Source organism: Lygodium microphyllum, chromosome 14 (genome assembly GCF_053477565.2).
Source record: "Lygodium microphyllum isolate KBCC chromosome 14, Lygodium_microphyllum_v1.1.10, whole genome shotgun sequence".
Lineage (NCBI taxonomy): Eukaryota > Viridiplantae > Streptophyta > Polypodiopsida > Schizaeales > Lygodiaceae > Lygodium > Lygodium microphyllum.
Genome location: NC_141148.1, coordinates 37,270,440 through 37,414,618, shown reverse-complemented (window position 1 = coordinate 37,414,618; position 144,179 = coordinate 37,270,440). Strand labels below are relative to the sequence as shown.

Genomic DNA, 144,179 nt, shown 5'->3' with positions numbered 1-144,179 from the left:
GAAAACAAAATACAACGGTTAGAAATACGATTGTCAGTACAAGGGATATTGCAAAAAAAAAAGCAAGTAGAACAAAAGAAAAACTTACAAAGTCCTCCAAATATGTCTTGTGGCCGCCACTCCCAAGATGATGGACCACTCCTACCTTCAGTTGTGCCCTCACAGCCTCCGCTGCTATCTCTAATGTCCTGGAGAATTTGTAGCCTCCTGTCTGAGTCAGTGCTAGTCATCCGCGTCTAGCCACTCGGGCTTTGAGGCCTCACTCTTAAGTGCCTTGCGTGCGTCCGATCGTCAGTGTGACATGTACGCATGTATGCACTCCATCATCCAGTCTATGGAAAACCTATCTGCTGCAGCAGGTACCGAAAACTCCTCATGCAACGATGCTACTATGTAGTCCTTGCTCCCCTCCGATATGTTCTTCCAATGATCCAAGACGTTATGCCAAAAAACTTGTTGGCACAACTCTCTCATACGAGCCATCACCCTCCTCCCCTCATCATTCATGATGATGGTTCCTATCCTATCATCTACAAGGTATCCATACCCCTCTGGGGTATGCCTAAGATGTGTCCTCTCCCACCTGCGACCACACTCTTGGGCATATCCAGGAGACCCCTATACATCTGGTGTAGCTATGGGGGTAGTATCTCTTGGAGTAGCACCCATAGGGGTACCACCTGCGGATGGCTGAGCAAAAGCTAGAGTGACTGGAGTAGACGTGCCCACAGGTGTGACAAATCCCATAGGTGACGCAACTCCAACAAAACGACGAGACGGAGACACTGCATCGGTACCTCCACAATAACCACCTGAACCACGCTCTCTTGAACCGCCATGAGAGCAAGAAGTAGCACCTGTATCCTGAGCCGACCGCGGGCTCACTATATCCATGTCTCCACAGCATCCCCCAGAATCACTCCCTCAGTCTGGCCCAAGTTTGGAGCGTCGACCTCATCTACTGGAAACTGAAGCATTAGAGGGCATCAAAGTAGATCTAACAGAACGGCTTGATGGTGTCCGAGAGACAACTCTTGGTCCGCCATATCTCTGAATTGAGCCATCTGATCTGGAGATATAAGCATGAAGATCTCTTGTAGCTCCTCGTCGCTCATCCCTCGACTTATCGTGCTTATCTAAATATCCACAAAGGTCACCTATACAGACAAAAATTGATGTTAGCATAATCAATATAACTCATACAAAGCATGATAAAATAAATCGTTAAAAAATGATCTTACTTAAAATGCATATCTTATGTACTCTTATAAGCGATTCGTCAACAAATTGAGTAGGTGGATGCTCAAAGTATGAAGTACCGTATGGTCCCATGTCAATCTCCTGACACAACTGCGCATACATTGGAAGGTCGATAGACATGTCACCACAAAAGGATGAGTCCACCTCATTCTCATTGTTACCCGATTCTGGCTCCTCTACATGCTCCAAGCTTTTGGTGGCCTCCACCCCTTGCAATATCGACCCCTCTATTTGCATATTGTCCTCATCTACACTCGGAACATCACTTTGATAATATACTCTCACACTTCAGGGAGCTGAAGGTATAACATACCACCATCGAGGTTGTCGAGGGTTTGGATAGAAAATTACCTATTCAAATCATGTACAATAGAGATTTAACTTTTGTGACATATACCATGTCGTAATAAAATTTAAAAAAAAGAGTTCATGCCCGTGTTCACAATGGGCCGGTAACACAAACGTGTTGCGCAAATCCATCCATCTTTTTTCGAAATCTATTTCGAGAAATCCAGTTGGACCTCGTCGAATTGTTGCTCCAGCTCCTTTAAGTACCACTTTAAACCATTGCACATCGAATAAGATCATGGAAAAGCTACAGTAATCCACTATGATAATACTTAGCAAGTTTCCAAAATACTCCATCTCATTTATAACTGTGTTTGGATCCGTTGCTTGTCGTCGACTGTCTTGCTCGAACTTTGCCATGATATCGCAATCTGTTGTGGAGCGCATTTTGTCGATACGCTCCATGCGAAAATGCCATCCGCACAACCACACCACACTATATATTTTGTATTGTATATTGAAACACTCAATTAGTTGTCGCATATAAAATATAGATACGACAAACCCTAAGCACGTCATCACCTTTGGACTACATCCCCTTGAGAATTTCCACTTCTCAGTTGAGACCTTCATTCCTTTGCGAGACGCTGCGGTCAAAGCTCCATGCAACTATCTCATTGACATAAATCACGGCATCTCCTCCATGCCCTCGGGATATCAAATAGGTCGATGGCACGTACTACGTCGAAATTCAGATCGCATTTCTTCCTGATCTTTCCTAGCTTGCTCGTACCTAGCGAGCCACGTCTCCATGGAGACATAGTGTAACATACAAAAGTGATTCACTTTCTCCCTCATTGCAACATCCATTCTTTTTTCTACCCCATTTTCAACTACCACATCTATGGTCAGTCTATCATCGTTCTTCAGTGACCATAGTATACTGTTGTCTAAATCCATTGTTAATAGCCATTGTGAAATATGCACTAATGCCTCAAACACCAACCAATCTTCAGCCATGCTACCTTTTGGCCAAGATCGTTTTTGCATAAAGCCTTTCAGGGTTTTCATGAAGCGCTCCAAGAACAACATCCATCGCGTATGGACAGGTCCAGCAATCTCCACTTCATCTACAAGATGGACAAGGTGGATTTGTATCGTGAGCATGCTAATAGGCAGGCATTTCTCAAAGAGACCGACCGTCTCCATTGCTCCCCGCCTTGCGAATTCAATAGAGGACGTCTTAATCTCCTTTTGTGAGATCCATTGCACTAAAGTTGACAACCTATAAATCGCCTTGCATATTTTTGGAGTAAGGCATCATGTGATCGCGATTGGTAGTACAAACTACCACAAACGAGGAAGCATTATGAACAACAACTACACTCCAAATAGCAAAATAAGTAGGCCACTTACAAACCATTCGTAGTACAAACCTAACACATCTTATGCCAATCATGGGATTTTAGCCCAGATAATTAGTCGTCTTTAGAAAACGCGGACTTGAGAGAATGCATCATACCCATCAGAGTGTGGATAGACTTGACTATTTGCTTCACGATGCCTTTTTCTTTAGTGGACAAAACCCCAGGAGCACGAGGTAGCTTTAAGAGACCATCAGTACTCGACTACGGCCAAGGACTGTGGTCAAAGTGCCTCCATCTTTCCTACCTCCTTCAAATCCATTCGTGCCCCTACAGTGTCTCTCTTTCCTGTGATGTGGTCCCATAGTAAGCTGCCCACGTTTTTGAAAATATGCATGGGATCCAACAAGTGGTTGATCTGTAAGTGGGTCCAATATGGCAACTCGTAGAAAACTGAGAACCGTCACATTCCGTTTGGATGTGACTCCGTGTGGACCATTTTCAGCTCGTACCAGCTTTGGGCATTCATACGTGCTGGAGGTCGTCCAAGAAAACCTTCCGTGAGTTTATGACCCTCTGGCAAGAAAGCGGCGTGCCCTTGATATACCATCTTCTTCATGGTTCGTGACATTCCGGAGTCTAACTGTGGCCCACACAATGGACATACATGATAATCTAAGGTAGCTAGACCTATCCCAATACCTCTATCCAGTGAATACAAGCTTGAATGAGCTATGATAGATATTGCCAACGAGAATGGAAGCCTACTTACTTGAGCACTCTCCGAATCCCGGAAAGTCATGCATGGTCCACATGAGAATGACTTGAATATTGGCGGACCGTTGACCATCGCGCTTGCTCATATCTTCCACGGTGACCCCCTCCACCCACAAAATCTTAAGTTCATCGACTAATGGATGAAGATACACGTCCATATTTTTGACTTTGTAGTAGCTAGGAACGAGCAAGCTAAGGATGAGATATCCTTTCTTCGTAGAAAGCCATGGTGGGATATTGTAGTTGACAAGGACTATAGGCCACACACTGTAAGAAGTTGAGCGCAGACCGAATGGATTCACGCCATCCATAGCAAGACCGATGAGCCGAATATTCCTTAGCTGTCGGGCAAAGCCTGTAAAGTAGAGTCAATGTGGCTCCATGCACGTGAATTGGATGATATTCGTTGAACTACATCTGTGGATCTATTCTGTGTATGCCATGTTGTCAAGCTTGCCATGCTGGATGTAGAAACATGTGGTTTATGCGTGGGATAAGCGAAAAGTGTCTAAGAAATTTTTGAGGGATGGCTTGCCCTTACAAGTCTTGTCGATACTTGTGAGCACCACACTTTGGACATGTCTCCATAGTCTTGTATTCTCCTTGAAACAGTATGCAATCGTTGATACATGCATGGATGTTGTTGTAGTCCATGTCAAGCTTTCGTAAAACATGTCACGCATCATCACGAGACTCAGGCATGGTATTTGCAAGTGATAATATATGATACTTCAGTAACCTTTAAAAAAATTATAAAATGCCTTGAAAAAGCACAAATGTTTTTTATGATAGTGCCGAAAAGAAATCAACGAAGTGTATGTACAAGGTACTTGAACAACTCGGTCACACTCGCATCGCTCCACCCATATTTTACTTGCACACTTAGGAGTGCAAATAGTGTCTTCAGGCGAGATACTCGACACCCATCATATAATAGTATGGATGCTTCCTCTCTAAGCGGATCATGTGTCTCGACATCCATGGGCATCAATGCATCAATCATTGCCTCCATCTCAAGCTCCAAGATTGTAGGAAAGTCTGGAAGTCTGCATGTCTCCTCTAGTATTGATGGTATAGATTGGGTAGTACCTTCCAAGTGGTGGATTGGCTTAGGTACTCTATCATCACATGCCCATGAACTCTTCTAACTGGCCACAAAAGGTGCACTCCTCCTTGGGACAAGACGTCACCTCCCTAGATAGAAAATTTGCCAGCCACACCCAATGTTTTTGTATATGATATTCAATTAGTTTGTGAATACAATGCATGATTGATATACACTTTTCTTACTGTTTGCTCAAAATCTGAGATCGTCTGATCAATGATCTCTGATTGAAACTCGTCGAAGCATCGTACATGTTCTATAAATAATCGACGTTTTTGTCTAATTGCCAGCTTACATTGAGAGCAAGGACATGGGACACTCTGATTAAGATACACCTCGTGATCTTGAACATCACGACCTTCATCGTTTTCCATTTGTCTACGTTACGACAAACAATTTGTTTTTGTTATCATTTTTTTTTCTTTCTTAAATTGTTTGAGAAGAAATTTCTTCTCTTGTAACTCAACAAAATTAACGCATGTAAAGTCTCCACCCACCCACAAATTAACGTATGTCGGAGTGTTTCCCGTCTCATTGTATTGCACCGGACCTCATCGGACCTTGCCACCACCACCATCACCACCATCACCACCACCACCACCACCACAAACAAGAAAAGAAGTTAAAGAACAAGATCTTACCCTCTCTTTGCTTTTTATCCATTCATTTTCTTCTCTCCCTCCATCTCTCTCTCTTTCTCTTTTTTCAATTATGTTGTATGTTTATTCCCTTTCTCTCGTTCCTTCTTTCTTTTTCTATTCCTCTCCCTCTCTCATTTCCTTTAACAAAACATCACTACTACTACTACCACTACCACTACCACTACCACTACCACTACCACTACCACTACCACTACTACTACTACAATAAATAAGAAAATAAGAAAAAACAACAACAACAACAACAACTACTACTACTACTACTACTACTACTACTACTACTACTACTACTACTACTACTACTACTACTACTACTACTACTACTACTACTACTACTACTACTACTACTACTACTACTACTACTACTACTACTACTACTACTACTACTACTACTACTACTACTACTACTACTACTACTACTACTACTACTACTACTACTACTACTACTACTACTACTACTACTACTACTACTACTACTACTACTACTACTACTACTACTACTACTACTACTACTACTACTACTACTACAACAATAAATAAGAAAATAAGAAAAAACAACAACAAATACTACTACTACTATAACAACAACAACAACAACAACAACAACAAACAAAAAAAGAGAGAAAAAAAACCACTGCTACTACTACAACAACAACAACAACAACAACAACAACAACAACACCTACTACTACTCCTACTACTACTACTACCACCACCACCACCACCACCACCACCACCTTCAAATCCATTCGTGCCCCTACAGTGTCTCTCTTTCCTGTGATGTGGTCCCATAGTAAGCTGCCCACGTTTTTGAAAATATGCATGGGATCCAACAAGTGGTTGATCTGTAAGTGGGTCCAATATGGCAACTCGTAGAAAACTGAGAACCGTCACATTCCGTTTGGATGTGACTCCGTGTGGACCATTTTCAGCTCGTACCAGCTTTGGGCATTCATACGTGCTGGAGGTCGTCCAAGAAAACCTTCCGTGAGTTTATGACCCTCTGGCAAGAAAGCGGCGTGCCCTTGATATACCATCTTCTTCATGGTTCGTGACATTCCGGAGTCTAACTGTGGCCCACACAATGGACATACATGATAATCTAAGGTAGCTAGACCTATCCCAATACCTCTATCCAGTGAATACAAGCTTGAATGAGCTATGATAGATATTGCCAACGAGAATGGAAGCCTACTTACCTGAGCACTCTCCGAATCTTGGAAAGTCATGCATGGTCCACATGAGAATGACTTGAATATTGGCGGACCGTCGACCATCGCGCTTGCTCATATCTTCCACGGTGACCCCCTCCACCCACAAAATCTTAAGTTCATCGACTAATGGATGAAGATACACGTCCATATTTTTGACTTTGTAGTAGCTAGGAACGAGCAAGCTAAGGATGAGATATCCTTTCTTCGTAGAAAGCCATGGTGGGATATTGTAGTTGACAAGGGCTATAGGCCACACACTGTAAGAAGTTGAGCACAGACCGAATGGATTCACGCCATCCATAGCAAGACCGATGAGCCGAATATTCCTTAGCTGTCAGGCAAAGCCTGTAAAGTAGAGTCAATGTGGCTCCATGCACGTGAATTGGATGATATTCGTTGAACTACATCTGTGGATCTATTCTGTGTATGCCATGTTGTCAAGCTTGCCATGCTGGATGTAGAAACATGTGGTTTATGCGTGGGATAAGCGAAAAGTGTCTAAGAAATTTTTGAGGGATGGCTTGCCCTTACAAGTCTTGTCGATACTTGTGAGCACCACACTTTGGACATGTCTCCATAGTCTTGTATTCTCCTTGAAACAGTATGCAATCGTTGATACATGCATGGATGTTGTTGTAGTCCATGTCAAGCTTTCGTAAAACATGTCACGCATCATCACGAGACTCAGGCATGGTATTTGCAAGTGATAATATATGATACTTCAGTAACCTTTAAAAAAATTATAAAATGCCTTGAAAAAGCACAAATGTTTTTTATGATAGTGCCGAAAAGAAATCAACGAAGCGTATGTACAAGGTACTTGAACAACTCGGTCACACTCGCATCGCTCCACCCATATTTTACTTGCACACTTAGGAGTGCAAATAGTGTCTTCAGGCGAGATACTCGACACCCATCATATAATAGTATGGATGCTTCCTCTCTAAGCGGATCATGTGTCTCGACATCCATGGGCATCAATGCATCAATCATTGCCTCCATCTCAAGCTCCAAGATTGTAGGAAAGTCTGGAAGTCTGCATGTCTCCTCTAGTATTGATGGTATAGATTGGGTAGTACCTTCCAAGTGGTGGATTGGCTTAGGTACTCTATCATCACATGCCCATGAACTCTTCTAACTGGCCACAAAAGGTGCACTCCTCCTTGGGACAAGACGTCACCTCCCTAGATAGAAAATTTGCCAGCCACACCCAATGTTTTTGTATATGATATTCAATTAGTTTGTGAATACAATGCATGATTGATATACACTTTTCTTACCGTTTGCTCAAAATCTGAGATCGTCTGATCAATGATCTCTGATTGAAACTCGTCGAAGCATCGTACATGTTCTATAAATAATCGACGTTTTTGTCTAATTGCCAGCTTACATTGAGAGCAAGGACATGGGACACTCTGATTAAGATACACCTCGCGATCTTGAACATCACGACCTTCATCGTTTTCCATTTGTCTACGTTACGACAAACAATTTGTTTTTGTTATCATTTTTTTTTTCTTTCTTAAATTGTTTGAGAAGAAATTTCTTCTCTTGTAACTCAACAAAATTAACGCATGTAAAGTCTCCACCCACCCACAAATTAACGTATGTCGGAGTGTTTCCCGTCTCATGGTATTGCACCGGACCTCATCGGACCTTGCCACCACCACCATCACCACCATCACCACCACCACAAACAAGAAAAGAAGTTAAAGAACAAGATCTTACCCTCTCTTTGCTTTTTATCCATTCATTTTCTTCTCTCCCTCCATCTCTCTCTCTTTCTCTTTTTTCAATTATGTTGTATGTTTATTCCCTCTCTCTCGTTCCTTCTTTCTTTTTCTATTCCTCTCCCTCTCTCATTTCCTTTAACAAAACATCACTACTACTACTACTACTGCTACTGCTACTGCTACTGCTACTGCTACTGCTACTGCTACTGCTACTGCTACTGCTACTGCTACTGCTACTGCTACTGCTACTGCTACTGCTACTGCTACTGCTACTGCTACTGCTACTGCTACTGCTACTGCTACTGCTACTGCTACTGCTACTGCTACTGCTACTGCTACTGCTACTGCTACTGCTACTGCTACTGCTACTGCTACTGCTACTGCTACTGCTACTGCTACTGCTACTGCTACTACTACTACTACTACTACTACTACTATAAATAAGAAAATAAGAAAAAACAACAACAAATACTACTACTACTATAACAACAACAACAACAACAACAACAACAAACAAAAAAAGAGAGAAAAAAAACCACTACTACTACTACAACAACAACAACAACAACAACAACAACAACAACAACAACAACAACACCTACTACTACTACTACTACTACTACTACTACTACTACTACCACCACCACCACCACCACCACCACCACCACCACCACCACCACCACCACCACCACCACCACCACCACCACCACCACCATAAATAAGAAAAGAAGAAATTAAACAATGACTACAACAACAACAACAAACAAGAAAATAAGAAATTAAACAACAACAAATACCACTATCACTACCACTACTACTACCACTACTACCACCACCACCACAACCACCACCACCACCACCACCACTTCTACTACTACTATGACTACCACAACAACAAACAAGAAAAAAAGGAAAGAAGAAATAAAATAAGAACAACAACTACTGCTACTACCATTACTATCACTACTACCACTACTACTACAAAAAATAAGAAAAGAATAAATTAAAGAACTACTATTGCTACCACTACTACTACTACAAACAAGAAAATAAAAAAGGACTCTACTACTACAAATAAGAAAAGAAGAAATTAAAGAACATGACCTTACCCTCTCTTTGTTTTTTATTCATTCATTCTCCTCTCTCTTTCCCTCCCTCTCTCTTTCTCTCTTTCTCTATTATATTTAATGTTTTTTCCTCTCTCTCTCATTCCTTCTTTCTTTTTCTCTCTTCCTCTCCTTCTCTCATTTCCTCTCTTTCTCTCTCAATACACATGATTTTTAATAAAAATAAGCAAAAGAAAAGGAGAAAAAACAAAAACAAAGTAAGAGGGAACAATGCACTCAATGCAAAGTCCCGAGGATGGATTCTGCGGCTCCTCTTCACCTCCGTACACTTCCTCCTCTTCTTCACAAACGGCGGTGGCAGCGGCGGTGAGAAGCTCTCATTCTCCCTCTTTCTCTCTTTCTCTCCCTCTCCCTCTCAAATGAAGATGCAGTTTGCTCTCCCTTTCACTCCCTCTTTTGTTCGTTCGTGCAAAATAACGCGCTCCAGTTTCAGTCCGCTTTTTTTCACCTAAGTACCATTGCTATTTGCATCGCATTTGCTATGCCAATAGCAACACCGCTAATTTACGTCAAAAATGGCCGTCGTTATACTCCTATATCCTTGTAGTGTGCACGTCTCCATTAAAAAAAGTTCTTTTCATATCCATTTTATAAAGGTTCAAGTCTAATTGCACAACCAAGGCCAAAATCAAGTGTAAGGTGGTCATCTTGACTACAAGAGAAAAGACTTCATCAAAGTCAACACCATGCTCCTACTTAAAACCCTTAGCAACCAGTCTTACCTTATATCTTGGCTTGGGGGATCCAAGTGTACTCTTCAACTTGTACATCCATTTGTATGGCAATGCATGTTTCCCATTGAGCAAAGGAACCAAATCATGTGTATGATTTTTCTACAATGAATCAAACTTGAAATGCATGGCCCTCTTCCAAGAATCACTATCATCTATGTACATGGCCTCCTCATAAGTAAGGTACTCACAAATTTTTTTCACCATAACATGGTCCTCCATGGAGGGCATCAACTGATCAGACAGAAGCCACTGGAGCATCACCAATGAAAGAAACCCTCCCATGAACAGAAACAACCACAAAATGAGGAACAAAACACACAAAATCTATGTGTTTGACTTTGCCATTAATCTCAAAACAAGAAAGAATCACAAATCTCACACTTAACAATGGAGAAAATCATCATCTTCATCTTCATCCTCCATAACTTTAGTTGTACAAGAGAAAAGGGAAAGGGAAAAGAGAAAGAGAGGAGAATTTTTGTACAGAGGAGAGACGAGAGAAATTTTGGCACCATACAAAAGGAGGATGTGTGAGTCTTGGAAGAAAGGAGAGAAAGAGACACATAATTAGCCATGCACTCCACCCTACCTTTTTCCCAAAAGACACACAACCCTTCATATTTTTTATTATTTCTTTAATTTTTTTATACATTTGTATTCATAAGGCTTTAGCTTCTCATTTCAATTCTTTCTAACCTTTTTACAAATACATGCATGTATACTTTTGTGTATACCATTTTTTAATGATGGATGTGGATGTGGCCTCCCCATGTAAGGTGTATTTTAGTGCTTTTGCAACAAAATGAATATTATTTCCTTTACAAAAGATGAAATTATGATACATTGACATTTTTATGCACTATTTTTGTGCTTGTTTAGGTGCCATCAACTAGTAGGCTATCTAGCTAGTTGCATAGTAATAGGAGACTCCTCCCTTGAAAGATCACCCTACGTATCTCAACTACTTGCTTATACTACATATGCATGGACAAACTTCTTAGCAACCCATTTGCAGATCCCATAGACAATAGCCCATCTCACTTGCATCCCGATTACCAAGAAAGATGAATTACACTAACTTAGGATCTAGCTTATTAGGTTTGTCCTTGGGTACATGCAAATAGTCTCACGACTAAAAAATCTCAGATATACATATGAGGGAGGTTTTCTAGACCATACCTCCTCTCTGTAACCTATCAAACAATAGTAGTGCATGGAAATTTGTTTATCGAATGTATGGCAATAGTAAGTATCTCAACCCAAAAATGATGCTGTAAGCCTTCTTGACTACTCTTTCCTGAATGATCATGTTCAAGCATGCTTCAATACCATTTTGGGGTGGGGTCTACACGATGGTCAACTAACACTTATTAATATCCCTCTAATCACAAAATTGCTCAAATACTTTAGAGATGTACTTGCCCCCATTGTTAGACCTTAGGCATTTCAACCTATACCTAGATTGATTCTCAACCAAAGAAAGCCAATTCTGAAAGGTAGATAAGACATCCAATTTTTACTTCATAGGATATGCCTAGACCTTATAGGAGTAATTATAAATGAACATAACAAAGTACTTTATGCCACCCAATGACTGACAAGGCATGGGACCACATACATCAAAATGCACAAGATCTAGAGACTCACCCATGTGTGTAGTAATGCTAGACTTCTTATGCAAACTACATGCCTACCTGCCATAATTTCAATGGCCATATGAATCAAAACATTTGTAATCAAGAGGTGGAAGATACTACAAATGCATTTTCATTCCCTTTAAGGACATGTACCCACCAAGGTGATGATTCCATAAAGATACATGTGGTATATTAGCCCACCACAGCCAAAACATGGGGAAGGAATCCAAATAGAAATAAAGGATAGAGACTGTGAGGCATGACACCTTAAGAAAAACCACGATTTCCACATATAATCTTCCATACAGAATCACTAAAAGATACATAATAGTTTGCATCATCCAATTGTCCAACATATAAAAGGATTTTGGTCAAAGCTAGTAGACATGACATACATTATGCAAATAAAAGAGCTACTAGAAGAAATCTGCAGTCATATATTCCCAATGCTAACAATGTTCAAGGCCAAGTTATTTTCTAGTCTCATAGAACTTGTCATACAACGATAGAACTAAAATCAATCCCTATGCAAGATAACATGAAAATAAGCCCTTGAATCAAGCACTCAACACTGAGAATAGGTAGACAAAGCATCAATCAACTGAGAAGCATCAAGAGAGGAAGTTGCCAAGATGTACTCATCATTGGACTCACGCTACACTACATTTATCTATTTAATATTTACACTAAACTTACTAGGGATAATGCTAAAATCATCAAACTTTTCTTGAACTTTGCTCTTACCTTTCTCTTTGTGCTTATCATCATACATCTTATAACAATACAACCAAACATAATCTTACTTCCCACAATAATGACATGTTAGAGAGGACTTACAACCACAAGACTTAGTGTGTGATTGTCCACAAGACCGAGATCTCTATGAGTCTCTACCATAGCAGTCATGACCACTCTTACCATCATGTTTTCCCCTAATAGTCAATGCATGAGAAGTAAGGGCACAATCCACATTCTTTCTCTTTATCTCCTCTGTGAGTAAAGCACCCTTAATATCCTAGAGTGTTAAGCCATCCTTATGCATATTAGCACACATAACTTTACGAAAAGTGTCCTATGACTTGAGAAGTGTCCCAAACAAGAACAAGGTAGGTTATCCTTGAACTCAAAGCCCTATGAAGTCAACTAGTTGAAAATCGAATGAAATTTAATTCAAATGCATGGACACACTTGTCACTTCCTTCATGTAAAGATTCATAAGTTGTTTCAACCAACACATCTATAATGTGGGATTTTTGCTTCTCATGAATATTGTATATTTTTTTATAACTACTAAGAATTATCCTTAGGTGCAACAATAATGAAATAAACATGCTTAGACAATGACAGTTTAAGGGTGGATTTGCATAGCTCAGCCAACTCACCCCAATCATCTTGATCCATCTCTTCAAACTTTGCACTCTTGGTTTTCAACGATCTAACCCGCTTCTTTTGTACCAATATCTGTCATATCTACATTTTTCAATAGTTAAATTTTGTGCAATCAGGCTTTCAATATTGAAAATAATACTATAATTTAAGGAACTAGTCATAATGGCAATATACTAATGTAGAATCCAAGAGAATGGGCTTATGTGAATGATTATGAATCAGTCCCAAAACTCATCCAAAAACAAGGGCAAAATAAGAGGGAATACCAAAGTATAAAGCTATCCACCAACTGTAAGCAATAGACTATCAAAGTAAAATATTTGCTCTCCAAGACAATGCTGAAAAATATAATTATAGCACTGCTATAATAAATGCAACAAAATGACCAAGACCACTATGGGTAAATAATCAGAAACTACCAAGCTCCCACAACCAGGAATATCCAGGTAACAACTGGGATATGTAAAAGCAACTAGTAGTGAATAAGCATACAATTGGTACTAAAGTCTATCATAAACTCAAGGGAGTCAATAATAACCAATACATCCCATAGACATAGACATCATATATGTAAGAGATCTCAAGATCAAGTGTAGAGATCCATTAAATACACAACTAATTGAGCAAAGAGTAATGAAGCTCAAGATATAACCAAGAAGTATGTATACATCACTGAATCCTACTAAGGATAGAGGTAAGTACTAGTGTCAAAAGGATGTAAATCAAATTGGTCCATTAGCAAGTGTAATTGCACCCAAGAATATCCAAGAGAGCATGTATATAAGGCAAGAGTCTCATTGTCTCAGAAAACCAAACTTAATTGCATAGAATATCCAAAGCTCTAATGTAATGTATCCAAGTAAATGAAAATATCTGAAAATCACATCCATTGAAGCATATTTGGAGTGTAAAAGAGTAATACAAGTCTCAATACATCAAGTACATAACATCTGGATGCCCATAGATATCAACTGATACATCCGGAAGCATAAAACCAAAATATGTCCCTTCAATCATAAAACGTCAAACTGAAGCAACTAAAGCATATAGCCAAAGATCCAAGACATCAAGTGTAGCTCAAAACCTCATGCAAACCATGTCATAATCATATTCAAGTCCAAGCATCAATGCTAAGTATCAATTCATTCAAGTGGCATATTGATAGAGCATGTAGACTTCAAATGCATAAAGCTTACTATTAATAGCATGTTGTCCAAACTATTATTACAATAATGAACATCTAAAAAAATGAGTTATTCAAGCTCTAAACAATCCAAATAGCATCACAAAGCATAATCATAACATTCGGTACCAAAATAACACCACCAAGTCATTAAACATGCATAATGGAGTTCAATGTTTGCTATCCACGGGGTATATAGTAGGTTGGTACCAAAAAATGAAGTAATCGCCAACCAAGAACACTTCTAATTATTCTTGGGAGTAAGCCACACAATGTCTAGATGATTGCCAAGGTTGTTGCATGCCATGAGCTCCATGGAGTAGGCTAGAGAAACACTGCAACATAGCTAGTGCAATTCATGCTACCTAGTACTACCCAATGTTGGTACTAAGGCTGAGCTCAAGGATAACTTTGCAATGATTGGTGGGACTTGGGAAAGCTAATTGAAAAGCAAGAGCAAGTGAAAGCAAGCCCAGAGATGATAGAACTCAATGCATACCTTGAAGGGCCATGGTTGCCATAAAACTTGAGCTCTAGGTATTTGAATCTAGGCCGAAGTGAATGATGAAGAAGTTCCTTGAATGGTAGGCTCTAATACCAATTGAAGGGTGAAGCTTGAGTGGAAGCACAAGCAAGCAAAAGCAAGAGAGACGTGAGCTATGGTGAATAGAGCAAGAGAGTAAGAGAGAGACACACAAGATTTGGGAACTCCAACTGTCATAATGTGTGACCTGCCTTCACTCATTCAAGAGTCATTGAAAGAATAAAGAATAAACTGACAGTCATGGGGGTACTTGCCACATATATTATGTAAGTGTGCAGTTATGGTGTGTGTAGTAAATACAAGGAAGCATAGGCACAAGTGCCTTCACCCTCAACATGGAGGCTAGGGGGTTCTTGGGCTCTCATGAGAAAATCGGAATGATAAACTCTAGAAGCAGTGGCTCAACTATTAAATACAACCAATGGAACTCCTTGTATCATGCAGCTAAAGATCACATAAGCTCGGAATAGAAAAGCTAAAGTTTGGGAAACACGAGACAATGTGTTTTTTAATTGTAACAAATTTGAATGGAAAGAGGGAGATCTCAAAGGCTTCAAATACCAATTAAACATTTTCAAAAAGACAATGATAGAAGCCTGGGGTAATCAACAACAATTTACTCACTATATGGTAAGAAGCTTGCATTCTTATATATTGTTATGGTCTAACTTAAATAATATTTCTAACTAGCTTTTTTGTTTGTTAATTGTGCAGGATATTGTATACAAACATGCCCCATATTTCATCAAGCAATATAAAAGTCTATATATTTGATCAACTCAAGGCATGGAGAAGTCACATTATCAAGCAAGAACAACATACTTTTAACACACAAGACATGGAGGTGAAAGAGTCAAAGGTAAATAGCTTGTTGGAGGCCTTTCAATTGTTCTATAGACAAATTTTGTTGAGAGTCAAGCTCATCTACCATTGTACTAATCCCAACATGACAGTTGTAGACCTTAGCTATATTAGTAGCCATGTGTGTGTCATTAAGAATTTGGGTGGATTAGACTTAACCATAGTTAGTAGTGAACTATGGTTTTAGACAGTTGTGTGTTACAAAGACTAAAGAATAATGAAACAAGATGAGAGCACACGTCTCTGGGACTACTCCATCCCTTCATCTACACTTTCATCTACTCTCTGGGACTACTCCCTTCATCTACACTTTCTCTCTTGCATTTGATCATGGCATCAAAGCAAGCTTTAGTCTAATGAAACTAGAAAGGCAAGAGGCATGTGTGTGTGGCTTTTCTAATCAGCCATTGGAGATCCATTGAAGGAAGACAAGGAGCATTATTGAGTGCTAGATACTAAAGCATGTGATCAGCAACAACCACATGGAGCTCTGCAATCATTGTGTCCTTGCAAGCCTCAATGTGGCTGCAATGTACTCAGCCTCAATAATAGAGACAAGGCCATGCATTCCTATACCCTAGACTCAAATGAAGAAGTAGCAAGTATGTAATCATCTAAACTATACTCTAATCTCACTCCAATGCATTTATCTCCTCAATCTTAATAGTGAAATTAAGAACAATGTGATTATCATGCACTTTCCCTTTACCTTTTCCATAGTACATATCATTATGCATTTTATGGCATTGTAGCCTTATGTGAACCTACTGCCCGCAATAATGACAACAAGTAAGAGATAGCTTAGCACCATGGGATTTGGTATATGCTTGCCCATGAGACTTAGACTTGCCCCTATTAGGCTGTGAATCTCTACCTTGGCAATCATTATTCCCTTTACTATCATGTTTGCCTCTAATTGTAAGTGCATGAGAAGTAGGGGGTGCATCAATGTTCTTCCTCTTCACTTCTTTTGTAAGCAAGGCTCTCTCTACATCAAAGCATTTAAAGTCATATTTAGGGGGATTGGCACTCATATTAATACAAAAGGTATCTCAAAATGCAAGTCATGTGACAAGCAAGAATAAAGACTTAATATTATCCTTATACTTAATGCCCTACAAGGTAAGTTGGCTAAAAAAGAGAGTGCAACTCATTCATATGAGTGACCATAGGAGTGCCCTCCTTCATACAAAGTTCCACAAGCTTCTTTAGCCAATACAAAGTCAATAAAGCAAAACTTTGCTTGTTATAAAGATCACATATCTTTTTCCATAAATCATAAACACCACCTTTAGTCACAATGACATTGAAGTAAACATGCTTTGATAAAGATAAGATAATGTTGGACATGCACAACTCATCAAGCTCATCCCAATCCTCTCTATGCCAATCTTTTGGCTTTATTCCCTTGGTTTTCAATGGTGTAATTTACTTTTTTGCACCAATACCTGCCAAGTCTGGGTCTTTCAATATTAGAAGTTATTTCCATATCCAATTCTTCTATGTTAAAGATAGAACCATCATTAGAAACATTTGAAACACCTACCATGTATGCCAAACAAAGAGAGTATGGGCTACTATAACAACAATAAATCAGTCCAAAAACTGAGCCAAAAAGTATACAATAGGAGAAATAATGATTCAATACACTACTATCCACAAGCAAGAAGCACTAGAGTGCATATTACAAGTGTCTGCTCTCAAAGAAATTACTCAAACTGAATTTCAGCATCAAACTGAATTTCAGCATGGCTATCTATAAAACTACAATAAATGAGTGTATAAATGGAGGAAAAAGATTAAAATACAAAGTTCTCACTACCAGGGAGATCCAAGTAGCAATTGGGATATAGAATACAATTAGTAGTGTAAGAAAAAGGTATAAATGACCAAGGTACCAAATGTTATTAGAGACCAAAGATGTCAAGTATGTAGATGCAATCTCAAGCAAAAGAATAGCATGTATGTAAGCCAACTTGGCATAAGAGATATCCAAAAGCAACAAAGATCCACCAATCTACAACTAACTCACCACATATGAATAGTGAAGCTCAAATAGATAACCAAGAATGCATCCAAAGTTCACAAACCCATCTCACAAGACAAAGTACCATGTGTAAACCAAAACTAAATCATCCCGAAATCATCAATGTCTAGAAGGATAGTGTATATCAAAACCAATGGAGCATATATACATAGGTAAGTGACCCCCATTGTCTCAAATAAACCAAGCTCTACAATGAGAAATATCAAAGTGCTCCCATGGAAGAAATTTTGAAATGTCGAAGAGCAAAGAAAAGCTCAACACATGTGTGTCATAACATCTAGGTGTCCAAGAGCAAAGAAAAACTCAATACATGTGTCTCATAACAACCAAGGGTCCAAAAACAAAAATCAATACACCTAGGAGCATATATCTACAATACATCTTCAAGTCTATAAATGGGAGACCACTAAAGCAAATAGCCACTACAAGTATGCATCCAATGGAGCTCAAATCCAAAGCTTAGAGCTCAACATAAATATATTCCGACATAATAATCAATGCCAAGCATCAAGACATCCATGTAGCATCCCCAAAGCACATGTAAACATTCAATATATAAGCCTTCAACTTGTAAGCTTGCTATCCAAACTTCATTACAGTAATAAACTATTGAGTGGCTAATAAAATTGAGCTCAACTAAGTCCAAAAAACATCTTCAATTATACATACATTATCCCATCATCAATACATGAGTATACAAGCATCAACGGACTACAAACAATGAAGAATGTGGCATCTTGAAGTGTATGACAATAGGTCTATCCGCTATGGTAGCAAAGAAATGACCTCAACTACTTAAAACAAGGCTCAAATGAAATCCTTCAATACCAAAGAGGATGGAAAATAATGGCCAATGATCCCAGAGCTCAAGCAAGGGGACTAGAAGAGGTGACTCCATTACTCTTTGTCTTTGCTACCTCCAAGACTCAGATAGGAGAATATGGTCTTCTACTATGCTTTTTTACTACAATCCATAGTTAGAAGCATTGGCATTCTAGCAATGATATATAGTAGAAGAGATTATTGAAATAGATGATTGATATTTTTGTATTTAGCATAATAAGCATCACAAATACATGTGCAAACAACAAGTATCGAACCTCAATATTTTTGCCAAAAAATCCAACTATATAAGCAATCTTTAGATGTGTAGCTACCATAGTGTACATCAAGCTCTACCAATAAAAAATGAATAAGGCATCTTGGCCATTTTAGCCTTTTGCTTATCTCATTTGGGCCATCCTCTTGGCTAAAACTCAAATACGAAGGTTATAAAACACTGATATCCTAGCATGGTAGATAGGATTGCTAGCCAACATAACACTGCTGAGATTATCACAATGTTGGTTATAGCAGTGGACTAACTGTATTTGGTATTGCTACTTGCATACAATACAAACATTGATACCTGTATGGACATAGTTTGTTGCTAGATTGTTTTGCCACTACCATAGAATGTTTTGAATTGATTTGAGCTTGGTTTATGCTTAGTTGATTGTGTTTTTTCATTGTTGGAATATAGTTTACAACAAGCACGTTGTCAGGAAAATTATCCTGAATTATAGGAAATTGTCATGAATAGCAGAAAACTGGTCCTAAACTGTAGGAAAAGGAGTCAGATACTTACAAGTTGTATACATCACTGAATACCTAAGCTAAAACTATGGAAATTCTCAAAGCACTGACAATATCACTCAAATTGTGGGAGAAAAACTAAACAACAAAAATTTTGCTTTATGGAAGTTCCATATAAAGAATTTATTGGTTGGTAGAGATTATTGGGACTTATGTACAGGTGATGAGGCTAAACCTGAAATACATGAAAGGAATCCGACAAATGATTAGAAAAGGGCTCATAAGCTATGGACTAAGAGAGCATGCAAGGTGTTACATTGGTTTTCCTTATATATATCAGATGCTATGGTTATACAGATTACTGGATGCAGTTATCCAAAGGATGCATAGGAGATACTCATGAACAATTATGGAAATGTAACACATGCAAAAAAGATTCTGTTAAAGCAATAGTTCAATAACATGTCTAGGAATGGCAGAAGCATTCAGGCCTACACTACAGAGATCAAGAACATAGCGGATCAGCTTGCCATAATTGGATCTTCAGTGTCTAAGGATGATATGATTGCAGTGACATTGAATGGACTTGGCAAAGAGTATAAAGCATTTAATACGTCTATTTCTGTGAGAGATGAATCCCGTGATTGGGATGAGCTGATTGCTTTACTGCTGCATGAGGAAGTTAAGCTTGGGATGAATACAGGTTCTAGTACATCTCAAAGTAGAGACACTGTTCTTTACTCTAGCCAACGTGGTAGAGGCAGCAGAGGCTGTGGCTCTTTTCGAGGTCGAGGAGACCCTCGAAACACTTATGGATAGCATCAGGAGAATGCCTGGCATGGCATAAATACACGGCCAACGTGGATCTGGCGACTTTAGAGGCAGGGGGAGATCACCCCATAGTAGAGGTGGTGGATCTGGTTCACGGTAGTCAAATGATCAGTCAAACAGAGATAAGGGCTGTCATTACTGTGGCAGATATGGATACATTGCAAAGGATTGTTACAAGAAGCAGGGAGATATAAAGGCAAAGGGCAAACAACATGGGCACTATGCATATTCTAGCGGTACTCATGATGAGCAGGTTGACATATTGTTTGCCATGCAGCATGTGTCTAAGAATGCATCTAGGCAGAATAGAGATGAGAGATGGTACATTGATTTAGGGACTTCAATTCATATGACACCCCATGCAGAATGGTTTGATGAGATGGTTGCAAGTTCACATGGTTATGTGTATACTAGGGATGACACCCAACATGACCTTCAGCACACAGAAATTGTACTGTTGATGCTTGATGGCAAGAAAAAGAGACTGCATGATGTACTACATGTACCTATAATAACCAAGAATCTTTTGTCAGTTGGACAAATGGCAGAACAAAATTTGCAAGTGAGATTTAATAAAGATGGATGCTTTGTTGAAGAATATGGTAATGGCTACAAATTGATTGCTAGAAACCGAAGAGATGGCCGAATGTTTACTCTTGATGCGTCAATTCCAGAATTGAAAACAGTCATGTTTGCACATAATGATGGTGCTATACGGGATGTTGAGATATGGCATAAGCGGATTGGCCATGTGAATGTACAAAAGCTAAAATCTATGCAGTAGAAGGAGATTGTGCTTGGACTGCCTAAGTTCAAGTATCATGACTTTGGACATGTATATGATACATATCAGTTTGGAAAGCAAGCACGGTTTCCATTTATGAGTGATGTACGGAATAGCTCACGACCCTTACAGTTGGTACATTCAAATGTATGGGGTCCGTCTCATAATGCTTCGTTTAGTGGTGCTCGTTACTATATATCATTCATTGATGATTTCAACAGGTACACTTGGCTTTACATACTGAAACATAAGGATAATGTGTTTGATGCATTCAAGGACTTTAAGAAGCATGTTGAAAATGAGTTGAGCTGCTGTGAAATTCCATGTCTTAGATCAGATGGAGGTGGAGAATATGTCTCTAATTACTTTGATAGGTACCTTACTAAACATGGGATCAAAAGACAGTTAACTTGCAGCTATACACTGCAGCAAAATGGTGTAGTAGAAAGGAAAAATAGGGTACTGATGGAATCGGCAAGAGCTATGCTGAATGAGAAGATTTTGTCAAATGGTTATTGGACTAAATGGTTATTGGACTAAAGCAGTGATTCATGATGTAACTCCTACATTAGGGATTCATGATGTAACTCCATATGAGAGGTTGTATGGTCATAAACCTGACATTTCACACTTGAAGTTATTTGGCAGCATTGCATATGTGCATGTTCTTGATGAAAAAAGAAAGAAATTGGATCCTAAAGCTGTCAAGAGTGTGTTCCTTGGTTATGCACAAGATCGGAAATCTTACAAGTGTTATGTACCGTCTACACATGAGACATTGATTAGCAGAGATGTTTTTTATGAGCTGGCATCGTGGTATGGTAATCCTGTTGCAATGGCTACTGATGGATCAACCAGCACTAGTAATGCTGAAAATACACCTACAATGAGTACATCTATGAGTGGTCCTACAGGTGATGGGTCACCTACAGTAAGTCCTTGGTCAAGACGCTTACGGAGTCGTACTTCTACGTCCATTGGCACGGATATGTCAGTAAAGGGGAGATTGGATAAGGAAAAAAAAAAGATGCTTGAGGATGTGACAGGTCCACTTACAACAGGTTATGAGTCATCTAACAGCGACAGTTTGGATAGTGAGTTGGTCATTCCGTCTATTATGACACCTGGAGCAAGGCAAAGTCGTTGTGTACTGCCTCATGAGAGGCAAGCTCAGAGTGAGCCACAGTTATGGGGATATGAGAGAGTCAGAAAACCAATTGACAGGTTTAGATACACTGGTTATTCATCTCGCCATTATGCATATATGGCTAGTGTGACAAGTTGCAAAGAACCTACAAAGTTTGATGATGCAGTTATAGATTATAACTGGTGTGCTGCCATTTATGAGGAGTATGCAGCCCTGGCTCAAAATGAGACATGGAAATTGGTTGAGTTGCCTAAAGGCAAAGTCCCCATTAGCTGCAAATGGGTGTACAAGCTTAAGTGCAAGTCAGATGGTTCGTTAGAACGCTGTAAGGCCAGGCTGGTTGCAAAAGGGTATGCAAAGCAATATGACCTTGACTATGAGGAGACTTTTAGTCCGGTGGCTAAAATGACAATAGGCAGAACTGTCATTGCTTTGGCAGCATGCAAATGCTGGAAATTATGACAAATAGCGTCAAGAATGCTTTCTTAAACAATGATTTCGTTGAGGAAGTATATATAGAGCAACCTGAAGGCTATGTTCACGCGAACTTTCCTACACATAAATGTAAGCTGAAAAAGGCTTTATATGGGCTGAAACAAGCACCTAGAGCATGGAATGCTCCGATCATCAGTTATTTACAGCAACATGGATTTCGATTGGGTGATACAGATCACGGTCTGTTCACGAAGAAGACAGACCATGGATATGTGTTTCTAGTGGTTTATGTAGATGATCTCATCATCATTGGAGATGATGAAGAGGGCATTGCTAAAATTAAATCATGTTTACAAGCTGAATTCAGAGTCAAAGAACTTGGTGAACTAAAGTATTTTCTTGGGATTGAGATAGTCTCTACACCTCAAGGTATATGGCTGCTACAAAAGCAGTATGCTCATGATATGTTACAGAAGTATGGTATGGCTTAATGCAAGCCTATGGAGACACCTCTTGATTAGAATGTCAAGATACAGATTGATATTGGGAATAACATAGAGAATGTGACCATGTATCGACATATGGTGGGCAGCTTGATATACTTGACTATTACCCGTCATGACTTATGTTATGCAGTAGGATTGATTAGTCAGTTCATGCAGAAGCCTCGCAAACCACATTTTAGATGCAGTCAAGAGGATCATGAGATATATAAAGGGTACTCCAAGTTATGGGTTGTTTTATACATATGGAAAATCCATTGACTTGACACGGTTTACTGATGCTGATTGGGCTAGTTGTGCTTATAACAGGAGGTCAACTAGTGGTTAGGCATTTGGATTAGCCAGTAGTATGATCAGTTGGTAGAGTAAGAAACAACCTACGGTTGCATTGTCTAGTACAGAAGCTAAGTACAGAGGAGCTACCTTAGCGGCTTGTGAAGCAATTTGGTTGATGAAACTGCTGAAAGACTTGGAAATACAGCTGGAAAGCAAAGTGAGATTACATTGTGATAATCTCAATAGTGTTATGTTGGCTAGCAATCCTGTCTACCATGCTAGGTCCAAAAATATTGAGATTACATTGTGATAATCTCATCAGAGAAATGATTCTTATAGGGCAGATTGACTTGATTCATGTGAAGACTGAAGACCATGTAGCATATATATTTACCAAGTCTCTTGGTAAAGAAAAGTTTATATATTTCAAACAACTACTTGGAGTTTATTAGATGGTTTGAGCTTGAGGGAGAGTGTTAGAATATCAAGCTCTTGTTACTCTTCAATCAATCTATCTTTATGTGTGACCGACATTAGCTGGATACAGCTGTACACATGTGTGACATTTAATAAGTCGGTGTAATCAATGACTTAACCACAGTTAGCCTTGGTTAGTCATACCTATGTGTGTAAGTCTCTTTCAGTTTGTATAATGGAAGAAGAACAACAATGAGCTAAGGCTCATCTTCTGCTCCACTCTATCTCTCTCCCTCTCTTCCAACAACATAATGTTCTAATGCTAGTAAGAGAGGGAAAGGATCAAATATGTGCAGCTATCATAATGAAGTATGTGAAACTCAAGTGAATGATGAGAAAAAGATGATACACTACTCAAGGTCAAAGCTTGCATGTGCTATTAGATGTAACCACAATGACAATACAAAGAGAGACAAGGGAGTTAGAAGTTGATGATTGAGTGAACCTCAATTAACTGACATGTGAGGCCTATAAATAGACAATGACAAACTTGGACAAAGCTCCTAAATTTCCCTTGCTAACTTAGCATGGCTCACAAACAACCAAGAGATGGCCATGACTACCAACAAACCTCTTTGGCTTTAAGAAGTGCACCGCACTTGGCATCCATCCTCACTAATGCATTGCCTTGTAAAATAGTAGCATTTTCAGTAGCCCCAACTTGCAAATTCCGACATGTATCTCCTCACCCTTCTCAATTGCTCCCTACGTTGCTACAAGCTTTCAAAATCAAAGGTGATTGCCCAAGGGAAAGACCCTTCCTACATACTCTCAAAGCATTTCAAAGCTTTATTATCATGTCTATGCTCAACATACCTAGCAATTAAGTCATTCAAAAATACAAAGTCTTATGTTTCCTCAAACATTTATTGTGCTTTTCTATGTGCACAATACTTGTATAAATGTTCGCCAATGCATTTTCCTAAAATAATATTATGCTAGCATGTAGACCTTGGCATGTATCTCTAGGCCTTGCTCAATTGCTCCTCCTATATTGCCACAAGCTTTCAAAGTGTCTAAGTGAAGATGACTATACGCAATGCCTTATTTTGTGTGCATCATGAGCATTCCAAAGCTTCATCTTGCATCTATGCTAAACACCCCCAATAATTAGGGCATTCAAGATACTGTGTTCGATGGTAGAAGCTCATCTAACACTTCTTATGCTTTTGTGAGCACACTAGACTTAGCATGCATGGTCACCAATGCCATGCCTAGGTACAATACCATGATTTTCCATTAGCCCAGCTTGTGGACCTCAACAATTCACTTACTCTAGGCTACTTCAAGCTCTCAAAATGCAAGTGAAGGTGACAACATTTTCAAAAGAGGCCCTCATCTCCCACAATTCTAGACTAATTTAAAGCTTCATCATTTTGTTAATGCTGGGCATATCCAACAATTACAGCAGTCCACCAAGCTAAAGCTTGTTGAGCAATGCTTGCACTTTTTGCAAGTGCACCACACTTAGCCTACATGCTCACTAATGCAAAGCCCAACAATGATTTCTATTAGAGCCCCAGCTTGTAAACCTTGGGATGTATCCTTCACTCTTCTAGATGGCACCTAGGCTGTTGCAAACTTTCAAAATGCAAACAAGGTGAATGCATTTGGAGAGAGGCTCTCGTCTCCCATGCACCCAAAGCGTTTTTGGACTTTATCACCATGTTCATGCTCAGCACATCCAGTGGTTAATGCAGTTCAAGAGACTATTCCTAAGCTCGTTGGACACTTCTTGTGACTTTGCAAGTGCAATACACTTATCAAAGTCTATGATTTTCCATTATTCCAAGCCTGCAAACCTCAGCAGGTGTATGTTCACGCTTCTTGGTTGCTTTTATGCTGCCACAAGCTGTGAAAATGCAACTGCATGTGGAGAAGCCCTCCTCATGCATGTGTCTAAAGCATTCCAAAGCTTCATCACCGTATCCATGCTCAGCATATCCATCAATCCAAACATTCAACGAGACTACATTTCGTACTGGGACAAAGATTATCTGCCAATGACAGTACACTTAGTCTGGAGATCAACAAGGATAAGAATCAGCCCCCCACACACACACAGGGTGGGGTACGTCATGAGAGAACCACTCCCAACACTAGCAAAGATGCAAGAAAAAAAATTCATCCACAAGCAATTTTATCAGTTCACCTTCAAGCATAATGATACAAATAAAAGTAAAGACAACATTGATACACTCCTTTGTCATTAATAATTAAGACCACAATGGTAATTACCAAGGTATGAGTGTTAGTTGACATACTCTGTTAAAATTTAAGAAGTTGCATGTAAATAAGAATGGGTAGCCAATGAAGGATAGCAAGCCTTCCACAAAATAATGGTTGGGGTAAGAGTCCAAACTTGTCAAACAAAGCAGTTTCACAGAAACAGGGTTTGATAATGAGCTGAAAGATCTCCAATAGGAGATGTGGGTGTATTTTCTTCAGGATGGAGGTGAAGTAGATATGGTGTAAGCTCAGCTAAATGAGGCCATCCTTTTGGATGAGGTCACTCATTCCATCCTCTTGCTAAACAAGGCCATCCTTGTGGATAAGCTCATTCATTCCATTCTCTTGCTGCCAATCTCCACTAAATAAACTGTTCACTTAAGAGCTACGTCTTATCTTGTGGATAAGCTCATTCATTCCATCCTCTTGCTGCCAATCTCCACTAAATAAACTGTTCTCCTAAGAGATATGCCTATCTTCTGTCAGAAAGAAGTCTATCACTCTCCAAAGAAACTGACTCAGTATGTAAGAGCACATTTCCAGACCCTACGAATCATTTTCTTCCATTATAATTTACTATCATTGGGGGAAATGTTTATTCCAGTAGGTTGAAACCATTGGGAGAGATGTTTATAATTTACAATCATTGGGGGAGATGTTCATTCCAGTAGGTTGAAACCATTGTTGTATCCGAAATCTATCCTCATTCAATGTTCAACGGGGTTTGGTTATCTTTGACAGTGACCCGTCCTTAAGATGCTGATCAGTGTCCACCTTGAAAGAGGTTGCCCGTATATTTCTTGCACACATTTTCTTGAAAGAAATCTGCACTTCATTACTCTACAAGCTACTTCCTCCGATTGTTCTTAATGTTGAGGAGTTCAACCTTGACAGAAAACCCAAACAAGTAGCATATCGTAATGTTCAAGATTACTAATCCTAGAGCTAGTTTATGAACATTTCAAGCATGCCTTTCCAAAATGGAAAAAAAGCAACTCTGATGCATTGGCTATGTTTTTGGTTGGAGAAGGGAAAATATCTCTGCAAACAAATACCTCTTTTAATTTCAGAAACATGAAAAAAAAAGTCTGGTTAATAGAAGATTTTGAGTATAGATAGAAAAGCAAATAGGAAATTTTCAACTCAGCTTCACAATGTGTAGAATACATGATTAGGGAGCAAAAGATTGCACACTCAGTACCACCAATGGAAAACCCAAAGAGCATGCCAGATTGTTCCCCCAGCAGAAAAAAGCCTTAGGGCAATCTTTTTATGTTTGCTCCCAAAAGGCGCAGTTTCTCATCAAGTCTATGATAGCCTCTATCGATATGGTTTGCTCCCTCAATATGGGAGACGCCCTCTGCAGCCAAGCCTGCCAGGACCAGAGCGGCCCCAGCTCTGAGATCAAAGGCTTTCACATTAGAACCCACAAGGAAACTGCAAAATTTTGATGTTACAGGGATTAGTATATCAAGTTCCTTTCAATATAAAAAAAGGGCACAGGAAGGTCCTTCCAACAGGACAAAGACTCAAAATTAAGTCCTACTGGAAACAAGAACTCTTTCTGTTTTGGGTGCTGCAGAGATCACCTAATACCTTCCCACATTCCTCCCAGATATAACAGCTTCATCTCTGTAGACAATTATTTTGGCTCCAAGCTTTTGCAACTCTGACACTTCTCAACAAAAACAGAAGGAATCAAGTTTTGTACACCTGAAGGAAACATGTAATGCATGTTGTAAGTTGTCTTTTACCATGGCCCATACGCCTTTCAAACACAGTCTCCTTTACAATACTCTCTCCATGACAGGTGGTCAAGAGTGACATTAGTTGAGGTTGTAGATCAGTTGGAAAGCCAGGATATGGTGCAGTTGTGACATCTAAACCTGTTAGATGAGAAGAAGGGCTGATCTGCAAAGAGAACAGAAAAATTAACCCAATGAGGGACAGATATGACCACAAAATAAACTAAACAGGAAGGCTTACCAACAAGGTGCCATTGTGTTGCTCAAAGATTTCACAACCAATGCTCCTCAGATTGTCTAAAACTGAGGCCAAGTGACATGGAACAACAGGAGACAAAGATATAGTAGACCGTGTGATTGCAGCTGCAATCAAGAAAGTACCCGCCTCCACTCGGTCAGGGATTATAGCAAAATCTGTACCATGCAAGACCTTCACACCTTTGATGATGAGCTCATTGGTGCCAGCACCCTGAATCTTTGCACCACATGAAACAAGAAACCTGGCAAGATCGACAACCTCTGGTTCCTACAGAAGAAACAATAACACCAAATCAGCAGGCACACTGCAAGGTACAGCTTATGTAAAATTTTGATCTCATATTGCAGCCAACTCAAAGTAAAAACAAACCGAGCATCAAGGTTTCTTCCTAGTACAGAGCATGTAAAAGGACTGATTGCTAAGGTGAGTGGCTACATTTGGCATCTTTAAATAAAGCAGGCCCTACATAGAGTGCACTACAAGTGATTGTGTAATATGCATACCTTTCTACTTGCCAAGAAAAATATACGAAGTTGATAACTATGAGGAGGTGTTTGATCACCTCAACATCAGATCAAGGCAGATAAACACACACAAAATACAAGCTACCCCAATCCATTTGAGCCTTGATTCCAACAGCCCAGGACAAAGCTGTGGCTTTTTAATACACTAGTCACCCCAGCCCTGATGTACATAGTGTTCATAGTTTGTCTACTACAAACATCTAAAATTCTTTCAAGTTCATTTGGAAAGGATTGCTTATCAAAGCGCTCCACTATCTTATCCATTGAGACAAGATTATCAGTTTCACCCGACTTTTTCATTAGCTCGCTTACACGAAAAACTGGATGTACCTTAGTTGGGGCAAGAAGTTGGAGCTTGCAAGCCATTTCACCTATCTTCTTAAGTATTGTAAATTGACCACAATACCTAGTAGATAGCTTTGAACATGTCCTATTTTCATAGTTACAAATTGCTAAAGCACCCTAAGCTATACTTGCTCTCCTTCCTCACCATGTCCTGTCAGATAAAACACAGATATGTTTTTTGCTTGTAGCAAACTTGATAGAATAGATCAACATCTTTTGGAGCCTGCAAAAAAATGAAACACTACAAGTCCTGCTGGGTCAGAATTGGTTTTCGTTCTGTATTATGCCTTCCTAATGCTACTTTATATGCAAGTTTTACCATTTCATTCATATCTTCCAAGAAATATTTCGCTGCCTGAACCTTCTCCTTTTCCAACCCCACTACCTGATGAGCTCTAGGATGAAACCCACACGTCAACATTAAGGGACTATATCCAGATTCCAGCTGAAGAGTCGTTGGCACAAATTCTTCCAATTAGTTTACCTTACTTACATATGCACAATGCATTCATTCTAGGATTTGGTTAACCCCTTCAGTTTGCGGATGATCCTTCACACTCGTGCTAAGTTTAGTGTCCAACCTCCTAAACAATATACAACGAGTACAGATTCTCTATGAACAATCTAGTCAGTTCTAGAGTTTTAACATCAGATGTTTAGAGCTCATGACTGCGAGCATGGGTGCATACCTTTGATTACCAGCTCCTGCAAAATATCGAGCTGTCCTCATCTGCTGAAAGGCATATGAAAAAACGTGAACCCTAGTCATTTTGTTCAGACTATCCACAATTACCCACACATAGTTGTGCCCCTCTGTGTCCTAGGTAATCCAACAATACAATCCATAGGCATAGTCTCCCGTTTAACTAAATAGAATTTCTAAAGGGTGGAGAAGACCTCCAAACTCTAAATTATAAGACTACAAATCTTGTTAACTCCGCACTGTTCCACAATAGGACTACCATTGAACTCATAAGTATCAAGCATGGAAGTTCTTGACCTTTCAGGACATATTCTACCTTTGTAGAGTAAGTAGCCATCATCTATGAAAAATTCCTCAACTTAAATCCCTCTTGAACATCCTTGATGTTCCTTCCAAAGTGAAAGCCCTTTCATTTCGATCCCCTATTTAAATGGTTTCCCATACTTTGGGCCATGCAAGATCAACCTGACATTTACCTCTTGATGGACTACAGCAAATTAGAAGTGAATTGAGTAAAACTCATGTCCATTTCTACTGAGGAAATCTACAACAATGTTTTATTTCTCTTTTCTATACCTTAATTCATAGTCAAACTCTTAAGGAGTTTGGCTCATCTTGCCTTATGGCCTTTTAGACCAGTTTGATTGGAGCCACTTGATGCTTTCCTAATTTTAAAAAATCATTACTTTGCCACCACACAAAAGTGCCACCACTTTTCCAAAACATGTACTATTGTATACACTTCCTCTCATAAACAAAATAATTATCCTGTGCACAGTCAAATCTTTTGCACTCAAATGCTATTAATCAACTTGTAATGTAACCACACCCATTGCAAAATCACTTGCATCAATTTCAACCATACAAGGCTTGCTGGGATCCGCTATATTTAGAAGGGTTTGTTGGGATCCACTATATTTGGAAACAAAGTTGTAGTAATAGCTACCTTAAGCTTTTGAAAGCTTCTTTTTGGTCTATTTCCCATTTAAAGTCTTTCCCTTTCCCTTTCAGTTTATCGGTCATGGGAATAGCTACCTTCGCACAATCTCGAACAAATCTATGATAAGTTCTTGGAGGTGGCCGCTCCATAATGGCCCCAACTTTTGCTGCATCCATCCTGATTCCCTCTTCCGAGATAATAATCCCTAAATACTTCACCTCTTATGTAATGCGCTTGGTCACCATACCAAGCAACACATGGAACAAGCAAAGGCAGATGACATGATAGGACAGCTGTACACAAGATGAAGGCGATGACATATCATAGAGTGCAAGATCATGGGCGGTAGGATTGTGTCTTGTTAATTATAGGCAGCAAGTCAACACTATATTGTGCTTGGCTGGCAATGACGTTTCCTGAGCAGGACATTAAAAATAGTTTTGCTAATATGGCACACTTTATTAAGCTGGTGCTCTAGTCTTGTTGGCAAAAAGGAAGGATGGAAGCTCCCACCTACATGTGGATTAAAGGGCACTTAGTGAGCTCACCATTAAAAAAAAGTTTCCCTTGCCACAAATAGATGAGTTATCAAATCAACTAGGAGGCTTAAGTGATTTTCAAGAAGAGGAGCTAGTCTCGATGGTCCAAAGCACCATGCACATCACAAGGAGACAATTTCTCACGGCGCCAAAGCACAGATCCATGCTTTTGCATCATTCCCTTGAAGTAAAGGACAAGCCAAGCAAAAGAAAGGGAAGAAGTCCAAGAAATCAAAGCCGTCTTCCAACTCTAATACAAATACACACGAAAAGGTACAAAGCATATCCTTAGTGTCCATACTGAGGAAAGACCTCACACCCCAAGGAGAAGTGTCAAAAGAAATACCCTCACCTTCATCGAAGCCTCCCTCTACCTCTAATTCTACACCCACTATTACTATCAAGTCAGTGTTCCTTCACATCCATCAAATGGAGGACCCTTCCTTGGCTCCCTACTCTTCTAAGAGGCATTTGCTCGTCAATAGTGGTACATCAAGTCATATGACTCCCCGAGAAAATTAGCTCCAAGATTTCCATACTCATGAGGGTACAATGACTATAGATGACTTTGGATCGTTGCCCATTTGTGGTGTTGCCACTGCCTTTCTTACTTGATTGTCCATCTTCGAGTTTCATCTTGAAAGTCCTACACGTTCTTGAAAACCAATTGATAAATCTATTCTATATGGCAATAAAGATAAACTTACAGCACATGCACTATTCTCTTGCATAGTAGACAACACTAGATTGGCCCTCAAGGTGAGTGTTCCTTACGGTACTTCTTCAATATTGAAGATGAGCCTTTACATAAACCACTTGTGACTCGCCCAACTGATCAACACAATTGTCACATACCAGCACGCTTTTTGCTAATGATTCCTTGTGTGCTTGGCTCTTCAATGGACCAAATTTGCTCCAATTTCTATGTCCTTAGTTAATATCACCAACTCAATGAGCTTTGAATCTATCTCAATTACACACACAATCCAATGTGTCTTCAAGTATACAAATGTGCAATCACTCCAATGTTGACCACCATGACATTGAGCACTGCATCCATGGTCTCTCACTACTGCCACAATGCAATCATGAATCTCAATCCCAAACCAATCTGATTCGTCGAATGAGACCTCAGCCCTGATTGTCCAATAATCTTAAAGCTTTGCTCTAACCAATGCACATTCAATTCACTATCAAATTGAAGTAACTCAGGCCTATAAGCCCTAGTCTCTAGCATACATTTACCCTGAGATTAGATGCTGAATTTAATGCTTTCACTAGCTGGAAAGTCAGGCCTACATGTCTAAATACATTTTCTATGATATCTGCCCCGAATCTTCAATGATTTGGTGACAAAAAAACAAGGGGGAAATTGGGGGTTTTGGTTGGAATGTCTGCAGCAAGCAATTCCACACCCAAAATGACCAATTTTTGCAAACCCCAGCCACTAATCTTGTAAACAACAAACCCTAATTCTGATCTGCTGTAAAACACATCTTACACAACCTGAGAGAGAGAAAGGAGAAGAAAGAGATTCATTCACGACTGTCCAGCACACACTATTCAATTTTTGCAAAACCTAGCCACTAATCTTGTAAATAGCAAATCCTAATTTTGATCTGTTGTAAAACACAGGTTACATAGCCTAAGAGACAGAAAGGAGAAGAAAGAGATTCATTCCCAACTTTCCAGCACCTAAAGATGGTGGCAAGAGGGGGATATAAGGAATAGGGTGCAATGTGAAACTTTCCTTAAATTAAAAGTTTGCACCTTGGAATTGAGTTACATTCAATATTTTGCCCAGTGAATTAAGTTATGATGAAAGTTTGCACCTTGAAATTGAGTTAAATTGAAAGTTTCGCGCAATGCGAGCAACTCACTCAGGGCACTTAAGTTATTAAGTAGGCCCTGAGCTAAAGTTTTGTCTAGTGAGCAACTCACTTATGATTATCGATTAAGTCACTAATTAGCCCTTAATCAAAAGCATGATCTAATTAAGGAGCAATTGGTTATTCACTTGAAAACTTAATCTTGGCTATTTGGGGTTTTAATTCTCTCTGAAATTTTCTAGCAATCCAAGTTTGGAGAGCAACCAAGCACACTACCGTTATTGCATGTATTGTCAATGTACAATGTTCATACATGCTTCCAAGTAACCAAGCGCACTATTGTTACTCCATGTCCTCCCAACTTTACCTTTAACCTTGTAATCTTTATCATTTTCCTTATGCATCAAATTTTTATAAACTGGTGGTTACGAAGGCACAGAAGATACCACTCCTACCTTTGCATCTGCCACACCCATGCTTGGGTTATTAGGACCAGCTCCTAACATCTGCATTCCATACTACCCTAGAAGGTCTCCCACCTGTCCATACAAGCCTAGTTGCAACACTAGCTGCATGCCAATATCACATTCTTGATTATACACCACCAAACCATATAATTGCTACAAACCAAGCTATAAACCAACAACATAAGTTCCTTGCATACTAGGATTATCTAATGCATTGCCATCCATGGCCTGGAACCATGAACCACCTCAGAAATGACCTGGATGTGTAGATGGTGGCTATTTAGTTGGATGCCCAAATTCCAAAGTCTTATCTTGATTTCCATACTTCATTGAATTTGTTTTTGACAGGGGCACAACAGCCCCTCGCATTCATGAACTTCACCGGCCTCTCGTTGCAAGAGGAACACATTCGAAATAATATGGCTTTGAGACCAAGTGATATAGCTATGCTTTCTAGGTATAAAGGCAAAGGCATAGGCAAGCAACAAGGGAAAATCAACCCAAGACTTATGTGGGACAGCCATCTACCAAGGCTGCTCAATACACAAAGAATGGAAAGGAGAAAAGTAAATGCCACTACCACAAGAAGCCCGGCCACTACATAGGTGAATGTAGAAAGAGGTTAGCAAAGGAGAAAAAGGTCTTAGGCTTGGCTGCCCAAGAAACATCGGCCACTCGGTCTTTGAATGGTGATGCTTTAGCCAACTTGGTTGAGAAGAATTATGCATTTCCCACTTGCAATTATGATACTTCTATGGCTGATTTAGCATTTAATGCTGCTAAAACACAACATACATGGTATTTTGACAATGGGGCATCCCGTCACATCACTTCTCGAAAGTTTTTGTTCACATCTATGCAGTCAGCCCCTGCGAGGAAAAGAGTGCCTTGTGCAAAAAGCTCTAGTTATGATGTTTGTGGTGTTAATACATGAAGTGATAAGTACGCAATGGAGATAAGATATTTAGTAATGACAACAGCATAGAAAGAGAGAAAGAGTGAGCAATAATAGAGAGTAGAGAGAGTGTGAGATGCACGATATGTGGGTACAATGAGTTGTACATCTTTTAGGTTTTTTTAGATAGATATATGTAAAGTATAAGTACTAAGGGTGTGTTCACACCTGAGCATGTACAAAAGGCATGGTGGCCCTTTATCCCCAACAAGCTCTCACCTAAAGGCAATGTGCCTTAAGGTTGAAGAAAAGAAGCAACTAAGTCTAAGTATATACAAAGTTGAAATACATATACTATCCAAATCCCATCATCTATCAGCAGTGAGCAAACTGCTCTGCTGGAAGACCCTTTGTGAGAAGATCTGCAAGATTATCATTTGTATGTACCTCGACAAGCTCAATGCTTTTGTTGTCAAGTACATCCCTATAAAGCGATATTTCACCTATATGTGCTTTGTCTTTGTATGAAAGACCGGGTTTTGTGCTAGCATGATAACACTCTAACTATCACAATGGAGAACAAGGGTCTCGGTAGTGCCAAGCTCTTCCACCAAACGTGAAAGCCATAAAGCCTCTTTGCATTCCTCAGTGGCAACCACATACTCTACCTTTGTAGTAGATAGTACAACACACTTCTATAGCTTGGAGATCCAGGAAACCGCTCCCCCTGTGAAGGTGAATACATACCCTGAAGTAGACTTCCTGCAGTCAGCATGACCAACATAGTCTGCATTCATAAAGCCAACAATAGATGCCTTCTGCTTAACCACTTTCACCGCAAATGCTATGTCAGGACGTGTAGCAACCACAGCATACATCAAGCTACCCACAATTGAAGCATACGGAATTTTCTCCATTTCACTCTTTTCGTCATCAAATGTAGGGTTGTCCTTTGCACTGAGTTTCACATACGGAGGCAATGGTACATCAATTGCTTTCCCCCTCTCCATATTGAAATGCTGCAAAATCTTGGATATATATGCATGCTATGACAGATAAAGAAGACCTTTCGATCTGTCCCTAAGTATACACATGCCAAGAATGTGATTTACCCCTATCTGGCTATTTGTATTCCGGGTCGACCTACGGATGCAATGATCAATGTTTGTTGGTTGTTCAGCTTGCAAATCGGCATTAACAGCTTGATGTTCAAATGGTTCAGCATGCTATCCTACCTGTTCCAGCTGTTCTAATGGCACATTTTCTTACTAAAACTATGGTATATCGTGGGCAACTTCTTGTTAATCGATTTCAACATCATTCCCTGCATTTATAGGTCATTTACAACAAGTATTTGCTGCTATACAATGGGCACTCTTTGTTATCCTATACGTATCTTTTCTCGGAACACAACCCTTCTAACTTCCTCGGTCTTTTCAAGCTGTTTAAGCATGCGATCTTCCCGGAAGATAACATCACTGCTATGTACAATTTTTCTTTTCTCAAGATCCCATAATTTATACCCCATTTCACCCTCGCCACCATATCCTAGGAAAATGCATTTACAGAACTTTGGCCCCAACTTTGCTACATTATTCTTTGCGTATGTATACAAATGCCTTGCAGCCAAACACACTCAAGTGTGCATACGAAGGTGGCTTGCTTGACCACACTTCCTAAGGGACAACGATCTATTCAGTGACCAATCTATCAAGTATACAGTTGTCATAACCACCTCAGCCCAAAATCCATGAGGTAATGCAACATGAGACAACATGGCACGGACCTTCTCCTAAATAGTCCTATTCATACGCTCTGCAACATCATTTTGGGGTGGATTATAAGGGGCAATGAGCTTCCTCTTTATCCCTTTGCTATCACAAAAGGCCGAAAAGGCTTTAGACACATATTCCCCACCATTGTCAGAGCGAAGACACTTTATTTCTTGCTGGTCATATTTTTAGCAAGTGCCAAGAATTTTTTAAACTTAAGCAATGCCTTGTCTTGACAACAAATTGGATAAACCCACACTTTGCATGTGGCATCATCAATAAAAGTGATAAAATATTTCTTTCTCCTTATAATGAAAGAGACTTTTTATGTGATGTTCGAGTATGCTTACCAAATATGCAATGATCACAATGATTAAAATCAGCATATATCAAACGTAGCAAATAACCCAAAGGAAAAAGTGCTTTCATTCCAGTTTGACCCATGTGGCCCAACCAGCTATGCCACAAAGACATACTTGGCTGCTCGATTATAGCGACAATGTGATCACGCACACTAGATACATGTAATGGATACAGAGTGTTACTCTTAGAGCCTTTAGCAGCAATCCTAGATCCCTTACATATTTTCCATTTGCTATCCCCAAAAGTGGTGTGATAGCCTTCATCATCTAGTTGTCCTATGTTTATCAAGCTTTTCTTGAGCTAGGATATATGCCTCACATTATGCAATGTGAACATTGAACCATGCTGAAATGCCAACTGCACACTGCCAATCCCCACAATGTCGCATGCATAGTTGCCCCCCAAGTGGACAACACCATGTCTACCACCACTATAGTCAAAAAATCGCTCAGGTGTGGTGTTATATAAAATAAAGCACCTAAATCAAGAATCCAAGTGTACATGTCATCATCAAAATTTGAAATCAATGACTTGCGCTAAAAGAAGAAGCAAAGAGTACATCATTGTCACTATCGCCCTCGTGACTGACTACATTGACTTGCTCTATCTTCACGCTGCTCTTCTTTGCAAGTTGGCTATCCTTTTTCTCATCTTTGCTATCATCAGTGCTTTTGCCCTTGCCCTTCTCTTTCTTCCACTTAAAGCAATCCCACTTGAAATGCCCTTTCTTGCCACAATGATGGCACTCTACATTTTCCCCCCCAAGCCTTGCTACGTGCTTTGTTTCCAAAATTACCCTTTTGCTGGAATTTGCCTCTAGTATATAGTACATTGGAAGACTTGTTTGCTGAATTATTTTTCCTATTTAGTTCTTCCATTAGTAAAGAGTTCACCACATCTGAATATAACATCATGGCATTGGAGTTACTCATCGTTGTCCTAAACGTGTCCCAACTTTCACGTAAAGTGCACAGCAGAAAGGTTGCTTTGAACTCCTCATCAATGCAGAATTCCAAAGCAATCAGCAGGCTGAAAATAGAGTTAAACTCATTTAAATGTAGAGACACGGTTGTGCTTTCCTTCATACGAAGGTCCATTAATTTTTTCAACTAATAAACCTTGCTTGCTGCACTTTTCTGAGCATATAACTCTTCAAGTCTTTGCCACATATCATAAGCAAATTTCAATTTCTCTATGTTCAAGAGCAAAGTATTTGACACTGAAAGCTCAATGGTAGAGCGTGCAAGCTCATCTAACTCATTCCACTCATCTTGATCCATGGTTGCTGATTTTATTCCTTTTGTCTTTATGAGCTTCACCTTTTTCTTCTTCACCAAGACATAATAGCATTGCTTCGACCATATAGCAAAGTTATGTGCACCCTCAAGCTTCTTAATGTGCAAAAGATTATTTCTATCACTGCTGCCAGCCATGATTCACAACTCAAAAGTGACTCAAAAGTCAACAAATGTAAGCCCAACCGTCACACTATTGACCAAGGTACAAAACAAGTACCAATCAGCAATGAAAAAACCAAGTAATTGCAGAAATTTCAGATCTGCAAATCAACTTTCAGAGTCACAAAATGTGTGCTACAGCGCACCACAAATAGTTGCAGTTGTGTCACAGGCTAATACATCAATTGCATGAGAAAACCCCCAATTTTAGCTGCAATTTCTGTTCCAAATCCACCCACGGTCAGAAATTTGACTCACATGGTCAAAAGCCCCAAATTTTCTCTACTCCAACTGCTCAAATTGCATCAAACGTAACTCCCACATACATTCCACAATCCAATTTTGCCAAAATTTCAGAAATTTTGCAAAATCCCCAAATTTTTCGGAGGTCCAATGTGCTCAATTTGCATAGAAATTACACTGCAAGTACATACCAAGTCAAAATTTGACACAAATTTTGCAAAAGCCTTGAATTGTGCAAGGTCTAATGTGTCAAAATTTTAGGAAATTGTACCTGTCCCATTGCAATTTCCACATATACATGAAAAGCCCCAATTTCTGAGACCCAAATGTGTGCAAATTCCACAATTTTACTCACTCAAGTAAAATCTTTGAACATACGCTGAAATCCCCAATTTCCAAAAGTAAATGCATGTCCAATCTCTCAAATTTGTCAAACTTTGGTTATAGTAGGCACACGAAAAGCCGCATAATTTTAACCAAGGATAAACCTTTTGAAAAAAAACATGATTTCTTCATTAAAAAAAGGCATGGACTGGAGATGTTGCGCGAAACCTATGCCTAGGATCTGCCGCCAAAGTATCGATTGACTGCCGTTGTAACCTATGCTAGCTGAGACTGACTAGAAAGACTGTCACCAGTCTGCCAAACAGATCCTCGTGACCTGTGACTTGCGCCTGCACCCTACGAGGCCTATAGCTTGCACCCTGAAACCTGTGTGACCTGCAAGCTATCCCTGGTGTCCTACTCCTGATCAGAACTGAAGGCAACAGCTTGAATGGGCTCCAAGAAAGTGGGCTTGTGATGACCATCGCTTTGATACCAGTTTGAAGTGATGGGTGTGCAGTGGATCTGCAATGTTCAGCAATGGCAATGGTGAAGAAAGAGAGAGAAAGAGTGAGCAGCAATAGAGAGTAGAGAGAGTGTGAGATGCATGATGTGTGGGTACAATGAGTTGTACATCTTTTAGGTTTTTTTAGATAAATGTATGTAAAGTACAAGCGCTAAGGGTATCTTCACACCCAAGCAAGTACAAAAGGCACAGTGGCCCTTTATTCCCAACAGTACAATTGTGCTCACTGTTGTAGATGGATCAAATTTTCAGCTCATGAACATATTATTTGTGCCTAGAATTACTAAAAATCTTCTTACAATTTCAACTTTTAATAAGCAAGGCTTTCAAGTCATCTTTGAAGATGACAAATGTATTGTCAAAGATAGAGAGCTTGATTACGTTCTTTGTTTGTCAAGTAATTTGTACAAAGGTCTCTTCTTATTGGATACTTATGAGAGCAAATCTCGTCATGCTCTAACAATCAATACACTTACTCCCACTATGCAAAAGTCGGAGCTTTGGCATGCTCCATTTGGTCATACGAGCTTTGGTAGTCTAATGACACTTCAATGTCGTCAGATGGTGGATGCTTTGCCTCCCATTGATACTCTATCACCCATGCATGTGAGGGGTATATGCTTGGGAAAATATATCACTTTGGTTTTTGTTGGGTGTAAAGTCCCTTAATCTGCATGTGTATATAAACTTATGAGTGTGAACACACCCTTATTTGTACCTTTACATATAAATACATGTAAAGTCCCTTCAGGTGTAAAGTTTCTTAATCTCCGTGTGTATATAAACTTACGGGTGTGAACACACCCTTATTTGTACCCTAACATATAAATACATTTTATTCTTTGTGTACTCACACAAAAACTCGTAGACTCATCTTGAGATTCTCTCTCTCACTCTCAACACTGCTCCTGCTCCATTTCTATCTCGCACTTCATTGCTACGGAAAGAGTGTGCATGTTTCCCAAGGATAGTGCGAGTCACTTTTGGGTATGCGAAGGAGAGTCAAGCACCTCACCTTTTCAACTAGTCAAGTGTGAGTAAGCATTTGACTTGACTAGGCGTCAATGTCTTCAACAAGCGACAGCCCATTGACAATTGTCGTGACCAGAGGAAAACCAAGCACAACAAGCCAACAATAGCATGACTCAAGAGGTAGGTCGGCAGGCAACAATGCAGGTCACACATGGCGCAACAGGTCAAGTGACTCAACAGGCAAGTCAACAAGTGACGGCACAAATTCGACGTGTCGCGCCATGCCCAATATGTCACACCTGACCTGTTGCGCCATGTCCAATTTGTGCCGTCACTTGCCGACTTGCCTATTGAGTCACCTGGCATGTCGCGCCATGTGTGACCTGCATTGTCGGCATGGTGCGACACGTCCAATTTGTGCCGTCACTTGCCGACTTGCCTGTTGAGTCACCTGACCTGTCGCGCCATGTGTGACCTGCATTGTCGCCTGCCGACCTACCTCTTGAGTCATGCTGTTACTGGCTTGTCGTGCTTGGTTTTCCTCTAGACACAACAGTTGCCGATGGGCTGTCGCTTGCTGAAGACATTGACGCATGGTTAAGTCAAATGCTTGCTCACACTTGACTAGTTGAAAAGATGAGGTGCCTGACTCCTCCTTCGCATACCCAGAACTGACTCGCACTATCCTTGGGAAACATCTTAGTGATCACTTGCAGAACTGGGATTGTTGCAAATGTATTTTTGGTAATATTGCTGAAATGGAGTCACGTTGCAGTACTGTACACATGGATTGTATGCTGAAATTTCAGTTATATTGTTGAAAGTCATTCCTTCTACTGCTATACATGAACTTGGATAAAATCTTGCTCTTATCTCCTAAAAATTTGGGCTGAAATTAGAGGAATATGTTAAGAAACCCTTCACCCACAGTTTGCGTTTCTACGTTTTACGTTTAGGGTTTGCAGCCCCAAAAAGGGGCGCCACCCTAGACTGACTGTGCCTATTTATAGCCACTCTCTCGCTCATTCTTTACGGCTGATTCATTCAATCCGTCACCTCTTCTCTCCAACCTCTCCACTGCCCTCACACCCCTTCAGGAGGACATTGCGGTTCGTGGTCCGTGGCTGTCTTCATCATCTTCCTTGTGCTACAGACCCTTGTTCTCTTGTATCACATTCACTCCATGATTCAAATCTTCATCATTCCATTCATTAGAGTTTCTTCTCTCTTCTCTTCTCTTCTCCATGTTTGTCGATTTCACTCCGTGTTCCTCCCTGCAAACCCTACTGTCTTGATGGTATGTCATCTTTTGACATGGTATCAGAGCTAGGTCTGCTCAAACAGTAGCAAAGATCATTCACTCCAATGACAGCAAAGACCGATACCGAGTTCAGCATCCACTTTTCTTCTTCTTCCGCTGCATCAAAATCTCGTTTTTGCAGGTTTCAAGTGTTTTCAGCTTGCCGCCCACACCCCTTTCGCAGAGGACATCACAGTTTCAGATATCCCTTGTTGTCATCTACAATCTGGCACCTGTTTCCAGCCTTCCATCCACAATTCGCAACTGTTTACAGTAGAGCGACTATTGTTGATCGCCCTCCATTCAGAAAATAATCTCGTTTTTGCAGATTTCAAGTATTTCAGCTTGCTGCCCACACCCCGAACGCGGAGAACATTGCGATCCAAGCTGGCCATTGCTATCTATAACAGTCTGGCACCTGTTTCCAGCCTACCATGCACTGTTTGGAGCTGATTTCAGCATACTCACTGCTGCTGCTGGTTTTTTCTGCGTTTTTAGTTTTTCTCTCTCCTGCAGCCTGCGTTTTTAGTCTTTCTCTCTCCTCACCTGCGTTTTTCTACTGGTTGCAACCTCTTACTGCTAGTAGCATCCTCCTCCCACTGGCAACTCACTTCCAGCCCTTCCACTACCTTGCTAGCCCTTGAGGCGGACATTGCAGTTCATGGTTCATTTCTTCAGCAAGGCACAATGGTACCATAGTTTCTCGAAACGCCATTTCAAAGCTGCCGAAACGCACTGGCCGTTTCGCATTGCTACCGCCCGTTTCGGTACTGGTTATCCAGCAAGCCGAATCACGATTTGAGTTCGATTCCAAGCTTCCCGACTCGCGACTCGCATAGCACACTAAAGCTCTCGCCTACTCCTCGGATCTCACGATTTGAGTCTGGTTCTAGGCTTCCCGACTCCCGACTCACGTGGCACACTCGAGCTCTCGCCGCCTCCTCGAACCTCCAGCTCTTGCCTCCTTCCGAGTCTCCTCCTCCTCCTCCTCCTCCTCCTCCTCCTCTTTCCATAATCCATTACCTAAAAATTAATCATCATATCATGGCGTTGGACCCATATTGGAGGCACAGCACTCCAATCAAGGGATACAAGGGCTCCGACGGATCAAAGAAGTGGGGGTGCAACTATTGTGGATTGAAGAAATCGGAGAGTGTAACGCATGTGAAAGACCACTTGGCATGCGTTCCCAACAAAGACATCGGGCCTTACGCAAATGTTCCGGTAGAAGTAACAATAAGTCTCCATCTTTGGCGCCGAAAGCGTATGGGTATTGAGCTAGAAGAGGATGAATCCTCTCATCCAACACCACATCAGGCTAATGAAGCACAAGTGGGGCAAAGAGAGGCTAGTGGGCCTAGTGGCACTAGCTAAATTGGAGGTGCCAGTGTCCTATCAAAAAAAAGTGCATCCATATCCGTATCGAATCCATGTGCAAAAAGGACCCCGTTGCCATCTTCTAGTGGTGGTGGGCAAAAGGACTCCTTGCATGGTGCAAGTGTCTATGCACGACTTCAGAGGTAGGCAATTGTGGAGGCAACTAGGAAACTCACACGCTTATTTATTCGGTGTGCTATCCCTTTCAATGTGGCTACTACACGTCAATGGAAGAAGATAATCAGGGCAGTAAGCTGCATAGGGTGTGAGTGGAAAGACTCATCCGCAAATGCATTATGCACATGGGAGCTTCGAAAGGAGAAAACATCCATAGAGGCTCAATTGGAGCCCTTGAAGGAGACACGGGTGAAATATGGATGCACAATATTATGTGATGGATGGTCAAATATGCACCGAAGGAATGTTTACAATGTTTTGGTACCTTCCTGTAAAGGCACCATATTCATTAAGGCCATCAATGCCTCTACCTCAAGTCTTACCGTCACAGGAGCTTTCATTTGGGAGCACATGGGACAAGTCATCATGGACGTAGGAGTCCAAAATATGGTGCAGGTGGTGATAGATAATGGAAGCAATTGTGTATCTATGGGATGTATGCTTGAGAAGGAGTTTCCTAGCATAGTATGGACTCCATGTGCATCCCATTGCCTCGACTTGCTTATTGAAGATATTGGGCAAATATCTTGGGTGGATGACATTTTCAAGACGGCAACAAGTATCGTAAGATTTGTGAAGAAGAGGCCATCCGTCATAAGTATGTTTCGAGCCAATAGCACACTTGAGCTATTGAAGCCCTCCACCACTAGATTTGCTTATATATTTATTGTATTGGAGAGGTTCCCGTTCAAATTTAATTCGGACCATTGTATGCTAGAAATGGCTCACATGGAGTGAGAGAGTTTCCAAAGGCTCTTGCTTTTAGGCGCAATATTTTAAATGAGAGTTGGTGGGTTGAGACAGAGGCATTGATCAAAAGTCTCACTCCTATTTGCATTGTATTGCGCATCACTAATATTGCCCACTTAAATGTTGACATAGCAACAAAGAAACGCGTTTCTTTGCTTTCAAAACTTATGAAACGTTTCGGAAAGTACGAAACGTTTCTTTGCATAAAAAACATAGGGAGGGGGACCCCGAAAAAAAAGCGTGAGTTAGTCTGTAAAAAAACAAAGATTAGTGTGACTCTATGGTCGATGGAAAAAAAAAAGCAAAAAAAATCAAAAGAAACGTACCTTTCATCACTCATGACTTCTCGCGTGCACAACCTGTCATGACTTACGCCTCCCGTCTCACTCGTAAGTCCTCATTCTGCCCCGCCAACCGTTAACAGTCCCATGCCACCTTCTCCGTCTATCCGCTTATGTGCCTGTTCTCCCCATCGGCTGTCCACTCCTACCCCACTGACCATCAACAATCCCAACTCCCACGCTAGCTACTCTACCTATTCGCTTCTGCGCCTACCCGCTTCTACCTTGTCAATAGCCCTACACAAAAGACAGAATTGCAGGGGATCAAATGAGATCAACCCAACTTCTTCAAGGTGGAAATTCATTTAGAAAATTTGGTGCATCCTACACATGAGGATGAGGTGTGAGTCTTACTTGCAGCAGAGAGAGCACAACTTTGGTATCAAACAAGATCTAGGGCTAGGGGTGTTGATGCATCAATTCCAGTAGAAGATTCCAGTAGGATGATAGCAGTTAGTGCTCGAGCTAGTGTCATAAATGACACAGAGGATGATTGGAGAGTGAGTGAGGAGGATGAGCATGGGGATGATGATGGTGATGATGGTGGCAATGGTGATGATGATGAGTCTGAGCAGTGACTCATGAGTTAACTCATGAGGATTCATGATTTTGGATTAGACTCTACAACCTTACCTTTTTGGGATTTTCACTTAGCCAGTGTAGTGTCCATGGACCATTATTGTTTGGACAGTTCATTATGTGACTCTAGTTTCATTTATGAGTTATCTATGATGTATCATGATTCATTTTGGACTTTGACATTTTGTTATTTTGTAACTTGTTTTGAAATGAGAATCGTGATATTTCTGCTTCACCCATTTTACATTGCTATTTGCACATGGACTATGTAAAATGTCTTCCAATTTTCTTTATGTGATATGTATGAATCAATGATCATGATGTTTAAGGTTTGATTATAGTATAGCTTATTCAAAGATTAATCTTTGACAATAGTCAACAATGGATTATAGAGCATGGATGTGTAACATGTTATTCTAAATTGACTATATTGTTTCATGTTTTATCACTTTTTCTCAATTCACTTGTTCTTTTTAAGAGAGTTCCATGGAGGTTTAAAACATCTTTCCTTACTTTAAAACTATTAAAAACCCCTTAATAAAAAAATATCACCTTTCCTATTTTACCCTCTCTCGAAAGAAACTTACGAAACATGTTTCTAACGTTTCGTTTCAAACGTTTCTAGCTGCTATGAATGTTGATTTTGCAGCTTGCATATTAGCAATTGCTAATTACTTAACCTCAATCTCTTAAATTTGAATAGAAACCCATTGGTATTCTAGTCATCTCACAAGATTGTAGTTCAAGGCCTACTGAGAGAAGCTAGAGCACATGGGCCCTCTTCCACACCAAAAAGAGAAACAAGCTCACAACTGCCCAATTGGAGCGTTTAGTGTTTTACCATTGCAATCTCCAGTTTCTTGAGAGGACCGCTCTGTCCCCTGAGCCTTCACAGGTAAATTGGTAATGATTAGTATTATATATAATTAACTTTTTAACCTTGATTCCTTGACACTTGACATTGCTAATTTGCTTGAAAGTTGGATTGTAAATTGTTGTGATATGTATGAACATTGAACATGTTGAATCTCCTCTCATATGATATATCTTTGTCTCGTTCAAGTTTACAAGGGAATGTTGACAAGATTGATATAGAGAAGGTGCGTGACATTCCACAGATACCACAGGAGAAGCAGAATATCTACTCCATGCTCTATAAGGAGCTATCGGCACTGGTGCATGAGACTAGTGCACAAAGGAGGATTAGAGGGCCACACGTGGTCGTGCATCATAGGCAAAGTCAGAGCCAGAGTCTGAGGATGAGGCTAAGGCTGATGCTGCTTCATCAACTTCTCGATCACAGTCCTCAAAGTCGGACGAGGAGATGATGCACAGATCCTTAGAGTCCGAATCAATCATGAGTCATGACTTGTGATATATAAAAGTCGGTTTAGCAGTGCAGAGTCCAGACTACAGTTGCCAGTTATTCATTGATGTTGATACTTATAGCCTCACTGGACTTTGGAGTTTTGACAGATTATTCACATGACATAGTTACATGTATCATTATATATTAATTCCACTTATTATGCATCTTAATTCTTATTCCATTGTTCTTGATGTCAGTCTTCACTGCTCTTTAGATCATAGATTATTCATGAGTCATAAATTCTAATTCATTTTGTTGCCTTAAGTTTTGAAAATTGAGTCTTAATTATATTAAGCTATCTTAAGCTTCAACCATTGAGTCCTCAGTCTTGACTCCTCAATCTTTACTCGTGAGTCATGAGTCGTGACATGTGTAATGAATCAGGGTTTCAATCATATGACATAAAGACTCAAAGTTTTGCATGAAATTTGGATACATGTTGTTGTAGGCATTGATATATTTACATACCCACATAATACTGTATTTTTTTAAGTGTACAATCGGAAACACTGTTTCCCCATTTCCAAAATTTGGCTGAAACTGCAAAACTCCGATTTTTTCCGTTTCCGTTTTCCCTATTTCCAAAACTCCCCCATACTATGACTAGTATCCATGGCTTCTTTACCGACAGATGACCAGACTACTCGGTGCTCCTACTGTGGCATCACCAAACACACCACCCATGCTTACCGACTTCGACCTTTGCTCCCCACCCTTCTCCCCCCCCCCCAAAAGTATATGTGTCTTCCAACAAGCACTCCTTGTGCCACCTCTTCTGATCTATGGAAAAAGAGCAAGATTTTGGCTATAAGCTTATGAAATATGATGAAAGGAATGAAATTCTAAAAATCTAATCTTTCTCTCTCCTCTCTCCTTTCCCTCATTGTTGTTCGTTCATATGGATCAGTTCATGAGAGATGGGGGTGGGGTGTGATGAAGGATGCTGATCAAATGATGATGTTGGAGCGGTAGAGATTGTAGACCGGGCCGAGAGAGTGCGTCAGCGGCCAAGAAAGAGAGTCAGTGGCTTCCCAACCATGAAATGTGAGCCTCAAAACCACGGTTTTTATGCATAAGTGATCTTTCCTTTTATTTCATGATAAATGGTTCAAGAAATTACTTGAGAATGATTGGTTTTGGTTCCCCATTCTGTGTTTTCTTCACAATATTAAAGAAAATCAGAAAATTCAATAGTATAATAATTTTCCTCTAAACACACAAAACCCGCAAGTTACGGTTTTCATGGAAATAATGAAATTTGGAGGTTTTGTTGGGTTTTTTGGATTCATATGAGAGACAAAAGAATATGAAATAATGCTGAGCATACTTGATCAAGAAAAACCAATAATTCTGAAATATTGTAATTTTTGGGCAAATAAATATGAAAAAATAGTGGAAAAATGAAAAAAATTAGTCTTTTTGCGCTAGAAAATTAGGAAAAAATAAGGTTTATGTCTGTGAATGTATGGCATGGCTATACCATGAGGGATAAGCCTCAATTCAGCTGTGTCTTCATGGTAAAAGTTCATTTTTATTGCTTTTTATAAGAAAAACACACAAAAAACCGCTCTTTACACCTATCAACGATGCACAACCTGAATGGTAAGGGGAAAGAGGGGTTTTGATGCTGATTAGTTGCTGAAAACATTGGAAATTATAATATATTTTTTTGTGCATACCATATAGGACGTTTATAAATTAAGTTAAAAGGGGATTAAGCTGCACGAGAAGGCTCGAGGCTGACCCTTAGCAACAAAGCATGACGTGTAGACTGAAATCATGGAAAGGCATGTTTGTTGCACCACACAATGCTGATTTATAAATCATAAATTGTTTGAGCACTATGGCATTCACAATTGCATTGCACATATCACATGGTAACTCCTAGATGCATTGCAATTGGTTTCCGATATATATGACCCACACTGAGTTGTGAGGCATCTAAGCTGTAGGTTTAGGCGTCTGATTCTTTCGAAAATTTGTAAAGTGAGGAAATTTCTATCTCCTGGATCGTTTAAAACAAGAGTGGAGCTTGTTACGTCTGTGTAATTTGTGTTAACGGCGCATCGAGGGGCCAATCCTCTTAGTGTAAGAGAGTTGCACTGGCGCCACGGCATTCAGCCGGGGGGTGCCTCCTTGTTGTATCGCATTGGTGTACTACACCAAGATGTGTAGGATCTCCCTCTGAGGAGTAGGGAAGGGCAATCATTGAACTACGTTCCACTACAAACACAATATCTACATTAGCAATTAGGGTAGTGTGTCCCTTGGATGCTCCTGACCGCAAGGCCATGTGGGGTTGTTTTGTGAGTATTAGAGGTCTGGCTAGTGCCTATAGCCACTGTCGGGCATGTTCTAGGTCCCGAGAGGTGGTGCATTTGCCGGGAGCCGCTAATAAGTGGCGATTTCCATATCTTGGTCAATTGGGACCTATTCATTAGTGTATGCCAAAAATCAGTGAGCTAGACTTACAAGACCGTCAAGCCGAGCTTCAAAGGTAAGAAAGAGCTGAACGAGCTAGACGACAAGCCGAGATAAATAGAAGATATTCTCCGCAAAGGAGTGGCCCGATATCCTTACAAGTGCAAGGTCTTAGTAACCCTAGCTCGATGCATAGTCCGTTAGGGGGAGGAAGCTCTAGTACTTCCCCCCTTTCAATCTATCTGTCCACTTCGAGTGGAGTGGTAGTTTCGATTATTCAAATTGCTGTAGTGAATCCGGTTATTACCATGGCAGCACAACCCATTGCAATTCCTGCTGGCACGATAGATTTGCCAAACTTAGGTTTTCCTCTACCCATCTTTAATGGGTTAGCAGAGGAAGACGTGGAACTTCACATCAATGAATTCCAAAAGTTAATGTTTACCTGTCGGATTCAAGATAAGAGACACTTGATGATGCTCTACAACATGACTCTGAAAGGACGAGCTGCAGTGTGGCATCACAGCCTAGAGGCTAGAACCATAACCACAATCAACTTATTCTTTGCGGCCTTTCGAAGAGAGTTTGCCCTTGAAAGGGGAGGTCAATATTGGCTAGGTGTCCTTAATATTACACGTCAAGAACCCCACGAGAATGTCTGTTGGTATGCCAAGAAACTGAAGGAGGTAATCGCAAACCTATATCCCCATTCCAGCTGCTGCTGAGTTGCAATATTTTCTAAATGGATTAGACTTTAACATTCAAGTACAGTTGAGCAATGTCACTCTTGCCGACATTGATACGGTCGTTACATGAGCAAAAGAGGTAGAATCGCGATTACAAGTGGCTTATGCCTCTAGGTAAAACTGGAATCAGAGTTTAGGATTTGGAAATACTTTAGTGCTAACAAATGGAGGTCAATGGATGCCCATGAGTCCTCCTAATGGGAGAGAAAGCATAATTCCAAATGTGCCCATGTTGCCAACTCCTCCTAGTCTGATCCTGCCTATGACCAGTCAAATGGCTCCATCGACCGTTGGAAGCCCAACAATAAATCCTACCGTTGTTCTAGGGAATCAACAACCAATCCCTAATCAAGTGGTTAGGCCAGTGGAATGACAGGTAGGCAACCACGGCTACGAGTCAAGTGCCTCAAATGTCCTTCGCGAAGTTAAGGATATGATGAAGCACTATATTAATATGGTTAGCAAACAATATAGAGAAATAGCCATTGATGTTAATTTCCTTAAGATGCAGCAGAACTTGATAGGGAGTCAACGCCCTAAAGAGGGTGGCCCGTCAAAATTCAACTGTAAGTGGTGTGGTGGCCAACATTTCCCTACGAATTGTCCAAACGTCAAATGCGACATAAGTGGAAAGTCTGGACATTTAGCCAGTACTTGTTGGAGTAAGATTAGCTCTCTACAGCAAGAAAGTAAACAACCATGTCCAGTTAATCATCGAGCACAAGGGAATAATCTCCAGCAAGATGAAGGACCGAAGCAAATATTACAAAGAGGAAAAGCTATGGTAGAGGAGCTATCTAGTGGCAGTGGAGTTAGCCTGATAGAAGCTGTTTGTGTCAATGGCACTAAAGCTTCTAATCTCCGAGTTGTTACGAGAGGTCAAAAGGGTAAAGAAGTCAACAAGGCCAAGGCAAAACGTGTCGAGGGAAACCCCAAGCAAGATGATAAGGGAAGACAAGTCCTTAATCCCAATATGGAAGATGGACCTCTCAAGGCCGTAGATGGTAAAGCCGATCCCAAGAAGGATAAGAAGTCGCCGAAGAAGAAGGCAAAAGCCAAGAAAGAAGCCAGATGTAAATCTTCTACAGTTGATTAAGTTGTCTCCAGGAGTGCGCAAGGAATTGAAGAAGATTCTACACACTGGGTATATTGTTGAGTCCTTGGGAATAGCGCAAGTAAGAGATGATTGGTTTGAGCATGCTGAAAAGCATTGCCCAAGGGTACAGTATATATTGATGGAATTTTAGTAGACCATACTATTGTAGACACAAGATCCTCTATCAACATTATGAGTTTGGAATTGATGGAGAGACTAGAATTAGAAATAAAAAAAGATGTCTCCACGATCCTCCGAATGGCTGATGACAGCTTAAGACAACCTAAAAGTTGCATTACTAAAGTCCATGTGACAGTTGCCAATGTAGAATGCATTCTGGACTTTAGGGTCATTAGGTTTGCAGGGCAACCTAGCTATTAAGTATTGCTAGACAAGCCATGGATCTTACAAGCAAACTGTTAGGTTGATATATCTGTTGGTTGATTGATCTTGGTCGAGGTGCTAGATGTGTAGTAGTCGATGCTTATCGTGAATCTCCTCAGAGTGAGAGAGTTCATTTATCTTCGTCAAAGTTTGATACGCTAGATGCTCCATTTGCTTGTGAGACGTCGTCAAGTGACGAATCCAATGAGGATTCCACTACAAAGGATATCTATCAAGTGACTTTGAATAAGCTAATAGAGGCTCAAGAGAGGATAAGGAATGTAGATGTAATTGAGCTTGGCCTTGATACAATGAATGATTCAAGGCTTGGAGTTATGATGAGCTAATAGGCATTCCTCTCAGCCTGGCTGTTCATATGATTCCTTTGAAATAAAGGTAGCCGCCCTGTGCAATAGAAAGTAAAGTGTATGCCTTTCGAATTAAGAGACGGGCTATTCGAAGAATTAACAAAACTACGAAAGGCTAGGCAATTCGAAGAATTAACAAAACTACGAAAGGCTAGGCAATTCGAAGAATTAACAAAACTACGAAAGGCTGGCCTAATATTTCCAGTTAAGGGACGGGCTATTCGAAGAATTAACAAAACTACGAAAGGCTGACCTAATATTTCCAGTTCAACACACGGAATGGTGTTCACCAGTTGTTATCAGGAAGAAGAAGAACAATCAGATTCGACTTTGCATAGATTTCAGAGAGCTCAATAAGTAGACGGTTAAGGATTACTACCCATTGCCTTTCATTGACCAACTTTTGAATTAGTTAGCAGGTAGGGAAATCTATTCATTTATGGATTGCTTTGCTGGATATAACCAAATGGCTATTGCGGAGGAGGACAAATTGAAAACGGCATTCATTACTGTCTTCAGTACCTTTGTGTATCATGTAATGGCCTTTGGTCTATGCAATGCACCTGGATCTTAGCAACGAATGGCCTATAAGACCTTTGGTAATATTTTCCTAGAGGAGTTAAAAGTCTTTATTGACGAGGGCAACCACCACAAGGGAGCAACAACTGATTATTATTAAGAAATGTTTTGAGCGTTGTAGACAGTTCTGCATTGCTCTTTGTTCGGGTAAAAGGCCCTTGGGCCTGCCCATGTACAGTGACCGCCCATATTCTTTAGTCATATATATATATATGAAAGTGCAATAAGGCTGTCATAACATTGTTGACAGCACCTACATTGTGTGTGCTCTTCTCTCCCGCGTCTCCTGCATCCCTTTCAACTGGTATCAAAGCCACTCCTTTGGGAGCTCTTCCGGGCATCTACACAAGGTATGAGAGCTTACTTCTCACTCAGTTCTCAACCATTCTTTGACATGAACAGCAGGGTTTCATGAAGAGGCACCCATAACTTCCATCATTGAAGCTTGTTCTCTTCACCTCTTGCTTGGACTTGTCCTAGGCTTGTGTAGGCATATTGTAGGCCTTCATTGGGCTCTTGCTTATCCCCTACCCACCTTGATTTGGCCCCTCAAGTACAGCAGCATGCTCACGTTCTATTTGCGCATGTTTACAAAAATGGCTCAAAAATCACTCTTTTTGTCATATCTTGAGCATTCGGAACCCAATTCAGGCAAGGTAAGAGTCTAAGTTGGGGTTTTGGCATGCTCCGAATGCGATGGTGATGTCAGATTTGTCAAATTCTGATGAAAGGATATTCTACAACAAATTTCAGGTCTGAGACAGCATGTATTTGTATCCCTATGGCTTATGTGATGCTTCTACTGATATCTATTGATACCGAATCACTTGTGGTTGTTATGCCTCTTATCTGAGACGCATTTGGAGCTGATTTAGCTCAGCCATTGACTATTTTGAACAATCCCAGATCTGTCCAAAACAAAGCAGCCACTTGTTACTTCAATTTTATGCTTACAGGTCTTGGCATTTGATGCCCGATTGGTGCCTACATGTCAGGGAATGTATGCCTATGAGTTGGCACTTGATTTGAACTTGGTTTGAGCATTATTTTACTCAATTTTGGACTGTTATTTGCTGCTGGAAACTTCAGAGCTGAAGCTATTTATGCTACAGTTGGGTTATGCCTATTGGTCACAGGGTGCTCCCGGCTACTCGGTATGATGTCATGATGTATTTGGACTATGCCACATGTCTTGTTTATGCTCTGGAATGCTTTTGAGCTGAGATTAGAGCTCGATTTAGGTTTGATTGTCACTTCTTTGTAGCTGGCGTTTCATCTATGACATGGTTTATGCCTAGGCTACCCAGTACGAGTTATGATGTCTTGGTGAATGCTTTATGCTTTGGCTGTGGATGGCAGTTGTTTGAGCTCGTCTCGACATTCATTTGAGTATTCCCTTAAGCAATTGGACATTGACTTGGCTTTTTCCGTTACAACCTTGGATGCTATATGGGATTTGATGCTCTGATTATGGATCTTAGCTATTACTTGGATGCACTTATAGATATTGAGCAGTGAACTGCTCCCTTGTTTTGGCAGTTGTCTATTGAGCTGTGATTGCTCGTTTGCATTTGATATGCAAGATACTTACTGATCAGTGGACTTGGATAGTGCTTGGGATTTACAGTTATGGCCGTCCTGCTTCTCTGTTGTATGGCATCTATGCTATTTGGGCTGCTATTGCCCATGTATGTCAGGGAGCAGTTAATCTTTATGGCCACCCGTGTATGCACATGGTCTACTGCTATGTATTTTATAGAGCCTCTTACCTGGATGCTTTTACACAAATATTTGGGCTTTTATTGGAGCTTGATTCTTGCAGGTTTATTTACCACTTGCAATTCTTGGTTGGACATGTATGTCAGTACATGGTATGAGAAACTGCAAAGTTATGTATACTCCTATGTTTCGGAGATGCTTATGCATTTATGGTTCCAAGGCATGCTTATGCTTTTATGGCTGTGAGCTACAGTGGTTGGATATGTTATGCTTTTGTCTGCTAGGCTTGTCCATGTGGGAGCTTTTGCATCCATGGTTGATGCCTTTGTGTTCTCCCCTTTTGGTTTGGATGAGTCTCCGTTGCAGTATCCTATGACAACTTCAAGCTCTTCTAGTCATGCAGACAGTCCTCTTGATGAGCCTGTTCTCTCTAATAAGAGTTCTCCTGATTCTTTAAGCTCCTTGGATGTATTGGACACCCCTACTCATGCTATTACAGAGCAATTGTCCTCTTCTACAGGTTTTATAGGTTCTGTTTGCTTTCATTGTGGAAAGACAGGGCATGTGAAGCGTAAATGCTTCAAATGGATTAGAGAGCAGAAAAGATTGCACCGCACTAGACATGAGAGCAGAGTCAGTGATATAGTAGGTGAGACCATTGTTGATAGTGGTATGATGCATGTAGTTACTCATGATGATGCAACTGAGCCTAGACTCCTGGCATCGTGTTACCCTATAGATTGCTTACTCAGTGATACGGCCTATACCTTTGATTGGCTTTTAGACAGTATGGCATCTCGTCATGTTACTTTGCATAGAGCTTGGTTATCTTCTTACAGGGAGGTTGACGGATGTATTTCTTTGGGCCTTGAGCAGGATTGTCATGTTATTGGTACAGGGGATATACACTTGGCTTTGCCAAATGGGTCTTCTCTTATGCTCCGTAATGTCTTATATATACCTACGCTCAGTAAGAGCCTGATCTCTGTCAGTCAGTTGCATGGTGCAAGATATTATGTCTCTCATGGGTATACTTCATGGAAAATCCATCGTGGTTGCTTGGTATTGGCCAGAGGTGCTAGATATGGCAGTGATTATGTAGTACATGTCTATCATGTGGGAGATTCTATGGTTGCAGTTACGCAGATACCACATGCATTGTTATAGCATTGTCGTCTAGGCCATGTATGACACATTGAGATGGATGCCTTATGTGATATGGGCTTATTGCTTACTCTTTCCCATGCTACTTGCCCTCATTGTACTCATGGTCCGTGCAGAGCCTCTTTGGCTTATGGCGATCGTGTGAGGCATGCTCCTCTAGATCTAGTCCATATTGCAGTATATGGACCTATGCCTTCCCAGTCACTTGGTGGAGCATCGTATTTTGTGACCTTCATGGATCATGCTACCCATCGTGTTTGGGCTTATCCTTTGGTACGGATTGAGGATGTTGTTACTATGCTTGACAGGTTTATGGATTCTGCTGGTAGCAGGCCTAGATGCTTGCAGATGGATTATGAGAGTCATGCTATCTCTCCCAGCTTACGGATCTCTTGTTAGCAATATGGCATTGATTTCTTATCCCCACGGTATTATGGGATTGCTCATGGCATATACCTGACTTTACAGGCGAGGGTTGTTGCTATGCTTACCACAGTTGGATTGTCTTATGGCTTTTGGACTGAGGCCCTTATGACGGCAGTCTACTTGGTTAACAGGACGCCGTGTTTGACTTTGGACGGTATTACACCGCATGAGGCATGGAGTGGTATGAGACCCTCCTATGATCACTTGAGGATATTTGGTTGCCACGCCACTGTCAATATGCCACATGAGCCTATGTCACGCAGATGTCTTCTCCTTGGTTATGGAGATGGTGACTTTACGGCTTACAAGTTTTGGGATTTGGATGCCCAACAGGTTCTACGCAGGCGTCATGCTGTCTCTTATGAGACGCAGACACCTCTCAGGCCTCTTGATGCGCGTTCAGGGCGCTTTATGGCTGATTCTACAGCCGTATGTCAGTCTTCCGCTTCGCTAAGGCCGCATACTGTCTTGAGACCCCATCTGACTTGTGTTCAGGATGTTGGCCCTCTTTCAGTTATTGACTCTAGAGATTTGGATGCTCTCCGTTGTCTTGTATGCACCACACTGATGCTATGCACTACTCTCATGATGATGATGATATACAGCCTTGCACTCATGAGTTGTGCTAGATGTCTTGGACTCAAAGATTCCTGACGCTTATTGCACAGCTCGCTTTCCGATTGGGTGTTGGGTGAGATGTCATGATTCCTCACCTTATCTCTTTTCTTTTCTTTTGTTTTTGCACTCCCTGGCCCATTGGCCTTTTAGTGGGAGGTTGTTGGGGCGAAAGGCCCTTGGGCCTGCCCATGTATAGTGACCGCTCATATTCTTTATTCATATATATATGAAAGTGCAATAAGACTGTCATAACATTGTTGACAGCACCTACATTGTGTGTGCTCTTCTCTCCCGCGTCTCCTGCATCCCTTTCACTCTTAACCCTAGAAACTGCGTATTTGGAGTGGCCTATGGGTTGTTACTCAGCCATGTGGTTAGTTTAGCTGGTATTGCGACTGACCTTGAAAAGATAAGGGTTATCGTCTCTATGAGCCCGCAGCGTACTTCAAAAGAGGTGCACAGCTTTCTGTCATCAGTGGGATACTATCAAAGATTCATCAATGCACTGGCAAAAAGAGCGTTGCCATTGACGAACATTCTATCTTTTAACTGTCTGTTTGAGTGGAATGAGCCCTGTCAAGTATCCTTCGAGGATGTGAAGCAGAAATTAGCAAAAGCGCTAATCTTAAAAGCACCCAAGAGAGATGAAGTTTTCTATGTATTTTCGGCCGCCACAATATGTAGTATCAGCTGCTGTTTAACTCAAATTTGGGAGGAGAAATGGTATCATCCAATTACCTTTGCTGGTAGGAAATTGGGGATATCAGAAGTTAACCATACATAAATGGAGAAATTGTGCCTTGGAATGGTCTTTGCGACGAAGAAATTCGGGCATTATATTATCTATGAGAAGGTAGTTTACGAAGGCGGAAGGACTCAGACTATTGCTGAACAAGTTACAGCCGCTTGACCATTTAGCAAAGTGATTAATCACTTTGCAGGAGTTTGATTATGAGATTAGAAGCACCGAAGCTCCAAGATACTGAAGAATGTCTTGTGGATTTCAAGGAGCTAAAGGAAATTCTGGCTAAGGAAAGTGATATTGAAGGTCTATTCACACAAAAACAGGGAACGGCCGTTCCGGCCTATAGGAACGGTTTAACACATTCCAGATCCTTGGAGGTGGTGAAACGGCCAAGGAACGTTCCCTGGGCCGTTCCCCGCCATTTCCTGTTTGGAACGGCCGTTCCAGGCCTGTTGACCAAAAATTTACATTTTTCTACATTTTTTCTTTTTGCTTGTATCACACTCCTACCACATGTTCACCTATCTCCATTGCCTAATGGACACACACTAATCTCTTCTTTTTTTTTCGTAAAGGACACACACTAATCTCTCTCTCTCTCTCTCTCTCTCTCTCATTGAATATTCAAAGTGTCAAGACAACCCACAAGCCAATTAGGAGTCCATGCAAAGCTCAAATTTAATGCATTATGAACTCTTACAAATCACAATCAAATTTCAGCCTATTCTCAATTCCAAGGTAATCATCCATTTATATTGTCTAATTTCAAGGGAAAATAGAATAATTGGGGCAATTTAGAGCAATTTGGAGCTATGGGGGTAATCGAGTCAATTTTGGGACATTCGGGTCAATTTGGAGCATTGAGGGGTATTGAGACAATTAGAGGGACATTCTTTGGGGCAACTTGGTCATGTAGGGCATATTTGGGGCACTTAAGACGTGTCGTTCCACCCCCCGTTCCCGTTCCCCCACCTTGGACATTCCCCCCGTTCCAAGGGGTCCCGTTCCCGTTCCTCGTTCCATGTAACTATGTCTATTTAAAATCGATACAGTTTCCATCCCTTCCTAGTATGCAGTGATAACACATTATTTATCTACAGGAGGATTTGGGGCTGCGTTATCGAAGTCTGAAAAGAGAAAAATCAAGCAACAAGCATTACACTTTTCGATTATAGTGGGTATCTTATATCGGAGAGAAGTAGATGATATCTATCATTGTTGTGTAGTACCCGATGAGGTACCATTCATTATTGAGGAGTGCCTAGGGAACATTTTGCTAGCCGGCTTACCACCCGAAAAGCTCTCTATGTTGGATATTGGTGGCCATCGATTTTCCAATATGCTTTTAGTTATGTTAAGCGTTGTGATGTCTGTCAAAGACACAATGCAAGAGAAAATCGTAGGCGACCTCTAAATCCCGTTTTGGTTACGTTACCTTTTGAAAAATGGGGTATTGATTTTGTGGGACCAATATACCCTTCATCAACTACGCGAAAGCAGTATATTATTGTAGCAACGGACTACTTTACAAAGTGGTCTGAAGCTCGAGCAACGGTGAAGAACAATGCTAGGCGGCCAATTTCATTATGGAGCAAATTGTTTGCCGCTTTGGTCCACCGAAGGAGATTGTGTCTGATCAAGGGACACACTTCTTGAACAAGGTTATAGTGGCCCCGACTGAAGCTTTGAAGATTAAGCACAACAAGACTATCCCGTATAATCCTCAAGGGAACGGTCAGGTTGAGAGTGCAAATAAACAACTAGTAGGAATCTTATCTAAGATCCTATCAGAAAGCAAGCGCAATTGGGATAAGAAATTATATGTAGCAATGTGGGCTTACAACGCGACGTTCAAGAGAGCCACATGCCACACCCAGTTCAAGCTAGTGTATGGGGAGGAGTGTGTTTTGCCATTAGAAATAGAGCTCCCCACTATGCATTTTGCCCTAAATCATTCATTGGGAGAGGAAGAAATGTTACACAAACGGTATACTTCTCTCGCACATCTTGATGAGATTTGGTTGCAAGCTTTATTACATCAAAAAGTAGGAAAGAGAAGAATGAAAGCCCTTCATGATCTTCAGGCTAAGAAGTACAAATTTGTGAAAGGTCGGTTAGTGTTATATTATGATGCTTGAAGGGAGCTCTTTCCAAGAAAATTAGAACCCAAATGGGATATACTTCTCTCGCACATCTTGATGAGATTTGGTTGCAAGCTTTATTACATCAAAAAGTAGGAAAGAGAAGAATGAAAGCCCTTCATGATCTTCAGGCTAAAAAGTACAAATTTGCGAAAGGTCGGTTAGTGTTATATTATGATGCTTGAAGGGAGCTCTTTCCAGGAAAATTAGAACCCAAATGGGATGGCCCATATAAGATTGTACGTTTAGGAAAAAATGGCTCTATGGCCCTTCTAGCAGATTTGCACGGAATAGAGTTTAAAACTAAAGTTAACTTTAATAAGCTGAAGCCTTACTATGTGTAAGGGCTGATGTTGGGCTTGGTGCATGTGCAGGTCCTTCAGGATTCAGCTTTAACGTGCAATAGATACCAAGACGAGCAGATAGAATGCATCATCCCCTATCTGGAGCATCCCTACCTTGAGTAACGTTACCACCAAGATCGAGTGATCTGGTGGAGCAAAGGGTATCAAGTTATTGAGTAGCAAGATGAATCCTTTACGTGGGAAATTAAGGTCTATTGCCACCATTGTCACCGAATTCTGACTAGCATTCCTATTGAGTTCAGCGAGGAATGAGGGATTGTGCCTGTTATGCATCCCCTCCCTCCGCTTGATTTTGATTATCATAAGTATAAGTGAGCTGATTATTATGGCGCGGCCTATCAATGAAGCCTGGGTTTATACTCTGTATTTTGACAGAGCTTCCAAAGGGCCCACTAAACACGCGAATGTTGGTGTGGTCATTAAAGATCCTCAACGTAGGGTTGTCATGAAGATGGAATCTATTTAGGACCCTCTTTTACTAATAATATGGCAGAATACAAGGCCTTGATCATAGAGCTGAATATAGCCCGATGTAGCGGTATCCGCGGATTATTGGTTAAAGGTGACTCGCAGTTAGTAATTAATTAGCTAAATGGGACCTATAGTGCGCGGGATCCTATCTTACGGATGTACCATTATGCAACCTTGGATATGTTGCATATCTTTGAGACGGTGACTTGTCAGTTAGTTCCTTGACAATGGAATCACTTTGCGGATTCCTTGGCTAACTAGGCTTTCGTGGAAGATGTATTTTTCAATTGTGATCCAGGGGAGCCCTTACAATTACCTCCTAAAATTAGCTGTGGCCTACTTTGGGATCTTCTTGCTGACACATCATATTTCAGTCGCCGATGGTTAGTTTGGGTTATGAGTCAGGTAGCAAGAAAGCACCTTCCTACTATGTCATGGACGCACAGGATTGTGTATCATCATATTCGTCGGGGACCCCTTGCTATTTATACAGGGGGGTTAGCTAATAACTTGATGCACTTAGTGTAGGGCCTAAGAGGTTTTATCCTTGGTTGGTTTTGTGCTTTAGTAGAGTAACGTTAGGACCAAGGGATTATTTCAACAATATGATGTGTTAAATGGTAGTAAAATGTTTTATTTCATAAGGCCAAGAGGGCCATCTCTGTCGAGTACTAGTATTTTATTTCCTAAGGCCAAGAGGGCCATACGTCTATTTGGTACAGGTACCTTTAATGGTTTTCTATTTTAGTGATTGCATCACACAGGTTGGACGAAGTGCCTAGAGGAAGCCTTTGTTGCGGAGGAGCTTCTTATGGCCATTCCAGGTAGTATTGTCCCCTTTCCAAGTTTTTCCCTTAAGCAGATAATGTTATATATGTATGTGGGAGTTATTTTCTTTTTGTTTCTGGGAACCGGCAATCAAGGCATGAAGTCCTATAATTTGGTTAGGTATATCTGAGGGAGATTTGAGTAGCCGTCTACCTCCTGTTGGAACATTGTCAAGCATTAAAGACCTCTGATAGAGGATAGTCCGCCTTGCGGAGACTTGGCAGGTTCCTGGGGAGACGAGTCAGACCCGGGGCCAATGCCTTGTCTTCCTAGGGTAGCAGCTAGCTGAAAAACAAAATAATAAGGCCAGTTGGAGCGAAAATAAAAGTCAGCGAAAGAAAAGGATTAAGTGTCGCCTCACAAGTACTTGCTAGATTCTTAGGTACCGAGTCAGGACCTAAGGCCGATGCTTTATTCTCCTTGGGCCACTCTACGCTCAACTCCCTTCTTTTTATACACCCGAGTATGAAACCTTGAAAGGAAAATATACTATAACAAGAAAAATATGGTGACCATGCTATGGGAGTCCTCGCCTGGTAGGAGGTCCTAGTCCACTTATCCTAAGTTAGGTAGGTAGTTCAGACCACCACTAGAATGAATTCTTTGATAGGGTTTTTAGCCAGTCCGTGTTTGAGCACTTGGTTAGCGACTCGCTTTGGATTTCTGTCAGATTGTGTTGGCCTATCCCTTGTGGATTTTCATGCCTTGATTCTATCAAGGGGTAGAGTGAGAGTTGTTCTTGTGCTTTGTTGAGTATATTTTTTGTATCAGCTTGATGCTCTTTATGGTTATGTTTGTGTAGATTAGTTCGTGGGATTCGACGGGCTGAGTCGCCCTATCCCGTGGTCGCCAATGAGAGCTGAATTTTGGGTCCCATTTTTGAAGCATTAGAGCCCATTTTTGGAGCAGAAAAGTGACCGAGAAGCCTCAAAGACCAAATTTTCATGTAAAATTGAACAGTGGCAGATGGTCGAGTTGGAGTTTTCCTAAGTGGATTTTGACACTAGGAATCCAACGCAAGTCTCGGTTCGTCAATCGAAGGCCGTTTAACCCCCCATTTAATCCCCGCAAGGTTTAGCGCTTCTAAAGTAGCTATGTGAATCGAGAGCCGGAAAGTGCATGACAAGGCCCAAGCTTATAGATTTCGACGTCACGGAGTCAGCAATCTAGTCAGATCGCAATTTCAAGTCCGTTTGCCTCTCCAAACGGGCTGAAACCACTTGGTTTGCAGTGTGAACATGGAGCTTTTTGATCTAGATAATTTATAAATGAAATGAAACTGAAATGACACTTTGAAAAAACATGCAAAATTCATGTCAAGCAGGTGGGGGGTGTTTTTTTATTTGCGCCCCAAAATTTAGGGATTTTTGTGCCTTTTCATGCCTCAACAATTATAAAAGATGATAATGGATCTCTAATCCATGGAAGAAAAGTAAGATTTTGATTATAATCTTATGAAATATGATGAAGGGAATGAAATTCTGAAATTTTAGTCTTTCTCTCTCCTCTCTCCTCTCTCCTCTCTCTCCTTGCTGTTTGTTCATATGGATCAATTCATGAGAGAAGGGGGTGGGGTGTGATGAAGGATGTTGATCAAATGACAATGTTGGAGCAGTAGAGATCGTAGATCGGACTGAGAGAGTGCGTCAGCGGCCAAGAAAGAGCGTCAACGGCCTCCCAACCATTAAATACGAGCCACCGCGGGTTTTATGCGTAAGTGATCTTTCCTTTTATTTCATGATAAACAGTTGAAGAAATTGCTTGAGAATGATTGGAATTGGTTCCCCATGCTGTGTTTTCTTTGAAATATTAAAGAAAATCAGAAAATTCAATAGTATAATAATTTTCCTCTAAACACGCAAAACCCGCAAGTTGCAGTTTTCATGGAAATAATGAAATTTGGAGGTTTTGTTAGGTTTTTTGGATTCATATGAGAGGCAAAAGACTGAAATAATGTTGAGCATACTTGATCAAGAAAAACCAATAATTCTGAAATATCATAATTTTCAGGCAACTAAATATGAAAAAATAGTGAAAAAATGAAAAAATTTAGTCTTTTTGTGCTAGAAAATTAGGAAAAAATAAGATTTATATCCGTGAAGGTATGGCATGGCTATACCATGAGGGATAAGCCTCAGCTCAGCTGTGTCTTCATGTTAAAGTCCGTTTTTATTGCTTTTTATAAGAAAATCGCACAAAAAACCACTCTTTACACCTATCCGTGATACACAACCTAAACGGTAGGGGGAAAGAGGGTTTTGATGCTAATTAGTTGCTGAAAACATTCGAAATTATAATCTACTTGTTTGTGCATACCATATAGGACATTTATAAATTAAGTTAAAGGGGGTTAAGCCGCACGAGAAGGCTCGAGGCTGACCCTTAGCAACGAAGTATGACGTGTGGACTGAAATCATGGAAAGACATACTTGTCGCACCACATAATGCTGATTTATAAATCATAAATTTTTTTAGCACTATGGCATTCACAGTTGCATTGAGCATATCACATGGTAACTCCTAGATGCATTGCAATTGGTTTCCGATATATATGACCCCCACTGAGTTGTGAGGCACATAAGCTATAGGTTTAGGGGTTGGGTTCTTTGGGAAAATTGTCAAGTGAGGAAATTTCTATCTCCTGGATCGTTTAAAACGATAGTGGAGCTTGTTACATCTGTGTTATTTGTGTTAGCGGCGCATTGAGGGGTCAATCCTCTGGGTATAGAAGAGCTGTAGTGGGGCCACGGCATTCTGCCCGGGAGGTGCCTTCTTTTCTTGTATCACGTTGATGTACTACACCAAGATGTATGGGATCTCTCTCTGAGAAGTAGGGAAGAACAATCGTTAGACTATGTTCCACTACAAACGCAATATCTACATTAGCAATTAGGGCAGTGTGTCCCTTGGATGCTCCTGGCCACGAGGCCATGTGGGGTTGTCCTGTGAGTGTTAGAGGCCCAACTAGTGCTTATAGCCACTGTCGAGGGCCCATTCTAGGTCCCGACACTCGCCTACTCAGATTCGAGAGGCCACCTCTGGGCATTCTTCACCACTCTAGATACCTTCTTCGACACAACCGGCGGCACTTCCTTCATCTTCAAACATTTCGAGATCCGTGATCCATTAGTTTTTGGATTCCCTATCTACCTCACAGGGGGATTCAGAGGGGGATGATCTTTCTTTGCCCTCCAAGGGGGCATCTACATCTACTACGACTTCAGAGGGGGCTCCTATTTCTCCAGTTTCAAAGGGATTCCCACCCACCGCTCAATCTTTTCGCACACCCTGGTGGCGGAGACTTTTTACCTTCTTCTTCTACCCTTGGATAGTGGCTTCCTTCTAGCGGTCATCTCACATTTTCATACCCACGATCTCAAGGATCTACCTAGATCGGGGCCTTGGAGGTTCTTAGTGATGAGGCCTTCGTATCCCTTCCTGCATGGATGCATGGAGCTAGTGGCTTCTCTCCCAAGGTTGAGTTTCAGATTCTCCAGTTCACTCTGTCTACTGTTCTTTACTGCATGTTACCTTTCACGTGGAAATCTTGGATCTTAGGGATCCTCTACATCTTCTTTCTCCTCTTCTTCTTGCCTTGGTCACTTGGTTAGCATGGAGCCAACCCCCAAGATCAAGTACGGGCATATCCTTATGGTTCTTGCGTCACACAAGGTCCGATATTCCTCCTATGCATTGCATGTTTTCATCATCTTTATACTGGGGCACTTGGACAAGTGAACAATTTTCCCACAAGGGACACTGTCCAAGTGGCACCTACTGCATGAGCATTCTTCAGCATATAGCATTCCATCTCCACCTCACTCTTCTCTTCTTCCCCTTTTTGGGCCTGAGAGGGGATGTTGAGAAACCCTTTACCCGCAGTTTGTGTTTTTGTGTTTCTGCATTTTGCGCTTAGTGTTTGCAGCCCCAAAAAGGGGCACCACCCTAGACTGATTGTGCCTATTTATAGGCCACTCTCTCACTCATTCTTTGCGGCTAATTCATTCAGTCCATCACCTCTTCTCTCCAGCCTCTCCACTGCCCTCACACCCCTTCAAGAGAACATTATGGTTTGTGATCCGTGGTTGTCTTCATCATCTTCCTTGTGCTACGGCACCCTTGTTCCCTTGTATCACATTCACTCCATGATTCAGATCTTCATCATTCCATTCATCAAAGTTTCTTCTCCCTTCTCTTCTCTTCTCCATGTTTGCGGAGTTCACTTCGTATTCCTCCCCGCAAACCCTACTATCTTGCTGGTACGCCATCTTTTGACAGAATATCCGGCCTAATATTTACTGTCATAAGATAGAGAATTGGTACTTTGCACTTTTTTTAGTAATGGCCACTAATGCTTCTAGCAGCAATGACACTAAATCCCTTCTTGAAATCAAGAGGTTTGATGGCACTGGCTTTGACTTGTGGAAAGACAGGTTGCAAGGCATTTTGTTCCTCAAGGACTGTGATGATGCTTGCAGATGTTATGGCAGCAATAGGTGATATGCACATCACCAAAAAGGAGGTGATTGATGCCTTACTTTCAGCTCATGATGGGCTATCCCAATCATGGATAGTGGACAACAATGCCTCTTTTCATGTTACTCCCTCTTTGGAGTCATTTTTTCAAATACATTGCAGGTTGCCTAGGCAAGGTTTACTTGGGCAACAATTATGCATGTGAAATAGAGTGTAATACTATTCACTTGGACCTTAAAAATGGCCAAGAGCTGATTTCACAGGATGTCAAATATGTACAGCATAAAGAAAAGTCTATTGTTAGTTCGGTAGCTTGTTGCAAGAGGATATTTTACTACCTTTAGTGGTGGATCTTGGAAGGTCCACAAGGGCTCTATGCTGATTGTTAAAGGTAGCAAAAAGGAGACTTTGTACTATTTGCATCGTAAAGCATTACTTCGCAAGTTTTTGGTTGTGGCTGAAATTCATTCACAGGTGAAACTTTGGCATAAAAGACTTGGCCATATGAGCCAAAAAGGCCTTCAGGTTCTCTCCTCTTTAGGGAGATTTGATGCAAAAGACTCTCGTCTTAACTTTTATAATGATTGCATATATGAAAAATATGTGAAGTCTCCTTATTACTCTAGTGTCATTAAGAAGTCCAACGCTCTTGACTTAGTACACTCTAATGTGTACACTATGCCAATTAATTCACATGGGGATGCACAGTACTTTGTCACCTTTATTGATGATTTCAATAGAAAGTCATGGGTGCATGTGTCAAAGAGCAAAAAGGAAGTGTTGGATGTTTTTAAAAGGTTTCATGCATATTATCACACAGAGGGCTTAAGTTAAAAGCTATAAGAACAGATAATGGGGTCAAGTATATTTCTAATGAGTTCAAAAATTTTTGTGAGATACAAGGCATTAAGAAGTAGTTGACAACCCCTTATAATCATGCATCAAATGGCGTGGCTCAAGGATATAATCACACACTTTGTGAGAGAGTCAGATGCATACTGTCCACAGCTAATCTTCCGCAACTATTCTAGGAGAGGCTCTTGAAATTACAATTCATGTATGCAATCGCTCTCCCAATCATACATTAGAAAATGGCATTCCTAAAGAGGTTTGGTCTAGCAAACCTGCTTCATATGACCATTTGTGTATCTTTGGTTGTGATGCCTTTGTGCATGTTCCTATAAATCAGAGGACTAAAGAAGACATGAAATCCATCAAGGGCATCTTCATGGGATATGAAGATGAGGGAGAGATGGATTATAGAGTTTGGCTTCCTCAGGACAGGAAGATATTACACAGCCGAGATGTAGTATTTAATGAGGCAAAGTTGCTGAAAAATGCTACACATGGTGACCTTGACAAAAAGAAGGTCAAATTTCAGCATGAACAACCAGCTATTCACCAACCATTAGCTGAAGATTCTATTCCTTTTGATGCTGAAAATGAGCAACAACCTATTGTGCTACAGCCAAAAGATAATGGACAACAAATAGATGCACAGGATGGAATAGACAGCAAGAAGAACATGCTGAAAACAAGTTACAGCAACAAGAAAATGCTGAAATCAGCCACCACGTGATGGTGTGCACATACTTGAGGATATAGGTCCATTGCCTAGCAATACATATCATTTTGTAAGAAGATCTACACGTGTTAGAAGGCTACTTTTCTTCATGGTGACATGGATGAAGAGCTATACATGAAACAACCCGAAGGTTTTGCTATTCCAGGGAAAGAGCATTTAGTTTGTAACCTAAAACGCAGCTTATATGGGCTGAAACAAGCCCCTAGACAACCGTATAAAAAGCTTGATACTTTTATGCGTAGTCGTGGATTTAAACGCAATCACGCATATCACTGCTTATACACTAAAAAGGCTGATGATGGAAGCCTTATTGTGCTGATCTTATATGTGGATGACATGCTGATTGCAAGAAAGCATAAGAGTACCTTAAATGCTCTTAAAAGGCAACTGAGTTCAGCCTTCTCACTGAAAGATTTGGGAGCAACTGAATACATTTTAGGCATGCGCATTAAAAGAGATAGAGGGTAGCACCTATTGTTTTTCTCAGAGGACAAGTACATCAACAAAGTACTTGACAGATTTAATATGGCTCATGCTAAGCCTCTTGGTGTGCCTTTACTGTCACATACAAAGCATAGCAAAGCTGATTACCCAAAAGATGATGCAACTACTACTGCTATGAAGGACATACCTTATGCATCAGCTTGTGGTTCTTTGATGTATGCCATGGTTGAAGGGTTTGTCTTTACTTTGGTTGGTGGGGCTATTTCTTGGTGTTCAAGGTTGCAGAAAATTGTAGCACTAAGTACTACAGAGACTGAATATATTTCAGTCACAGAAGCTTTTAAGAAAGCTATTTGTCTTAGCCATTTGGTCAAGGATTTTGGTCTTTCTTCTCGTACTCCAATGCATGGTTGTGATAGCCAGAGTGCCCTATGTCTAGCTAAGAATGCCATGTTTCATGCATGTACCAAACACATAGATGTTCAGTGCCACTTCATTCACGAGTCTTGGATGATGGTCTTGTCACGCTAACTAAGGTCAAAACCCAAGATAACTCTTCAGATGTTCTCACTAAGAGTCTTGCAAAGGCTCACCATGAGCATTGCATCCATTTAGTGGAAGTTGGCTAGCTTAAACGTACCACTTCAGGCCTTTAACTGGGAGGTTGTTGGGTGTAAAGTCCCTTAATCTCCGTGTATATATAAACTTACAAGTGTGAACACACCCATATTTGTACCCTAACATATAGATTATTCTTTGTGTATAGACACAAAAAACTGGTACACTCATCTTAGGATTCTCTCACTCTCACTCTCAACACTGCTCCTGCTCCATTCCTGTCTTGGGCTTCATTGCGCACTCATCCCAACACTTTTAAGAGGGATGGTCAATACATGCCATCTAGAAAATGCAAATAATACACTCTAATGTGTGTGGTTATATGCAAACTAAAGCTCTTAATGGTCATTTGTGTTGTGTCACCTTCATAAATGATTACTCTCGTTACACATGGGAGACAAGTACGCTTTTATATCATATAGGGTGGTATAAGACTCTACTAGCAAGAGGGGCGTACAAGGTGATACATATTGCAAGTGGTGGGTACAACCAGGTATGTTTCTTGTCTGGTGATCCTACTTGAGATGGCATTATGATAAAGCTTTGTGTTGCTCCTTCGATGGTGTTATCAATTTCGGCTTGAGGAGCTGCTGTCACCAAGTGGTGATACTTTTTACAATTGCTTTTCTTATTTACTTATATAAACATTATATTTTTCTCTTCTTTTATTATTATTGCTTCTTACCCCAGAGTTCTCTTGGAATAAGCCGGGATCTTTGCATGGCCAGAAGAGGCAACCATTGGGACAAATTGGACTAATGGTTTATCTGAGCCTTAGGACCGGTTCCATATTGAATGGGCACTGAAGAATAGAATACCAATGGTTTGAGACTATGTGCTTAGCCACTGGAGAAGGCTCATGAGCCTGGCCAAGACAAAAGATGCATATGTGAGAATGCTCACGGAATAAAAGTTACCGTAACTGAGCCACATTACACTTTTTGATGTGGTCACAATGATAAAAGTTGCTCAGAATACTATTTTTGGAAACCAAAATCTGTTCGTGTCATTATCTTCGTTTTTGCGCAAGGATTAATTCTCTGGTTTGTGCTAAGGTCAAATTTTGCACCGATCATGGAGAATTTTAGACCAGAAGGTTTAAACGAGAAAATTGTTACATATATGCCATGTGGCACAAATTCCCAAAAGCGAGAGAAAGAGGAAGAGAGAGAGAGAGAGCATTAAAAAAAACGTAATAGGCATAAGGGGTAGATGGGAGAATGAAGTTTTGAGGAGCGAGGGTAGATTGCTACAAGAAAATCAGCCATGGAGAGTACTTCTACGTCTCTGACTCAAGTACGGAGATAGAGCTTGCTCCCTCTAATCAACTCTCTCTCTCTTCTCAAAGGAAATGCTTCGCATGATGGGCTGATTCCATCGAAGATATAATTCTATGTTTTCTCTGAAATTTTGCACATGAATCATTGAGTATTGGTCACAGAAAATGCAAGGCATGCTGAACAGTAAGAACAGTGAATTCTGCACACGCTAGACAGTAAGAACAACGTGCTGGACAATAAGAACAGTGAACTCTGGACATGCTGGACAGTAAGAACAGTGAATTCAGAGATCTGCAAACTACAATTCTACACAGGAATCATTGAGTTTTGGTCACAGAAAATGCTTTCCTAAAAGGGATGTTGATTTGGACATGTTGTACTATTCTTATACAGCTGGGATTTACTCAGAAGAGATGAAAACCAACTATTCATAGGTTATGTATTTTGGAACATTATCATTTTTGTAATTTTTCATCTTTTAATTGATAAAGAAATACCAAGAGGGGCGCCGATCTTCGAGGCCAATCTGGTGTTGAGCGAGGGAGTGAGGTCTCTACTTATGTGTGTATGTGTAAAGACCAAGTGTTAATTGAAGGAACTACCGCTTTTTGTGAGTCATAGACTGGTTTCATGGTTCCATCCCCGGGATTTGAATTCTTTTCTGTAAGAATTTAAGCTCGGAGAGTTTTGGGTGAAAAGACTATACACACAAGTTTTACAGAGATTACAAGACTAAAAAGATGGCAGACATGGATAAAGGCAAAGGAAAACTCCCTCATGAAGAAGAGAGTTCTTCTTCTGCTCATAGATACCAAAGAGAGTTCTTTTTCTGCTCATAGATACCAAAGGGAGAGTATTGGTGCACAGATGTCAGTACCTTCTAGAACCAACATTGAACCACAGGATGAGGAGCAAGAATAGGAGAACTTGTTTATGGCACAACTCCTCAGTATGGTTGGCTCTTTTGAACAGCTTGTAAAGAATCCTCGGATGCAAAAAAATTTGAAGTCACATAATGAGGATTCTCACGTTGAGTCATCACATCATACCATGGAGCACTCAAAAAGGCAAACTTCTAATGTGCGTGAGCATGTGGAAAAGACACCAAACATGGAGACATGTCCAGTGCAACAAGAAGGACGAGCATAGGACCAAGGAGTGAATGGTCAAGGCAGTAATGCACAAGTGGCACAACACACTATTCCTCCTCAGTTCGCTACCTATCCTGGTTACTTTGGTGGTGGGTCAGTTTTTCAAGCAATGGCTGGATTACCCACAGGTTATTAGGGATACTTGCCTAGAGGACCACCAGGAATGATGCCTATTGAGGCAGTGAACCCACTTTATGCTAATATTGGTCTACAGCCCAGTTATCAAACTCTGCAGAGTCCTTATTTGATGCCTGGAGTACAAAATGCAGCCGCTGGTTTTTTCCAGCCTAGTTGACATATGGCAGCTAAGACAAGTTAAATGAATGCTGATAATCCGCGTAAGGAACTCCGCTTTTTATAGCCACCTACCTGTCTATGACAACCTAACACCAAAAAGTGCAAAGCCTAAAGACTATAAAGAGGGAGGTCAAGCAATAAAGTTTGAAACCTTCAGTGGTATGCAAGATAAGCTGAAAGCTTTGACATTTATACAACAATTTGATGCAGCTTACACGGGAGGGAATTTTACTAAGACTTCTAAGGTGCGGAAGGCTGCAACTTTTTTGGAAAGGTAATGCTTTGCAGTGGTGGAACATATTGTTGATGCAAGTATATGCACCTGCCACTTGGGTCCATTTTAAACAGTTGTTTGCAGCCTCATGGTTAACTAACACGTTTGAAGTAGATGTCATGACTGCATGGCATAAATTGGACGCTGCAAATTGTACGGATTTAGAAGAGTACAATAAGAATTTTTGGGAAGCACTTTTGCATGTGAGTTCTTACAGGACAATGCCCCTGTCAGAACAAATTGAAAAGTACTGTTGCGGAAAGCATTCTCAACCATCACTGCATCATCATGCTCTTCCCCAAGAACTCCATGCCATAACCTCTGTAAAGCAGGTCCTTCCATTGCATGTCGTTTCCTCCGCAAAAGATCCTGCATCTGATCCAGTATTTCTCTTCTAGCAATCCCAAGAGCTTCTCCAACAGTAAAAGTGACTTCACTATTTAAAATTCTTTCATGAAAAATCTTACTCATATTCGTGTGCATATCAAGGTCTGACAAGAGCTTGAATCCTAGCTCCTTTCTTGGTTGTCTCTTTTATTTCATCTGTTTGTCTGCCATAGGTTGTTCAAGACCTGATTGAGCTGGAGAACTCGTCATAGGTGGAGCTGTAACAGGTGGTGAAACAAAGTCACCCCCTCTAGTCTTTTTGGAGGTGCCTCATCTCTTCTTCTCTTTTCCTCAACCATGGCATCTAAACCCTGTGTTTTCGCCATATAAGCAAAAATAGAATACCTACCAACAGGACAATCCAAACAGCTAAGCTGGGTATACGTCCCGAGGAAATGGGACCAGTTGGACAAGCTAATTTGGCATACCCTAGGACATACTGAACCTGTCACCCCCATTCTTGGCAAACTTCGTATGCATATTCAAAGCTATGTGGACACAAAGTTCCATATTATGCCTTTAGAGAGTTGTGATGTTCTGTTGGGTATCCCATGCTGCCACAGGAAGCACGCTATCTTGGATACTTACAATAGAACGATTACTCTTATATATACGGGCAAGACTCATGTGTTAGATGTGAAGCTTAAAGGAGAGTCCGTCCCAGTTGTTTCCACTTCTGCAATTACTTCTGTAATGAAAAATCATATTTCTGGGCACTTGGTTTTTGCAAAGCAAGTTAATAAAGTTGGCAATAATGCGTCTGTACTAGATGAAAGTAGAAGGGCTTTCTTGGATAAATTCAATGACTGTTTCTTAGATTCGTTACCAGGAGAGTTACCCCCTGAGAGGCCCAAAGATCATACCATAGGTCTTATTCTAGGGACTAGTCCACCCAATAGGCCACCGTACAAGGTCAGTGCAGCACAACAAAAAGAGATTGACACAGGTTAATGAGCTTTTAGAGAAGGGACTAATTCAGCCCAGTAGTTCTCCGTTTTGTTCACCTGTGTTGTTAGTTCAGAAAAAGGACGGCTCTTGGCAAATGTGTATTGACTACAGAGCCTTGAATAAGAACACGATCAAGAATAGGTTTCCGATTCCAAGGATAGATGACATTCTTGATCGATTACAGAGAGTAGGAATGTTTAGCAGGATAGATTTGAAAAGTGGGTACTATCAAATCAGAATCAAGCCAAAGGATATCCATAAGACTGCTTTTAGAACAACATTTGGTCTCTATGAATTTTTTAGTAATGCCATTTGGATTGACCAATGCTCCTGCTACGTTTAACTGGATGATGGATAGAATTTTCTGCCCTTATCAAAGTTTCGTTGGCACATTCTTTGATGACATGATTATCTTTTCAAAGAATGAAGAGGAGCATAGAAAACACCTAGTTGCAATCTTTAATGAGCTTAAGCGTAACAAATTGCTCATTAATGGTAAGAAGAGTGAATTCTTTTTGGAAGAGATTCACTTCCTTGGGCACATAGTTTCTAAAGATGGTGTGAAGACGGATCTTGCAAAGATAGAAGCAATTGTCTCTTGGCTAGACTTGAAAACCGTTCATGATGTCTGCACTTTTCTTGGCCTATGTTCTTACTACAGAAGATTTGTAAGACACTTTGCAGAGATTGCTTCTCCTTTACATGAGCTTGAAAAGAAGGATGTCAAATGGCAATGGACTGACAAAGAGAAATCAACATTTAGATATTTGAAGGGAAAAATGACTATAGATCCAGTACTTATTTTGCCAGATCTGTCTAAGCCATTCGTAGTGCAGTGTGATGCATGTGGAAATAGCATTGGTGCTGTATTAATGCAGAATGGCCGAGTTGTGGCATACGAGAGTAGAGTACTTTCTGTAATTAAAAGGACTTACCAAATTTATGAGAAAGAATTATTGGTTGTGATCCATGCACTCTCTAGTTGGAAGCACTATTTGCTTGGTGTTGATTTTACAGTGCAAACGGATCATCAAACACTCAGATACTTTCTCGCACAAGCTAAATTGTCAGAGAAACACATGCGTTGGGTAAATTTCCTATCTATGTTTCATTTTCAGTTAATACATGTGGAAGGCAAGAAGAATGTAGTTGCAGATGCTTTATCTCGCAAACCGCAGGTGTGACGAAGATTTCTCTGAAATCTATGAACAGTTGATCAATGGCCAACATCATGATCATTATGTGTTCAAAGAAGGCTTTATCATGATGCATGGAAGACTATGCGTTACAAAACAGTTAAGGCCAAAAGTTTTATTGGAAAGTCATGCTCCACCGTATGCAGGACATCATGGTATTGATGCTACAGTCAAAGAGGTAGAGACTTTCTCCTATTGGCCAACCTTGAGATCTAATGTTGATGCATATGTCAGATCCATAGTTGTCAGGTACAAAAGGTACAATATGGTACGGTACGATAAAATACAGTACTAATTGGTACCTTATGATTTTATAAGGTACGGTATAATATTAGTACCAAAAAAAAATTTAAGATGAATTTTTAAATAACAAAAATCATAAAACATTAAATGATAGATCATAAAATACATGTTTAAAGTGGAACTAGCCATTTCATTACAAAATAAGATGAATACATGAGGGTGACCATTGCGGTCGCATGGGCTACGCAAAACATGTGATACAACTACAATCTATAGTCTAGTATATCTAATACAAAAAAAAAGAGACCCATATCATATGAATCTATGATGAAGTATCACTATCATCATCATCATCATCATCATTATCAAAACCATCTGCGTGCTCATCAAGAGACTCTGAAGATGACTCCTTAGCATCCGATGATGAGAAACACTCATACTCATCCTCACTGATGAGGTTACCATCATCATCAAATGATGGCTCCCTAGGTGGCGGCTGTGTAGGCAAGGGGGGGATGTCATCATGAGGCACAGGATGTGAGCACCTACTCGAACTCCTCGCCCACGAGCACGCTGACTGCGAGTGTCACGAGTATCTGCTGCTATAAGCTCTCTATAGAGCTCTGCAAAAATCATCTCCTCCTTCTCGTCCACCTCCTTATGTATACTCGGAAGAGTATCGCCCGTCAACTTAAATGTATCAACATTCACCTACACAATGCAGTGATGCATATAAGATTGATCATTGTAAATGCTAAAGTCTAAATTGTAAAGAATAAAGTTTAAACTTCAAAGTTCAAAGTTTAAAAGTTAAAACAACAAATTTTAAATGTTATGGTTAAGTGTTTAAACTTTACCTGCTTTAGACTACCCAACTCATCATAGCCCTCATCATGCGTAAGTTAGTGCGGCAATAGACTAGCCGCTCTAACTGTCGTGTACTAAGCCAATTACGAATCTTTGTGTGAATGAGAAAATAGACACTCTAGTTTCTCTCACATGCACTCGAAGAGCAATCCTGGGCAAGGACCCTCATGGCTAAGGGCTGAAGGGTCTCTAATGCGTATACAAAGTTTTGCCACCAAAATAAAGGCTTCACAAGTGACTCTCCTCCAACAAGTGGAAGAAGCAAAAGCCACATGCCCTCTCTGATCTGCATAGTATCCTAGCTCCTCTAGCACTGCATTGTGGTCATCCACAGAGACCACACGAGTTAAATAAGCAAGTTGGTCTAAACGCAACTCTCTATCACTCATGACCACCGGTGACTTGTAGACCGGATGTACCAATGCGGCAAAACCATGGATGGGCTTATACATCCATGCCCATCTCCTCTCTACTATCTCTAAAACATATGCATGCTATGTCTCTGTGATCACTGTACAAGCATGTGCCTTCGCCAATGCCGCTCTAAAGAAGCGAACAATAAGGCTCATGGTGAACCCCTCGCAATCACTCATACATAACACCCTATAAAAGGGAGTCACGACAATGACAACGACATGCACTTTTTGCCAAAACTACTCATTAAGACACAAGCATTGCATGGCTTTGGCCTCCTCTGTCTCATGCTCATCCCACTCATTCCATAGAGTGGACACCATTGTCTGGCGCAAGGCGAACCGCACCTCATAAAGGCGCTCCAAAAATAACCACATGTAAGCAAAGCGAGTTGAAGAAGACTTCTTCAACTCCAATGTGCTATGCTCACGATACATCGCAAGCACCTTTACCTTTATCGTGAAGAATGTGACAATTGATGTAGCTTTGCGAAACACCCTCTTCACTCACTTGAGCTTCCCAATGTCCTCCATGAGCAAGTCCAAACAATGACTTGCACATGGAGTCCACACAATTGTAGGGAACTCAGCCTCATGCAAATGGCCCATGCGTCGACAATTCGATGCATTATCGGTAACAACTTACACCACATTTGAGGGGCCCACCTACAACCACAATTTACAAATTACAAGTTATGTATAAATCAAATTTCAATTATGAATCATAATATTATCATAATGAAAGAAAGTAAAACAAATTTAAAATGCAAATTGCAATGTATACCTCAATGATAGCTTGTCGAATGTGGCGGTAGATGAATGTGCCCATCATTTTTCTCCCCTTCTTGCCAGTATCTATGGCCCGCAAAAAGTAAGTGTTGAGTGGACATGAGACGAGTATGTTGATGATACCCCGTTTCTTACGATCACTCCATTCGTTGGTGAGAATAGAGCAACCATATTTTATCCATGCGGCCCGAATAGGATCAAGGGCTCTATCAATCCTCTCCTTCTCTTCATTAATCTTTCTCGTCCTCATGTCGTTGTACGTGACACCGGTCCATCCTTCACATGGACCCACATTAGCAATGGCTTTTCCATCTTCCATTGCTCTTGCTTTAGGACATTGAATGCAAGATTGCACTCAATCACCGTGCCTGCAATTTCAATGTCCGCAAGTCGTTGCCTTTCTCTAAGAAAGGCAACCGATGCACGCACATGACCGGGAGCTTAAGAGAGAGACGATTGTCTCTCCGGCATCGCATGACTCTCCACACTCTGTCTTTTACCGGAGCCAGATGCAGATGTGGAGCCCCCACCACCAATGGTAGAGGCCTCTCCCGCATCGGTTGAAGATACGCCCACATTGGATGCTTCCTCATTAGTAGGCATAGGAGTTGGTGCTGATAAGCCACTTCCTCCTCCTCTTGTGGATCCCCCTCTCATCTTGGCGAAAATCTCCTCCGCAATGTTTTGAGGGATCTCCTTACATGGAGCAACTTGCCCCCCCGTCTTGGAAAGATGTTGGAGAAGCCGAGCTACACCACTTATATAGCGCTTCCCGCAATACTTGCATGTCCAATGGTGGGAGTTGGACTTCTTTGTGTCCCTCTCCACATGGATCGCATGCAAATTGAAGGCCTCGTGCTTCTCATGAGTCATGGTACCGATAACGGATAAAGAGGCCCGAGAGAGAGAGAGAGAGAGAGAGAGAGAGATGCTTGAGTCTCGACTCTTGAAAGTTGAGAGGGAGACTTGAGAGGCCCGAGAGTTGGGGTAAAGTTGAAAGAGCAAGAGTGAGAGAGAGGGGATAGGAGATGAGAATGGCAAATGTTTTGATAGGGTGCAGGATAGAGGGGATGGGAGATGAGATTTGAGAATGGCAAATGCTTCGATAGGGTGCCGGAAAGAGGAGATGGGAGATGAGATTCGAGAATGAAAAATCACACGTCCATTCAAGAATCGAGCGACGAGATCCAAGAGAAAAATATGAGAATGGTAAGTCACAAGTGCTTGCTGAATTGGTGTGGAAGCATAGAGGAGAGGAGCACCTTTTGTAGATGAGAGAAGGGTCAAAGTTCAAACAGTCAAAGAGGAGTCAACGGTCAAAGAGAGGGCTGCGAGCTAGAAGGAATCCAAAGAGGGCTGGAGAGGGGAGTGCATGGCTGGAAAAGGGGTTGGGGTGAGGTATCCAAGGCTTCCCACCCCCAAAAAGGGCTGGACACGGGATCCAAGTAGCGCAGGCGACATGGTCGAAACGGGCCCAAAATCTCGTAGAGATACGTACCGTACAGTACCATCATACGGTCGTACCGTACAAAGCAATCCGTACCACGTATGAAGGCAACTATAGTCAGATCTTGCCTTGTATGCCAAAAGGTCAAATTTGATAGACAAAAGGCACCAGGGTTATTGCAACCACTGCCTATTCCAGAAAGGCCATGGAAAAGTGTTGCCCTGGATTTCATTTTTTATCTTCCAAGAACTTATTCAGGGAATGATGGAATCTGGACTATCATTTGCAGATTCAGCAAACAGGCACATTTCATTCCTATAAGGAAAAAGATTAAGTCAAAACACATGGTAAAGATATTTATGCAAAATATCTTCAAGTACCATGGAATGCCACGGTCAATTGTGAGTAATAGAGACCCAAGAATGACTAGCTTGTTTTGGAAAGCATTGCTTGAAAACATGGACACTACACTAAAATTTTCATCTTCTTTCCATCCACAAACTAATGGACAGTTTGAAGAAGCAAATTCGACTATTTTAGATCTACTGAAGTGTTATGTTTCAGATCATATGACTTCTTGGGAAACTACTTGCCATTGATTGAGTATGCATACAATAATACAGTGCACTCATCTACTAGCAAAGCACCTTTTGAGATTGTGGAGGTGGAAAGACATTGCCTCCCATTTTGTAGACAAAAGATAACATCTTTGAAGCAGATCATTATGTAAAAGATTGGGAAGAAGCATATAAAAAGGTCAAGTAGGTCCTAGAAAAGTCACAAGCTAACCAGAAAAGAGCTGCTGATAGTCATCGTCAGGAGCTCTTGTTCAAAAAGGATGATTGGGTCTTATTGCGTTTTGAAAAGACACGTTTGAGAAAACAGAAGGGCAAGGAACGTTTGTTTCCAAAGTTGAGTATGTGTTACTATGGCCCTTTTCAAGTCTCAGAGAAGATCAATGATGTAGCATATAGGCTGAAATTGCTAGAGCACATGAAAATTCATAATGCATTCCATGTGAGCCTATTGAGGCCTTTTATTGGTGAAGTGCCAGAAGATATGGTTTGAGAGAAACACCTTAAAGTAGAGGAATTAGATGAGATTCTAGTTTCTGAGCAGATCCTGGCATATAAGGATAGGAAAGTGAAAGGTAGAGTTATAAGAAGATTTTTTGTGAAGTTCAAGAACTATTCACCAATGGATACCAAATGGATGGAAGAGGCTGAATTGGCAGATTCGCCTCAGTTATTGCAACTTTACCGAGAAGCTTTCTTACTATAATCTACAGTGACTTAGAATGCTTTTTGAAGCAATGTACATTCTCTATTGTACAGTTGAATACTGCATCTCATTAAATAATGCACAATGTATGGTTTACATTTAGCATTAACATGTGTATCATTGAATGAAATCTCAATGCTTTGAAGTTGGATTTGTTACACTTCAATTGAATGAATATGCATGTTGTGACACTAATAGTTCGCGTATACGTGCTATCGCCCTGTGTTGCATCCGAAAACATATATATTAGAAAGGCTCCTAGTAATCATAGTTGAATACAGGATGTAATCCTCCACCTATGTGAGACTTGAACTTGCAATGACACAAATGGTAGTGGGAAAACTCCTACCATCGCCCCGTGTCATCTATTAGCAAGTGATGCATGCGATGGCACTAATAACATGAAGAATCTTGTTATCGCTCTGTCTCATCCATTAGCATGTATGGCATGCAATCGAGGTCGCTTGCTTCTTTTAAGAGAGGGATATGTCACCAGGTGGTGATACATTTTACAATTGCTTTTCTTATTTACTTATATAAATATTCTATTTTTCTTTTCTTTTATTGCTATTGCTTCTTAACCCTAGAGTTCTCTTGAAATAAGCCGGGATCTTTGCATGGCCAGAAGAGGCACCCATTGGGACAAATTGGACTAATGGTTTGTCTGAGCCTTAGGACCGGTTCCATATTAAATGGGCACTGAAGAATAGAATACCAATGATTTGGGACTATGTGCTTAGCCACTCGAGATGGTGCACGACAATGAGCCTTGCCAAGACAAAAGATGCACATGTGAGAATGCTCACGGAATAAAAGTCACCGTAACTGAGCCATATTACACTTTTTGATGTGGTCACAATGATAAAAGTTGCTCAAAACAACTTGAGGAATGCAAGGGTCACCATCCCTAAAATTTAGGGAGTTACTATTTTTGGACCCCAGAATCTGTTCACGTCATTATCTTCGTTTTTGCAGGAGGATTAATTCTCTAGTCTTTGCTGAGGTCAAACTTTGCACCGATCATGGAGAAATTTAGACCAGAAGGTTTAAACGGGAAAATTGTTATATATATGCCATGTGGCACAAATTCCCAAAAGAGAGAGAGAGAGAGAGAGAGACACACACACACAGAGAGAGAGAGAATTATTTACGAAAAAAAAAAAGCATTATTTACGGAAAAAAAGAGAGAGAGAGAGAGAGAGAGAGCATTAAAAAAACGTATAGGCATAAGGGGCAGATGGGAGAATGAAGTTTTGAGAAGCTGAGGGCAGATTGCTGCAAGAAAATCAGCCATGGAGAGTACTTCTATGTCTCTGACTCAAGTACGAAGGTAGAGCTTGCTCCCTCTGATCAACTCTCTCTCTATTCTCAGAGGAAATGCTTCATATGATGGGCTGATTCCATCGAAGGTACAATTCTGTGTTTTCTCTGAAATTCTGCACATGTATCATTGAGTATTGGTCACAGAAAATGCAGGACATGCTAAACAGTAAGAACAGTGGACTTTGCACATGCTAGACAGTAGGAACAGCGTGCTGGACAGTAAGAATAGTGAATTCTACACATGCTGGACAGTAAGAACAGTGAATTCAGATATCTGCAGACTGCAATTCTGCACAGGAATCATTGAGTTTTGGTCACAGAAAATGCTTTCCTAAAAGGGATGTTGATCTCGACATGCTGTACTGTTCTTATGCAGCTGGGATTTACTCAGAAGAGATGAAAACCAACTGTTCACAGGTTATGTATTTTGGAACATTATCATTTTTGTAATTTTTCATCTTTTAATTGATAAAGAAATACGGAGAGGAGCGCCCGTCTTCGGGGCCAATCTGGTGTTGAGCGAGGGAGTGGGGTCTCTGCTTGTGTGTGTGTGTGTGTGTAAAGACCAAGTGTTAATCGAAGAAACTACTGCTTTATGTGAGCCATAGACCGGTTTCAACTGCCACTCTGAGACCATGGCAAACCATCCACAGCAACTGAGACAGCACTGATGCATGGACAAGGATGGACAACATGTGTCCATTATTTTTTAATCTTGGTATTAATATTTAGTGAAGGTTAATGCTATTGTTGTCAGAGTGCACAAATGCAGAAGCGTATTACCGGACTAAAAGAAAATGAACACATGAAGGCGCCACACACAAATTTGCAAAGAACAAATGCTGAAATGAAGGCCACTGACAAGGATCTCTCTCCATTTGTAAATCTGAGCTGAGAATGAACCAGGGCACGCCAGCCATAAATAGGCTGAAAATAAATAATAAAAACAGTAAAATAATCACAAAAAATCTGCAGCATGACATGTAGCACTCTTGCTTGGCCTGCTCAACCTATATGACTTGATCCACTTGCATGCCCAACTACCGACAACTGCTGCTACAAAATTGTTTGACCTGACTAAGAGATACCTAAGTCTCCCCGAGAATAATTATACTTTGCATGTGCCCGGATGACTAAATCTCTAACACCCCCTCTCAAATTCTACACACGACATAAAGCTCAAGGATCTGGAGTGTTGTCAAAGGATGGTCTAAGGAAGAGCCTTCATAAACAAGTCTACCAAGTTATCCTCCATCTTGCAATACACCAGATCAATAGTCTCATCCAAGATCCTCTCTTGAATAAAATGGTATTGTATCTCAATAAGCTTCGACCTAGCATGAAATACAAGGTTCTATGCCGAAGCAATGCAACTCTCATTGTCGCAATGAACTGTAGTAGGGCCTATCTAAGCACAACCAAGCTCTCCTAACAACCTCTAAAGCCACACTGTCTCACATGTGGAAGATGCCGCTCTATACAGCGCCTCTATAGATGGTAAGTTGTTGACCTCCTATGGTCAACACCTCCGGCACATCCAACCCTATAGAACAAAAGCTAAATCTCCTATATCTGCTTAATAATAAATACCTAGGTCAGGGGTGCCCCTCAAGAACCACAAAATCCTCATAGCAACCTACCAATGAACCAGCTTGGGGTCAGTCATGAACCTTGCAAGAAAACCTACAGGAAAACACAAATCAATCCGAGTATTGAGGAGCCATATCAACGACCCAATCAACTACCATTAGCAGGTAGCATCCGCCACTGTTGAATTTGCATTTGTCGTAGCCTTCCAATTTAGATCCATGGGAGTAGAAATAGACCTACACCCCTCCATCTCAAAAGTGGTCAAAAGCTCTTGCACATACTACTGCTGGAAGATGAAAATCGCTCTCAAAGTCTGCCAAACCTCATTACCTAGAAAGAAGTGGATAAGGCCCAAATCCATCATCTCGAACATCTCGTGTAGTGCCTCCTTTGTTTGCTTGACCTTCTAGGTATACTCACATGTTAGAATGAGATTGTCCACATAAAGCATAAACAAACACATGCCCTCTAGTTGAAGTATGGACATACAACTGGGGATCAACAAAGAAACTCAAATAACCTAACTTCCCTTGAAGTAACAAGTCTATCTTCTTGTTCCAAGCACGGGGTGAAACTGGCCTTTCTTCTTGGAAAGGGTGGTGATGACTTGATTAAGCACTTGATTACAGCAATAAACAAATTCACAAAGCTAGAAAATACAAACTTTACCATACAACCTTGGACATTGGACACCTGGTTGACCCCAAAACTAGCACCCCTTGCAGTATTTCTTTATCTTATATAGCAATTGGACGAAGTACATCCGAGATTCTCTCCTTCACTAATCCAAGTGTTTCTTGCTATCATAAATGACCAACAAGCCTTTTGATTTGTTTGCCCCTTGATTTTCACCCAAGACTTGTCTTAATTTCACCCATGACTAGCCAAATGCTGCCCCAAATCAATTGGGATGGGCTGGCATATGAAATCACCAGCAATTCTTCCAATTCCAGCTACTGATTTCAGTCTTCCAATCCCTCTAATTGTTGGCATGGGTCCCAAGGTGACTACTAAACCCTAATTTCTACTGTAGATTAGGGTTTACAGCAGAAATTCCTTTGATGTCCACCAAATCTAGCTAAGATTTACTCCAAATGGCTGAGAATTGCTGCAAATGTCAGAGCATAGGTTGGAGAAGGTGAGACAATACTCTAGAGAGAGAAATTTCACAGTTTCTTCGCAAGAAACCCCCAGAAATGGCTGCTGCCCTATCAAAACTGCCCAAAAGAATATTGCCTACTACCTGGAAGAGCAATAAATGATGTCACAAGCATCAAATACTATTGCTTGATGCTAGAGATGTCCAAATTGTTGCCGCCTGCCTCCAACAGGGCATTTGCTGCAATCGGCAACCTCAAAAGGCTCTCCCACAGTCAAAAAACTGATTAGCAGCATGTTCTTCCTCTCTCTCTCTCTCAACTTGCATACACTGAATGAGCCTGCAACAGCCCCAAACAGCCTTCTCCCCTCTTGCATGGGAATTTTTGCCAAGTGGCAGCCTTCTTTTTCCATTTTCCAGTATCCTCGAGTAGTTATTGATCCTTAGACTAGCATTAACTAACTAATGAATGCCTAGTCTCTAATGTCACCGTTGACATTAGTGGCCAATTAATTGGTGTAGGCCCAAATCTAACATTGGGTACCACCTGGTATTTGTTAGGTATAACGTATTTCAACTTTTGCCTTTGGCACCAACTCATATCTCAAGGTCTTGGGTCCCACACTGAAATATTTAATGTGACGTGCAAATCACATTGCACATTTGATTAACTTTTAATCATTCTCAATCATTTAATTAATTTCCAAAATTAATTCAGCCCTTTTTGACCCGGCCCAAAATTAGATGTACCCATCCACAAATTAATTGGGTAGGCCATTTGCAACCCCAAGTGGTCACAAGCCTTCACCAACCCATGGACAGGCATTAATTAATTAATTGATGCCTAATCCCTAATGTCACCATTAACACTTATAGGCTAATTAATTATCCTAGGGCCAAACCAACACCAACACCAACATTCACCTAGAACCCAGGTGACATAACTTGTTAAACTTTTGCCGACTCCCACTATTTCCTAAAGGTCATGGGCATGTTACCATGAACTACTTGCTTGCACATCCCATGTGCATCTCAACATTGCACATTTGATTCTTGAATTAATCAAACGTCTCTAGCATAAGCAAAGCATCCAAAAATTTCACATCCTCGTGACAGACCTCCCCTTGAAATCCTTGCAATCATCCCCTATTGCTCAGTAATGTGCCAAAGCAAAAGTATATTGTACTGGAATTTCCATAAGGCATCATAGTGAACACAACATTAGCCATTGTTATTTTACTATGCAACATGCCCAACACTTGCTGAAAATTTCCAACATAGAATAAAACTGAAAAATAGTCCAGAACTATTGCCAAAAACCCATCGGATGCATCCATTTGTCATATTTCTCAACTATTTTGGCAAAACAACCTTAGTAAACTATAAGTTGAGCATAAATCATGGCTAAACTATCAATGGCATTTATTAAACATGCTACTATCCATGAAATCAGCTGAAAACCATTGATAATTGAGCATAAACTGGTCATAATCTGATCATATGCTAATCACAAAACTGATCTCAAACTAATCTCAAGCTGATGTAAATGTATAGTTTCAAAGCCACCTTTTAAACCATACTCATCTGCAAACATTTCACAATGACCAATACACTAAGTAGTGACCTCATGGTAGATATACTGTCAGCACTAAAGCTTGGATGCATGCTGAATACATTCAAGGTCCACTACATAGGAGAGCTGTCTATTATTGGTAGAGTGAAAGTGCTACCTCCCCCTTGAGCATCAAGCACTACACTAGACCCTGCTCTGCTGAACCTATCTGAACAGGATCCAAAGTCGGCTCTAACTAAAAAGACATCAAGGTAAAGCTGCAACAAGTGAGGATGGTCTACCAAGTCATCCTCTTCCATCCATTTAGCATCCATCGGTGAATAGTTTTAAAACTTCATCAAATACCCTCTGGAAACTTTACCTCTAATATTTATTTCTTTATGTGCCAAAATCTACTCAAGTACCAATATCTCATCTAGCTTCTCAACCTCAAGCTGAATTTCAACAAATGCATCCTCTTGCACATCACCATGAAAAGGCCTCAACAAGCTCACATGAAAAGCATTGCATATCCGCCAATGCGGAGGCAACTTCAACCGATAAAAAACACCATTAATCCTCTCCAATACTTGGAAAGGCCCATAGTATCTCATACTCAACTTTAGATACAACCTCTCTCTACCTTTCATCTTTTCCAACCTTGCCTTTTTAATTCGCAACAGTACATAATCACCCTCATCAAAGTGCAAAGCACGACTATGGCGATCACTGCTTTCTTTTGCTTTTCCTGAAATCTCTGAAGTGCATACTTTATCTTTGTATAGGTTGCATCTAAGCTTTCCGCATAGTGATCAGTCTCAAAGATCTTATCCTTAGTATGCAAGATAGGTGATACGTTCTTGCTACCCTCAACAACCTCAAATGGAGCTTTAATAGTAGAACCGTGCACCATATTGTTATATGCAAACTCTACCAAAGGCAAGTATTGCTCTCGTTGTGTCTTATGATCTAATATGTAATACCTCAAAAGATGTAGCACTATGGAATTTGTCTCTTCAAACTAACCATCTGTCTGCGGATGGAAGGATGATGAGAATTTTAGTGTGATACCCATAGTCTCAAACAACCCCTTCCAAAATAAACAGGTCTTCTAAGGATCTCGATTACTAACAATCGACTCTAGCATACAATGGTACTTGAATATAGGTTGTAAAAATAAGAGTGCCTTAAGATCAACCTTTATCTTCTTCCTCACCGGAATAAAATTGGCATGTTTGTTGAACCTGTAGATGATAGTCCATATCCCATCATTCCCTGTAGGTGTCCTAGAAAGCTCAAAGATAAAAGTCCATAGCAATACTCTACTAAGGCCTATCCAGAATAGGCAAGAATTACAACAAACCCAATATCTTTTGCCTATCATGCTTCCATAAGTATGTGTATCACTTTGCAATGGTACTCCTTGTTGGAGAAAGTTATATGGTTTTTCAAGATCAACAATTTGGAGACAAACTCCCTCTCTTCTCACAAATCGCAAGGTCTTGAGTTTCCTACCATACCTGTTTTGCTTGAGGATCAACCAATCCTTCTAGTGTGAGAATGCTTTAGACTTCAACTCCAAGAAGTACGCCATGTCATCTTGCTAAATCATCAACAATTAGCATAAAGTATGAACTCCCCTTGAGTGACTTCGTCATTATCCGTCCACAAATATGCATCAAAACAAGCTCCCAGAGCTCCTTTGCCCTTCGAGAAGCCTTGCTAGGAATCGCATCTCTATACTACATTTTATCACGAATGCAAGACACACATGATGATTCTCGACACCACATAAAGATCAACATCAACCTCCTTCAGCCTCGACATCCAAGGTTGAGAGGGGATTCCTACCCTTTCTTAGTATTCTATAGGTTTCGATGCTTGTCTTTGACATCAGTTTCCGTTCCCTATTGTATCTTCCCTTAGCATTGCATGATCATCATCATCATCTTTGTACAAGAGGGCTTAGACAAGTTAAAAATTTCCCCAAGAGGAACACTGTCCAAGTGGCACTTATTGCATGCACATTGTCATCATGTAGCACACTACTCTCTGCATGTCATTGTGCAAAGCACCCTGGAGCATATCTTAAGCTGTCTCCACCGACGGTTCTTTACCATCACATCACCATACTTCTTCACCCCATTCCCTCATCATTGACACCCACGAATGGTTGGATCAACTTGTTTGTTTTGTGATGCATTGAATCTGCCCATCCCTCTCATTCTCCCCACAAGGCATAGTTACATAACAGGCTACAAACCATATCTATTCTCCCACCCAAAAAAAAAAAAGATTAATTGTGATTTCATTTTAAAGGTCCTAGTAGGCTACTCAGCAACCAACAAGCCCCCTTTATCCAAAGCCTTGGCCTCTCTAAGATAATCGCTTGGACTCCCTTGGTAAGATAACCATCACCTTTGTAGTCTTGGTAGGCCATTGGCAACCAACGTACACCCTTTGTCCGATGCCCTGCTGGCTACTTTGGTGTGGGACACCTTAAGGTAAAAATAAGCTTAAGCTTTTCTTACATTTCCTTTTTTGGTTCCAGTTTTGGGCCCAAGATGTGTGTTGAGCTAAAAATTCATTCTATACTAATCAGCTCTTTAAAACAGCCCCAAAACATGTAAATTACCACAAGTTTCATTTAAATGGGAAGTGGTTCTAAAGAGTTTCTATGTCGCACATGCAAAACCCTAATTTGGGTTTAGAATCTTTTTGTATCTATAAATAGACACGCTGCCCACCATTAAGCCCTAGCCTTGTCTTGCAAGTTTTGGTCATCAACCCTCTTCCACTAGTTGTTCAGCCCCCAATGATTACTGCTACCTAGTCTACGTTGTTGCCTCATCTCCCACTATTGCTAGTGATTAGCTCCCATCATCTTAAGCAGGTCGTTTTTGTATTTTCAGCACTTTTCTTCATCAACCTGCTCTGACTTTAGTAGCTGCTACACTCACGATCCATGTCCAGTGGACAACACACATTGACCCCTCCCTCAACCCACTCCCATGAGAGCCATCAGCTATTGGACAATTCTACCCTTTAGTGTCTTGTACATTCTTTCATTCATTTATAGCATTGGTTCATTCACTTCAAAGTTCTCTTTCTTCTCCATTTGTGTTTATGATTTTTCGTTTTAAGCTTTGCATTTTGTGTTTAGGGTTTGTATTTATTGCATTATTGTCTAAGCTATTGTGTTTTAGTCGTGTTCATACATTCTATGTTCTCAGTGCAAACCCTAGCATATCTTCATAGACAACCCACATCCCTAATAGACAATCATAGGATGTGTGGGCCTAAGCCACTGGGCATGGGTTGAATTCAAAGATGCTTCAATGGGTGTGCCACTATAAGTGGGCATGCTGCAACCAAAAAAGGGACACTCATTATAGCCCACAAAAAATTGTCAAACTCTAATAGGTAGTTTCATTTAGCCTATGGCAACCATATCCATCCTCATAATCAAAGTTTTGACTTCTTAGAAGACTTAACAAGCCCATGGAGTTACACTCCATAGGTCACATTTGCAACTTTTATGCGCTCTTAGAATTGAGCTGGTTTTCTAAAGTTTCTCAACTTGTAGTGTAAAAAAGTTGGTATCTAGTAATAGATCATATGACAATAGCTACTTTTGAAATGGCGTCCCCATTATTGCTTGCTCAGCCGATTAAATAGGGCCTCCTCATTCTCACCTAGGTCCAATCATGCTTAGAGATTCGGGTTACAAGGTTCAAACTCTCCACCTAGCCATTGATTTAATAGAACTACCCTCCAATTTGGAGACTAAGGTGCTCTAAAGGCCACCCATGCACACTGGACAATGGGCATCCCATATCACCCACAATAGGACAAACTCATATCTTGACCATATGTACCTTAAGAAATGCAAGGACTTTCATGGGATTGCTTCTAGCCCTTTTGGGTAAAATCTCCACACCTACAAAACATCCCACAAAGATCCTTGGAATAGCACACAATTAGCATAACCTATGTAACCTGCATAACCTATGTAACCTATGGCATAGACAGCACTAAACTTGTCCTAAAACTTGTTTAACAACAGTTACTTAAGACCCATATTTGCACAAAATAGTTTGCAACTGAGCTAGCAGTCAGTTTTCATTTATTGCCACCATTATCACAAGGTCAAGTTGCATCTAAGGACCATCCATGAAAGCATGCAAGTTTCTATGTACATTACTAAGAAGCAATCCATCCCTACGCATTTATAGGACACAGCACTGCAGAATTCAATTGCAGGATTGAACCTCATTGATTGAATAGGGCTCAAAATTGCTAGCCTCAACTCAAACCTACTTGATTCAACAGAATGCCAAAGCCCTAACTGCGGACATGGACAAGAAGATTTTATGCTGCAATGATCCAAAATCATTTGAAAGCCTGACTAGGATTCATCAAACTTTTTAAAAACAATTCTGTGACTGAGACAAACATTACAATTTCCATGAAGGATGTCCATACCCGGGCAGCATTTGAAAGAACTGTTTCACCATCAGCCAAGCATGCAGCCATCATAAGTGTCTCTGTTGCGCCAACACTTGGAAAATCAAAATGAAAATTGCCCCCTTTAAGTCTTTTACCTTGATGGATCCAGGCATGAACCTTACCTTGCCTACAGTAATTCCACCAAAACAATCATATCAGTCAAGGAACACAGTAGTAGAACATGCAACATGATCAGCACCACAAAATCATTGTGAACATGAGATATGCTTCAGCTGATGAGCTAGCCAGAACATCTCCCCTTGTAAATACAGAAATGTTTGGACCATCAGACCATCTGAGCACACACTGGCTCACCTGACTTCAACATTAGCACCTAATGCCTGTAGTCCACGCAAGTGAATATCAACTGGTCTTACACCTATGTCACATCCTCCTGGAAGAGCCAAAACTGCCTCGCCATACCTTGCAACTAGTGCACCAATAACAAAAAAACCTGCCCTGAGCTTTTGCACTGTGTCTACACAGGGTTCCGCCGAAATTAGGTCTCTAGCATTGATGTCGACATCTGAGCAGCATTGCTGCACATTCACACCCAAAGATCTTAAAACTTGTACCATCCTCTGAATATCAACCAGTTCTGGAACCATTCTTAACCGAACATCTTCACTTGTACATAAGGAGCCTGCTAACACTGCCAAGGCTGAGTTCTTAGCCCCATTTATATGGACATGTCCTGAGAGCTTACAGCCACCAACGACTCTGAAGCTCTCTGCTTCCTTTAGCAGGCCTGGCTGAGAAACATGGGTTTTGGCCTCGAGTGTTTTAACAGTACTGGATAAATGAACTGGCATATCAAATGGGAGTGAGCCATTAAAGCTAGTGGAAACTTCAGAAGCTGTTGTGCCATCATATGCATTGAGCACAAGTGTGCACTGCCTCTTCTTCTCATCACTTCTCACCAGAAACCTGCTGGCATTTCTGCGAAATAGGGGGCTATGGCGCAAGGTTATTGTGTTGATATGATGGTTTGATCCTGAAACTGATGTATACTTGGCTTGAATATGAAACTCAGACTCTGCACTCCAGCTCTGGCATTCCCTCAATCCAGAGACCATGTTGGCGAGCTCCAATTGCTCCATAGGTAGGCAGATTTGGGTCTGCTGGAGCTAGGCCCTTTGAAGCCACAGACAGTTAACATGTTGGAAGGCCATGACATGGCGTAATCGTAAACACAGTCCGCGCGGCATGGTTGACTGACTGCAGGGATGCGTATATCCAAAATGCAGCATGGAACGCAGGCACGAGTGTGGACACTTTATTGAATTTAGGGAGAGGCTGAACAGAGTCCCACGGGAGTGTGCGTCCAAAATGCACAGCCAGAGAGAGCAAAAACTGGAAATTTGCATTTGGACCAGCCAGAAAAGCTATACGGATGTATCATGTGAACACCACAAGATCAGGAATGCCGGATCCCCAAAATGCCCAAAAGGGCACACAGTAAGAAAGAGTGATGATTCGGACAGCTCTGCTGCTGAGTGTGGAATCGGCCGTGAGAGAGAGAGAGACAGAGTTCACACAATGCCCTCTTATTCTTCCACGATTGCAACGATGATAATTCTTCTCCTTCGAACCTGTTCCCACCACGCTTGGCTTCTTCGCCATCACGTGGGAAACATTTTGTGAACCCACAAGTCTCAAGGTCGCATGGCCGAGAGAGAACGTTAGATGTCGGTCTTATCCCAGAAAGAGAGCGATAATTATGATCCCACGATCTATTGATAAAAGGCTTGTCACTGATCCTTCGTACATGGCACTATCAGCAGTTCGTACAATGGCACAATTCCAATCTCCCAGTTCGTACGTGGAAGGACATACCGACTGCCACCTCTGAGCATCAGTAATGGACGCCTAGCTTTTGACATGTGATTTGTCATCCCTCCGTTCGTTGGGATCAGACCTCTTTGAGCTAGGCCCGAGATCAACTTCAAGTGAGCTTTTGGCATGTAATTTGTCATTCTAATTTCCCTCCTTTCCTTAGGCATTAAACCTCTTTGACATGTGGGCCTTAGATCAACTTCAAGTGAGTTTGAACATCCACGGTGTCTATCCGATGCCTTTGTGGAGATGTAGGACCTGCCAAACATCATCTGTACATTCGACAATGCTTCCAAATTAACCATATCAACCTCTTGTTAGAGCTCACTTACAATAGTACATAAAATGCAGGCCTTGGGTCTTGGTTTGGATGTAGTAAATTGTTCGTGTAGCATCCTCCCAAAAAATGCCACATAGATTTAGTGGACCAAAAGTTTTGCCCTCCAGTGTTATAAGATCCGAGATACACGCTCGACTTTCTTATATACTTAAAATATATATGGTGAATATTATGCTGGCACAGAGGGAGAATAGATGAGAGAAAATAAAAAAGATGTAGATAGAGAAAGAGAGAGGTAGAGAAATTGGCAACACACTAGGGACTAGAAGATGGGCCAATCCCCCCTCCCTTGTAGAGTTATATTATTGACAAGGAGCAAGCTCCTCCATTACACATAAGCCAGTTCTTACTTGCAGATCTTGGAAACAAGATCACGGTTCCTTCCACGGTATACAACCGGCTAACACTTGCATAACTTGGAAGTTGGCACCTTTTGATCCTTCTTGAGTCTCTCCTTCTCTCCTACACAATATGTGTAGGGCTCTCCTTTTGGCGCTTGATTTCAGCAAAGCTTCTGCATCACTTGCACCTTCTCTTCTCCTCTTGGAACTTGATTTCAGCAGAGCTTCCGCAGCACTTGCATCTTCTCTTCTCCTCTTGGATGCATTCAAAGTGATGCTTCCTTTTCCTCTCTCACACCTAAGGAGAGCCTCCTCTTTTATAGGCTTTCAAGAGCTTCTCTTCTTGGAGAGAGACTTGAGTTGATCTTCATGCAAGATGTGGTTGTTCCAGGACCTACTTTGGAGCATAATTTCGAGATATCTCTCTATACATTGTTCGGATGAAAAAACATCCAACACGAAAGTTGTAGATCTCGTTGTTTTCGATAACCCACATAACCTGCTTTTAGAGATCGTTTTTCTATCGTGAGATATTTTTAAAATGGATTCACCTTGTCTTTTTTTTTTAAGAACACCTTCTCAAACTTTACTCTTAACTTGTGGTCCATGCAACCACCTTAAGGAGAGCTCATTAAATTGCCTTAGGCCTCAACCTTAAGATTGACTTCCACACAAAAAGCTTGTGTCTTTTTAGACCTTAGAAAGAGAAAATCACTTCTCTCCTCACTTCTAGAGGATCACGTCTCTTGTCTTTCTTAGTGAGAGAATTACCTCTATTATCTTTCTTAATGAAAGAAAAGACCTTAAACCTTGACTTATAAGGGAGAAGATGACCCCAAATGAATGCAATGCTCATTACACACAAGTAAACATTCCTAAGCGTCCCTGGATGCACACATAAATACATATACACAATTCTAATGCACTTCCTCTTCTTAGAACTTAATCCATCTTCATTTACATGTAACTCCTTGGTTCTTGTGTGCATTCTTACACTTGGCAGACACTTCTTTTCCCCTTCATAACTTGTACTGCTTGTACCAAATATCCCCGTGACAGTGCTCTGATCACCCCATTAAGTGATGCAATAGGAATATTGGTCTCTAAATGGTCTCATGGCCATGCTAGATCATCATCAACACTTAAAGAAAAGTGAGTCATTAATTTATTGACATGAATTTATAAAATAGAGAATGTGTAATAAGCAATCGATTTAGTGACATCTAGAATGGAAAACTCTTCCATTTTGTCAGATATTTAATCCAATTGCAAAGATCACATACATTTAGTGCGCCAAAAGTTTCGCTCTCTAGAATGGAGAACTCTTCGACTTTGTCCAATATTTAGAGCATGAAATTGACATTTTCATCTTTCCTTGATGTTACTATTGAGATGTTAGATCATTATCTAAGGTTGTTTTCACAAGGTAATATGGGTAGGACCCAACATTCCCATTGTGTAGTGTTGAGTTAAGCCATAAGTGTTATGCCCAATCTATACTGTTGAGTTGAGCTCCATAGTGTGACAAGGTGGTGGTCTAGGTAGACCCTTCATGCAATCAACCACTTGATGTAAGAGCTCCAAAGTTTCAAGTATAGCTATGGAGCTTTAAATCATTTTTTCAACCCATTTCCTTGTGTTTTTCCTTGAAATAATATTTGATGCAATGCCTATCCTATTAGCACCCTCATAAGCCTTAGTTGTTAGGCTATAGAAGAGATTTCTACTCGAGACAATTAAGGCTAATATGAATTCATTATAACTATTCATCACTTGTGGGGACGTTAGAAAATCTCGCAATGATTATGATTAGAGTACAAAATGAACAACACAACTAGCCTATAATTTGTGTGGATGGCGTGAAGAGAGAAATAATGTAGGTGCCCAAGAGGTATATGGATGGTATGAAAGGAGGAAAATCTAGGTTCTTTGGGATATTTTGGATATCTAGTCATTTGCATAAGGAGCCTTCTTTTTGTATAGCACTCAAAGAGATATCTTGCTTTATACTTTGAAGCTAATGTGTCAAGGAGAGGACTGGGGAGAGAGAAAGAGGAGAGAGAAGAGAAGTAGAAGAGAGAGAGAAAGAGGATGATGAGGAGAGAGAAATACTAGAAAAAGAGAGAGAAAGACAGAAAAGGAAGGAAGGAAGCCATAAAAGCTAGAGAGAGGGAGAGAAGATGAAGGAGACTTATTATTATAATCTGATGGTCCAAATGTCAAGTCCCTTACATCTTATATACCCGCTAGTGTAGTAGGTATTTTCCTCCATTATTTTATTTATGTATTCCCCATCTCTTACATTCCATTCCCACCCAAAGGTTTTTGCCCTCAAAAACAAAATGGGCACTTATTACAAAATAGGGCAGGCAAGTCCAGAGTACTACTTTGTTGCATAATTACAAGGGGTTATTCAATAAATCATGCAAAGGTTATGTATGTATATTGGGTTATGGATAAAATATGATATATGGGGCATGATTGGGGAATAAGAAAAATCCAATTTTTACCCATATTTAGTGTGAGGAATTGAGTGATGCAGACAGTGGACACCATGGTGTTTACTATAGGACCTGGCTGTAGTAAACTTGCAATAACTTTTGATAGGCAACTCCGATCGAGGTGTTTGTCACATAGAAACGAAGCTTACTTTGAATACTTTTTGCCCATATATGGCATTAAATGTTGTCCATAATTCAGAACCAAATCTGATTGAAAATAGAGAGTGGTCAGCAATCTTCCCTACACTAAAATATAGCCATAGATAACCAATCTTCAGCCAAAAGAGCCTACCAAAAAGAAGAAATTGCCCGCAAGATGGATGCTAGTCTAAATGAGGTCCCAAACAATTCATTAACCTCCTGGATCAAAAGGTATTCCATCATAATGATTGTCCAAGAGAAGAGAATGACCATCAACCAATACTCCAATCCACCCGGATCAAATGAATACAAGGAAGTAACCCCATAATCAAGTCCATAATCTCCCGGATCATAGGGAAGCACAATGTCATCTTCATCTTCATGTATGCCCAAATCATGTATTACATCATCATCAGATATATACCAGTCATTGTAACCATGATCAAGGTACTCATTATCAAATGTATTTAATGGCTGTTGTAAACCTTGATTAAGTGTAAACTGATGCTCAAGAAGGTCATCATGAGGTTTCTCCAAGAGTCTAAAACCTTCAACATAACCATCTACATTTGTGAGTCCCTCATGTGATTCTTCAACTAATATGTCATGAGCTTGTACATCTTGCTCTTCACTATTCCCTTCTTGTACATCTTCTCATTGAAATAACTTGAACAAACATCAACATTTCACAATAAACTGTCAGAAGCAATTACTTCAACACCTGCATGCACTAATGCACACAAGGTAGCAAGACTTAACACCAGTGCACCATGATTGGCTTCTTGTCAATATACAAAGTGATGAACATTTACCAACATTCAAGATAAGATTTTCTGAACTTTATGAACATGCTTATGTGCACCAGGAAGGTGATAATTTGACCCTCCAATTATCATACATGATCCAGGAGCTAGTTTTATCAGATTGATCACGCTGCAAACGACTTCCCATAGCCACATGTTGATATAGCATTTGGGTTACTAAAAGAAAACCCCCACCAATAAGAGCATCACTATAGTCCAACTGCATCGCGTACAAATAAAACAAGCTCTTTGGATCACAAACTGCATGGCAATGTAGGTCATGTTAATAACCCTAGAAATTGGACTTCTTGCTCTTTTCCCTTGAATCTCCAACCACTTAGAGAAATTGGCATTAAGTGTGTCCATGGTGGCTCTCATTTGACGCATTTCCTTCATCATCTCAGCATGATTTTCTTTCATCATCTTAGCATGATTTTCCTTCATCATCTCAGCATGATTTTTTGCACTGTGTACATCTTCTTGTTGATCATGTTGCTCATTATCCCCTTCTTGCTATTCAGCTTGCTCATTGCTCTCTTTTTCATCATCAGTACCTTGAAAAGAACTCATCATTACATTTGGGTGATCATGAGCTATGAACTGATTGGGATGTAAGATACCATGGTAGTTATGAACTTGTTGCTCATCAAAGCTAAAAGAGTGCTGATAAGCATGACCATTATTGTCATGTCCATAAGAATTGGGCCGTTGAATTAAGGAAGGTTCACATGTATAATCATGACTATGTCGCTGAAAAGGTGGATGCTCATAAGCATAAACATGTTGCCCATAATAGCCATTCTGCTGCTGCCAAGGTTCAATGGAATGATACTCTACATTATGACATGGTACATCATATCTATAAGCATTAACATGCTCTCTAGATGTACTTGCATATTGCTCATGTTCATTTGCATATTGTTGCTATCCATATTCATAAGATGCATGCAGATCATAGTGTGTACCATTAGCATATACATGTTGGCCATAAGCATAAGCATCTGGTGCATAATGCCCATGAAAATACTCATCATGACCATAATACTCATCATGCTGTTGATAATACTCAAGGTCAAATCTTGCTCCTTTTTCTCTATCCGTCTTCATAAGAGCAATATACCGATCAATTAAAGCTCCAAGTTTATCAATATTAGCCTGTGTTTGAAGCCAACCTTGTTCATTAGAGTTGGGGATATTGATCTTAGTTGCCACAACTTGAATAGTATGTTTCCTAGCCAAGATACTTCAATTTGACAAACCCAAATACCAATGCTGTGAAGAAAGAAGCTATGACTCTGCCACTTCAAGTGAATCAAGTAAATTCAAGTGTATCCTTGTCTGATGCAAATCCTCCACATCAATGTAGCCTCTTCATTCCAATCTTACAATGCAACATCCTTCATGGACTCAAGGATAGCCTACAAATCCAGGCCTTGCTCAACCTCAAGTGTGGCCACAAGTTTCTCAAACTGCTCAAAGTGGTATGACAACGGTGGGGGAAGCATGCACACATTTACTGCTGCTACATACAGTGTGGCTCTACTTACTGATTTTGCTACTCTTGATTCTTGTGTTAGGGACAGGCCAACCTTACAGGGGTGGTGATCATCCACTCATCACGGTTCAATGGTTCAAATGAAATAAGTGGCTACAGATATTCTAGCTAATCTTGTGTCCAAATCAGGTCATTGTGAATCATCTCTAGTAGACTTGGAAGGCAATGCATTAGTAAGGAATCAACATCTCTACAATCTGCAGATCATGATTGACTGTTAGCTTGCCACCATAGTTCCTCTTCACAATGTACCTCCAACTGAGAATGTAACTTTCACAGACCTGCAATTTGCATTCCAAATAGTTGTGGCTCAAAAGAAAGTATATATAGTGGAGCAAATGGTATCCCAAATGGTTTTCATAAGTCACACCAAGACCTTGCTTTGTAAATGATATGCCATGCGCACTCATGTTAGCATGTAATACACAACACATACACAATTGGCATTCCTACAGATGGCTCAATTCTGAATGATGAACCAGGTTTTGTTCCTTGTGATATGATGATAAGCCACAATAGAAACTCAGAGTTCAATCCTTCATAACCTTCAACAAGTTGTTGGCCATGTAAACTATTAGGTATATCTTGAGTGAGGCCAATACACCTTCAACAAGTTGTTGGCCATGTAAACTGTCTAGTTTTCCCACATGCTCCATCATAACAGTAATGATTCAAAACCTATCAATTTCTCTGAATCCAACATTGAACTTGCAAGTATGAGGGCATCATCATCAAGTGTGGAATAACTATTTCTCTGTCTTCTTTAGTTATGCTAAGTTACTTTCTTCTTTAGTTATGCTACCACCATGAACATGTGCTCCAAATCTGTAATCCTGCAATGCAAGAACCAACCACAACAATTGACTTCTCTCAAGAAAACTAGCAAAAGCCAGTCTTCAGGTGCAAAGTCTCATGCTTCTACAGAGCAAATCAATCCTATGTCTCTGTCAAACAGAGCTGGTGCGCTGCTTTGGTGCAATTGGAGATGTCTTTGGATATCTTGCTCAAGATAATGAAGTTCCCATTAGAAAGAGCTTTCCAAGCATTGCAGGTGCTCTTAATGTCACTTGGCTTAATGGTGCGAGTTCTTCAAATGGTTTCCTTGTGCTAGGTGATAGGAGTCTATGGATGTCTAAATAGATTAATAGCCATAATCAAGAAACAGGTCATCAGTCTGTAGATGATCAAAGCAGGAGATTTTGCCTACCTCTAGGACAAATTATGGAGCAAACATGTATAAAAAACAAATAGATTAGTCTCAGAACTTTTCTGTAATTATGCCAACACAACAATTGCCTGTAATGCATCCTTTGGCACTACTAGCTGAAGAACTGTTAGCAATTGCAAAACTAGATACATCCCCCTTTGTTCCCATCTTAGCTTGGTGGCATCCTCAGGCCCCTGCTATTTCTGCATCCATGCTGCATAAGCTGTACTTATGGCAAATTGAAACCTTTTGTCGAAGGTATCTCAAGTTTTACTGATGACATAACATCTATTCTTCCTACCACTGATAGATTAGAAATTGTTTTGAGATGCATTAAATACTTGCATGGACAACATTTGATATGTCATCTGCAACAAGTGGACCACTAGCACCACTTGCTCCAAGAGCTTCAACATCATCTATTTCAGTTTCGAGTCAGGAATTAATTGGAGGTTTTGATGCCTTTCCTAAGAAACCAAATGGGAATTCTCAATGGGCAACACAATGGCGTGCCATGCCAATTGCATCTACACCACCTTCACTTGAATCTACTACAGATGATTCGACATCACTTATGGGGTCATCAGCTTTGTTGCCAGCTCTTAGCCTTGGAGCTCTTTTGTATGAAGACAATTGGAAGGCAGATAAATTGATGGGTTTTGTAAAAATTGCTTTGGCAAAGCTGAAGCCTGAAGTTCTCTTCTGGCTCACTTAATGGATCTCTGTGTGTCCCTCCTTCAAGATTGAAGAAGGTGTAGCGTTCTCCTATTCAATTTTTTTGACAAGGATTCTTTGGATCATTCTGATGAGAAGCTTGGATCAAAACCTTGTTTAGCAGTGTTAACTCCGAGAGCAAAAGTATGCCCAATAGCTTCGAATGAAAACTCTTGAACAACAAATCCTCGAAGTTAAAACAACACGATGAATTGAGCAAGGAGAAGTAGAACTCTAACTCTGATGGTGATGGTTTTTGAGGTTGAGTTCATCGGTTCTGAGGGCTCAAATTTTGGAGTTGCACTGCTAAAAACCCTGTCGGGGTAAAGGTGCCTCTGCCTAGCCGCCCGTGTATTACTACACTGACAATACGCACCACTGCACACTACAGGTGGTGGATACCTGTCACTATCACTTTATTCTTTATACTTTTAGGGATAGTTTGAATAAAGGAAGGTCCGGTCACACATTGTGACTATTGGAGTTCCCATTTTGTGTCTCTCTCTTTCTTACTCTTGCTCTCCTGCCATAGCTCTTCCAAGCAAGCTTCAATCCTTCTCACCTTTCAACTGGTATGAGAGCTTGGCTTCCCGACTTCTTGAGCTTGGTTCGTGGTATTCTTAGCTTCTATTCAAATACCTACAGCAGTGGGTCTCCTTCCCGGCAACCATAGCCGACCTTCTCGAGCTCCCGTCACTCCCCGGCTTCCTGGGCACCTTCTCGGCCTATTGAGACACCCTCAGGGCATTTCTACAAAGGTATTTAGTGTTCTTTTAGTGCTTTTATTCAGTTCTCAAGTTGCAATCAATCAGGTCAGCCATAGCTCAAACCATTGGAGCTTGTATCTTGCTCTCCCTTGTATTTGAGCACTTGAGGCTTGTTGTGTGCCTCCTTGGGCACCCCTTGAGCCTCTAACTATTGCTATTGAGGCCACATGGATGTACAATAGTAAAAGAACACATCAACAAATTGGCATCATTTTTTGTTGTTTCATGGAGAGCATAACACATCATCACATCTACTCCTTAGTGATGGATATGTCATGCTTCTTTGGGCTTAGCAATGCACTTGGATATGGTCTCTAACATGTGTTGAAGCCTCCTTGATCATTGGCATCGGATTTGGGTCTGATCTCTACATTCCCAGGACTGTTTACAGCAGTCCCATAGTCATGTTATGTAGAAGTAACATTGGCATCTAATGCTATGCTTGTTTGGACACTTCTAATTAACCAATTTGGTACCTATTGATGCCCGATTGTTTGGGGAATGCAAGGCACATGTTATGCCATAATTTTGGACTGATTTGCTTGCTGAAAATACTTAGTTTTAATAGTAAATCTTTGTTGTAATAGAGTGGACTGAAGTTATCTTACATGCCTTTGCCTTTGGTTATGCCTATTGGTTTTGGGCTATGTCTTTGTTGGGATATGCAATGAAGTATTGACCTTCGGAGTACGACATCGATGCTATAATTGGAGGCTACATATCCTATATGCTCATGATATCTTATTGATGCTTGGTCTTGGATCTTTCATCACTGGTGCTATCATATGCCTTTCTTGAGCTTCTTGGCTTGATCCATATGGCTTTTGTGCCAGTGGGAGCATCTTTGGATGCTTGATAGACATTGAGTAGGTGGTTTATGCTATTGAGCTTTGAGTCTTCTGAGACTAGGATCTTCTTCACTTGGATGTTGCATGGTTGATATGTTGTGGTCCGCATACATGTATTTGGGCTGATTTGGGCTTTGCACTCCCTGAGCATACACCTCCTTGTGTCAGGTCTTGCTAGTGTTGTGTACACTTTGTCCTATTACACAGGGGGTGTGCCAGCTTACTGACATATTTGTTTGACATGCTTGGGTGTTTGCTTGATGTTCGTATGACTGTCACATGCTAATTTATGCCCGCATGATGTTGGTTATGCTTTGACAATCAGTGGTTGCCTTGGTGCATTTATTTTGCCTACAATTTTCTCTCATTGTACCTAACTATAATTTATTACATCAAGTAGTTATGCATGGACTGACGTGGAATTTTCATACTGAATCATCCTGATTTTATGTACTTTTGATGGTACTTGGCGGGCAGCATCATTAACTATCAGTTCGTGGTCATTCTGCCTTAGTTTTGATGGTATTTTGGTTGTTTATATCAGAAAACAACAAGCAGTTTTGAACTATCCACACCACTTTGGACTGCAGTATGGCATCTTCTTCCACTGACAGTGCTATCTTCAATATCACTAAGCTTGATGGTACGAATTATGCCTATTAGAAGAGCCAAGTTTGGCAGGTATTGGTGCAAAAATCGTAGACAAAGCCACTAAGGATGCATGGCGAGCAGCCTGAAACTATGACAGATGACGAATGGGATGAGCTTGATGAGTTATGCAAGTCCACCCTCAACTTGTCTCTCACTCAACAGGTGCATTACAATGTGGTCGAGGAAATACAGAGTGCTTGGCAGCTTTGGGATAAAATCAAGGATCTCTATGACAAGAAAAGTCCAGCAAGTCAGATATATTGGCTGAAGCAACTTATGGACCTTTGCATGAAGGAGAATATAACGATGTCTGCTCATTTGAGCCAGTTCCATGCTATTCTCAAAAACTTGACTTCACAGGGCATTATTTTTAATGATGAGGTTACTCCATTGTTTTTGCTTGGGACTATGAGTGAGTCATAGGATGTATTCCGCACTGCCTTATGTACTCCTGCTACTATTTTGAACTTGTTTGATGTAGAGAGTGCTCTTTTGCAAGAAGAGATCAACTATAAGAACTTGGATGCCTCTCGTGTGTCGCATACTTTGACTGTTAGAGGAAAAGATGGTAAGAATGACCATGGGTATGGATATGGCAGAGACTCGCAGAAGTCTAGGTCTAAGTCGCATGGTAAGTCATGCAGCAAGTCTCATGGGAGAAATGCTAATGTGACATGTCATCATTGTGGCAAGAAGGGTCATGTATGCCCACAGTGTCATGAGTTGTGCAATGAGAAGTGCAAATATAAGGGGAAAGACAAAGTACAGGAAAAGTCCTCTAATCGTAGCATGGTACGTGCGAAATCCAGTGTAAAAATAGAGAAGATAAATGTCATGCAGGCTGATGACTCTGATGGGGAGTACATACTTGCAGCTAGTTCTTGTGATGCTATGCCATTGACTGAGGTTCACTCTATGTATGCGCAGTGCTGGATTTTGGATTCTGGTGCTTCATTTCATGTTGCACCTTGCCGTGAGTGGTTCCACTCCTACCGCACTGTCTCTGGCTCAGTTTGCTTGGATAATGACAAGTCACTTGCTATTGTTGACAATGGGGATGTACGGCTACAGTTCTCTACTGGCAGTACTTTTTTGCTATAGGATGTATGTCATGTACCTACGCTTACACGCAGTCTTATGTTTATAGGGCAGCTTGATGATGCTGGGTTTCATGTATCTTTTGGGGATTCTGCCTAAAAGATCACCCGTGGTGGCAGACTTGTGCTTGCTAGAGGTACCAAGGCTGGTAGCCTCTATCCTCTTGTAGTTGATGGATCCTCTGTTGATCATGTTTTGTTAGTGGGCTCTATACCACATGTATCTCTTTGGCATGTCCGCTTGGGCCATATTTCCTTGAAGGGAATGAAAATGCTTTCTGGTTTGCAGTACTTACCGCCCCTTGACTATGCATGTTTTGATTCATATGAGTATTGTCTTTGTGGTAGACAAACTAGAAATACGTATAAGAAGTCTGGTAGGACACGCATGAGTGAGCCCTTGGCATTCAAACATTCAGATGTTTGTGGGCCCATGCCCTGTCAGTCTGTGGGTGGTGCAAAGTATGTTGTGACGTTCATTGATGATTTTTCACGTAAAGTCTGGGCTTACCCCATTAAGCTTAAGTCAGATGTCTTGGCTGTGTTTCAGAGATGGTTCACAACGGTTGAGAACCAGACTGGACATAGGCTGAAATGCCTTAGGACTGAAAATGGGGGAGAATATGTGTTACGTGCTTTTGAGCAGCTATGTGACGAGAGGGGTATTAAGCGTCAATTGACCACCCCCTATATCCCACCCTAGAATGGTTTGGTTGAGTGGATGAATTGAACCATCCAGGAGCGTGTATGCAGTATGCTTAGCCATCTAGGCCTACCACAGAGCTTTTGGGCTGAGGCAGTCAGTACAGCTGTGCATATCATAAATAGATCACCTTCCAGTGGTTTAGATTTCTAGGTTGCAGAGAAGTTATGGACTGGGAAACCTCCGTTTTATGCACATTTATGAGTCTTTGGATGTGAGGCATATTGCCATGTGCCCAAGGACAAGCGTAGTAAGCTGGATCCTAAGAGTGTCAAATGCATTTTCCTTGGCTATGGAGATGCAGGCGAGATGGGTTTTCGCCTCTGGGATCCGCAAGCACAGAAAGTCATCCACAGCCATGATGTAGTCTTCCATGAAGACAAGATGCATAGGCAGCTTGAGAAGGTGGTCGAGATACGCAAGGTTATATTCTAGGAGGAGCCACGTGCACCTGCATAGCCAATGGGACAGCTTGCAATAGAAGTTGGTACACATGGCTAGGGCATTGGACATGATGCTAGATATGCAGAAGAGCCTGCAGTGAGACAATCTACTAGAGCTAGACGTCCACTTGATAGATTTGAGCCCTCGATGCATTATGTCTTGGTTATAGATGCAGGAGAGCCTCTCATCTATGATGAGGCTATGCACAAGGGTGACATTCACTCTTGGGAGAGGACTATGCAGTTTGAGATGGACTCCCTGCATAAGAATATGACTTGGGATTTGGTTGCATTGCCTAACGGTAAGGAGGCTTTGCCATGCAAGTGGATGTACAAGCCGAAAAGTACCCCTGGACACCCCAAGCCGGCTTATAAGGCAAGACTTGTTGCTAAGGGTTTTAAGCAAGAGTATGGAGTTGACTTTGATGAAGTTTTTTCTCTTGTGGTCAAGATGACCACCCTATGCTTGGTTTTGGCCTTAATCACACAGCTTGACTTGGACATGTCAAGATGTAATAAAGCATAAATGCCTTAGTCTAGGGTAGGCTAGGGTTAAGTATAAAAGGTGGAGATGTAACATGTGAAGGATCTTTTTGCCATTATACAACATTACTTGTTTGAGGTCTCAACCTCCCACCATCTAAGAGGGTGAATACTCTTGGCCACCATAGCTTGGGGTACATATCTTGTTGCAACCACTCATCATTTGATTCTCAACCAACATTGGTAATATCATTTCATGCCTAGCCACCTTGGCTATGGTTCCTTGGCATTTTATGTCGATTTCTTGTATTTTTAGTTTAATGGCTTCCTGTGGGAATTAGCTTCTTTACATCGGTATTAGAGCATGGACTTCGATCCATGGGAAGAGTCATTTTCATGGTGAATCTGGTTATAGTTTAGGCACAGAGTAATTGGAGGACAAGAATTAGTCGCATGATTTGATTCAATTAAAACCGTGACTAGTTAAGATCCTGCAGTAAACTGTGACTAAATTTGATGGTCTTGAAGAATGTCTAAAGAAACAATGGCGTATTCATGGTCATTTTGGTGGTACGTGGTCAATTTTGGGCCATTTTGAAGGATCATGGACTTAATTGAAGCCTAAACATGGTTTGGAGAGGTTAAACCATGGTTACTTTTTTGGAACAATCTTCTTTTCTCTTTCTCAAGCTTCCTCTTCAAGCTACCATGGAGGAAATTACTCATCTCTCTCTCCCATTGCGTTTATCATCTATCCAACCTATATAGGATCAAAGTAGGCATCCTTAGCTTGAGATTAAACACCTATTTGCTAGGATTTAATGAGGTATTCATCACGTGGTTGAGGGAGTATGCTGGCAACATTTTGAGCCATTTTTCCTGCACCTAAATCTGCCATTTAATCAAACATTTGGTTGATTGGAGGCTACAACCTCTTCCACAAGGTTATTTGAAGCACAAAGGTGATGTACAAGGCATCGATGGCATTCTTCCTCTGCATTGGACCGACATTGAGTAAATATTGGAGCTTCCCTTGTAACTAATGATCCCCCTTATAACTAATGACAATCTTTTTATAAAAAAAAGAATTAATGCCTCCCTTATCACACAGAGGCTGGTGGATGGAGGGGGGGGGGGGCTGTTGTGTGTTGACGGAGGGGGGGATGTTGTGTGATGATGAGCAAGGGTGGGGGAGCTCTAGCCCGGGCTACTATGGATGACGTGACGATAGGGAGAGGGGAGGCATTGACCATACCCTGCATGGCGGCCATCCACCTGGCTGCCCTGATGGGGATAGGGAGGGCCTCCATACGATGATATTTCCCCCCCCCCCCCCCCCCCCCCCCCCCCGCCCCCACCAGTACCACTATAAAAGGCCTTAGGCATAAGAAGGAGGGGCATTAGGATCGCTACTCTTCTTTGCTATTTGATTGGTGAGAGAGAGAGAGTGAGTGTGAGGTGGTGCACTCTTTTTCACCTAGGCAAAGCTTGAATGCTTGTGCAAAGAAGACTCCCAAAGTAGTAGTGGATAGCATCCATAGGATGTTGTTCAACATAGGAGCAACTGGCTCATCACAAGACTTTCTCTCTAATCTTGTGTAAAGAGGACTGTTTGACCAATCGCACATGCTCCAAGTTGGAACACACATTGCACAAACCATTGTGATCAGGATAGCAACCCATAAAGACTCATTGTCAAGATTCTCAAGTTGGACATGGTTGAGGTGTATGAAAGAAATAGATCTGTTCTTATTTGAGTAGTGGATGACAACTTTATTCGAACAATTTTTGACCATGGAAGAATTACTATTATTATTACCCAAGGTCTACCATTAACTTTTCCGATTTGCCCTTTTGACCATGAAACTACTTTCCATCCATCTTTCTTATCTTCATGGACTTCAATGGGCTTCACCTAGTACTTATCTTCCTTAAGATTGACACCTCTACCCAAGAGCTCCCTCTTTAACTTTGCTTGGCTTTAGGCTCCTCTCTATTTGCACAGGTGCACTCCGTGAAATAATGCCCCCATTATCCATAATTGAAATAGGCTCTATCAAAATGACTCTAGACTAGTTTGAGATTGAGTTGCCCAATATGTGGGATGTCCAATTCCACCAGATTTGGCTTTGTCTCATTAGTATTCCATAATAGACACACTAGGTTGAGAAAATGATTGGTGAGAGGAGGTACATAGAAGGCCTTGCCAATCATTTGAAAATGTTGGGTGAGAAATTCCAAAGGTAAGTGAGTAAGTGAGGAGTTTCAACCCAAATTGGGCACTCCCATTTGAGAGAATCTCTCCTCACTTCCACGAAATTCAAGGCATATTGTACACAAGATCAAGGCCCCAAAAATATATACCTTATGCCAATATCTTTTGAATAGTTATCCACTGATCAAATACCATTTCAAAGAAACCTTTTCCATTGTAATTGATATCCTTCATTGATCCATTTCCTTTGAGAATGGTAACGTGCATTGCCTTTAACTAGTAGTGGAAGAAGACAAGCACAACCTTAGCATTAAACCTAAGGACGTTATGGTAGACCTTCTCACCATCTAGACTGACTCTTTTAGTGGTTTTGTTGATTTGCTCTTTCATATTGCACCTAAGGGTCTTGGCCAATATCATGGACTCTCCTTGAGGGTTAGCCTCCAACTACTATTGTTATTGTCTTTAAAAGAGTCAATTGCTACTACAAATTTCTTATCTAGCAACTCACACTTAGAATGAGGCTTAATAATGCTTTTTATTATCTTTGATCCATCGTTTAGAGTCTCTATCGAGTCTATCTTCATGTTTCTCTTGTGGTTTACTATTGAGGTTAAGCTATGATAAGATGAGACATACTCCAAATCTCCTTCACTTTCCTCCATACACACATCCTCATTGAGAGCTCTATTTAAGATCACTTAAGCAATCATCCATGTAGAGTGTTGCATGTAGAGGAGGATGGTCTTACATGTCTATAGGGATACATATGTGTGATTAATGTGTAAAAATAGAGGGTAATAGATGCTAGTTAATGGCCCTAACTCCACAATATTTTTCTTCACCTCTATGTCTTCTATATGCTCAATATTTTTCATGTTGATTGAGTCTACTCTTAGCGTATAACAACAATTAAGGTTCCATTTATAATCTACTCTAAAAAATAGAAGTACAAAATTGTTTGGCTATCTAGTGATGCAAATTCTGGTTACAAATGTGCATTTATATTGCTTTTTGGAGTGTTGAAAATAATAGTTACACTAGGTAGTTACTTACAGCTTACAGTGGACAAAAAATGATAACTTGGGGAAAATAAAAGTTTAATTTCTTAACATCTATGATTCAAGAAGTCCTCACGTTTGGTTTTAGCTTTAGCTCACCCTCACTTTAAGCTTCAACCCACCTTTACTTTCATCTTTGTCTAGTGCAAGCACTCTAAATTTAAAAAAAAAAACAACAAGAAGATGAAGAATGAGACAAGAAGAATCAATTTGTGGCATTTTTTGACTCAGATTATCACCTATGCAATGTAATTTATCGAGCATCACATAACAAATGCTTTCTGATTTGTAGACATTGCTACTTGCATCATGAAGTACGTTGTATAAGTGTGGGCAAATTTTTGTCCCTTATGCAATGCAAGACATATTGGTTGCATTGTGATGCCCACAAATCTATATACTTCCCCCCCTCCCCCCATTGAGCCCCCATCACAAAAGCCCCAGATCGCTCATAGTGAGAGAAGCTAAAATACATGCTCGAGTCAAGCTCAAATGCTAGAAACTTAGGGTTTGATTGCATGAATTTCCCAATACATATCCAACACCTTGTCACATAGTATCACCAATTGATAAGAATGGGGCACACAAGGAGACTACTGGAAGAAATATTGGCAAACACAACAACACAAAGAAGGCTAGATAAGGAACTCTTATAAAAATTGACTAGGTTTACACAAATACAAAGATTTGATACGCTTAGAAAAGAGATGGATTAGAACTAATGTAAGAAATCCAAGACCAAGAAAGAATGAACTAAGCTTGAAGAAGAAGTGGAGGTTTTTGAATCATCATATGCTACTCTAACACCCTAATAACGCCTAATCAAGTAGCTACTTGACACAACAATGATTGAAAGAAGTAGAATTATTTTGGTTTCTCCAATTTTAGTTGAGCTAGCAGTGACACTAGGCTCAAGAGGCCAACCAAGCAAGTAGATAATTATAAAGTGGAAGAAAAGACTTATACTATATTGTCAAATTGTTCAAAGAAGTCGATGAGCCAAACAATTTCCAAGAGGCAAACAAAAGAGCACAAGCTTCTTGAGCTATGTTTGGGAGACAAGGGCAAGACTTGGCTTACAAGTCTGGTAAATACCACTGTGGATAATACCAAGAAGAACAATTTCAATGTTCTCAAGGACTTATTCATGGAATGATTCTCCAAAGCTAGATACATAGAATAACCTAATTGTTAAGCTCATGAATGTGAGCTAGAAAGACAAGGACTAGATCGAAGACTACATCACTCATATGCATATACGTTATGAGAGAATATCTATAGTGAAAAGACCGAATGAGAAGAGTGGTGCTATGGACTACATCACTCACATGCATAGACTTTATGAGAGAATATTTGTAGAGTGAAAAGACCCAACAAGAAGACTATTACTATAGTATATGAGATCAATAACAAATATATGAAAAGTACTCTACCTTAAGTTGTGCTAGACTTGTAGATGTTTATGAAGAGTCCATAAGACTTGACATTAGGGGAGATTCAGACTCACATTTGGGCCTTTGAAGCACTTTGGGACTCTAGGGAATGTTCCATAAGAACAAATGAGGATGGGCTCTTGTTTGAAACTTTTGAGGTTTTGGTTGGGTGGCCATAACTTGAGCATATAAATTGCAAATTTATTAGAGGTTAGTGCATTAGAATCCTTTTATCAAGATCTTTCAATGATACATTACACGATATAGGTTTGAGATAGAATAGACATAGTTGTTGAGATGTTTGCAATCATACCTACTTCAGTCTCTTTGGAAGGAGCAATGCGGGCTCAGGACTAGAATCCCATAAGCACAATAGGAGAAGTGCTACCATCCAGTTCCTATAAAGCATTGTACTTGCTCTCTTTTCTAATGCAATGTAATAGTACTTTTGTCCTTCAATAAAGTCTCTTTGTCATTGCCAGTCTATACACAAGATTGTGTTTATGAGTCCAAGCTTCCATCTTGGAACCTAATTCACTTGTATAATAGTTAGTCATGTTAGTGTCTTCAAGCCATGTTTTAGATCCATGTTTTTACATGGTATCAGAGCCATGGCGAGCATGGCATATAATAGTTCAGATCAGTAAACCTCCCTTCTAGCCTCTTTCCAACTCTGCTCACAACCAATGAGTTCATTTTCTTACTCTATCTTCACCAACCTTCCATGGCAACCATAGCCAGGCAATACCAACCTTACTTGGAGCTCTTATATCTCCACATCTAGCCCATATCAGCTCACGATTGCTTCTGGGGACTTGTTTCTCTGCTCTAGTTCTTGGCACCTCAGAGTGCAACATTGGCCATCATATGCTTTAGCATTGCTGAATTTTGTCACACTGTTCAAAACTATGCCTGTGCTGATCATATGCCCTGATCCCTCTCCCTGCAATGCGATGTTGACCTCCATCATAGATATTGATAGCCCATGAAGTAAGCTTCATTTCTATAAAAAAAGTTTTGGAAATGATGCACTACAACCTCTGCAATCTATGAAAAACCAGACTGCCCTGCAAACCCTAATTGTGACTGCCATAGCCAATAACTTAAAGCTTCATCTTTCCATTATTTTCTCTCTCCTGACACTCAAACCAAGCCTCTGCCACTCTGATCCACTGAATCTAAATTTGTCCAACACTTTATTCAGCATCAAATCAAGGAGGGGAGATTCTGAATGTCTCAAGCTTTGAGCCACAAGCAGTAATATCTCTTGATACTATTCATCTAGTGTCTTTTGGCACGTGCTTATCAAGTACACTCAAGATCAAGTCTTCTGCTTCTACTGAAATCTGAGAATTTTGAAGACCGATTTGCTACTGATCCTCCAACTTCAACATGGGCAAGGACTCTCTGACAATTCGCTTCAAAGGGGTCGGGTTTCACACCTGCTAGACTTGCACCAAGCTCATCCTAATGAAGAAGGGCCTTTGGGCCATCACCAGTGGCAAAGAGAAGAAGCCTTGTGATACAGACCTTGCATTCATTTTTCAAAAGAATGACGATAAGGCTCATGCCATTATCAAACTGGATCTAGATGATAGCTATATCCACCATGTGGATAACTGTGATACTTTGCAGGATACATGGAAGAGACTTGACACTTTGTTTGGTGCACAGTCTAAGTCATCAAAGTATGGTCTCTTGATTGATTTTTTTCAAGCTTGAAATGGAGTCCAGCACATTACTTGCCACACATCTATATTACATGGAAGGACTTTGAACCCAGCTTGTAGGAATCAACATTAAAATGGAAGAAGATGTTTGCATTGGTGTTCTCCTTAAAAGTTTGCGTCTTGAATATAATAATGTGTCAACAACTCTAATCAATATACCAAATCCTGAGCTTTTTGATATCCAAGCATCAGTGTTAGAGGAGGAAACGAAGCTAAAAACTAAGGAAGAACCAAGCACCTCTAGAGATGAACAAGCATGATATGTTGGCAATAGGTACAAAGGCAAGAAGGACTAGATTATTTGTGACTTTTGCAAAAGGACCAGACACATCGAGAAGTTTTGCCACGCTAGAAAGAGGTCCCAAAAGGCCTATCTAGTTGTTGTGAAAGAAGAAGAAGAACATTGAGCAAAAGAAGAAGAAGACCACCAGGAGAAGAACAAACCTCAGTAGTCCTTCTATTCGGATAGACTTTTTTAGCCTTGTATTGCCTAGCCCTAATGCTTCGGAAATAAACTTGTAAACTCCTCATGTAGCCTTGTACTACAACCTTTGTACACTTTGTGAGGCCCCTGTTACAGCCTCTGGATGTCCACCATGTTTGTGGTACCCACACTTAGCCTTTTTTGCGATAGCCTCTGGTGTTTTTCCATGTCTATGGTGTGCCCACACTTTGCAAGTGTTGCTCTCACTAAAGCCTCTACACACTTTGTACTACTGGTTGTGATTGAGAGGGGTGTTGAGATGTTTGCAATCACACCTACTTCAGTCTCTTTGGAAGGAGCAATGAGGGCTCATGACTAGAATCCCATAAGCATAGTAGGAGGTGCTACCATGTAGTTCCTATAAAGCATTGTACTTGCTCTCTTTTCTAGTGCAATGTCATAGTACTTCTGTCCTTCAGTAAAGTCTCTATGTCATTGTCAGTCTATATACAAGATTGTGTTTATGAGTCCAAGCTTCCATCTTGGAACCTAATTCGCTTGTGTAACCGTCAGTCATGTTAGTGTCTTCATGAACTCACTCTTTCTCTTCCAACCTCCATGGCTTCCGCCTCAAGCCATGTTTTAGATCCATGTTTTTACAATAGTTATCTATCAGTCCCCTTCTTTTAATAGGACAATGACATGGCAAATTTTACAAGGCCTAAAAGTGAGTTCAAATTTCTTCCAATGTGAATTGTTGAAGGATAGAAATAATAAAGCCATTGAACCAACATCATGCATCATGAAGATCCACAATAAAAGATCTACTATCCATAGTGTGGAAGCAATCGTTTGATGAGTGGGAGAAGGGAAACATTGCAAATATCTTCTAAGAAGTATTGAGTCTCAATGGATCTTGCAAAGCTTTAAAAGTTCTTAAAAAGGTGGCCTACAAGGCCTAATGGCCATTGTGTGCACATGGAAGAAATCATATTGTAAAGCTTTAAAAGTTCTTGAAAAGGCGTTCTACAAGGCATAATGGCCATTGTATGCACATGTGGAACTACGCTTTGGGGCCATACTCGAAGACGCGTGTATGAGAGATAGAATTCTCACACTCTCCTATGCAAAATTCTTGCTGCCTCTCCTTGAGTGGAGAAAAGATAAGAAGGGGAGGGGTGTATTTTCGGCAATATAGAGGGGTGTGTGACCTCTCTTTAAGGAGGGGGAAGAAGAAGCTTCTAGAAGCTTCTGTGTATGTGTGTGTGTGTGTGTGTGTGTGTGATGATGATGATGATGATGGGGGGGGGGGGGCTATGTTGCCTGACGATGAGGAGGGGGGCACTGTCCGTTGATGAGGGAGGAGAGGGGCTGCTGCCGTCGAGACCACCAAGGGGGAGGGCGCTACCTTATATGGTGGAGGAGGGCTTCACGAGGGGAGGGAGACGACCGTTAACAGCTGCCACCCTCCACATGGGGGGCTGCATGCCCCCCCTTTCACTCTCTTCACTCTCTCTCTGTCTCTCTCTCCCTGACATGCTATCGGCGGGGAGAGAGAGATGGAGTAAAAAAAAAGTGTTAAATTTAAAAATTTTAAAGGGGGGGTTCTTATGGGGAAGGTGCGGGGGGGGGGGGGGGGGGGCGCTATTACATTGCATCAGTCTTTATGTCCATGTCCCCTTCAAGCAAAGGTATCATTGTCTTTGAGGCAGTAGAAATCTCTTCAAAATCTTCAAATAAATTCATCGATTGCTCTTCAAAATAAGTAAATCCATCCATCCCTGCAAGCGGAATAAACAAGTCTTCCATGAAGTTGAATTGAGCAACAAGAGTAATGCTACTCTTCATGAGAAGCATCTTCATAAAAGACTTGATTTTGGTCATTCCCGTGATGGAAATTAGCTTCAAATGATTGAGAATAACCAGCAATGAGTTGATCTTTGTATATGTCAAAAGACACAAGTAATGGCAGTGAAGTATCAAAAGATACTAGTTTGAAATTTGATGTTTGTTGGTTGAGTATGACTTGATGATCTTCAAAAACTCTTCATAGCTTCCCCTCCTTGCTAATTTGATGGTTGAATACTTGCTGAAAACTTCAGATTAGAGTGGCCTTGGCTTGGTTTAAGTGGAAGGAGAGAGAAAATGAAGGAAAAATGAGCTTGAAGGTAAGTGGCTATGGTTGTCCTGTCAAAATTGGGACCAGTGATGACTGGTGAATGAGCTCCCATGAGCTCCACAGGTTGAATCTGCTCAAACCCTTTACAATAGAGAACCTCACTAATGGGTCTAACTCCCCCTAAGAGGGTTTGTACTCGTTTTGCCCAAATTGAGAGATCTAAGCCTTCAAAGTGGTCACTGTCAAAACTGCACCCAGATTTGGGAAAATGCAAATGTCAGGCATAGTGTACATTAATCTCTTTGATTTTTGTGCCAAGAAGTTGCATCTTGACCTGAAGAACAACTTTTGAGAAGAAATCTTGAAGAGATATGGCTTGATTGATGAGATATGGCTATTCCAACAGAGGTAGGTAGGTGCTGTCCACAGACACAGTTATGGCAGCGACTTTGAAAAGAGGAAATGTTGAAGCTATAGTTGCCTAATCTCGATGATTGAGGTGCCATAGAGGAGCTCTAGAAGTAGAGAAACACTTCTCTGGAAGGAAGTTCAGAGAGATTTGTCCTGTGGAGAGAGATATGAAAGCTTCAAGATGATAGGGTGCTGTTGGCTATGGCTGCCATGGAAGCTTCATTGAAAGTAGGAATGCAAATGAAGTTGGAGATAGGGTCCAGTACTCAAATGAGCTGAGCAGATATGGAAAGGAGATGAGAGGAGTGAAAGGAGAGTTGGGCCATGCTCAATTGAGCTCTGATACCATGTTAAAATACACGGTATCTAGAGCATGGCTATGGCGGCTTGTAAGCATAGACTAAACTCATGATGACATTGACTGAAGACCACAACTGTTACACAATTGAATTAGGTTCCAAGATGGAAGCTTGGACTCATAAACACAATCTTGTGTAGGACTAACAAGTACAAGATTGACACTAACTAATAAAGAAAATCATCATCATGTATTCATTCATCTATCAAAAGTGGTAGTCAAGTACAATGCTTTATAGTTGTTGGATGGGTACAGTTTTCCCTTTCTGTGCATATGGGATTCCTGCAGCCTACATGTCTTCATCCCAAATTGCCTCATACAAAGAGGCTACATTAGGTGTGATTGCTAATATCTCAACACAAATGGCATCACTCTGTAAGCATAGGTTTCTCATTCGATTGTGAAGGTCATTTTGGATTGATCCTTTTCTGCATTGACAATTTATTACTAGTAGTTAGTGGACAGCCCTACAATCTAGTATTTGGTTCCTTTTAGACATTGTCTTAGTTGTGATTTGGGGATGATTTGTAGTCATTTACGATAGCCTATTTTCTGTACTATGCTTTCATCAATTGTCATTATGGCTGGTGGATCACATGACAATGCTATCTTTAACATTAACAAATTGGATGGGACTAATTACAATTACTACAAGGCACAGATATGGCAAGTTTTGGTGCAAATATTGCAAATTAGGCCATTGAAACACAAGGGTGTCAAGTCCAAAAATTTTGGGGAGGAGGATTGGGCTGAATCACATGAGTTATGTAAATCTACAATAATTTTGTCACTCTTCAAGCAAGTATTCTGCAATGTTATCTCTAGAGGATAGATTGCATGGTAGTTATGTGGCAAAAGATCCATGATGTCTATAATAAGTAGAGCCTTACCTCTTAGATGTATTGACTAAAGCAATTCCTAGACCTTTGTATAAAGTAGGGGACTTCCATGTCCGCCTACTTAAATGTGTTTATTCTTTTTTTAGCCACTTTCTTTGTAGGGGATTGACTTTGGGGAGAATCTTCCATCCATTTTCTTATTAGTTACATTGCCTAAATCATGGGACACATTCTATAATACTATATGTGGAAGTATGCTTGTAGATGGATTGAAATTGCAAGATATACAGGGTGCATTATTGAATGAAGAAGTTAATAGAAATAATGTTTATGCTTCTCGTTGCTCTCATGCTTTGACGATTAGAGGTAGTAATGCTAAGAGCAGTAATGACTACCGTGGGAGAGACTCTCAAAAGTCTCATTCTCAGTCACGTGGACAATCTAGAATAAGCCCTATGGTCACAAGTCCGCATTGACTTGTCATTATTGTGGGAAGCCAAGTCATACTTGGCCACAGTGCCATAAAATGCATGAGGATAAGTGCAAGGAAAAGAGAAAGGACAAAGTGCAAGAAAAGTATGATGATCATAGCATAGTCCCCATTAAGTCCCTCGACATCAAGATTGAAGAGATTAATATAGTCGAAACTGATTCAGATGATTATTACATACTTGCAAGTTCCTCTATTAATGTGTCATAGTTGATGATGCCTCCTCTACTTATACTCAGTGTTGGTTGACCAATTTAGGGGCTTCATTTCATGTTACCCCTCCTTGTGAGTGGTTCCACTCCTATCGCAACATGACAGAATCTATTAGAATGGTAATGACTTGGCATTGGATATCGGTAGTATTGGAGATGTATGACTATAGATTGCTTTGGGAAGAATATTTACTTTACATGATATACACCATATTCCAACTTTGACCAGAAGCATACTCTCTATTGGAAAGTTGGATGGTGCAGATTACTTTCTATCTTTTGGTGATTTCTCATGGAAGATTACCCATGGAAATCTTGTCCTTGCATAAGGTGTCAAATCTAGTACTCTTTATATCTAAATCTATTGATCATGTTTTGGCCATGGCTACAATACCACATGTATTGTTATGGCATCATCAACTTAGGCACTTGTTATTAAAATGAATGAAAACACTTATCCATTTACAGTACCTTCCGCTCCTTAACTCTACAAATATTTTGATTCTTATATTCATTATCTTTATAGTAGGCATACACATAGTTTGCATAAGAAGTTTGGCATTATGCATATGGATGAGCCTTTGGCTCTTATGTATTCTAACGTCTATGGACCTATGCCTTGTCAGTCACCATTAGGTGGCGTGAAGTATTTGGTTATTTTCATTAATGATTACTCACATAAGGTCTAGGCATACATCATAAAGCAAAAATTAGAAGTATTAGCTATGTTTCAGCATTGGTTTGCTCTTGTTGAGAACCACTCTAGGTATATGCTAAAATATCTACAATCTAACAATAGGGATAAGTATATATCTAAAGCCTTTGAGAATAGAATTAAGCATCAGTTGATCGCCCCATACATCCCACCCCAAAATGATATGGTTGAGTGCATGAATAGGATGATTCAAGAGAGAGTCTATAGTATGCTTAGCCAGGTATGAAAATAGACAAGAGAGGAGACATATGAAGAAAGTAAGAGCACACACACAAAACAATGGAGACTTGAGCACACATAAAGACAAGCTTGAAATCTTCTTCTTTTTTTTTATTCTTCTTCCATACAAAATAACTAAGTCTATAACATGATAAAAGACTAACATGAAAGTATCACAACATATATACATGTGCTTACTAAGTGTGAACCCACTAAGGAAAGAAGAGATAGCACAATAAAAGTGCCATAATAAATGATGCACTACAAGGGTGTAGTCCAACTGTAGAATCACTAGTGTATCCTTATGTCGATCACCTAACATGCAAGTGAATAATATCATGCCATATCACCAAGGCACGTAGTGAATGCCATCTCATGTAGAGCTCGATATCTCAACACTCCCCCTTGAGCTCAATATGAGTGCTTGAACTTCAAGCATAGTCTCGAAGCATTGAAGCTTCCCAACTTCCAAGGCCTTGGTGAAAATGTCAACAACTTGATCCTCTATGCTGATATAAACCAAGTCAATATCACCTCATAGAACCCGCTCTTGAATGAAAAGCTAATGGACCTCTATGTGTGGTGGTTGTATGATACACTAGGTTTCTAGCCAATTGAATGCTACTAAGGTTATCATCACAATAGACAATAACCTTTTTGTCCATCTACACTCCCAAATCACCAAGTAGCTTACATAACCAAGCTACCTCACATGCTACAATTGCAACACCTATATACTCTACCTATATACTAGACAAGGCAACTATCAACTATTTCGTGCTGCTCCAAGTAATAGTAGCACTGCGCCAAAAAGAAATATAAAAGCACTGATAGATCTCTTAGCTAAAATACTACCATCCCAATTTTCATCTATGAAACCATGCAAGTCCAATGGTACACCTGCACCATAAAATAAGGCATAGTCCAATGTGGACTTAACATAGTACAATGTGCACTCTACTACATCCAAATGTGGCTTTTGGGGAAGCTATATAAACAAACTCTCAAAACCAGCTATGTAGTTTAGGTCTAGCCTAGTAGATTGTCAAATAAATAACACTACCCATAGTCTTTTGATATGTAGTGACATCCTCAATCAAGTCACCCTCATGTGCACAAAGTGTTGAGAAATATGTAATCACACCCACGTGACAGCCTCTTTGTATGGAGCAATAGGGCAAGACAAACAATTTACCAGAGAGGATGCTTGAATCCCATATGCATAGTGGAGAAAAAGGGAACCATCATGAACCTATAAAATGATGTACCTTCTTATCATTTAATGATGGAATACAATTGTACTTTTTCCTTTCAGTCATAGTCAGTGTCATACTCAAGATTGTGTTTATGAGTCCCAGATTTCATCCTGGAACCTAATTCACTTGAGTAATAGTTGGTCTCTTCAGTCTATGTCATTATGAACATTGTCTTTGTGTTCCATCCACCATAGCCGTGCTTTAGATCCGTGCATTTCAACATGGTATAAGAGCCATGGTGAGCATGGCTAAGCTTAGCAAACTCCTCTCTCAGATATTCTTTGCCCCTATCCAGCTCAAGTCCAACTAATGATTCCATTTCTCACCTTGATCTCCACTTTACATTTTTGGCACCCATAGCAGACTGTGCCTACCCTACTTGGAGATTTCAAATCTCTCAAACCAGGCAATATCTCATTGAGATTCCCTCTAGATATATCTTCCTCTACTCAAGGCACACCATCCTATCACTTCACACTTCAACATTGCGTGTTGTAGAAGCCGACATTGTCGAAATTCTCCATTGTTGTCTAGTTTGTACCTGTGACTGGTCGTACAATTTGTGTTGCGAGTAGAGGCTGCCATTTGTCTTGCAATGATAGGGCTTTTTAAGTTCCATATCTAAGCTCCCTTCTCATGTAATATCTTGCCAAATGATGTACTCTACGCGCTACTACAATTGAAAAACCAATCAGCCTATTCTTGCAACCCTAATCCACCATAGTCATTGACCTTCAAAGCTCATAAAACTCTACTATCTCTCACTTTTCTGGCTCAACCAACCCTCTTCCACTCTAATCCACTAATTTATTGAAGTTCCCAGAGTAAGATTTTCCTCCAAGTGAGCAAGAAAAAGATTCAAGAAAAGATCAAGCATCCATAGCCACCAAGCTCAAGTTCTTCTTCACTTCATTTTCTCATAATCCACTATCACTCTGATCTATTTAGTGCTTCATTAAAATCAACAAGGGAAATGATAAATCAAGTTGCTCAAATTCAAGAGCAAGCTCAACAAGAAGATCAGCATCAGCAAGACTTGTCAAGAATAGTATCTCGTGATACACATAGTGTGTTTTTCACACTCACTTGTGTCTTTTGACGCATTGAAGATCAACTTGGTTAGTGATTATTCATAGATTTGAAGTTGATTCTTGGTCATACTAATGCCAAACATGAAGATCTTTAAGTGGATGCTTCTCATGAAAAGCATCATTACTCTTGTTGCTCATTTCCACTACATAGAATTCTTGTTTATTCCACTTGCAGGGATGGATAGACTTACTTATTCTAAAGTGCAATCAATGATCTTATTTGAATAGTTTGCAGACATTCTAGGCTCTACCTTGGTCATTATGGAAAAACCAAAGATTGTGACTAATTCAATGATGGAATACAATTGTACTTTGTCCTTTCAGTCATAGTCAGCGTCATACTTATTCAATAATGGAATATAACTGTACTTTGTCCTTTCAGTCATAGTCAGTGTCATACTCAAGATTGTGTTTATGAGTCCAAGCTTCCATCTTGGAACCTAATTCACTTGAGTAATAGTTGGTCTCTTCAGTCTCTATGTCATCTCATGAACATTGTCTTTGTGTTCCATCTACCATAGCCATGCTCTAGATCCATGCATTTCAACACTAAGCTTAGCATTAATGTTCAAAGGTAGAGAAATAGGCTTGCAATCAACCATACCATACTTCTTCAACTACTGTCGCTATGACAATCATATACCCTTTGGAGTCTTAATTATCTCTATGCTAAGAAAATAGCACAGCTCTCCAAAATTCTTCATCTCAAATTTAATCTTGAGGAGACCCTTCACATGGTCAATCTCTATCCTACTACTACCCACAATGATGAAATCATCCACATATATACTAATAACCACAATACACACAAGCATCACTCTCATAGACATAGAGTAAGTGATCAACTTGTGCTCTACATAATCCAATGTTGAGAAGGTATCTTGCAATCCTATCATGCCATACCTAGGTGCCTGCAAGCCCATACAAGGCCTTAAAAAATCCCATATACATAATCTGGATGACTCTCATTCACATAACCACGTGGATACTCCACAAAAACTTCCTCTTGCAACTCCCCTTGCAAGAAGATATTCTTAAAATCCATTTAATGCATTATCAAACCTTTTGATACATCCTCTGTTATGACAATCCTTATAGTGGCCATTGTAGCCCCACTAGAGCAAAAGTCTCCTCATAATCAATATCATGAGTCTATGCATACCCTTTGGCAACTAGATATGCCTTATAGTGCTCAATAGATGCATTTGACTTGTGCTTGACATCGTAAACCCATTTGCATCCAATTATTTTATTGCCTTCAAATAAAGGCACCAACTCCCATGTGTCATTATGCATAAGTGTAGCCATTTCTTTGTCCATAACACAATCCCAATACTCATTACCCACTACATCCTCACATCCTGCACAACTTTAGCTATGTATGCATAGTGATGAGCTACATAGCTATCATACGTCAATCACTACATTGGCTTTCTTGCTCTACTTGACATGTGTGGACCTAGATCACCGCCAAGTGCTTTAGCATTCTCTTGCACCTTTAGCACACCGAATGTTTTAATAGACAGAATTCCAAACTCCTCATCCAAGCTCTACTTAAAGCCATCTTAATCAACATCAAGATGAGAGAAACCTGATGATACATTTGTCATAATAGGTAAGTTACTAACTTTCTCTTTCCCTTTTCTTAACATTTGTGATGTACTTGGTGGAATAACCTATGACCTCAATCTGCCACTCCAAGTTTTATCAACAAAACCATGACTACGAGACTTTTGTAACCTAGTCAATACCTATGACTACTAACCTATTTTCTACACAGCCACACTCTCATGGTTGCCAATCCTAACTACATCATGTATATTACTATACCAACTCCTCATTTCATAAAAAACAACATCCATGCTAAGTCGAAGTTCATGTGTAATAGGGTTATAGTATATATATCCCTTTTGCTCAAGATAATATCCAACAAACATACATTTTTAGCTTTGGAATGCAGTACTACATAGCTCATCAAGAATATATATATACATATATATATAAACACATCAAAATACTTTCAAATGGACAAATTTGGCTTTCTACCCCCGTAAACGTCTCTTTGGGTGTATAGTAGTAGTGGATATTATATTCATAATGTCAATTGCTTCAATCGTCTCAATGCATAAGCCACCTCTACAATATGCTTGTTTTTCACTTAGCAACTCTATTTTGTTGCGAAGTATATCTACATGTATACTACCTCTATATACCAATTTCTTTGCAAAAAAAAAGAAAAAAACTCATCGAAGGAATATTCCCTCTCTCCATTCGACCTTAGGCATTTAATATGTAATCTTATCTGCTTCTCAACCAAAGCCTTAAAGCTTTTAAAGTGAGTGAACACCTCACTTTTATTATGCATAAAGTAAACCCATTCTTTGCGAGTATGATCATCAATGAAGGAAACATATTACTTACAATCACTCAAAGTTACAATCTTTGTAGGACCCAACATATTTGAATGTATCAATTCAAGTGGCTTCTTGCAAACATGCTTTTCATGTGGAAGCACATGCTTTTCTTGCTTTCAAAATCAATATGATTCACATATTTTATGCATCTCATCAACTCTAAACTTAGGCAAGCCATCCACATTCTATTTTGATTGCATGTCTTTTAATTGTTGCATATTCACATTACCAATTCTCAACGTATTTGAATGTATCAATTCAAGTGGCTTCTTGCAAACATGCTTTTCATGTGGAAGCACATGCTTTTCTTGCTTACAAAATCAATATGCTTCACATATTTTATGCATCTCATCAACTCTAAACTTAGGCAAGCCATCCACATTCTATTTTGATTGTGTCTTTCAATTGTTGCACATTCACATTACCGATTCTCTTATACCAAATTTCAATATGAGTCACAACACTTGAATCTTGTGTAAACATGGCAGCATCCATTTGAGGAAGACTTAAATCAAGAGTAAATAATATGTCAGCACATTTCCCTTTTGTAATCAATCTACAATCATTTTTTAGATCTTCTATATAACAACCATCAGATGTAAACCAAACCTACAATTCGTGTTCTAATATTTGACCAACAAAAACCAAATTTTTTGTAATAGTTAGCACATGTAGTACATCAATCAAGTGAGTAGTTTTACCATCTTGCATACTCAAAGGAATATTTCTAACATGAGTAATGGGATAAGTTGTATCATCCCTTGTCTCCACATAGCCTGGAGACTTTGGATTACATATCTCTCTAAAACCACTCTCCATAAGAAGTAATGTGGTTAGAGGCACCTAAGTCTACATACCATACATCATTCTTTGATTAACTATTAGCAATCATAGTATTCATAAAGTGCTACATACCAAATAATTTTTTACTTCTATCATCATTGTTTCGACTGTTGCTGGATGCATAATTACCTTGCTTCTTTTTTCCAATTCTAATTTTAGCTTTCTTTTTTAAGTAAATTTTAGAAATGTGGCATTTTTTACCACAATGCTAGCACTCTCTGCTATTACTAGAATTATATTGTCTATTAGAATCTTTAGCTTGTCCTGTTTGACTCCCCCTTGGGACTGTCCTCCTCTATTTTGATGTGCAACATAACCTTGACCACGATCACCACCTTGGCCACAACTATGGCCTCTAGCTCTACTAGTAGAGTAAAACACGTATTCAAACTTATTCTTGCTTTGAGAATAAGAGGAATCCAACCCAAGGTTGTTCTCCTCAAGTATTAGTATAGAAATCAAGTCTACAAAATCAAGGATATCATTCCTCATATTCATAGATGACTTGAAGCTCTTGTATTCATCTCCAAGTCTAACTAAGCATATGCATACAACATCATCATCATTAACTGCCACATTGATAGATCCAAGAGCTTCCATAATACTCTTGATCTTCAAGGCATAATCATTAATGAATAGGTTTCCTCTTTTCACTTGATTCAACTTTGACTTGAGCTACAACTTTCTACCTTTGTGTTTACTTCGAAAAGTCTTATCAAACTCTACCATGAAATAGTGAGAGTTTCAAATTCCTACAAATAGCCCATCATGCTATCTGTGACACTAATAAAGACAATCAATACGTGACTTTACTTTGTGTCTTCTCCTAATCTTTCTTAGCCTTTACCTATTCTCTAGTAGCATTTCACGTAGGAACTTTAGGTGCTATTGCTATGTTTCCTTCAATGTGATTCCAAACACCTTCGCCCTTCAAGAAATTTCTCATCTTGAACTTCCATGCATGATAATTGTTCTTATCAAGCTGTGGTTGAAGTTGTCAAACATTTTGATGAAACAAATAACTTGCAAAAAACTACAATTTGCAAGCAAGTTGATATGTATGCATCCTTTTTCACTACTGCACAATAATAATAGTGATCTACAATCTATATACATCTGCCTTATGTGTTTGCAACCCAACAAATACTTGAAACCTTATAGATCCAAAATTTATAATGCACTTGTAAATAGCCACAATTGACTTTCACTGCAATCGGAGAGACTACAACCCTGCCAACTTTAGGATCCTCTTGTGGCTATAATCTAAGGCAAATTGAGCATGGTGGAAGAGCTTCTTGTACATTGCTTGTTCTTGTTTTAATTCATCATGGCTTACAGTCCACTAGATTACTTTTGTACTTCAATATCTCACCTCAATCTTCAATCAAGCTCTGTGTAGCCGTGGGACGACTTTGATACCATGAAAATAGACAAGAGGTTAGAGAAGTAAAGAAAACAAGAGCACACACACAAAGCAATGGAGACTTGAGTACACACAGAGATAGGGCTGAAATCTTCTTCTTCTTATTCCTTCTTCTTTCACACAAAAGAACTAAGCATATAACATGATAAAAGACTAATATGAAAGTGCCACAACATATGTATATGTGATCACTAAGTGGTGTGAATCCACTAAGGAAAGAAGAGATAGCACAATGAATATACCATAACCAATGATAGACTACATGGGTGTAGTTCAATTATAGAATCACTGGCATATCCTCATGTTAGTCACCTAACATGCCAATAAATAATATCCTACCACATCACCAAGGCATGTAGTGGATTCCACCTCATGTAGAGCTCGACATCTCAATAAGGTCGACTCACAATAACATTTTTGGGATGAGGCAATTACTACTACTATACATTTTTGGGCTGAGGCAATTACTACTACTATACATTTGATTAATCGATCTCCATACACTGTTATTAACTCTCAGGTTACAAAGGAGATATAGTCTAGAAAACCTCCATCATATGCTCATTTTTGTGTCTTTAATTGTAACACTTTCTGCCATATTCCCAAGGACAAGTGCAATAAGCTAGATCCTTAGTCAATGAAATGCATCTTTCTTGGTTATGGGGATGCATGTGAGATGGGTTATCACCTATGGGATCCATGGGCTTGGAAAGTCATTTGTAGCTATGATGTTGTTTTCCATGAAGAGAAAATGCTTAAGTAGCCTAAGCATGTAGTTGAGGTATACAAGGTGATATTTCAAGAGAAGCATCTTGCTCCCATCTAGCCATCTAGATAACATGCACTACTGCTCTAGTGGCCCATGACCATGATGTTAGAGAGGATGTGCATGCCCCACAACCTACTTTGAGACATTCTACTCATTGTCACATAGAGATGTGCAATGAGGTAGTCCAATGGTCTAGCCTATGTTGGTTGAAGTGTCTAATGGACCCACCAAGTCATCCATAAAAACATTTGGCCAATAGAAAATTCCACCCACATGATAATATCGGCTTACTACAACTAAAAGTTGTCCCAATTATCAACAAGTAATTGGCCCCCAAGGAAATTGAGCTTTTTAATGAGGTGGTGGCTCATGATGGCCTTAATAGCAACCTAAGGGAAGGGGAGAGATACTGGGAAGGCCGAGTCATAGAGACATGGTTGGACTAATGGCCACTTGGTGAGGTTGACAATGTGATGCCAAGGTGGCCGACAAGGTGGTGGAAATTGCTCATGTCATGGCTACATAGCCAAGAAGAAGGGTGGCAGCCCCAAATGGATAGCGGGAGTAGTGGCCATGCTTCACAGCTCTAGTGGGAGTGGCCACTACAATGTGTGGTGAAGGAGGTGGTGGGCCTATTCATGGGTCCCTTTCACACTAGGCCTTAGATTTTTTATTTTTTATTTAAAAATAAATATATGTATATATGGCCTCTTAAGCACCTTTATTAAGGCCTTTTGACCATTTTCATATTTAGAGGCCTAGTGACATTGGTCACCTTATGCATTCAAGGACTTTTAGCCATTCCGCTTGAATAATAGGCCTTGGAGAATTCGGCCCTCAACCCTTTGATTGCCCTCGATAATTCGGCCCATACAATTGTCCATCAAGCTATTGATAACAATTGACATTTATTCTAGAATTCTAGCCTATTTTATAAATTGGAAATCTAATAGACCCAACTATAATTAGCCCAATGGTTATGATCAAACATTGGCATCTAAATAAGCTACAGGAGCCTATAGCCTATTGGCCAAATCATCCAAATGGCTTATTTGTCAATGGTCATGTTTAAGACTTAATTGTTGCTTTCACCATTTGAATGAGTTGGGGATCTAATGGCCAACTGCCTTTTGGAATGCCTTACAAACGGCTTATTTGGCCATGTGGAGGACAATAGGCCTTAATGTAAAGATTTGGCCATTAAGTTTTGAGGACTATAAGGCCTAATGTAAGGCTATTTTGATTTGGCCATTAATGGCTTTATTCTCTAAGGTCATTCCTAGAGTCCTTTTTATTTTCATATCCCATTCTAACTCTACATTTTCATTCAAACATCAATACACTAATCTATCTCACATCCATTTCAAAACCACTTCTAATTCATTTTAGAGTACATGTTCCTATTTTGTTTCGAAGAAGTAATGCTTGTATTTTGATGCATGATAAATAGAATGTTTACCTTCATGGATGATTCCATCATGTCCTAAAGCAATGGAACCAAAATATCAAAGCTTCCCTCAAACTTAGCAGAACACATTATTTCAAGCACTTTATTCAATTTGGCAATGGCTACCTCTCACATAGCCTATACATCCTTTGAACTCATCAATCTATCCATTCTTCTCCCAAACCACATGAAAGCAAGAATGGACCAATCGACAAGGATGTAGTGAACTCGCCGCCTTACCTTTTCCTCAAAGTTGCAAAGCATGGCTCAATCATGGCTCCATAATCTGTGTGATGGTGCTTAATCTGCAACCTCTACTCCATAGCTCTCAATCCGATCCGCAAGCACTCAATCCATAAGAAAAAATACAAAGAAGAAGAATGGCCACCCAATCCCTCCTCCAATATGCCTCTCACCTAAGAAGGGGAAGAAGAGAAGAGCACATGCAAGGAGGGAGCTTCACCTCTAAAGTCCCTCACTCACATACTCACACTCTCCTTCACTCTCAAGATGAAGCACAAGTAGATAGACTAGAAACAAGAAAAAGAAGCATACTCTCAGGTTTTTACACCACAAAAATGAGCTTGTCCATTCACTTTTTCTAATTTTTATACATGGGGTTATGGGTTTGGGCTTCCACCACTTAAGTTGGGCATCCATCCCTCCTATTTGGCTCTTGGATGGTTTATCCTAGTTTGTGCACACATATTTAGACTAAAGCAACCATCACAAAAGTGAATGAAAGATAGTGCCCACATTTTTGTCAAACTCAAATTCTTTCTACCTAGCAAAAAGTAGTACAACTTGCACAGGTAATATACTTTACTTTCAAAATAATATCATAGTTAGTTGTATCATTGCAAGCTTTGACTGAAAATTATATGCCTTGCACCCATGGCTTGATTTTCACTTCTCACTTGATTTGCACTTCTATTTACTTTTTTTGCCTTTGCACATATTTCTCGATTTGCTATATTGTCCTACTACCTTATATCCTCCTATGGTCAACAAACATGGTTTGAATGGGTAGCTAAATGCTTATAATCAAGAGATCAAGGACAAGATAATCCTTGCCAAATAAAACGGCCAATCTTCATCCCCATCGGATCTAGAGGAGTGGATAGCCAAGTTGGAATCCTACTTTGATCTATACCCCAAGACTGATAAGAAAAATATACTCTTTGCCATGCTTCATCTTGAGGGTTTAGCATATATGTGGAGGTGCTATGTAAAGTGCAAAAATCACCCTATTCATGGATGAGAGGACTTCAAGGCACATATGGTGCAAGTTTTGTCTCTCCGATTGATGTGGGATGGTTGGTGGTTAGAGGTGGTACCAACTAGAGAAATGTAGCTTATCCGTAAACGGGATTACACAAACTAGTTCCTTAACTTGACAATGTATATGGAAAATGTTAGTGATGATATAAAATTGCACAAGTATATATATATGGATTGGAGTTGAACTTATCTATGATTTGATGGTATAAAAACCCACTACACTTTTCCAAGTAATAGAGTTGGCCAAAGGATATACTTGCAAATACAAGAAATATATTGGATTTTAGTCCAATTTTGGATAGCAAAGAGTAATAGCTAGGCAAATCCCTCAAGGAGGTGCTTATGGAGGAAGTAACATGTCTTGTAGAGTTTGAAAATACCCACTTACTTGCCATTCAATGCTTTGAAACAACAGTCAACCCTTATAATAACAAGCAACACAAAACGCATTGAAAATGGATTGAGAACTGCCTTAGCCCAAGGCAGCCAAGAAGGCCAACACTTCATCCCAGTGGACCTTTATAGATAGCGTAAAGAAAAGTGATTGTGTTTTCAATGTGGAGAAAAATACACTACAAATAATGCATCTAAATATGCTTATAGGTGAGCTAAACCCAATATTACGTATGTCTTAGAAGATATGGAAGAAGAAGCTGAAGATGAATCTGTAGAATACTTCTATGACACAACAAATGTCTTGGATCACCATTATACTTTTGACCCTAGTGGCAGTGCAGGGACCCACACTTGTATAGATGATCTCTCTGCCCTTGATGCCTACCATGCATGTTATCCATTTTATTCCGAGGGAAAGAATGGTTTGCAAAAGCTCCACCTTGGTCAACATTTCCCCAATGTACCCTTTCACTTCAAGGATGCAATTTTGACTTAAGATTAGGTAACCTTGGCCCAGTTTGAACTACAGACTACTTGCAGATAGCACAATGTTTTACGATAGTTTTTTACCCTACATTAATGGCATTCATACATAACCTATATGGGTCAAAAGTACACTTCACGAGCTTCATTTTGAGTAGAAAGTTATGACCAATTTTCTCTAGCATGTATGTTGTAGACAACACGTAGATCACTATTTGTCAAGATCCTCACTGTCAAGAATTGGTGGTCAAACTCATACATTGTCGACTCTTACATATTGTACATAGCACATATACATGTATATGCCCCAATTCCACATGAGACTCAACTTTCCCATACATGTATTATCCTTTGAAATGGTGAATAGAGTAGTTCTCTACTGCCCCACTAGGGGCCACACCAATAAGTCCTCTTTTTATTTTGAGGGAAAAAACCTTAGGGGTCGGGATGGAATGTAAAACAATGGAATGGAAGAATAGGACACAAGATTAGCATGGAAAATATCCAATTTCATTGATAGGGTATTTGAGGTATTGAGAGACTAAGTTAGGGTATCAATTATTAATAATCAAGTCTTTCTTTACCTTCATGCTTCTCTTTCTCTCTCCTCTCTATAGTCTTCTTATTTCTCTCATCTCTCTCCTAGGTCTCCTTCATTACAATATCCATATGAAAGCATATGATGATATCTGATAAGGTACCTCTAGAGTTGAGGATCTTATTATCAAATAATGATCAATTTTCAAGTAAAGATCTTTGAAAAAAAATCATTACTTCTAGTGGATCTAAGGGAAAAGGGGAGTGGATAAAATGTACACACCACCACCTCTCCCATTATCCACCTCAAATTGATTATCATTAAGAGTGTCATTAACTTTTAAGATAAAGGTACCTTTTTAAGGCCATATTGTTCCTAATGAGTAGGAGTTGGAGCTTTCTTTAGGAGAAGAGATGCATATAGATCTAGGCATTTTTAATTATTTACACCAAGATGATGTGGAGGATAATCTTAAGAGTCTTAAAACCTTATACATTATAGAATTCCAAGCAAGGTATATGTAGTTAAGGCAATCTGCATATTTGAATGTAATGAGACAAATTATGCAAGACAATTCTACAAAGCTTAAACTATTGCAATTATATGTCTTACTAATCAGAATGACATGAGAGAGGAGCTTGATTGCAAGAAAGAGAAAATGAGAGAGACATATGAAGAGGGAGAGCAAGGAAGCAAGGAGTAACACACTACATATTGATTTGTTAATTTCTCACAGATAGCTATTACACTAGTCGGCATGGCGCAATGCTTCATAGATAAGGAGACACAATACTTTATAGATACTATGGATCCCAACTCTACAAAAAAATTTCTTGTGATGGCATAGGAATTTTGTCAAGGTCCACTTCATACACAGAGTTAGAGCACTCACCTCATAATACCATGCATTGTTAATAGGCTCATCATCACTGCTCCTCAGTTTCTCATGGCCTTCATTAGCTATAACCCTTGTGGAGGCAATCATTTTGTCTCATCATCTTATTACTACTTAGCTCAATGCTCTCCCCTCCCTTTGACCTCATAGGCCAGAAATCCCATGTATGATCATCATCATTCTTTCATTACTTCTCATCCATCTTCACTTATACTAGGGGGATAGAAACTAGATCCCATGACCATGGCTTTATGGGTTTTGGTACTACTTGCCCATCACATCAACCCTTTTCCACTACTTCTCATCCATCTTCACCTATACTAGGGGGATGAACAGTAGATCCCCAAGAACATGGATTTATGTACTTCTAAGTCAAATATAGGATTTGCCACCTACTACACCTATCTAAAGTCTCCTTCTCCCATCCTAGACCAAAACCTTGGCTAGGCCCCTAATCACATACATGTCTCCACTCAATCTAACTAGGGTAGTCCCAATTTGGGGGGTCACCCCTCTTGCTCTAAGACAGAGTGCATCTACCATGGTTACTACCCTCCTCACTCTGAGACTACTACACATTGCAATCTCAACATCTCTAAGACCCCTCCTAGTATATTATATATGATCATTGAACAAATAGATTAGTTAGCTATAAAGACAAAGGGAAAAAACTCATTGCAAGGCTACACGAACTCTTTATGCAAGTATACCACCATAGCATCATCAAGAAGTGGAGAAACCATGACTTGACCCACAAGGATTATATCATGCATAAGCTACATCTTGAGTTCCCATAGCTATCTCCCCAATTTTTGATTTTCTAGTGCTTATATATGCAATTTTCTTTGCAAACACCTATCCCATCTTCACTAAAAGATACATGATACCTATCACAATGGGTTATATAGGCTTAGGTGGCTTGATAAGGGACAATGAAAGAAGGTCAATGATGAAATAAATAAAAATCTTACAAAAGTGGAAAAAGGAGGCGACATGTATTCATATTGTGGTAGGCTCATCATCACAGCTTGGGAGTGGTGTTGGGCCTCTTTCAAGAAAAACTTTATAAGTTCTATGCTTTAGGTTATTTACATTCTAGGTTTGGAACCAATATGTCATTTCAATATTATATCTATTTCATCTAACATTTGATATTATATGTCTATGTTTTTGTAGAATGGCTTTGTTATCCATTTAGAAACCAAGTTTGAGAAAGAGTATGCGAGACATCACGGGATTGCATGGCTTGTGGACAAGCTATTTTTTTGAGAAATATTGATTATTATATATTAACAGACTTGTAATTTATGTTTCATTGTAGAGTTCTTACTATCTATGTTTGTTTCTTCTTGCAACATTGGGTCGATGAAGGATTGTGTGAGGATGAGACCTTCAATTAAAGATTGATTCTAGCATTAAGAGCTATGATTCTATAGAGACATATTTTTGTGTCTTTTTGCACTTGTGTCTTTTGAACATAGACTTTCACTAACTACTATATATAATGAAAATATCATTGTATTTTCTTCTTGTTTTCTAGTATTTTGTAGTATCTTTTCTTGTGTTATGCATTTGTTTTATAATAGTTCTTCATCCTTGGGGTTTTATAGAGGTTTCAATAGTAATCCATATCAAACATTACAGCAAATATGGATAGTAGGAATCTGGTCCTCCTCAAGGGGGCCAGCTCCTTGTATTTTTATATTTGCACATGTCAATATAAGTGTCGATAATTTTTTTCTAAAATTGCTCGTACATACATCAATGTATGTTTTGGTATAGTTTCATGCAATACTTGGAGCAATGCTTAGTATAATTTTCAAAATAGTTGTCGATATATGTTTATATATTGTGGTGTATATTCCAATGCGTATTGAGATGCATATTTTGACAAAATTTTCAACATACAAAGACCATAGCTTATACCGATGATGATTCTAATAGTTGTTGACATTTGCATTAGGTTTTTGCTTTTATTTACATAAAAAAAATACTTACTAAAATGCCTCATCTATTGTATTGCATATAACAAAGATTCTTCATGAAAGTTAAAAGGTAATAGCCATAGGTGAGAGAAAATATAGGTTTTTGGTGGATACTAACTTACCCTTATTCTTAATTATCTTCACTTATATACAATTGTACAATGAATACTAGTACAAGGGGAAGCCCACCCAACCATTAGCTTTTATCCCAACAATCTCCATCTTAAAGGCCACTTGGCCATTAAGGGAGAATACATGGTAAAGATAATATCCAATGCCACCATTACTACACTATAGTGTACAAAGCACTCAAAATTTAAACTCTTCGTAGACAAATTTGTAGGATTATCATCTATATACACCTTGATAAGCTCAATACACTTGTTCTTAATCACTCCTTGATGAAGTGTTAGCTCATATCAATGTGCTTTGCCTTTGCATAAAAGATACATTTTATGTAAATTAGATGATACTTTGACAATCACAATGTAAAATGGATACCTCTCTTATAATATCCAAATCTCCTACTAGAGATGAGTAAGCCACACTAGAATGGTTGCAATACACTCAACCTTAGTAGCAAATAAAGCCATGCTTTGCTACAATCAAGAGACCCATGATATTTCATGCCCATAAATATGAAGAAAAAACTTGTGTAGACTTATTAGAGTCTCCCTGCAAAGTTAGTATCTGCATATCCAAGGATAGATGTGTCTTTCCTTTCAAAGTATATGAAAATAGATCTAATACCATTCAAGTATCTTATGATCATGATGCTCTTCACTACTTCATAATGCTTCTTGCCCAGGTTTTCTATAAATTTACTAACCACTCTCACTGGATAGGCAACGTTTGGAGGACATGTGTGGCAACCATAGTATACATCAAGCTACCAACTACATAAGCATAAAGGATCTTGTCGTTTTAGCCTTCTACTCATCCAACTTAGGGTTGTCTCCTTAGCTAAGTTTCAAATATCAGGGCAATTGGACACTAATGGCCTTTCCGCTATCCATATTGAAATACTCAAGTACCTTTAGAATGTACTTCTTTTGAGATAGATAGATAATCTTCTTCTCACAATCTTGCATAATCTACATACCAAGAATGTAATCAATATTTCCCAAGAACTTCAAATCAAATGTTTTGTGAAACATTTTCTTTTATGTATGCACATCCATTAGTGGCTTCATAACCATTAACATGTCATCTATACAAAATATTAAGATCATAAGGCTACCACTCATAGCCTTTCATGTATATAAGAAGTAAGCATTCTCAGTCTTAGCATACCCTTAAGACCTCATGAAGGTGTTAAAATTATGGTGCCACTCCTTGAGGACCTATTTCAATCCATATCAGCTCTTATTCTTCTTCAGTGGTTCCATTCCATTAGGAAATGTAAGGGAGGAGAAGAAATAGTGTAGATTGGCTTTTTCAATGCAATACCAATTTAGAAGGATTAGAGGGAAAAGGAGAGCATAAAAAATGCTTAGATGAATATATAATATGGTTAGGAAATCCACTTTCCTCTTACAATTGCTTACATCCCTAAGTGGTACCATTAGGAAATATGAGGTAGGAGAGGAAATGGTGTAGATTTATTTTTTAGTATAATATTGATTTAAAATAGCTATAGGTAAAAACAAAGCATGAAGAATGCTTAGATGAATATTAAATATGGCTAGGCACCATTGGAGATTTAAAAATACCATTTTTTTAGAGGAAAATAAAAACTCACTTTTTAGGATCAAAATTTGTCCACCCTATTGATGTGGCACTAAGCAAAAGTAGTGATGCATAAAATGGATATATAACTATCTCTACAAGATCAAAGGTGCCACATGTATAGATATTAAAAAATATAAATTGATTTGATGTCAATTTAATACAAAGGATTATGTAAAAAATTAGTGTTTTAACTTAAAATTATTGGATACCTTTTGAGAAAATGAAATCTCTTTTCTTTGAAAAAATGAAAGACTCCTTTTTTGGGGTAAAAATAAATCTAATTTACTAATGTGAAACTTTTATAAGAGTATATCAAATAGAAAATTTGTGTTTAAAAATAGTATTTTAAATTGAAATGATTGGATACCTTTTGAAAAAATCAAATCTCTATTCTTTGAAAGTTTTAAAAAGTCACTTTTCAGGGTAAAAATAAATCTAACTTGCTATCATGTGGAACTTTTGGAAGAGTAGTGGATCCCATCTTTGAGGATGAAGGGTGGGGTCCACCACAAAACATAGGGGGTCCAAGGGCAAAAAGATATGGAATGATGAGTATGGAAGATGGACTAATCCAAGATCAATGTTTTCTAATCAACATCTTACAAGGCCCTTTTTAAGTTCATATTTCCCCTAATGCATCGAAATAGATGACCATCTAGTAAGGTATTAGGAACACTAGTGGAATAAGAACTAAAATCAAGCCAGACATTATAGTAGGAGCTAAAGTAGACCATTTTGCCACTTGATGCCAAACAACTTCTTGATTGGACCATGTAACTCCCATAGGTTACTTATGTGGATTTAACACGCTTCTTTGAGCGGGTAACCACATTGACTGCAATGTTAAAGAATGCTTCTAACTCTATGACATTGGTATCTTGGCTTTATCTACTTTCTTTTAAGTATGATTTGCCTAAGCTTTAGAGCATTTAACTTCCTACACTTATTTGTATGGAGAAGAAGCATTACTTTTTGGATAAACGAGGTTCTTGGTTGCCTCTATTATGTCCTTGACCACCTTGACCACATTAGGGGAAGAAAATTCTTGTTGATCATAAGATATGACCAATGCTTCTCGAGTAGATAGTCAAGGTTGATTCCACATAGCACAAGAATTCATCCCAATATCTTACAAACCACCACTCTAGGCTATCAAACTATGAGCATTCTATTGGTACACTTGTAGAAGTCTTGTAGATATCATACCATCCTTGATTATGACTACAATCCACTACCAAGTGTCCCATATTATTATATTTTAGACACCAAAGAGTCTTCATAGCAAATTTGCAAGTATCTTCCAAGGGTTTTTTGCCCTTATCCTTCCTTTTGGACTTAGATGGATTCTTCCCATGCAATGTCCTCCTCCTCATCACTATTGCTATCCTCCTTTAGATTGCATCTAAAATCAGAATCACTATTCTAATATTTACAGCTCTTGTCATTTGATTTGGAAGACTTCTTTGCCTTTTGCTAGATCCACCCGATAATGTATACAAAATGGTCAAGATCATGAGTGGCCAAACCTTATTAGCTAGGCCTTCCAAATTCAAGCCCTAAACATAGATAGAATATAACATAGTTGAATTACTGCTAGAGATATGCCACTACAAACCTCAAACTAGGCCATATAAGTTTGAACATCTCAATCCCCTTGTTTTAGGCTCCATACTTGTTCCATATTTTGGGAATCTATGATATGACCGCTTGAGACGTCCATCTTAATCCCCTTGTTTTAGGCTCCATACTCATTCCATCTTTTGGGAATCTATGATATGACTGCTTGAGACATCCTTGGCGGCAAGATTTAGTGGTCCATATCGAGATGATTTTTAAAGGCAACATTGCTTGGTACTCTTCCAAATAACATGAGGTTAGCTACCTAGACTCTCTTGATTCCACTTCACAAAGAGAATGTATTGGCCATTCCCACAAGAATCTACTCGAATTTCAATTTCTAAGTAAGCTAAGGTCTCCTATTCAGAGTTAACTAGCGTTCATCTTTGAGTAACTACTTGTGCTAGATTGCTCGAGTTGAAGCCGACTCATATTGCACTTGGTTCAAGGAGAGTGAGAAATGAGGGGGAGTATGAATACATCAATCCCTCTACCCATAATGTAGATTCTCACTCTATTCTCCTAAAACTATACAGAGTTAAGGGTCCTGGTTGATTCAAGGGGTTAACTTTTTTCTATACTCTAACACAACAAATTTGTGAAAAATTCTCAAGTTATCAAGACCACCCTACCTTAGGGCTATCTCAGGGATCATGCCCTCCCACTTTCCTCGGTTGGGTAGTTTTAGTTATTTACTTACCTAACACATTTAAGTTGTATACATAGAATTAGCTTCCTTAATTAACCCTTTTAATCATATTACTCATTTACATAATTTAAAATCATAACACACAAACAATGGAAACAAACATTTTGAAAGGCAGCTTCTTTATTTAATAGAAATTTCTTATACATTATTCATCTTCTGCCCATATAGAAGAATGGCATCATGAAGGCCCTTATTTCTCCAAGATTTCAGTCCCTAACTAGTATCCAAACCTCAAAAAATCCATCCTAAGTCACGTAGGAGTTTGGAAAATTCCTAGCATTCTAAGAGTTTACCAGCCGAAGCCCCCCTAGCATCCTCAACTCCTCTTGTCCAAGGATTTCCTACAAAGTGACCTCTCACCATTGGGGTCGGTAAAAAAACTCTCCAAGGTGGCAATTTGTTTCCCCCTTGGAAAGGGACTAGCCTTGGGGGAGGTCTAGTCCACTTTATTTTTTATATTGTTTTCTGCAAAATTAGAGTATTAGAAAAAAAAATATTCAATCAATTTCCTAAGTGCATCAAGTCAAACTTGTATATATTGCTACAAGCACAAGCAATTTTCTTCAAGTGATGTTCCTAGCAAATAAAAAGGCAATTGAGTGAGACCTTAACTTAGAGGCAATCCCTTCTAACTCAATTCTATTTATCTCTTGGGTTTTTTCTACTTTTCCTTCGGATTTGATTTTTTCTAGATTCCCCTTTTTAAACTTCAATTAATCTTACTCCTTTAGGTTTTTTTTAATTGGTTATCATTGGTCTTTGTTTATGATCATTTGTTGTAGTCCTTGTTGTCAAGGATTGGTCGCTTTACCTCACTAAGAATCTAGAGATTATTTGAAATTTTAGGAATTTACCGAATCTTGGAATTTATAGTGGAAATTTTCTCCCTTAAGATGTACTCCTACTCGATAATCTTGATTATCTATTTTAATTATCCTAATTTACCTTAAATACCAAGAATAAGCTTTTTTTTCTATATTCATAAGTACTAAAGGAATATTTCTCGATATTTAAGAATTTGGTAAGAGCAAAGAGAAATATCTTTGATATAATTTTCACTTCCCTTACATTCACATAATTTACAAAAACAAAAAAATTATTATTAATGCAACTTTCAGCTTTTTAATGTTTATAAGATTTATAAATGTAAAAAATTTTATTATTGCAACTTTTAGATTTTCAACATTTATGTAATTTATAAATACAAAATTAATTATTCTTAATGCGACTTTCATCTTGCCTAACATTTACATAATTTATAAATACAAAAACAATTATTCTTCATGTAACTTTTATCTTTTCAACATTTACATGATTTATAAATGTAAAAAGAAGTATTCTTAATGTAACTTTTACCTTTCCAAATATTTATATAATTTATTAATGCAAAAAGAATTCACCTTAATACAACTTTCATCTTTCCAATGTTTACATGACTTGTAAATGTAAAAAGAAGTATTATTAATGTAATTATTTGTTAATGAGGAACTTATGATAATTTACTCAAAGCAATGTTATATAATTTATCGTAACTTCAAATTATACAATGTTAATGTAATGGTCTTTACTTGTTCTATCATTATGTTCCTAGCCATATATTGAATGAACATTATGTGCCATGTGTGATGGCATGTAGACCACATTTACGACTGCATTGGTAGCTCCTGCGCTCCTCCTTGCTCTATAATATCTCCTCTTTTGTGTGATGATGTTTGTGGCACTAGCTCCAAGTTCTAACAATCTCTAACTCTAGACAGTTTGGCAACTCCTTGTGGCTTGAGACTTTGCTAGGGGAGGAAGGACTCATATATTGAGGTAGGAAGGATACGAAAGTAGGTGAGATTCTTGCAGGTTGGAGTGGTGCTCCTCTTTGCGATTGGGGATGATCGTCTCTTGCTCCTTCGTCTTGCTCCTTCCTTTCTTCCTCTCTACTTTCTCTCTTCCCTCCTTCTCTTCCCTTCTTTCTCTCTACTTTCTCTCTTCCCTCCTTCTCTTCCCTTCTTCCTCTCTACTCTCTCTCTTTCCCTCCTCTTCTCTTCTTCTTCACCTCTTCTACTCTCTTCTACTCTCTTCCTCTCTTCTTCCCTCCTCTTCTCCTTTATCTCTTCTACTCTCCTTCTTCTCTCCTCTCCTCTCCTCTCCTCTCTCTCTCTCTCTCTCTCTCTCTCTCTCTCTCTCTCTCTCTCTCTCTCTCTCTCTCTCTCTCTCTCTCTCTCTCTCTCTCTCTCTCTCTCTCTCTCTCTCTCTCTAGCTTTTAGCAACTAATGCATGGGGTAATGAGCATACACTTAATGCTAAGCTAAGGCTAGCTTATATAGCATTTGGCCTTACTGATCTTAATGAGGTGTTCCCTAACTAACTGATGTTATGGTGCAGTTAGCAACCAATTGACAGTGTGAGAGAGATCGTTAATTGCAAGGGAGACGAGCTAGTGGAATTTTTTATAGGTGGCAGTGTGATAGTGCGTCAATGAATTTCATGTAAAGCCTTTCCAAAAAAAATTCCTAAGGTATGCATTCCCTCCCCCTTAATCCACCCTTCACATGTAGTATCGAATCGGAGTGTTACAAAATCAATATAATCCTCCTAAAATTGATTCAAAAAGTCCTTTTTAATACCCTATAAGTTTTGTATCCTTACTCGTCCACCGACTAGGTTGCAACTTCCTTTTGCATAGTAGTTTCAAACACTGGCTTGTTGCATGGGGCTAATCTACCTTGCATAATTGAGTCCATAAGCCACCTCAAATTTTTAGATATGAGCATCTCAATCTTGCATCATATTGCTATGAAATTTGGGGAAGGGGATTTGAGTATCCAAGTTTGGAGGGGGAGAGGGAGAAGTAGTGCCCCAAAATATGTAAAATGTAGTAGCACTACCAAAATTGAGGATGGAAACAACTAGCTAGGGAGAATTAACACTATAGAACGATGGAAACAATTGGCTAGGTAGACTTAATGGTGTGGAAGGGACCCGTGTAACCAAGATTAGGGGGGAGGGGGGGCTAGTGCCCCCAAAGATGGAATAAGTAGTAGCACTAGTAATAGTTGAGCCAATCCCTCCATATATTTAGGACATTATGAGAGCTATCATGTGGCTTTGAAGTTAGACATTAAATTACAAATATGACTTAATTGAAGGGACCAACCAAGCGATGGATTACACTACCTATCTCACATGAATGTATAAAGAGTGGAAGATACTGGAGGACACTATTGTGTGAACCTATCTAAATGGAATTTAGGGTTGGAAGTGTGGTAGAGGGAAAAGAATGAGTATTCTATAAATTAGGAGAAAGGGAAGTAAGAGAAAAACTAAGGAGGAGCAAGGATACATTGGGTTTTTCAAATTGCATATTAATTGCTTCTTGTCTACCATCTATAGGTCATACTCAATATTCTTTGGACTAATCACTACAAGCTATGAATAGGACTAATTTGGGACAAAATAGGGTAGATCTCTAGAGAGTTTTGGGCTAATTTCCATACTTGAAAATAGGGTTTTTCATTATTGATTTACAATAGGGTATTTCAATATTGATTTACAATAGCACACTGCTATCATAAATCTCTCCTTTGTGATGAGTACTATCATGATACTTTTTGATTAAAATCTGAAGGTCCTAGAGGCATACTTTTGGCCTAAAGATGGGTCATACTTTAGGTCTTCTTTGAACATGATTAGGACTGATTTGAAAAAGTCCCACTTCAATTGATGGAGTTGCGGGTCAAGGAACCGTGACACTTGGTAACTAGGTGCATCCCACAAATCCTTCTTTGATGGGAACTCTTAAAAATCTAGATTGACTTCATTGGGAAGGGAGAAGTATTTTGGTAAAAATCTATGATAACTAACCACCAATTAGGTTGCATTATTCAATCATGTTGGAAATTGTGTTTTATTGCACTCTGGCATGTTTAGAACGAACAACTTGCACAAAAGACTTCACATTTGTGCACGTTGAAATCAAGGACTTTATTGATTGTGTTCGTAGTGCATTGGATTTATGCACTAGCATTGGCATGCTTGAGAGGTAAAAGAAACTAAAAAATGGGTTATCGAGACGATAAATCATATTCATCATTAAGCAAAAATTATACTTTTTGCATGGCAAAATTTGTGAAATTGGAAAGGTAGGAGTAAAGGCTTGAATCAAGTCCATGAGGATCGTGAGTTTGCTACAATAATGGTTAAGTTTGTTTAGGTCATTGCAATACTAAGCCGAGTATTAAGCTCCTATAAACCTTTAGAGAGAAGTACCTCGCACTTGCATTAGGCATGATGACTTTGTGTTCCTCGCACAAAATAAACAAGTCTCTATTTATGATTTGCATAAGTGCCTTGAAATGAATTCCCAAGAGTAGAACTCTGCATTGCATCATTGTCTTAAGAAGGACTCGCATCTAGATTGCATTGTACCATGGACGGTTTCAGCTACACTACTAGGGATTCATCTTAAAGATAGTTAAAGGACGTGCATATGAAGGGCTAAACTTAATTGGTGAGGGCGGTTCAATGAGATGAATCCTATATACGCAAGGATAGGGCTTAACTCGACATATTTAGGGTTTAAAGGTAAATGAGCCAAACTATTGTTACATTCATAGGAGGACCTTGAGACAAGTAAAACACTCATTGGTCTCTATTCTATATCTGGCCTTGATAAAGTTGAAACAACCTTGAAGATATCACCTTTAACCATGACACAACTCAATGTTAATACAAGAGAGTTCGAGTGTCGTTTTTCCAAGAAAAGAACCTTGGACTAACGGCTAGCAAGCTAGGATAGTTACCATCCGAGAACTATGGGATATAGATCCAATTGCATAATTGCTTGCTCCTATCACATAGGAGTGGGGTCGAAAAGAATTTATTCCCTATCCCTCATAGGATATCTGAAATTGCCGCCAACGCCAAGAAGGACAAATGCTAAGCATCAAAGATAGGGACTCCACCTTAGCAGATGTCCCGAGCACTCACATGCACCATTGTTTGTGCTTAAAAATTGAGGAACACCGCTTGTAAAAAGATTGTATGGCCTCAATCTCATAAAAGAAATGGGAATAATGAATTAGGTTGAATTTTTGGAAGGCGTGCTAAATTGCCCCCAGCTGGCCACCAACCCTAGCGAAGGGGGCTCTAAATAGCCTTGACGAGAACATGGACTGAACCCGCTAGGAGAGGTCTCTCTACGGGTTAGGTTGAATGTAGGAGGACGCTTGGATGCCAGGGGAGGCTCTAGCTGTAAATTCTATGCCTCTGGGTCGTACTCAAAGGATCTACGTGACTCGAGGTAGATTCTTGAGGGCCCCTATTACTAGTGCAAGGGCAGAATCTTGGAGGAAATAAGGTTCATAGATTGTAGAAATCGTCCTTTTTGAACAAGAGTTGTATCTTAGCTAAAATGCTAATATTAAGTTTACTTCCAAGGAACGTGTCTGAATTTTTTTTCGTGTCAGTGCCATAATATTACATGAATGAACCATGTCCCCTGAAAGGCTTAATCAAGGAAGCTACTTTTGAATGTTGCACATAAATCTGATAGGACTAATTAGATAACTAAAGTACGCCTATTGAGGGAAGCGGATGAGCAAAAACCCCGATGGGTCTGTCCTATGGAAGGGTAGTCCCATAGAACTGGGAGGCTTCTCACAAGATTTTACCCTTGTGCGACCTTTAGGGAGCACATGTTAGTATCCGATTCATGTCGTTTTAGGGGACCAAAATGGGATTATACCCTACGGGTAGAGAGATGGAGCGATGCATCCCTCTTGTTTCTTCTTCTCCTTGAAACTAAGTGGGGTATGGACCTGCTTTGGATTGGGTAACTCTGAGTGAAGTAGAATGTCAGGAGACCTTTGACCACTAGGGACTCAAGTTTCAGGCTGATCCTAGTGGGTTTGACTGCGAGCTTTCCGTTTGCGAGGCGGACTTGGGAAGCCCTAGGTGACATACTCCGTGACATTCCATGGGAGTGCCGGGCGGCGACGCTTAGATTCATTTCTCGATGGACTGCCAAAACGTGCTTGGACAACCAATAGACAGGCATGTTACAAACCCAATGACATTCCATGGGAGTGTCGGGCAGTAACGCTTAGATTCATTTCTCGATGGACTACCAAAACATGCTTGGACAATGGACATGTTACAATCATAGAAACACAAGTGCCAGCCCTCACACCATAACATCATAAATTCATGCTCCCATGTGTGCACCACACCATGTTGGGTTCCTAAACTCCTCTTAAAGGCAGAAGGATACTATGAGGGTCATTGAAGCCTTTGGTTACCTAAGGTGCCCATGCCTCTCCTATCCCTTCTGCTACCTCTCCCAATCAAATTTCTATGCACTAGACACCTATTACTAAATAGAGCTCCCCTTAATCTCTTCTTCTCCTTCTCCACATACTCTAAACCCTTAGGAGGACCAAAATCATCATTCATCAGGCTTATCAGCACCCACTTTGCCTACACACTTGGAGCATGATAGACTATCTTTAGAAGATAATGTTCTTTCTGATCTTCATACATTTGCTCCATATTGAATTAGTAGGTGTTGACCACCACCACCAACCACCCTCATGAGACCACACTAATGCCGCTCACTCTACAAAATGGTTGACGATTTATTGGTAATCTCCAACAAGCCAATTATGGATTGCTATGTGTAACTAGAATCCACCTTTGGCACTTTTTTCAAATTCTTATTCTCATGGATCTTGGATTAGATGACCTTGACATGCTCTTGCTAGTGTCTCAAAGGCACCCTACATTGGAAGAACATGAACACCTCTTCTGTAAAATCTTGACAGTCCTAGATTAATTAATGTAAGGGATCCCACATAAACAACTATAAAAGTGTCGAATACTTCCATCCTATGTAACAAATACAAATCTTAATGACTCTCATGCTATCAATAGTTTAGAACAGTTATGTGGCTCTACCACTTGCTTCTGAAATAAATGATATTCCTTTTGACATGAGGTTGCAACACTAGGAATCAATATCATCACCATTGCTAAACATAGAAAGATTGTGAGCTTCCTAAAGTATAATCCTACCTATTTTGAGACCAAATCCCTTCATGCTATCATTGAGTCTTGTGCACTATCTCCACCCAAGGTTGCTTCATCATCCACTTCTTGACAAGCTACTATCTAAAGAAGAACTCTATGTCACCATTTGCTTCAATGGATATTCACTCCTAGATGAATTCATATCATATCTTTGTGAGTTCCTTTTTTGCCTTGCTAACCTGGATGCTCTTGCCAACTTAGAGTATATTCCAAACTTCTACAATTAGTGGGTTCCAAATACTTCTATACTTTAATGAATGGCTCTTCTTGTATGGTCATTTTTATGACCCAAAAATCCAAAAATAGTTGCACACACTAAACCTCAGTCTCCAAGCTTGGAAGTGGAAGTTTGCCTTATTTTTGTAGGGGGAGGAAGCTTGATGGTTGATTCTAATCAAGATTGAGAAGTACTACCCTCTATTAGCTAATGAAAGAAGTCAACCAATGAAAGACTTGACCCACCATAGTAAAATATTTTATTATGATAAAAGGTTAACTAGATAAAATGTTGGTAAGTAAAATTTTATTATAATCCTTTCTACGAAAAAATTTAATCTTGAATTTTCTATTTTGCAGGCGATGACCCATTCTTGCTTGTTAAAGGCGGCAGTAGTAGCAGCATTTAAAGCAAGGGTTGCCAATAGTGCATTTATGAGTTGATGGATGTATGAGTAGTAAAGACCATTGGCATGGCACATGGGCAGAGTGAATATCACAACAAGTATTAGGCTATTTAAGGAAGAGACCTTCCCAAGTAGAAGGTTTGGGAGAGTATTGAGGGATCAAATCTTGATTGCTAGATTTTTTGTATATTCCTTCGAGCAGTCCTTTGGATTGGCATCCTGAGTACTGCCACAACAGTAGAGCTATCTCTTTTGTATATTGTGAGTCATGACTTCTAGTAGTAGTATTACCACTGTGTATGTATCATTGGTTGTCTTGAATCTATGAGATATTTTTATCCCTCTATCGATTGTTCCTAAGTATTTGGTCACTATCTTTTTCATCTCTATTGAGATTGTTGTACTATTTTATCTAGCAATAGACATTTGAGTATTTCCTTCATTGAGTATCTTGGTATCTATTTTCATTTGCTTGATTATGTCAAACTCTGTACACCAAATGTTGATTGTAGATTAGGATGGTGGTGTCTACATGTGTTAGCTTTGAGTATGATTGCCCTTTACTCTATGGCAGTGGTGCTTGGACCCGATTACACATGGTGACCATGATCATTTTTATTTGCACGTTAAGTTGAATGCATAATCATTTTGCAAGGTTGGAAGTCTTGGTTCTAGGCCAAGCATGACAGTCCCAGGTCTAATCAATGCCAAACAATACCATCTCATGAGGCTCATTCTATCCTCAATGATGATGTGTCTCAAGCACAATAACCCTCTCTAGAGTTATGAAAGTCCCATTTGTGTTCCACTCCACTAACTAGTCGCACCTCCACACTTTTATCGATTGCTCACACTATCCCACTAAACATAGTGGGTTGTTTCTTAGCTTTTGTTCAATCGTTGCTATCCCACCAATATCCCCTCATACACAATGGAATAGGCACGGATGGCCTTGTACAGGTCTAGCATTCAATCTTCTCCTTGCTTCCTCCACCATTTTTTTTCTCTTTTCCTTAAGTGCGTCCCTCATTTCTTTGGATGTGTCTGCTTGTTGCTGGTCTTCTGGCCGAGGTGGGAAAGAAGGTTGTGGGGCTCTTCTTCATGAGGCCCCATCTCCTTGTGCCAGCCTCATCTCCTTGCTGGGTTTCCTGTTGTACCCCTTCTGCAAACCCTATTGCATCTATTTCCTATGGGGTCAAGCCTGCCAACAATACATATCTTTGTTGTTCTTCAAGGGTCAAGCCAACTCCCATAGGTTGCGGTGGCATCTGCAAGCTTGCTCTCAAGGCCCTGCGTGCAATCCCTAGCTTCTTCTTGACAGTTTCAACAACCTCCCCTTTCTCTATCTGAGGAGCGACATCAAGTAGTGTATTGTGAAAGGCACATTGCTCAGTTTCGAAGCCCACTTGGGCAGCCTCTGCTCAGTTTTCAGCTAGTACTTTATCTTTTTCAACTTGAGCCAGATGGTGCGCCAAGGTTTTGACTCTTCTTTCATTATGAGCTGCCCATTCATCTCCTCTTTTCATCATCTCCTTGAGGCTTTCCCCCTGCCTCTGAGCTAGTACTGTTAGCCTATGTTCTTGATCTTCCATTTCTCTTTTCAATCTTTGATGATCTTCTTGTTTTGAGGCTGCCTCTTTTTTCAATTTCTCCACTTCTTCTTCTTATCTATGTGCTCTTTTCTCCCTTAGCACCTCTAGTTCCTCTATGGCTTTACTGATTTTCTCCATCTCCGCTTGCAAGTCTTCAGAAAGCCCTAAGATCTTGCTATTGTTTCTTTGCAAGTGCACTAGGGCTTCAGTCTCTTCGTCTAATCTTGCTGCCTGCCAATCAGCTTCTACTTCCTCTTTAGCCTGTAGTTGCTCTTTGAGCTCACTCATCTCCCTTTGGGCCATGGCTATTTGGCAGGTTTCCTCCAACTGAAATGTAGCCATGGCCTCTTTCTCTGCTTCGAGCTCTACCACTGCTATCTTTTTCTCTTCCTTGGCTTTCTCTAGTTGAGAGAACCTCCTTGACATATTCATTGTACTCAGCAGGTGGCATCTATGTTGTGGGAATAGAGGTTGTAGAGGTTCCACATTCTAATTCTTCGAGTCTTGTCTAGACTCGGCATCTGCTTTCGGTATTTTGGTTCCTACCACCCGCAGGGGTCCCTTGTCTTGTTCCTTGGATCATTTCCTTATCCACAAAGTATTGGACCCATGCCATTAGGTTGTTGGTGTCCACCTGGGTTGTAGAGCTAGGTGTAGATATGGCGGTGGTAGTGGTGGGCACCAAGAGAGTAGGAATGGGGATGATTGGGGCCTTGCCCTTGCTTTCTTGTATTGTAGGTGTGGTATGATTTTTGGCACATGGGCACTTGAGCCTGCAACCCTTCATCTCTAAGCACGCTCATGGGCTCCAGCTCGTTCCACCTGTACTATTGCTTAATGGATTTGTGCATTGCAAGGGCTATATCCTCATCCTCCTTTCTTTTCAACTCCTCCTCTTCATCCACCATTCTCTTTCTTTCCTTCTTGGCCTTCTTAGAATCCTTACGAGCCTTTTGTAAGTCTGCTTTTTCTTTTTCCTTCTCTCCTCTTCTTACTTTTCATGTGCAGCTTTCTTCTTTGTCTTCTTGGCCTCTCCACGACTAGATTGCTCTTCTTGTTCTCTTTCCTCTTCATCCTCAATGATCATCCTTTCACTGGATTGTGCCTCTTGTTCATGGTGGGGTGGTGACCTGCTTGGTGTTTCATCAACTCCTTCTCCTTCTCCCTGCCCTTGCCCCAAGGCTTCTCTGATGATGGCAGTAATAAGGACCCCACCGAATCCAATGGTTGAGGCCTTTGAGGATGAAGCTTTTCTTTTAGCCTTGGTGGTAGGGGACTCTCCTCCTATAGGTTGTCCTCCTGTTTGCCAGAGCTTTTATAGAGGTATCAATGGTATTTCTCACAAATCCATTGAGGTTCACCTCATCTAGTGATCGTGCTGCAATGCTCTCTAGCAAGGCGACATTGATGTGACTCATGATTGTGTTATACCTCTGACTAGAGAACAATGCGTGCACCATCTTGGCCTAGAGTTAGATTTTGGGATTCGGAATATCAGCCAAGCTGATACCATCATTGGTGTGGATCTTCACCTTGTT

At 40.0% G+C, this 144,179-nt stretch overlaps 1 protein-coding gene and 2 pseudogenes across 4 annotated transcripts; 1 reads left to right on the top strand and 2 right to left on the bottom strand.

Annotated features, from left to right (window-relative positions):
• Window positions 1–27,221: 27,221 nt before the first annotated feature.
• On the bottom strand, window positions 27,222–89,730 carry LOC148025505 (uncharacterized). Of its 4 annotated transcripts, none has more exons than XM_087692675.1 (6): window positions 88,131–89,730; window positions 87,792–87,942; window positions 28,166–28,450; window positions 27,934–28,090; window positions 27,776–27,848; window positions 27,222–27,616 (listed from the first exon to the last, which is right to left on the bottom strand). In XM_087692675.1, exons 1-6 carry the CDS (start codon window positions 88,913–88,915, stop codon window positions 27,436–27,438), a joined length of 1,632 nt encoding a protein of 543 aa, XP_087548801.1. In that variant the 5' UTR covers window positions 88,916–89,730; the 3' UTR covers window positions 27,222–27,435. The 4 variants fall into 4 exon arrangements, with proteins under 4 accessions (XP_087548801.1, XP_087548799.1, XP_087548803.1 ...); XM_087692673.1 differs by having other exon boundaries at window positions 27,776–27,854; window positions 88,131–89,728; XM_087692677.1 differs by having other exon boundaries at window positions 27,480–27,616; window positions 27,769–27,848.
• On the top strand, window positions 44,471–71,509 carry LOC148025507 (uncharacterized; annotated as a pseudogene).
• LOC148025506 (uncharacterized) lies at window positions 74,257–75,388 on the bottom strand (annotated as a pseudogene).
• Window positions 89,731–144,179: the final 54,449 nt, after the last annotated feature.

Bases quoted from the DNA above. Each gene is read 5' to 3' on its own strand.
- LOC148025505 (XM_087692673.1), bottom strand. From the start codon at position 88,915: ATGGAGCAATTGGAGCTCGCCAACATGGTCTCTGGATTGAGGGAATGC. The intron at 87,943-88,130 runs GTGAGCCAGTGT...GAATTACTGTAG, and splicing joins GGTGCTAATGTTGAAGTCAG to GCAAGGTAAGGTTCATGCCT. The intron at 28,091-28,165 runs GTAAGCCTTCCT...TTCTCTTTGCAG, and splicing joins AACACAATGGCACCTTGTTG to ATCAGCCCTTCTTCTCATCT.